This window comes from Enhydra lutris, unplaced genomic scaffold (genome assembly GCF_002288905.1).
Source record: "Enhydra lutris kenyoni isolate GAN:26980312 unplaced genomic scaffold, ASM228890v2 scaffoldscaffold17, whole genome shotgun sequence".
In the NCBI taxonomy this organism is placed as follows: Eukaryota; Metazoa; Chordata; class Mammalia; order Carnivora; family Mustelidae; genus Enhydra; species Enhydra lutris.
The window spans coordinates 50048207-50192385 of record NW_019154101.1 but is presented as its reverse complement, the minus strand read 5'-3'; the positions used below and the strand labels follow the sequence as shown (position 1 = coordinate 50192385).

Below are 144179 nucleotides of genomic sequence, written 5' to 3'. Positions count from 1 at the left end.
TTCATTTCATCTCAAAGTGGGGCCACTTTCCGTCGTCCCTGAATCCTAATTCTGGCATTCTCTTTTATTTCACCATGGTTCTTCCTGTCCCACCAGCTGCTCAAAAACTTCTTTGCCAGGTTGCTTGACTTTGACCCTTCCGCTGCCCTCCCTAGCAACTTTTTAAATGCAGGAACTTCCTAACATACAATTTATGTACATTCTCTCTCTCTCCCCTAGCATCATGTTCTTTCCCTTTTATTTTGTCTCTGACCTATTTCCTTGCCTTATAATTTTAACACAGAAATCCAAAAACGTTTTTCTTTTCTTAGCCTTGAAAAACAGAGAACTCCTTTAGGGCAAGACCTGACCTTGTTGAGGAAATAATCTAAATCAGAATCAGCTGCTTTGGGGAAGGGCCAAAGGTGGACGGAACTGTTGTGCTTAAGGTGAAGGGAAGAATTTGTCAGTTTCTCCAGCGGAAGAGGAAGGACATAGGGGCCAGCAAGATTGCAGAAGGTTTTGTATCCCAGGGTCCCTCAAACTTTGGAGAAGTGACCAAAGTCGCAGAGTGCTTTGTGAAAATAGATTTTGGTTTTGGTTTTGTTTATTTTGTAGGTGTCTTGTCTGAGACCGTTGGTGCCGGTACTATGCTTGTAGATCAACGTGGTGGGATTTAGCAGCCAGTTGTCTCCTTTAGGGAGGCAGGAAGCTGGAACAAAAATTATGAATAAGTGAGTAGTGGGAAAGTCTCAAAACCTTAGAAGGGCTCTGAATTCTCATTTGTCATGTGTTCAAGTGTTGGGTGTATGTTTACAAAAATATCTGAAGAGTAGGAGGTCCTAGCTGATATCTAGATGTCTAGCTTACATTTTACTAAATTTATGTAATTTTATATCCTGACTTTAATCTTTTCTGGCTCAAGGGAGAATATAAAAACAAAGTTTTAAAATGTGACAAAAGGACACTATTTATATGTGTGATTATAATCTTAATGAAACTATTCAGAGGAAAAAATGAAATACATCAAAATATCAATCAGCTATGTTTGGCAATAGGATTATGGGTAATTTTCTTTTTTTTCAAATATTTATAATATGATTATATGACTTTAGTTATACATTTTAAATAGGTAATTAAAAAGGCTATGTAATGTGAGGAAATGTTCATAATAGAGTATTACCTTTAGAAATTAAAAGTACTGGGGCGCCTGGGTGGCTCGGTGGGTTAAGGCCTCTGCCTTCGGCTCGGGTCATGGTCCCAGGGTCCTGGGATCGAGCCCCACGTGGGGCTCTCTGCTCAACGGGGAGCCTGCTTCCTCCTTCTCTCTCTCTGCCTGCCTCTCTGCCTACTTGTGATCTCTGTCTGTCAAATAAATAAATAAAATCTTTAAAAAAAAAAAAAATTAAAAGTACTTGGTTTAATTTTCTGAATACCTCTCTGTTTGTGACACAAAACAAATTAATCCTTCCTTTGCCTCTAAGTTAAATGGAACAGGTATGTGGGGAAAGAAAGGATACTAATGAGATTTTCTGTATGGCCATTATAAAAAAAAAAACTTTTGTTCAGTACATTGAGATTCCTAGAACTTTTGTAAAAGGACCTGCATCCCAACATTTCCAAATATTACCTATGATTCTAAGTGTAAGTTATTGTCCTCTTTATTATTTGGCAGGTAGGATTCCTGTAGAGTTCTGGGAAGACATGCTATTTCCTTTCTTAGGACAGCTGTGAAATGATTCCCCCAGTGACTGGCTATGAACCATGGGGTTGGGGGGAGACATTCAGAAACTAGGAGTTTAAATCACTTGCCAGAATTTGCTCAGTAAATGATGCTGCTTGAGAGGTAAATTTCTTTTTTTTTTTTTAAGATTTTATTTATTTATTTGACAGAGAGAAAGAGAGAGGGAACACAAGCAGGGGGAGTAGGAGTGGGAGAAGCAGGATCCCCCTGAGCAGGGAGCCCAATGCCAGACTCGATCCCAGGAATCGGGGATCATGACCTGAGCTGAAGGCAGACACTTAACAACTCAGCCACCCAGGCACTCAAGAGAGGTAAATTTCAAGCTTTTATGAGACAACTATAGAAGAAAAAAAAAAAGCACTCCCTGAATTACCACCTTAGATGAATTTCAAGAAATACAGTTTTAAATTAGAATATTATGAAAAATAAGACTGAGCGCCTGGGTTGGCTTTTAAGAATAGAGAAAATCCAAAGGAAAAAAAAAAAGAATAGAGGACATTTATTGTCAAAGGAGATGGAGGACATGCTCCAGGCCTCAAGTCTACGGATCACACATGCTAATATGCATTTAGAAATGCCAGTTACTTAGCAAGACGCTCCCCCAGGTTGGCAATACATTTCTGGTTGTACTTATAGCTGAAATTCTGTTTTGTTATGGCTCTTAACTTTACGTGGTTGGCTGCACCCTTGTCCCAGTGAAATGACTTCTTGGTTCATGGTTGAGATACACCGGCTTAAAAGAAAAGCTCTCTGCTATTATCTGTTAGAGTTGTGCTTCCCTTCCAGGTCTCAGTACTTTCCAGCTCAGACATTGTGGCACATCTTTCCAGACCCAGCTTTTGACTGCTTATTGATTGTGTGTTGATCTTTGACGCATCAAGTGCCATGTGATGAAGTCCACACATACAATGTCCATGTAGCCTGACTCTGCTGTAAGGAACTGTCTGCTGCTTTCTCAGCACAGTAAGTGAATTGGAACTCTGCGGGGCACTGGGGCAGTTGGTAAGTCCAGCACTACAAAGCCTCACTGGGAACTGGGTGCTTCAACGCTCAGACCGGCTCTCACCTCTTTTGTTCATGCCTCTCTCGAGCCCTCTGCTCATCAGAAAGGCCTAGCATCACACACAAGTTAAGCAAGCACAATCCTTCCCTTCAAGGTGGTTATGAGTCATTAAATCAGATTAGGTGATCAGAGCAGATAAAAAGGCCTACACAGGCACAACCATGCCAACCCTGAACAGACACATGAAATGCATGATAGACTTTGAATTACTTTTTAACCCCAAGTCAAAGAAATTGATCCACAGGTTCAATTTAAATTGGGATGAGGACATGTAACATTTGGCAGAGAGACTAAGTGATCCCTTCTAACTCATATACTCTGTGAGCTGGTAACAGAAGCAAAGGACCCTTCCCCCAGGATTATGGACTATTCTTAGAGTTCTTTTTACTCTGAATGGGGGTATGACAACACTAGTTGGTGCTTCTCAGAGTGTGGGCTGAGAGCCTTTTCTTCAGAATCACTGAGGATGGGAGGCTTATTTAAAATGCAATTTCAGGGGCGCCTGGGTGGCTCAGTGGTTAAGGCCTCTGCCTTCGGCTCAGGTCATGGTCCCAGGGTCCTGGGATCGAGCCTCACATCGGGCTCTCTGCTCGGCAGGGAGCCTGCCTCTTCCTCCTCTCTCTCTGCCTGCCTCTCTGCCTACTTGTGCTCTGTCAAATAAATGAAAATCTTTAAAAAAAAAAAAATGCCATTTCATGGTCTCCATCCCGGAGCTAAATCAGAATTTCCTGGGGGTTGGGGAATTCTGGGAGTGTGTATTTCAACCAGATCCCCAAATTTGAAACTCAAGATATAAGGAATATGGGAATTTACTAACATTTTGTTTCCCACATGTGCCTGGAGCTCCAGATACTGGTGCTGAGCCCACACCCAGGCACCTCCCTCGGACTTGGTGGGTTCAGTAGGTCTGAGGCTGGACACTGGGATCCATATGTTTCACGAGTGTCCCAGATAACGGTTGTGTTGGGGCAAGTTCGGGGAACTGTGATAGGAGATAATGGCTTAAAGCACATGTCAATCAGACTCTAAAAACACAGACGGCAGTGAGTCCTTAACCACTAAACACCACTGACTGTGTTCCTATGGTAGCTCACCTGAAAACAGTCTTATGAGACAGGTGGTATTATGATCCCTATTTTATGGAGGAAAAAAAAATGAGACTTAGCAAAAGTAACTTGAGGTCACACAGCCAGTGAGCTGTGGAGACTGAATTCAAACTCAAGTCACAGGAACCGAAGATCCCTGTCGGACCAGCTTGTCTTTCTTCACATATCAGACAACCAGCCACCAGAATGGAGTTCTCTGCTATGTTACACCTGAGAGAATCCCTTCTCTGTGCTCTTGTACCTGTTTGAACCAGAACTTAATACTCAGGGGTATAAAATCTCGTCCTCTTTTTTTTTTTTTCTAACCAAAACCATATTTTTAGGCTTTTATTTTTAGAAATTATTTTTCTGATATTAACATTCTATATCAAATTTGTTTCTTTATCAGAGCATTACTTTCTGCAGCATTTGCTTCCCTTCTGGTGACCTTGTCGACTTTGCCAGAACTCCAGATTCTTACTGTCGAGAGGCTGGAACAGAAGTCACAAAATCTACCCCCAAGTAGCAGCAACAAAGGTCCTTTGGTCTTGGATGTTCCTGATGTCTTTTTTATTAACTACGTCTAGTAATCACACATAAATTCTAAGTCAGGCTGGTTTCTTGAGCTTGTGAACTCATGTTTAAGTTTACAGAACAAAGTTTGTAAAAACCAGCCTTCCAAAAACTACTTCCTGTGCACACATGGTGCCTGGGACTGTGGCACATCAAAGAAAGGGTTGTGTCGGGGTTAGAGAAGGACATGGAGAGTCCCTGTGGGGGAGAGAGGGAGAAGGAGATGAAGTTGGTCTTGTCTGAAGTTAATGGACATTATATGCCATTTTTTCTCATTCAGATGCGAAGGTGGGAAGAGGAACTTTCTGATGCCTCCAATGACTGGGCACAGCATGCTGAGCCTGATTTGGAGTGTGGTCGCCTTCCTGTGGGGTTAGGTGGACCTGGGCAGTCTCTGAGCAGCCGAGCAATGCATCGGGAGTAGTCCCAATGGACAGCAACAACAAATCAGGAACTATTCTTAAGAAGTGATTCCATTTTTGTCAGTAGATGCAACAGTGGCCGGTTTAATTATTGGAAATGCTTAAGGCACCACTCAGAACTGCCTGCTTCAGAGTCCTGTCTGTTTTTTCCTTTAAAAAAATTTTAAGAGCTTTGGGGCACCTGGGTGGCTCAGTGGGTTAAAGCCTCTGCCTTCGGCTCAGGTCAAGATCCTGGGATCCTGGGATGGAGCCCTGCATCAGGCTCTCTGCTCAGTGGGGAGCCTGCTTCCTCCCCACCTCTCTTTCTGCCTGCCTCTCTACCTACTTGTGATCTCTGTCTGTCAAATAAATAAATAAAATCTAAAAAAAAAAACCTTTAACAGCTTTATTGAGATATAATTGGCATAGAATACACTGTATATATTTAAAGTGTAGAAAAGTGCTGGCATATGCTTACACCCATGAAACCATCACCACAATCAAGATCTTGAACTCAGCACCATCAGCAAAAGATCCCCTGTAGCCTTTCAGAATCCCAGCCTGCCTTCTTCAGAGACCCCTTGGCAACCACTGATTGGTCTGCTGATCTACTGATTCATTTCCATTTTCTAGCATCTTCTGTAAATGGAATCATACAACATATATTCTATCTGGCTTCTTCTATTCAACAAAATTATTTTGAGACTTAATCCATTACTGTATTAATAGTTAATTCCCTTCCATTCCTAATATTTATTTTATTGGGTGTATTCCATGGTATGGATACACCAACTTGTTTATTCATTCACCTGTTGATGGACATTTGTGCTGTTTCCAGTTTGGAGCCATTATGAATAGAGATGCTACTAATAACTGTTTACAAATCTTTGAATATGCTTTTATTTCCCTTGCATAAATACCAAGCAGAGGCATGGTGGGGTCATACAGTAGATGCATGCTTTTATTTTTAAGAAAATGCCCAACTGTTTTCCAAAGTGGTTGTACCATTTTGTACTCCACCCACCCCCGCCAACCCCCCCAGCCACAGTGAGTGAGCTTCTGGTTCCTTCACATCCTTGCCAAATCCTGGGCTGGTCTGCTCTTTTAATTGTAGCCATTCTAATAGGTGTATAGTGGTCTCAATGTGATTTTAACTGCATAATGACTTGGGATGCTGAGCATGTTTTAATGTGCTTATTTGTCATCTACCTTCTTTGGTGATATGTCTGCTCAAATCATTTGCCTATTTTTTTTAAATAGTGTGTTCTTTTATCTTTGAGTTTTGAGAGTTCTATTTACATTCAGGACACAAGTTCTTCATCAGTCATGTGATTTGCAAATACTTTCCCCCAAATAGTTTCTTTTTATCCTCACAGTCCTTTATGAAGCCTATTAATTAGAGGAATCAAATCTGCCAGGAGCCTAGGTGTCAAAAGACCCCTGCTGCAGATGGCCAGCCCCCTGTGAGGAAAGTCAGAGGAGGCCAGAGGCTGTCCCTGCTGCTGTGGGGCAGGGTCTCAGTGCTGCGTCAGGTTCAAGGCATGGGGTTCGACAGGGACACTTTGTGGGCAGAGGAGACCTGACACGGCACTGGGCTAGAGGCCCTCTGGCAGTATCCTATTTCATTGTTACAGTCAGTGCTAAGAGCCATTGTTATTCTGATTCTATAACAACTTGCCTGAGGTTACGCGTATACAAGCAGCAAGGCTTAATCAAACTAGTGACCATGGGACAGGGTGAGTGGAAAAGACAGCCAACTTAACCTAACACGTTGGCACCACGTCAACAAGTGTTCCTTGAAGGCCATCCATGTGCTTAGAACTAAGATATTCCCAACAATAAAACAACATAGGTAAGCACGGTCCCAAGTGAATGAACAGTGATTGGGGTTCATGAATGTGGCCAGACCACAGCGGGATGGGCCAAACCCAGCTGAAGTTGTTTGACTACATAGGCATAGCTGTAGTGCAAGTACATCTCCTCACTGAGATCCGGAACCCCCCAGGAGGGCGAAGTCTACACACCGGAGTCACAAATGAAAGGGAACACAGCCCTGCTCGCTGGGCATGAAATGTGTGGAAGACCACAAGACTTCAGATAGATTTAGGTAACTTGATGGTGAGGTAGTTCCATAAGGAGAGAATAGAGCAAATTGAGCACACTGGAGAATGTCTCCAGCCTCTGCAGAGACTATCAGAGAAAATGACCACTGTGTTCTCCTCACTCAATATCAGATCAAACGCCAGGAAGGAGAACCTACTGGTGAGATGACATTTTTAAATACTGTTCGTGCCCCTAACCCTGAGTGACTGAATATGGAGGGGACCCTAATGTCCCTGCAGGTGAGCACAGATCACACAGCCCATCAGCTATGGTCGCTGGAGTCAAGTAGGGAAGTCAAAGAAGGGCACCAACCTATATTAAGTACCTGACCTACTAACCCGCAGGTCCTAAATCCCTCTTCATGGGCACCCTGAAGGCCATATTATAACCTCCTCCTTTTACCTCGAGCAGGGTACCCTGCTGCACACCATTGCCAATGGTGTCTCTGTTGTTACCACACACCAGTGAGTTACAGTTAGTTTTTCCAGGTCAATGGACTAGCACTCATGTTATCCGTAGCAAATGCAGCAATTCCAGCACCTTCTCAAATGTTTGTTGAAGACCACCCATTCTTCACAGGTGAATATAGTCACTGGAATTTTCCTATGTACAAAAAATATAGGGGTAAAGCATATGAAAGACATCTCTTTTAAAATATTTCTTCTATAATGGCTGGTTCTTGTCTGTAGGGCATAATAGTTCCATGAGACTTCTTGGGCCTTCAGGGGCTTATTTAAGATAATTTTTCTTTCTTTCCAACTCTGAAGAAGAGCATTATCCTCATTAACAGCTCATAGGAAATTAAACACATCTAAACTTCAGGTATTATGGCTTAAATGGGAAAAAGAAAGGTTTGCAACTGACCCAATTTGAAGTAATTTGAAGGCTCAGCCAACATGATGGGACTGATTCAAATGTGTAATAATTACCCACTTCTACTGAACAAACTACAGCCGAAGATTATGTACTTTTAGGAGACAAGCCTTCTCAAGGTTCCTTCATGGTGTCTGAAAGAGAGAACTCTAGACAGAAAAGAAGATTTATTAATCCTTTTAAGAAGGGTGTTTTTTTTTAAAGATTTTACTTATTTATTTGACAGAGAGAGGGAGAGCACAAGTAGGGGCAGCAGCAGAGGAAGAAGGAAAAGCAAGCTTTCTGCTGAGCAGAGAGCCCAGTGTGGGGCTTGATCCCAGGACCCCTGAGATCATGACCTGAGCTGAAGGCAGTGGCTTAACCGACTGAGCCACCAAGGTGCCAGAGCAGGGTGATTTTTCCCAACCACACAGCTTTGTAACATAATCCAGGAATGTTTACTCTCGGTCTGAATTTATTTTTCTTCCCTTCTTTTGTTTCTCTGAGTAATTTCTGTTCTGAGAGAATGTTCTTTTCAGCCTTCTTTTAATCATCTTGACATTTTTACACAGGTGGAAGGAAACCTCATAAAACATGCCTGTTGTATTTGAAAGGCAGTCATTTCACTTGTCCTTAATGTGGAAATTGTGTTCTCTGGGTAGGATGGTCCATCTCAGGATGCAGATGCAATCCAGTGGGGGAGACTGAGGTCGTCTGTGACGAGCCAGGACTTGGGTCCAGAGAGCTGCTCACTGGCGCCAAGCAGGTGCTAGGGAAAGGCCCTGGTACTCAGAGACCACCCCCCCATTCCACCCCACTATGAACCAGACAAGCCTCTGAAGGAAAAACAAGTCATAATGTATTTGTTCATTTTTACTTATATGTAATAAATATTTACAAAGAGCTTACTATGGCTAGGCCCCATTGTCATCACCTTAAAAGTGATTAGAGCAAAAGCTCACTCATGAAATGCTCATGGTCACCCTGTAAAGGTCATACCGTGGGCAATGGTTCAACACACCACTGCTTTTGTGTCTTCAGTAAAATATCACACATGTGTCCCAAGGATAAACCAAAAGATTCAAAAAAAGTTATTCAACACTTTGGCTATTGGAGCCACTGTGGCTTGTGGCCAAGCATTCATGTAGAAGGACGAGCATCCTCTCTGTGCTTAGTGCTAGCAGGAGAAGCACACGGCAGGCACCCTTTGTTTCGTGTCTGCCAATTTCTCTGTAAGGCAAACGTGCAGCTTGGCAGAGGAAAGGCGAATGCAGTCTTCGTCTTTGCGGCAAAGTGTTCCGTTCACTGAGTTGCTATCCCACTGGAAGTGGTACTTCTGCTATTCCTAAGACTTTTCACGCCACAGCCATGGAGCAATGTCTGATTATAAAACTGTGGAAGGCTTTGTCTCTGAGTTATTGTTTGTATCCTCTGGTTTCATAATACTCTAGCAGATGCTTCACGGAGTTTTAGTTTCTAGCTCAAAGAGTTGTAACAATTTCGAGCACTTAAGAGCTCATCAAGTTTACATTGACAATATTCGATTACTTCTGCTTTAAACTCTGAGTTACTGGTCTGAAAACTGGCAACTGGAAATTGGCAATATAGAGTGATGACTTAACTGACACTTGTATTATCTGAAAATTTCCTGTTGCAGAAGAAATACCCAATTGGCAAATTATTAACATCTATAAAGGGAAGCAAACAAAGCTTTCATCATCGCTTTCATTTACAGTTTTGCACAGCCTCTTTAGAATCAGAGAATTCTCTATTATGTCAGTTTTCACATTTTTCAGCATCTTTAGACATGGATGGTACAACTGTGGGTTGAGAAAGCAAATCTAATCTTTCCTTTTATGTCAGTACTCTTCTTGGGTGCCTGGGTGGTTCAACCCATTAAGTATCTGCCTTTGGCTTAGGTCATGATCTCAGGGTCCTGGGATCGAGTCCCACATCAACCTCCCTGCTCAGTGGGGAGCCTGCTTCTCCTTCTCATGCTCCCTCTTTGCTCTCCCCCTTTCTCTCTCATACAAATAAATAAAATCTTTAAAAAATACACTTCTTTAAATATTTTATAATTTTTTTTCTATTATTATGAAAAAGATTAATTTATTTTTTCTTTTTTCAAGTTTTTATTTCAATTCTAGTTAGTTAATATACAGTGTAGTATTGGTTTCACTATAATTTTTTAATTTTACAATAAAATTATTGGATTCTAAAATGGTTTTAAATAAAAATTTTAATTATAGGTTTTCAGTTAAATTTTTTAAATATTGCAGAATTTTAAAAATATATTGCAGAATTACCTACATAGTAGGACCTCATTTACATAAAATTATATATGTGTGTGCATCTAAACAGAAAATACATGTTAGAGGGACACCTGGGTGGCTCAGTTGGTTAAGCAGCTGCCTTCGGCTCAGGTCATGATCCCAGCGTCCTGGGATCGAGTCCCACATCGGGCTCCTTGCTCGGCAGGGAGCCTGCTTCTCCCTCTGCCTCTGCCTGCCTCTCTGTCTGCCTGTGCTCGCTCACTCTCTCTCCCTCTGTCTCTGACAAATAAATAAATAAAATCTTTAAAAAAAAAAAAAAGAAAAAAAAAGAAAATACATGTTAGAGTGATCACTTATGTGCTAATGGTGACCACCTTTGAATGGTTAGATTCTAGTTTTTGTTTTCCTGATGCTTTGTATATTGCCCAATTTTTTGCCATGTATTATTTATAGCATTTAAAAGCTATTTTCTTTGTCTTCTGCAGGGAGGGACCCCCCATTCCCAGTGGTAACAGTGCAAACACCTTGGATGCTATGAAGGGATAAGCTGGACTGGTCAGATGATCTTTATCAGATCTGCCTAGATGTCATTTAGGAGGGAGAACTTGTCCATGCTAATGAAAGCCCACAAAGGTGAACTTGAACACCAAAATATGAATATTTCCATCTCATTTACTAAGAGAACCCAAAGTCCACTGGAATATCATTTCATTCTCTTCCAAAATCACAGAGCTGATCTGGGAAAACAAGTTACAAAGTCCTAAATGGCCAGAACTGAAAAGGAACTTCAATATCATCTAGCTCAATGCTGTCATGCTACAGACAAGGAAATGGGGCTCCAGGATTAGGAGGTAGGTCTTCTGGGCCACCGAGAAATCTCAGAGTGTGTGTGTGTGGACACACATGACAACCATGCTTTGTCAACCCTGGAGAAACAGTGTCTTATCTCTTACTCTCACTTTTCCCTTATCGACATCACCAGACTTTCAGTAAGCTTCTTGTCATAGCTTCTAAAACCTCTGTACATCCTGCTTTTGAAAATGTTTCACTTCACAAACTTCTGGTTTCCTTCAGACATATTACCTCATTCCTACAAACCTACATCTAAATCTTAAGGCAGAATGGGCTGCAGATAGGCTATGTTAACATTTCTTGGTATCAACCGCAGACTAAATCTGGTTTCCAGCTTCGAGGGTTCAGTCTGCTGAACCCATCACTTCTTTTAATGTATTTGCTATAGGATCATCAGATGGGGTCAGAGGCGGGGCGGGGGTGGGGGCAGTGACCTGCAGACAGTAAACCATGAACTGGGAGGAAATAAAGGAGACACTCAAATCTACTGAAGGTTCATTCATTGCCCTTAAAAAAATCATTTAAATTTATAAAATGTAAAGCCGGGTTATACTAAAGGTGAATGCTTAGCCCTCTCAAAATACTTTTGGAAATAGTTGGAGTATGTATTAGGGTTCTCCAGAGAAATGGAACCAACAGGAGATGTATACTTAGGTAAATGCATATATATCCATTATATATATATATATAGAGAGAGAGAGAGAGAGAGAGAAGTTAACTGTCAAGCAGAGGACTGACTATATGTTAGTTACCAAGCTCGGGGGAGATCTGCAAACACTTCTGCCCACTTCGTCTTGGATAGGAGCAACCAGTACAATGCAGTCAAGCACTAGGATCAAACAAATCTTCAGTTACATAGAGAAGAGGCAGAGCAAGATAAGCTTCAATAGGGTGCACTGGTTACTCATGGCTAGTCGGTCTACCTCCAGCACAGCCGAAACAGGGCAATTGGCCTATGAGCCTCCCTCTCCTGCCACAGTAGAAGGACCGTGACCCATCTCCTGTGGAGTCCGATATACTGAAAGCTGGGGGTGTGCTGAGGGCCACTTACAACACATGTAAGCAGAGCAAAGGAACACTCACAGAGCATGAAACAGGAAACGAGTTCCCACACAAAGTGATGAGCCTACCCGGGCTGTGTAGGCTCTTCACCTCAAAGGCCAAAGGCTCATTTTCTCAGCCAAATTGGGGCCAGAAGACTGAGTACATGAGGCGGGCCTTTGCCAACATTTCTTTTAAGGAACCAGCTAAAGCGACTTGGGGCTGGTGAGTCTAAAATCCATGGGAGAGGATGACAGGCTGGAAATTCAGGTAAGAGTTGATATTGAGGACTTGAGTCCAAAACCTTCAGGGTGTGCCAGCAGGGTGAATGCTCAGGCAGTGTTTCTAATATCGCAGTCTTAAGCAGAACTCTTTCTTCTTCGGGAAACCTCAGTGTTACACCTTAAGGCCTACAGCTTGTTGAATGAGGCTTACCCACATTAAGGAGGGTAATCTATATTATTTAAAGTCTATGATTAATCACATCTGAAAAATAACATCATAGCAACAGCTAAACTAAAGCTTTGACCAAACTGGGCACCAGAGCCTAACAAACTTGATTTTTAAAAAATGCTTTCATTCCCTGCCATATGTCCAAAGTCACTGGCTTTTCTCTGGAAGGGTATCATTGATTATACCTTATCCTCTCCTCATGCCATTTGCTTGATAGAAGTCATTTGAGGTGTCTCCACTGCCCTTAGAGTTATATACAAACTCCTTATTTTGACACCTAAGACCTTCTGTAACATGACCTCAGATTTTTACCTGCCATCAAGCACCCTCACACAAGTAGCCAAACTGTACACCTGGCCCTCTGTCCAGCAAAACATACTGCCTCACAAAGGCCAGCTCAAATATCAAATCCATTCAAAATCTTTGACGTTCATAATCTGAAATATCTCCCTCCTCTGTGTTTTCCCAAAAAAATAGGTTTCTTAAAACTTTTTTCCTTTAATATTCTGCCTTATATGGAAATCCTTTAAACACATTATTTCCCTTCTAGGTGTAAATACCTTGAGGACTAGAATCATCTCTACACCCTGACAGAAAGGTACTCATATATTCAGTTAATTTCAGAGCTAGAGAAATCAGGAAGTAGCACAATGTTCTCATGATTCTTGAGCAATAATTAAGTAAACTTTACTTTGATGTGAAAAAAAGCAGAGGCCTGCCATAAGTATCTGCCCCCACCCCATACTCCTGTGCTCTGCTGTCTATGGCTACTTCCGTCCCACCTGTACATTCCAGCTCTCCTGACTCTGGTCTTGGCTGAAGATCAGCTTATTGGCTTGGCCTGAGGCCTTCTAACCTCTGACTCTTTTCTTGCTTTGGACTTGCATTGTGCTTCCCTGGATTGAGGCCCAGCTTGTTAGGCCAGGCCTTCAAAGACTAGACTTCCTGTACCACCTCCATCCTCTCAACGCTGAGGTGAAGGGAGGTTTATGAGAATTGCCTGTGGCCATGGTTTGGGGGAGGGAAGGAAACATGGGCTCGGGAGAGAAGATCTGGGTTTGAATTCTGAATGTTAGGCTTGCCAGATGAGCAATTGGGTTAGTTATATAATGTCCCCTAGCATCCCCAAAGTAACAGTCCCCAAATCCCCTTGTGGGGATTTGGGTCCCCAAATCCACAAAGTAAGAATTATTAATACAAAGCAGCTCATTGGGTTTAATGAGGAGGAAATGAGATGTGGCTCATAAAAGGGCTTTGCAACATTTGCTACAGACCTCAGTTATTCCCGTGACTGGGTTAGCCGGGCACTGCTCATTGTAGCTCCTCCACCCGAGAAACCCTTTGGATCAGGGACTTGGTCCTGATATTTTTTCTTTTTAAGATTTTATTTATTTATTTCTCAGAGAGAGAGAGAGAGTGCACAAGTAGGGGGCGTGCAGGCAGAGGGAGAATCTGGCTCCCAGCTGAACAAGGAGACTGATACGGAACTTGATCCCAGGACCCTAGGATCATGACCTGAGCTGAAGGCAGACGCTTAACTGACTGAGCCACTCAGATGTCCCAACTTGGTCCCAATTTACCAAAATTTCATCTAGGGCCAGATTAAGATCTTTATATAAACTGATGTGAGTGTAAGAAATTCTAACACAGTGTTCTTATACTTCTTATGGCAATAGCTTTGAAGTCATTCTTGAAATAGAACCTTCTCTGAGAAGACTTGAGTCCCTGATTTGCTGCCCTCTAAGCACAGAGAGTGGTCGGGCTGCTGTAAGCCGGCATGGCCCTCATCTGTGTTCTTGTCCTGAGGTCTAGCTTTTTCCTGACTGGATCAGTCTAGGCCCCAATCTCCTATCACACTGGTCTGGTTTATCTGATAATCCCTTCTAGAAATGACAAGGTAGGAGAAAAAGTCAACAAATGTCATGGTATGGATAGGGAGAGAGATCTTAACTCCAAATGAGTCATCTGAGAGCACATGCAGATGGCGAGCTAGTCAGGTGAGATGAGAGCAGATGGTTCAACCTTGGACTGTGAGGTCTTTGTCTGAGACCTGCGAGTTGGTACACTTCTTCTGTGCTGGAAGGCACCACCAGCCGTTCCAATTAAGAAAGGTATGCTTCACCACTCACCCCTCCCCCCTTCTCCTCTCCTGCCTCCATCCTCATTCCTAGACTGTTAGCAGCTGGGAACACTGACTCCTCTATAGGTCTAGCATCATTGCCTTTATACAGCCCCACCAACCCCAGCACCCCTCTGGCCTTAATTCTTATCCATCCATGACCTCTCTGAAAGAGATTCTAACTGCTTGAGAACTTCCACTCTCCCTCCAGGAATCCTGTTATGACTCCTTAAGGCTGAGTGAGAGATTCTGTTTCTGCCTCTCGTTGCTTCCTTTGTATATTTCTGATATAGCATTTATTGTAATACAACTCAATTGTTGGTCTACTTATTTGTACACTTTAAACTAGGAGCTTCTTAATTTAAAAAAAAAATTATATTGAAAGATAGAAGTATCATCCTAGAGTGGGCTCAGATGACATCAGAAGTTCTGAGTCATGAAAGGGACAAAATTGGTGGGTGACAATAAAGACTGTGAACAAACTCTTCCTACTACTTCTATAGTACTGGGGTGTATGCAGATGTGGGAGGTAGGGAAACTCCTGCCATTTGTGTGGGTCTTGCCTGCAAGTGTTTAGGAGCTCATCAGGTAGGCAAAATGCCAGGCACTAAAAGAGTTCAGTCCATAGACTGTGACTTACAAATAAATTATAGAAATAGTCTGTGCTTTCTTATTTTCTTCTCCCTTCCCTGCCATGCTCTCCTGTAGTGTTTATGAGCTCTGCAATGAATCGTAGCATATAAATAAAATAGAAGATCCATTTCCTTTTGCCTCTAAGAAATTTGTTATGCAATAAAAACATTTATTTTCTCCAAATACATCCCCCTAGAAAATACCTTCTAGGGCTTTCCAAATAGTTCAGAAATAGGGTTTCAAACCATCCCTTTAAAGAACAACTTGAGTCTAGTCCTTCTCAGAGGACATGCCAGCATCAATTTTTCTTGGCTTAATTTCATTTCAGAAATAGAACATTTTCTTCTTCCTCCTCTCATCCCAGGAAGAAAGAGAGTCATGGTAAAGCAACCACAGTTAAGAGATAAAAAAGCTAAAGAGCAAAAGTAATGACAAAATGGCCTGAACTACAGATTGAGAAGCAGAATCAAAAAGAAGAAAATACTTTGAATATTTTTTTCCCAGTAAATTAGAAAAGTTAGATGGAACTAACCATTTTGTAGATAAATATGTTAGCAAAATTAACTCAAAGAAAAAAAAGAATCATAGAATCCCTGCTGTGGTCAGAATGTTTGTGTTTCCCCCTAGGTTCATATATTTAAATTCTACCCCCCAAAAGTGATGGTATTAGCAGAGGGGGGCTTCCAAAGATGCTTAAGCCGTGAGGGTAGAGCTCTAATGAATGGGATTAATACTTTGTAAAAGGGTTCCAGAGAGATCCCTATCTTCTTCCACCATGTGAGGACACAGTGAGAAGGTGCAGGCTATGAAACAGAAGAGGGCCTCTGCCAAAGTGCTACAGTGCTGGTGTCTTGATCTTGGACCTCCAGCCTCCAGAACTGTGAGTGATAAATGTTTGTTGTTAATAAGTGACCTGGTCTGTGGTGTTTTGTTATAGCAGCACAATGGGCTAAGAAAACCCCAAACAGAGTTACAGATATTCAAGACAATCAGTTAGGCATATAAAGTTCTGTCCATGAGATGAGAGGAAATGTGATGAAACCATTTTACAAACAAGATCTACCAACTGTAGAAGGAACAGATTCCTGCCATATAGGGATTTTCCCTTAAAATAAAAAAAGATGTGTTGCCTACTTCAAAGCACATATAACATGTACCTCAAAGCACATATTACACATAATACACATATTACATGACCAGGCTACAAAGATTAAAAAAAAAATGCTAATCTCACTTTGTAAACATTGACATAAAACTCCTAAATAAAATATTAGCAAAGCAAACTCAATGATTAAAAATATAGTAATAATTATGACCCAAGTGGCTCCAAGAATATGAGTTAAGTTCAGGAAAATCTTTTTTTAAATCTATCTATATTTTATCAATGATCCCATTAGCTGATTAAAAAATGAAAAGCAGATTATCTCAGTAGATGGAGAAAAAAGTGTTTAAAAAATATCTCATGATTTTTTTTAAAAAAGAGCCCATTTCTTTACAAACTCAGAATAGAAGGAAATTCCCTCAACCTGAGAAAACTTTTAGCATAACAGTAAAATCATAATGTAGAAAGGAGAATTAAAAACTCGTTTGATAAAATCAACATCACTAAACATCAAAAACAAAACTCTTTGCAAACCAGGAATAAAAAGAATTTCTCTGATATAAAAAAATTCATAAAACTATAGCAAATATCTTAAATGGTCAAACATTAGAAGCATTCCTTTAAAATTAAGAATAAGATAAAGACTTCGCACTATCACTCTTTTTTTAGGGTGTGGTGGAGTCAAATTCCAGTATAGAAAGAAAGAAGAGGGAAATTATAGGTAAGAATTTTAAAGGAAGAAACAAAACCATCATTATTCACAGATAGTATTCATTATCATATAGAAACTTAAGGGGCACCTGGGTGGCTCTGTTGGTTAAGCGTCTGCCTGCCTTTGGCTCAGGTCATGATCCCAGGGCTGGGATCAAGTCTGACATCTGGCTCTCTGCTCAGCAGGGAGCCTGCTTCTCCCTCTCCCTCTGCCTGCTGCTCCCCTTGTTTGTGCTCTCTTTCTCCATCAAATAAATAAAATCTTAAAAAAAAAAAATAGAAACTCGGTTGAGATTGGGAGGGGTGGGGAGAGAAGCGACCGGCCCGGGGCGAGCGGGAGGAGCCTCAGGTGCTGCCCTCCCTCTCAGGGCCACGCTCCCTCAGCCGACACGGCGTCCGCAGGGAGCAGCTGAGCCCCGGGAGCCGGGACGCTAGCAGCGAGTAGCGCCTCCAGCGCCGTCTGAGCGCTCTCGCTTGGGGGGGCGGGGCCGCAGATCGGTCCAGGGAGGAGGTGAGGGCGGCGCCCAGGCGCCCGCTTGGGGGGGGGGGCAGGCAGGATGTGCAGGGAGATCCCCACCGGCCTGTCGGAGCTGCTGCAGGACTTCACCGTGGACGTGGCGAGGCACCAGCCTGTGGACCCAGCCCTGCATCTGGCTCTTTGCTTAGTAGGGAGCCTGTTTTCCCCTCTCTCTGCCTGCTTCTCTGCCTACTTCTCATCTCTGTCAAAGGAAGAAATAAAATCTTAAAAAAAAATAATAAAACAAACAAAAAATAGGAACTCAAGAGAAAAATAGACTAATTATTAAAATTAGTATCTGAGGTCAGAATGTATACTGAACACAAGATAAATACATAAAAGTCAGTTGCATTCCTACATACTGACATATATACACATATTTTAAAGTATACTATATACAAGAGCAACAAAATATAAGTACTAGAAATAAACCTAATGAAAATGTTCACATCCTTGTGAAGGATATTATAAAACTTTATTTTTTATTTTCTTTATTTTGTAAATAATCCCCACACCCACTGTGGGGCTCGAACTTACAATCCAGATATCAAGAGTCACATGCTCAACCAACTGAGCCAGCCAAGCCCACTATAAAACTTTCAGAATGACATTAAAGAAATTCTAAATAAGTGGAGATGTAGAACATGTTTAATAATAATAATAAATATCATAGAATTGTTAAGTCTCCTTTAATAAGCTTTAAAGCCAGTGTAAGTCAGTCACAATCCCACAGTATTGTTCATGGAATTTGACAACATTGTTTTAAAATTTACATGAAAGAGCAAAGAACCAAGAACAGACATGATAATTTTGAGGAACTTCACAGTGAGGATCTTCATCCTAGCAGCTATGCAGACATTTCCTTTCTTTCTTTCTTTCTTTTTCTTTTTTTAAATTAAAAAAAAAAAATTTTTTTTTTTAAGCGTATAATGTATTATTAGCCCCAGCGGTACAGGTCGGTAAATCACCAGGTTTACACACTTCACAGCACTCACCATAGTACATACCCTCCCCAATGTCCATAACCCCACCACCCTCTCCCTACCTCCCTCCCCCTGGCCATCCTCAGTTTATTTTGTGACATTAAGAGTCTCTTATGGTTTGTCTCCCTCCTGATCCCATCTTGTTGCATTTATTCTTTTCCTAACCCCCAGACCCCCCACGTTGCATCTCCACTTCCTCATATCAGGGAGATCATATGATAGTTGTCTTTCTCCGATTGACTTATTTCACTAAGCATAATATCCTCTAGTTCCATCCACATTGTCACAAATGGCAAGATTTCGTTTCTTTTGATGGCTGCATAGTATTCCATTGTATATATATACCACATCTTCTTTATCCATTCATCTGTTGATGGACATCTAGGTTCTTTCCATAGTTTGGCTATTGTGGACATTGCTGCTATAAACATTTGTGTGCACGTGTCCCTTCGAAACACTATGTTTGTATCTTTAGGGTAAATACCCAGTAGTATGCAGACATTTCTAAATGAAACATGCAGTACAGAGGCAGGGACAGGCAAAGAGACCTAGGAACAGAAGAGAAAACTCAGACATGAATGCATTCATATACAAAAACCTGGCATATGACAGAAGTGGCTTTGCAAATCAAAAAGCAAAGGGCAAAATAGTCTAGTATTTTTCACATTTTGTTTTACCAATACCCCACAATAAGAAATACATATTCTGGTGGTCAGGAAGATGGTAGAGTAGAAGGATCCTTAACTCACCTCATCCCACAGACACACCAGGATAATCTGCCATATCTGCATAAGTACCTCAGAGAAAAACCTGAAGACTTGCAGAACAGACCTTCCACAGCTAATTATAGAGAAGATGCCACATCAGAAAGTGTAGGAGGGGTGGAGATGCAGTTGCAAACCAAACCCCCAATAAGATGAACTACAAATGGGAAAGACACTACATGTATGGATAAACAAAAAGATCAGAGCCCACACCAGGGACCCCTGGTACTAAGGACCTGGACTGGGAAGATGAGTCCTCATAACACCTGGCTTTGAAAACCAGTGGAGCTTAACTATGGGAGCTTTTAAAATCATTGGGGTTTAATTCCAGATACTTTAAAAATCAGCAGGCTTAACTGGGAGAGCTGGGGGGTGATAGGAAACTGAGTCCCCACCCATAAAGTACCAGCATAATGAATAACTCTGCCCAAAACACAGTACAGAAGCAGCAGTTTCAAAAGTACCTGAGGGATATAGTGAAGGAGATTTATTTCCTAATCTCAAAATGTGAGCTGGAGGGCAGGATCTTCAGGAGAGGTCAAGAACAAAAGTGTTGCAAGAGCCATTTCTCTTTCCCTCCCCCCAACCACAGCTGACAGCAGTACAAACACTCTCCAATTTTTGTGCTAGTACCCATCCCTGGGATGGGACCTGCCCCATCCAACCTGCCCCACTAGGCAGGCATCTCTCCAAAGTTGCTCCTACTCCACCACATCCTGCAAGCAGTTCCAGCAAGGTCTGGTTTCACTCCAAACTGACTCCTGTCCTAGGAAGTGAAGGAGATAGCCCCACACACCAGTACACAGCTAGCTTTACTGCTGTTCCTGCCCACCTATGGGCCTGCCCTGGCCCCAGACAGGCCCTTCAACAACAGTGTAGGAGCAAAACTCTGCCCAGTGTATAGCAGGCAAAGCAGATCATTGCAGCCAACTGTGCTGAAGTCAAGCATGGCTCAGTCACAGCAGAAGATACACACAACCTACAGAGGAGACACCTCTGGAGCACCTGGTTCTGGTGTGTCTTGTGCTATAGGGCATCACAGGACCTCTTCTACACAAAGACACTACTTTCAAGACCAGGAGATATACTTTCAAGACCTTCTTAGTACACAGAAATAGAAAGTTAGACAAAAATGAGGAGACAGAGGAATATGTTCCAAACGAATGAACAAGACAAAATCATAGAAAAAGAGCAAAACCAAAGAGAGATAAGCAATATGCCTTATAAGGAATTCAAGGTAATGATCATGAGGATACTCACTGGACTTGAGACGAGAATGAACTCATTGAGAACTTTCAATGAAGAGAAACTATAAAAAAGCGTCAGAGATGAACAATTCAATAACTGAAATTAAAAAGTTCACTAGAGGCAATCAATGCAGATTAGAGGAGGCAGAAGAGATCAGGGATCTGGAAGACAAGGGGATGGAAAGCTACCAAGTTTTTTCAAATTTATGCATGAATGAATGAATGCTAAAGGAACTCAGTAACATCATCAAATGTAGTAACATTTTATTATAGGGATTCCAGAAGGAGAAAAGTGAGAGAAGGGGACAAAAAACTTATTTAAAGAAACAATAACTGTAAACTTCCTTAATCTGGGGAAAAAACAGGCATCCAGATCCAGGAACATAGAGATTCCCTAAAAAGATGAACACAAAGAGGTCCACACCAAGACAAATAATAGTTAAAATGGTAAAGGGTAATGATAAAGAGAGAATTTTAAAAGCAGGGGTGGGGGTGGGGGGAGGAAAAGGAAAAAAAAAAAAAAAAACAACCAGTTATATTCAAAGGAAACCTTGTAAAGGCTATCAGCTGATTTCTCAGCAGAAACTTTCTAGGTCAGAAGGGAGTGACCAGATACATTCAAAGTACTAAAAGGAAAAAAAAAAAAAAAAAACCCACAAACAAGAATACTCTACCCAGCATGTTTATTCAGAATAGAAGGAGAGATAAAGAGTTTCCCAAACAAACAAAAGTTAAAGGAGTTTAACTAAACCAGCCTTACAGGAAATGTTACAGAGAATTCCTTGAGTGGAAAGAAAAGGTTATAACTAGAGGTAAGAAAACTATGAAAGGAAAACTTTTCACGGGTAAAAGCAAGCATACATTAAATGTAGTAGATTAATCACTTATAAAGCCAGTATAGATGTTAAAACACAAAAGTAGTAAAATCAATTACATCTAGAAAAATCAGTAAAGGCATACACAAAATAAAAACATTTAAAACAGGGCATTATATACATAAATGTGGAAAGGAGAGTAAACATTTAGTCTTTTTGGAATGTCTTTGAATTTTCACAACCATCAACTTAATATAGACTGTTATACACATAGGATGTTATATATGAACCTAATGGTAACCACAACTTAAAAGCCTATAATAGATACACAAAAAAATAAAAAGAAAGGAATCCAAGCATAACACTAAAGAAAGTCATTAAGCCACAAGGGAAGAGAACAAAAGAAGAAAGGAAAATAGCATTTTTCACAGAACTAAAACAAATAATCCTAAAATTTGTAAGGAATCACAAAAGACCCCAAATATTTAAAGCAATCTTCAGAAGAAAGAACAAAGCTGGAGGAAATTCCAGATTTCAAGTTATATTACAAAGCTATAGTAATCAAAACAATATGGTACTGGCACAAAAACAGACACATAGATAAACAGAATGAGTAGAAAGCCCAGAAATAAACCCATGCTTATATGGGTCAACTAATCTATGACAAATGAGGTAGGAATATGCAATGGGGGAAAAAAAACAGTCTCTTCAACAAATGGAGCTGGGAAAACTGACACTACATGCAGAAGAGTGAACCTGGACCACTGTTTTATAACATACATGATAATATCTCAAAATGGATTAAAAACCTAAATATGAGACCTGAAAACATAAAACTGCTAGAAGAAAACATAGGTAATGATCTCTTTGACATCAGCCTTAGCAACATTTTTCTAGATAGGTCTTTTAGACAAGGAAAATAAAAGCAAAATTAAACTATTGGGACTACTGTCAAATAAAAGCTTTTGCATAACAAAGGAAATCATTAATAAAATGAAAAGGCAACCTACTTAATGGGAGAAGATATTTGCAAATGATATAGAGGTTAATATCCAAAATATATAATGAACTTAAATAACTCAAAACCCAAAGAAGTAAATAATCCACTTAAAAAATGGGCAGAGGACCTGAATAGACATTTTTCAAAACAAGACAAAACAAAACAAAACAAAACATATTGATAACCAACAGACATATGATAGATGCTCAATGTCACTAATAAATCAGGGAAATAAAAATCAAAATCACAGTGGAGGGGCCCCTGGGTGGTTCAGTGGGTTAAAACCTCTGCCTTCAGCTCAGGTCATGATGTCAGAGTCCTGGGATCTGGCCCCACATTGGGCTCTCTGCTCAGCGGGTAGCCTGCTTCCCTCCATCTCTGCCTGCCTCTCTGCCTACTTGTGATCTCTGTCAAATAAATAAGTAAAATCTTTTAAAAATTTTTTAAAAAATCAGAGTGTATATCCCCTTATACCTGTCAGAATGGCTAGAATTAAGAAGAGAAGAAATAACAAGTGTTGGTAGGATGTGGAGAAAAAGGAACACTCGTGCACTATTGGTGAGAATGCACATTGGTGCAGCCACTGTGGGAAACAGTATGGAGTTTCCTCAAAAAATAAAAAATAGAAATACCATACAATGCAGTAATTCTGCTACTGGATATTTACCCAAAGAAAACAAAAACACTAATTTGAAAAGAATTCTGCACCCCTGTGTTTATTCCAGCATTATTTTTTTAAAGATTTTATTTATTTATTTGACAAACAGAGAACCCAAGTAGGCAGAGAGGCAGGCAGAGAGGGGGGGTGGGGAAGCAGACTCCCTACTGAGCACAGAGCCCAATGCAGGGCTCGATCCCAGGACCCTGGGATCGTGACCTGAGCTGAAGGCAGAGGCTTTAACCCACTGAGTCACCCAGGTGCCCCATCCAGCATTATTTATAATGGTCAAAATATGGAAGCAACTCAAGTGTCCATCAATAGATGAATGAATAAAGAAGATGTGTAATCATTATCTCTCTCCCTCTCTCTCTCTCTCTCCACAATGGACTATTACTCAGCCATAAAAAAGAATGACTTTTGTGACAATCTTGATAGACCTAGAGGTTATTATGCTAAGTGAAAGGTCAGACAGAAAAAGAGAAATATCATATTATTTCACTTATCTGTGGAATCTAAAAAACAAACCAAATGAACAAAGAAACGAACCAAAAACAGACTCTTCAATACAGAGAACAAACTGGCTGTTGCCAGAGGGGAGGTAGGCATAGGGATTGGTAAAAGAGATAGAGGGGATTAAGAGGTACAAACTTTGAGTTATAAAACAAGTCATGGAGATGAAAAGTACAGCATAAGAAATATAGTCAATAATATTGTTAATAACATACAGTGACTACTCTGTGGTGAGCACTGAATAATATGTAGAATTGTTGATTCAATGTTATACACCTGAAAGTTATATAGCATTGTATGTTATATTTCAATAAAAAAATAAAAATTTAAAAAACAGTCATGTATACATGTGTGAATATATACAGACAGAATATTCAAGAAAAAGAGTTAAAGTTACTACATGTCATGCATTCTGGTATTTCTTATTCATACCATTTTATTAAAAATATAATTCCTGCTGCAACCCACAAAGTGGATTCCATAACCATTATGGAGTTGTCACTTTCAGTCTGAAAATTTGCACTGCACAATAAGGTTCTCGATAAAGAGTTCTGTGTAGTAGAGTGCTAGTGTGTCAAAGAACAGGTTCCTCAGGGTTGGAGGGAGAGTTCAGTTGCAGTGTTTGCCCATTGCTGTGGTGTAAGTATTCCCACCATGACTACTACAAGCCAGGAGTGTGTTTAACAACCAACTAACAAAATTCCTGAGGATTTAGCAGTGGACTCTCATGAGTTGGTACAAGGCAACCCCAGCACACCACTGATTCTAGGAAAACTGGTTACACACAGGAAAAAAATAATGATTGGACCTCTATATCACACCACACATGAAAATTCATTTCACATGAGCTAAAATACCTGAAATGTGAAGAACAAAGTTACATGTGAATGTGAAATTCACACCTTATAAAAGTAAAAAATCAAATACAAATTCATGGGTAGAAAAGGATTTTTAAAGAATACGAAAAATACGACTCAAATTTAGTAGAGGTTTTGAAAACTAAATGGTACGGCAATCAGGAGACATAACTGCAGGAACCCCTAGACGGGAAAGGAAAGAATAAAGAGATGGTACTCTCAGGGACTCAGACTGCCCAGCAGTCAGTGAAGGGAAAGGGGGCCATTGGGCAGAGTTGCAGCCATGACAGGACCGGAGAAAGGGAGCTGGGATAGTGGGGAACATGAAGCACTCCTGGAGACCCAACCAGAAGCAGAGTAGATGGGGGAGGGAGCCTGGCTTCTCCCCTTCAATCTCCTACCTGAGCTTCCCATTCTGTTCTGAACGAAAATGGCAGCCAGTGGGCAAAGGATCTTGGGAAATGTTTTTCAGAGATGAGCTCCCTCCAGATAGAAGAGGGCAGGGATATAGGAATAAGGTGACATGTACAAGAATATTAACCATTTGGGGATGGTAAAATATTGGAAACTAATTAAATGTCTATCAATATAAGAATTAATTTTTTCAATGTTCTAGATTAATATGGTAATGGAATACGAGGCCATGGTTAAAACAAATGAACTAGTACCACATCTATTAACACGCATTTATCACCTAAACCATGCTAATAAAACAAAGCAAGTCACAGAAGATCATATACAATATTATTCACATGAAGTTTTAAAACATTTTTAAGAGGTAATTATGTTCCATGGGGTATTATTTGGGATTATGTACATAAATAGCAAAAGTATAAAGACATACATGGTTTTTTAAAAGATTTTATTTATTTAAGAGAGAGAGCACAGAGGGAAAGGGAGAAGTTGACTCCCCACTGAGCAGGGAGACCAATGTGGGGCTTGATCCCAGGACCCTGAGATCATGACCTGAGCCCAAGGCAGACACTTAACCGACTAAGCCACCCAGGTGCCCACGTATATGGGTTTTTAAAACATATGTATCTTGGATAATAACCCTTTACTGGATACATCATTTGCAAAGGTTTTCTCCCATTCAGTCAATTTGCTTCTGGTTTTGTTGATTGTTTCCTGCACTGTGCAGAAGCTTCTCATTTTGATGAAATAATTTATTTTTGCTTTTATTTCCTTTAGCCACAGGAGACCTATCTAGGAAAATGTTGCTATGGCTAATGTCACAGAAATGACTGCCTGTGCTCTCTTCAAGGATTTTTATAGTTTCAGATATTGTGTGTAGGTCTTCGATCCATTTCAAGTTTATTTTTGTGTTTCGTGTAAGAAAGTGTAAGAAAGTTTCATTCTTTTGTATGTTACTGTCCAGTTTCTCCAATCATCCATTGAAGAGACTGCCATTTTCTCATTGTATATTCTTTCCTCCCTTATCAGATATTGACTGACCATATAAATTATGGATTTATTTCTGGCTTTTCTATTTTTGTGCCATACTGTTTTGATTCCTACAGCTTTATAATATATTTGAGTCTGGAATTGTTATACTTCCATTATTCTTTTCTTTTTCCAGATTGCTTTGGCTATTCTGGGTCTTTTGTGGTTCCATACAAATTTCAGTATTTTTCTAGCTTGTTCTAGCTCTGTGAAAAATGCTGTTGGAATTTGATAGGTATTGCATTAAATGTGTAGATTGCTTTGGGTAGTGTAGACATTTTAACAATATTGGTTCTTCAAATCCATGAGTATGGAATGTTTTTCCATTTCTTGAGTCATCTTCAATCTCTTTCATCAGTGTTTTGTAGTTTTTGGAATACAGATCTTTTTGCCTCTATGGTTAGATTTTCTCCTAAACCAAACCATTCCTGGCTATTTCTGTTTTTGGTGTAATCTGTAAAGAGGATTGTTTTCTTAACTTCTCTTTCTCCTGCTTCATTATCATCTCCTGCATAGAACTGCAACAGATTTCTACATGTTGAATTCGTATCTTGCAACTTTACTGAATTCATTTATCAGTTCTCGTGGTTTTCTCATGGTGTTTAGGATTTTTATATGTAGCATCATGTCATCTGCAAATAGTGAGTTTTATTTCTTCCTTAGCAATTTAGATGCCTTTTATTTCTTTTTGTTGTCTGATCACTGTGGCTAGGGGTTTCAGTAAAATAATTGAATAAAATTATTGAATCAAAAGTTGAATAAAAGTGGTAAGAGTGGACATCCTTGTCCTGCTTCTGACCTAAGGGGACAGACTCTCAGTTTTTCCACCATTGAGTATGATGTTGGCTGTGGGTTTTTCTTATAAGGCCTTTATTCTTTTGATGTATGTTCCCTCTAGACCTACTCTGTTGCAGGTTTTTATTGTGAATGGATGTTGTATTTTGTCAAATGCTTTTTCTATATCTATTGAAATCATATGGTTTTTTAAAAGGGTTTTATTTATTTATTTGACAGAGAGAAAGAGAAATCACAAGCAGGGGGAGCAGCAGGCAGAGGCAGAGGGAGAGGGAGAAGTAGAGAACCGGGAGCCTGATACAGGGCTCGATCCCAGGACCCTGGGATCATGACCTGAGCAGAAGGCAGATGCTTAACCGATTGAGCCTCAGGTGCCCCAGAATTCTTCATATGGTTTTTATCCTTTCTCTTGAAAAATGAGAAGATATGAACAGACATACAGATGGCCAACAGACACATGAAAAGATGCTCAAACTCATTCATCATCAGGAAAATGAAAATCAAAACTACAATGAGATATCACCTCTCATTTGTCAGAATGGCTAAAATCACAACGCAAGAAACAAAACATTGGCGAGGATGTGGAGAAAAAGGAACCCTCTTGTACTATTGGTGAGAATGCAAACTGGTGCAGCCATGTGCAAAACAGTATGGCAGTTCCTCAAAAAGTTAAACATAGGACTACCCTACAGGGCAGCAATTGTACTACTGGGTATTTATCCCCAAAATACAAAAACACTAATTCAAAGGGATACATGTACCCCTATGTGTATTGCAGCATTATTTACAGTAGCCAAATTATGCAAGCAGTCCATGTGACAGATGAAGGAAGAAGATGAAACATGCATATATATGTATATATATACATCTTTATATATATACTTACATAATCGAATATTATTTAGCCATGAAAAAGAACAATATCTTGTCATTTGCAACAATGTTGATGGATCTAGAGAGTATTACGTTAAGTGAAACAAGTCAGAGAAAGACAAATTCCATATGATTTTATTCATATGTGGAATTTGAGAAAGAAAACAAGCAAGCAACAGGAAGGAGAGGGAGAAGAGGAGGCAGGAGGCGAGAGAGAGACACAAGCCTAGAAACAGAGTCTTAACTACAGAGAACAAACCATTGGTTACATGAAGGGAGGTGGGGGGGGTGGGTTTGGTGAAGGGGATTAAGAATACAGTTATGATGAGCACAAAATAATGTATAGAATAGTAGAATCACTGTATTATATAAGCCAGAAACTAATATAACACTGTATGTTATCTACATTGGAATTAAAATAAAAATCTTAATTAAAAAAAAAAAGACATGCATGAAGGATGAATACAAAATTCAGAGAAATAACAACTCTGAGAGAGGTATAGAGGAAAATGGAATCATGGGGTTGTCCACAGGAATCCTCCAACAGTATTTTAATGCTTTGTTTCTCAAGCTGGGTGAGCAATACTTGCCTGTCCATTACATTTTCTTTCTACAGTTTTGTGTGTCTGAAATATTTGATTTTTATTAAAAAGATAAGGAAGTGCTGGCATCAAATCCTAATGTTTGTCAAAACTCTATAACATGTTTATAAGAACTCATAACATATAGCTGGTATAAGAGATAGGAATGCGTCATAAATTGTCCATCAAGTAATTACTCCATGCTTCTGAACTTGTGAGCTTTCTTTTGAATAACTCAGCTTCTTTGTTTTGTCACGTATATAAAAAGCCAGAACAACTTGAGATGGTATTAGTGGCTAACATTTATTAAGCACCTACTCTGTACAAGAAACCAATCATCCCCTATATTATAGGAGAAAAACATGGCACCAAAAGATGAAGTCATTTTCCCACCCAGCTAGTCAGGGACTGAGTGGGGTCCAGAGCCTTCTCTATACTTTCTCTTTTGCCCCTCCCAGAGTCTCCATTATGTTTCTGAGTAACTTTTAAACAAGTACGGGTAAAATAAATACTTCAGACAGTTTCTAGAACTGACCACGATGAAAAGCTTTGTAATTTCCGAGACTGAAAAACAAAATTCAGAGAGCATCCTTACAAGTGAGACCATCTTATCAGACCTGGCTCTGAGGCCTGAAGTAGCTCCCACCAGTCCGATGACCTCAGGTGAGCTAATCAGACTACCTGAATTCTAGTCCCGGCTCTACCACTGCCGACTCATAACTTAGCTTCTTTAAGCCTCATCACAAAACCTCGTTGAGTTTGTCTGAGTTAAATGAAAACATGCACAGTGCCAGGTCCGTAACCTCCCTGAGGCTGTTGCTTTCTGGGCTGAGCCAATGGTGCCCATCTCTTCCCACACTCAGTCACCTTGCATTTGACCTTAGTGGAAGGATTTATACCACAGAAATTGGCCATTTCTACATTTCAGGGGTTTTTGTTTGTTTGTTTGTTTGTTTTGAGAGCTGGTTGCCAAACATTTCCCTGCACCCTGTAAGTGTTGTTGGAAGTTGCTTTGCCAATTGAAAAGCACTATATATATTAGCTACTAGTATTTAAGATTTCAGGCAGCAGCACAAAAAGGAGAACTTTTAAGGGTGAATACACCTCCAGTAAGAAATTTGTTCATCTCACAGAAAACCTCATGCAGTACCCAAATTTAAGGCCTTCCTCTGCACCCCAAGCTGGTATGATGGGGCTCCGGGGAACCAGTGGTCTTTCCAAGGAGTCAGTCCAGCTCAGTGAGGCAGAGCTCCAGGGTCTGGTTATGAATGAGCTAATGGCATCTGCAACGTGTTACTTTTGACTCCTGTGCTGTATTCTTTTCTTTTTTTAAAGATGTTATTCATTTATTTGACAGACAGAGACAGAGAAAGAGCACTCAAGCAGGGGGAGTAGCAGAGGGAGAGAGGGAAGCAGACTCCCTGCTGAGCAGAGAATCGGATCCCAGGGCTCCATCCTGGGACCCTGGGACCACGACCAGAGCTAAAGGGAGACCCTTAGCCGACTGAGCCAGCCAGACACCCCATTTTGTGTTATGTTCCTCCTGAAACCCCAGTGAGTACAGACAACCTTGTCTTTGGTTTCCTTTGCCAATCCCTCACTGGGTGAGGGAGAATACCTTCTCAAGGTTTATTGGACAAAATTTCCCCCTTTTCAAAGGTTTAGGATAATACATTTAAGATTTTAAATAATGAGTACATGTATTAAAAACGCCACATTTAATACAGGAAAGGTACTGATGAAAACCTAGATGTATAATGATTTCTGTGATTTTTTTTTCTAAACAGCACAAGAATGTGGCTACTCTGAGAACTGCCCTGTGACATTGCTTGTATAAATAAAATATTAAGTTTCTCAGAAAGTGGAAAATCCTCAGCATAACAAACACCCGAATATATTTTACTAAAATTTTTGGCAGCCTCTTCCCTTGGACACATTTAAAGAGCAATTGCAGAGCAGAAATAACTGCTTTCCTCAGCACGCTCTCAATGAGAAGAAGTGGGATTGGAATGAAGTCTTCTGCTTCAGCCAACACCACACATAAAAACATTGCTTTCCCTCTTCTAATCACCTCGGGCTGACAGGCTGATTGGAAATTCCCAACTCAGAACATAAGCTCTTTGAATTAGAGAAAAAAATGTTGCCAGCTCATTTACAGATCTACCTCCAAGGGTCCAGTTGCTACAAAGCGATGGACAAAATGTGCTCTGTATAAACGGTTTGCTCCACCTAATGGATGAGCTTACAGGAATCGGTACGGTTTCCATTTGCCCTCATGGTGGCAGAGTTAGACGCTCAATATTTGAAGGGTTTCCCAGGGAAGCAGAATCACAGGTGCTGAATCATGCCCCTACTTGTCCTCAGCTGCCTGTCCCTCAGCCTGGCTCCACTAGAATGTCCCCCCCAACTCTGCCGCTACACTTCCCCTCCTGAAATTTCAGTCATTCATAGATCAATATCGCAGCTGCCTCCTCTACTCTTATTTATTTAACATTTTTATTTTGATCAAATCTCAATGACTCTAAGCTTGTTTTTGCCATAAGCTCTAATAGCTGGGGGAGCCCACATGATCTGCTGTCACACAGGGGCAGAAAATATTTGCAAAACATTTCTGATAAAAGCCTTGTGCGTAGGGTACAGAAAGCATGCTTACAGCTCAGTGGCAAGAAAACAATCCAATTTAAAAATGGGCAGATTTAAACAGACTCTCTACAAAAGACAATATACTGACGGCCAATAAGTACATGATAATATGTTCAACATCACCAGGCACCAGACAAATCCAAATTAAAGCCACAGCAAGATACCACTACACACTAAAATTTTAAAAGACTAATAATTCAGTGTTGGTGAGGATGTCAAATAAACCAAAATTTCATACAACACTGTATATAAAATGGCACAAATATTTTGGGAGGGAAATCTTGGCATTTTCTTAAAAGTTGAAACAGTATATTCAAAAGCACAATTATCTACCTAGTAAATACTTGTCTCTACCTTAGACATAGAAATATATACAGAGGGGTACCGGAGTGGCTCAGTCGGTTAAGCATCTGCCTTCGTCTCAGGTCATGATCCCCGGGTCCTGGACCCATGTTGGGCTCTCTGCTCGGTGGGGAGTCTCTTTCTCCCTCTCCCTCTGCATGCTGCTCCCCCTGCTTGAGCTGTCTCTCTCTCTCTGTCAAATAAATGAATAAGTACAACCTTAAAGAAATATATACAGAATAAAACTTTTTTTTTAAATATTTGAGGGAGAGGCAAGCAGGTGGAGGAGCAGAGGGAGAGGGAGACAAGCAGGCTCCCTTCCCCGCTAAGCGAGGAGCTAGATGAGGGGCTCAATCCCAGGACCCTGAGATGATAACCTGAGTTGAAATCAAGAGTCAGATTCTTAACTGACTGAACCGCCCAGGTGCCCATAAAACAGGGTGTTGTTTTTTTTTTTTTAAGTTAAATATGTAGTTAGCATGCGACCCAGCAACTGAACTTCTAGTTATTCATCCAAGAGAAAGTAAAATGCACAGAAAGATCTGGACATGAATGTTCTGGGGGAGGGGGACTGTTCTGGGGGAATAGCGAGCTTCTGTGAGCGACACCTCATTCCAAGAGCTGAGTGCTTGGGGGAGGGAGGCAGGCAGGAACCTAAGGTGCCCTCTGCTTGCCTGGTATGGAGCCGTTGCCTCATGAGCAGGACCCCAATCTTGGTCTGTTGCACCCAAGGTAGAGCCCTTTACTCTGTGAGTGGTGACTGGGCGACAAAGGAGAATCTTAAGCAGGAAGGAAAACATATTTCTGCATTTTAGACAGATCACCCTGGCATTGATTTGAGGTCTGCCAAACTGGCAACCTGGGGTGAAAAGAACTCTCCATGAAGAGAAAAACATAAAAGAAACCAACAAAGTGGGACTGGTTAAGGTTTTACTTTTCCTTTTTAAGTTATTAGTCAGAATTTTAAATATCGTAGACCAGAGTCTGGTTCATCTGGCTTATGAGTAGATACAGATCCAAACAGGCCAAGTTTATGGGCCAGAGGTGGTGGATCACAGAGGAAGTTGGAGCCTCTGTCAGCACAACAAAGCTGAGCATTCTGGAACACGGGAGAGCCTCGCACTCCTCTCATTCAATCACATTAAGGTAAAAAGTGAGAGCCCATAGCAATATCTTGACAGAACACAATGCTCTTACCTTGGACAAGTTTCTCTCCATTCTCTTTGTAGGATGTAGAAGATGGAATGTTCCCCCCTAAAGGTCAGTGCCCTAACACTCGCAAATTTTGAATATGTTACATTAAATGGCAAAAGACCTGGCAGTGGTAAGCAACAAATTTTACAACTGGGAGATTATTCTGGATTATGTGGGTGGGCCCAGTTGAATCACAGGAGCCTTTCAAATCACCAAACTTTCTCCAGCTGGGGCAAAAGATGTAGCAGAAGGGAAACTGGGCAAGATTCGAAGCCTGAGAGGGACTGGACCAGCCTGTGGCCACAGAGACAGCATGCGAAAGAACACAGGCAGCTTTTACAAGCAAAGACTGGTCCCCACCTGACAGCTGGGAACTGCATCCTACACCTGCAAGGATTGAATTTGGCCAACAGCCTTAACGAGCCTGGAAACACAGTTCTTTCCCAGAGCCCCCTGGGAAGAGTGTAGCCCAGCAGACAACCTGATTTCAGCCATGTGAGGCCTTCAACAGAGGACCCATCTGAGGCCCATTATGCTCAGATTTCTCAACCATGAAACTGTTTTGGCAACAATAGAAAACTAATACATAAACTCATTTTTTTTTTTTTTTTAGAACCAAGCAAGCAACCAGAATTCTTAAGCAAAAGTGACTTTGAATATAATCCCCTTTCCTCATTGCCAACATGTGACGTAGGAGTCTTTGAGTCCTTTGATCAAAAAAAAAAGTTACCATCTATACTCCCACCTGTGCCCCTCAGTATATGGCTGTAGACAATGGGAGCCTGAAGCTCTATGTAGGGGATTTTCTTCCATATAGTGCCTGTTAGAAGACCCTGGAGTAGAGAATGGGATTCAGTGAGATCAAGACTAACCAGGATACCATCCTACCTAATCCAGTTGAGGGATGACAGGTGTGGAGAAGTCAGGTTGGAGAGGGAGATACCCAGACTGAATGGTTCTGGAAGGGCCAGATAGGTGGAAGGTAGTCCCAGTGAATCCAAGAAATGCAAGAGAAGGGGACTTGGGGCGAGATGCCCATGGTGGGAGTTGAGTATGGGGGAGTTTGTGGAACATCCACAAGGCATCCAAGAGGTGCCTAGATATTGAAAAGTGAAGCTCGGTGATTCTCAATTAGAGACTACAATTCAGGCATAATTATTATATAGGTCCAGAAGATGCTTATGGATTTCCTCTTGCTATAAAATACAGTAAGAAGAGAGGGGAGGAATCAAGATGGCGGAGAAGTAGCAGGCTGAGACGACATCAGGTAGCAGGAGATCAGCTAGATAGCTTATCAAACCATTCCAAACACCCACAAATCCAACAGGAAATCGAAGAGAAGAAGAGCAACAGTTCTAGAAACAGAAAATCGACCACTTTCTGAAAGGTAGGACCGGCGGAGAAGTGAATCCAAAGCAACAGGAAGATAGACCGCAGGGGGGAGGGGCCAGCTCCTGGCAAGCAGCAGAGCAACGAGCACAAAATCAGGACTTTTAAGAGTCTGCTCCACTGAGGGACATAGCTCCAGAGGCTAAACCAGGGTGAAGCCTACGCGGGGACAGCATGGCCTCAGGTCCCGCGGGGTCACAGAAGGATCGGGGGTGTCTGAGTGTTGTAGAGCTCATAGGTATTAGAGTGGGGAAGCCGGCTACAGAGACAGAGCGAGGATTGACCTCTCAACTCGGGGTTACCTTGAACTGTAATCCATGGCACAGGCCACTGCTCTGTGAGTGGGGTCCCCACAAGATCTGGGGAGACCCCCCGGAAGAGCTCAGGGATCTGCGGGGTTCAGAGACTCCAGGTGGAGCTGTGTGCCAGACACAGAGATGCTTGGTCACAGGCTGGGTGAGCTCGGAGCACAGCCGGAGGCCAGGGAGATGAGAGTGATTGAGCGCTTTTCTCTGAGGGTGCACTGAAGAGTGGGGCCCCGAGCTCTCTGTTCCTCTGGGCTGGAGATCGGGAGGCCGCCATTTTCATTCCCGTCCTCCGGAACTCTACGGAAAGCGTTCAGGGAACAAAAGCTCCAGAAAGCGAATGTGAGCGGATTACCTAGCCTGGCCCCTGGTAAGGGTGGTGCAATTCGGCCTCGGGCAAAGACACTTGAGAATCACTACAACAGGCCCCTCCCCAAGAAGATCAACAAGAAATCCAGCCAGGACCAAGTTCACCTACCAAGGAGTGCAGTTTCAATATGAAGGAGAGCAGCAGTATTCCAGAGGAGGAGAAAGCAAAACATGGAATTCATGGCTTTCTCCCCATGATTTTTTAGTCTTGCAAAGTTAATTAATTTTTTAAATTTTATTTTTTTTCCTTCTTCTAAATTTTTTAAAACTTTTACCCTTTCCTCTTTTAACGTTTTTTAACTAGTTTAACAATACCTTTCATAAAAAAATAATAATCTTTTTTGAACCTTCATTATAATCATATTTTATCCTTCATTGTATCTAACTTTATTTTTTATATACACATAGGGTTTTTTCTTCTAAAAAATTTGGGGTACAACTTCTTCTAATAGATCAAAATACACCCTAAATCTAGCACTGGGCTTGTTCTAGTCTCCAGCCCAAGCAAATTCTCTCCACTTTCTTTTTCTTTCTCCCAACCAACTTACCTTATCAACTGCTTTTTTAGAAATTTAAAAAAAAAATTTTTTTTCGTTTTTATAGTCATATTCCATCCCTTCATTGTGTTTACCCTTATATATGTTTTTCATTCTTTAAAATTTTGGGAGGTGGTTTCTTCTAAGAGACCAAAATACTCCCAAAATTAAGTGGGTGACCCTGTTCCAATTACCTGTCTAATATATATACATATATTTTTTTCTTTTCTGTATTTTTTCTTTATTTGTATTCTTTTTTTAAATTTTTTTTTTCTGAACTTTTTTTTTACCCCCTTTCTCCCCCTGACAATTTGGGGTCTCTTCTGATTTGGTTAAAGCACATTTTCCTGGGGTCTTTGCCACCCTTTTAGTATTTTATTTGCTCCTTCATGTATTCTTATCTGGACAAAATGACAAGGCGGAAAAACTCACCACAAAAAAAAAGAACAAGAGGCAGTACCGAAGGCTAGGGACCTAATCAATACAGACATGGTAATATGTCAGATCTAGAGTTCAGAATGGTGATTCTCAAGGTTCTAGCCAGACTCGAAAAAGGCATGGAAAATATTAGAGAAACCCTGTCTGGAGAAATAAAAGCTCTTTCTGGAGAAATAAAAGAACTAAAATCTAACCTAGTTGAAATTTAAAAAAGCAATTAATGAGGTGCAATCAAAAATGGAAGCTCTTATTGCTAGGATAAATGAGGCAGAAGAAAGAATTAGTGACATAGAAGACCAAGTGACAGAGAATAAAGAAGCTGAGCAAAAGAGAGACAAACAGCTACTGGACCACGAGGGGAGAATTCAAGAGATAAGTGGCGCCATAAGACGACACAACATTAGAATAATTGGGATTCCAGAAGAAGAAGAAAGAGAGAGGGGAGCAGAAGGTATATTGGAGAGAATTATTGGAGAGAATTTCCCTAATATGGCAAAGGGAACAAACATCAAAATCCAGGAGATGCAAAGAATGCCCCTCAAAATCAATAAAAATAGGTCCACACCCCATAACCTGATAGTGAAATTTACAAGTCTTAGCGACAAAGACAAAATCCTGAAAGCAGTCCAGGAAAAGAAGTCTGTAACATACAAGGGTAAAAACATTAGATTGGCAGAGGACTTATTCACAGAGATCTGGCAGGCCAGAAAGAACTGGCATGATATATTCAGAGCACTAAACAAGAAAAACATGCAGCCAAGAACACTATATCCAGCTAGGCTATCATTGAAAATAAAAGGAGAGATAAAAAGCTTCCAGGACAAACAAAAACTGAAAGAATTTGCAAACACCAAACCAGCTCTACAGGAATATTGAAAGGGGTCCTCTAAGCAAAGAGACACTAAAGTAGTAGATCAGAAAGGAACAGAGACAATATACAGTAACAGTCACCTTGCAGGCAATACAATGGCACTAAATTCACATCTCTCAATAGTTACCTGAGTGTAAATGGGCTAAATGACCCAATCAAAAGACACAGGGTATCAGAATGGATAAAAAAAACCAAAACCTATCAATATGCTGCCTACAAGAAACTCATTTTAGACCCAAAGACACCTCCAGATTTAAAGTGAGGGGGTGGAAAACAATTTACCGTGCTAATGGACATCAGAAGAAAGCTGGGGTGGCAATCCTTATATCAGATCAATTAGATTTTAATCAGATCAATTAGACTATAATAAGAGATGAGGAAGGAAACTATATCATACTCAAAGGGTCTGTCCAACAAGAAGATCTAATAATTTTAAATATCTATGCCCCTAACAGGGGAGCAGCCAACTATATAAACCAATTAATAACAAAATCAAAGAAACACATGGACAATAATACAGTAATAGTAGAGGACTTTAACACTCCCCTCACTGAAATGGACAGATCATCCAAGCAAAAGATCAACAAGGAAAGAAAGGCCTTAAGTGACACATTTGAGCAGATGGACATCACAGATATATTCAAAACATTCGAACATTCCATCCCAAAGCAACAGAATACACATTCTTCTCTAGTGCACATGGAACATTCTCCAGAATAGATCACATCCTCGGTCCTAAATCAGGTCTCAACCAGTATCAAAAGATTGGGATCATTCCCTGCATATTTTCAGACCACAATGCTCTGAAGCTAGAACTCAATCATAAGAGGAAAGTTGGAAAGAACCCAAATACTTGGAGACTAAACAGCATCCTTCTAAGGAATGAATGGGTCAACCAGGAAATTAAAGAAGAATTGAAAAAATTCATGGAAACAAATGAGAATGAAAACACAACGGTTCAAAATCTGTGGGACACAGCAAAGGCAGTCCTGAGAGGAAAATATATAGCGATACAAGCCTTTCTCAAGAAACAAGAAAGGTCTCAAATACACAGCCTAACCCTACACCTAAGGGAGTTGGAGAAAGAATAACAAGGAAAGCCTAAACCCAGCAGGAGAAGAGAAATCATAAAGATCAGAGCAGAAATCAATGAAATAGAAACCAAAAAAACAATAGAACAAATCTACAAAACTAGGAGCTGGTTCTTTGAAAGAATTAATAAGATTGATAAACCCCTGGCCAGACTTATCCAAAAGAAAAGAGAAAGGACCCAAATAAATAAAATCATGAATGAAAGAGGAGAGATCACAACTAACACCAAAGAAATACAAACAATATAAGAACATGTTACGAGCAACTCTATGCCAACAAATTGGACAATCTGGAAGAAATTGATGCATTCCTAGAGACATTTAAACTACCACAACTGAACCAGAAAGAAATAGAAAACCGGAGACCCATAACCAGTAAGGAGATTGAAACAGTCATCAAAAATCTCCAAACAAAAGCCCCGGGCCAGACAGCTTCTCAGGGGAATTTTACCAAACATTTAAAGAAGAATTAATTCCTATTCTCCTGAAACTGTTCCAAAAAATAGAAATGGAAGGAAAACTTCCAAACTCATTTTATGAGGCCAGCATCACCTTGATCCCAAAACCAGACAAGGATCCCATCAAAAAAGAGAATTACAGACAAATATCCTTGATGAACACAGATGCGAAAATTCTCACCAAAATACTAGCCAATAGGATCCAACAGCACATTAAAAGGATTATTCACCATGACCAAGTGGGATTTATTCCAGGGCTGCATGGTTGGTTCAACATCCGCAAATCAATCAATGTGATGCAATACATTAATAAAAGAACAAGAACCATATGATACTCTCCATAGATGCTGAAAAAGCATTTGACAAAGTACAGCATCCCTTCCTGATCACAACTCTTCAAAGTGTAGGGATAGAGGGCACATACCTCAGTATTATCAAAGCCATCTCTGAAAAACTCACCGCAAATATCATTCTCAATGGAGAAAAACTGAGAGCTTTTCCCCTAAGGTCAGGAACATGGCAGGGATGTCCGTTATCACCACTGCTATTCAACATAGTACTAGAAGTTCTAGCCTTAGCAATCAGACAACAAAAAGAAATTAAAGGCATCCAGATCGGCAAAGAAGTCAAACTCTCACTCTTTGCAGATGATATGATACTGTATGTGGAAAACCCAAAAGACTCCACTCCAAATCTGCTAGAACTTGTACAGGAATTCAGTAAAGTGTCAGGATGTAAAATCAATGCACAGAAATCAGTTGTATTTCTTTACACCAACAACAAGAAATTAGAAAAAGAAATTGAGTCAATCCCATTTACAACTGCACCCAAAACCGTAAGATACCTAGGAATAAACCTAACCAAAGAGGCAAAGAATCTATACTCAGAAAACTATAAAGTACTCATGAAAGAAATTAAGGAAGACACAAAGAAATGGAAAAATATTCCATGCTCATGGATTGGAAGAATAAATATTGTGAAAATGTCTACGCAATCTACACATTTAATGCAATCCCTATCAAAATCCCATCCATTTTTTTTCAAAGAAATGGAACAAATAATCCTAAAATTTATATGGAACCAGAAAAGACCCCGAAGAGCCAAAGGAATATTGAAAAAGAAAGCCAAAGTTGGTGGCATCACAATTCTGGACTTCAAGCTCTATTACAAAGCTGTCATCATCAAGACAGTATGGTACTGGCACAAAAACAGACACAGATTAATGGAACAGAATAGAGAGCCCAGAAATAGACCCTCAACTCTATGGTCAACTAATCTTCGACAAAGCAGGAAAGAATGTCCGATGGAAAAAAGACAGCCTCTTCAATAAATGGTGTTGGGAAAATTGGACGGCCACACGCAGAAAAATGAACTTGGACCATTTCCTTACACCACACATGAAAATAGACTTAAAATGGATGAAGGACCTCAATGTGAGAAAGGAATCCATCAAAATCCTTGAGAAGAACACAGGCAGCAACCTCTTTGACCTCAGCCACAGCAACTTCTTCCTAGGAACATCGCCAAAGGCAAGGGAAGCAAGAGCAAAAATGAACTATTGGGACTTCATCAAGATCAAAAGCTTTTGCACAGCAAAGGAAACAGTCAACAAAACCAAAAGACAACTGACAGAATGGGAGAAGATATTTGCAAAGGACATATCAGATAAAGGGCTAGTATCCAAAATCTATAAAGAGCTTATCAAACTCAACACCCAAAGAACAAATAATCCAATCAAGAAATGGGCAGAGGACATGAACAGACATTTCTGCAAAGAAGACATCCAGATGGCCAACAGACACATGAAAAAGTGCTCCACGTCACTTGGCATCAGGGAAACACAAATCAAAACCACAATGAGATACCACCTCACACCAGTCAGAATGGCTAAACTTAACAAGTCAGGAAATGACAGATGCTGGCGAGGATGTGGAGAAAGGGGAACTCTCCTACACTGTTAGTGGGAATGCAAGCTGGTGCAACCACTCTGGAAAACAGCATGCAGGTTCCTCAAAAAGTTGAAAATAGAGCTACCTTATGACCCAGCAATTGCACTACTGGGTATTTACCCTATAAAGATACAAATGCAGTGATCCGAAGGGGCACGTGCACCCGAATGTTTATAGCAGCAATGTCCACAATAGCCAAACTATGGAAAGAACCTAGATGTCCATCAACAGATGAATGTATGATGAAGAAGTATAGTATACATATACAATGGAATACCATGCAGCCATCAGAAGAAATGAAATCTTGCTATTTGCGATGACGTGGATGGAACTAGAGGGTATTATGCTTAGCGAAATAAGTCAATCGGAGAAAGACAACTATCATATGATCTCACTGATATGAGGAAGTAGAGATGCAACGTGGGGGGTTTGGGGGTTAGGAAAAGAATAAATGAAACAAGATGGGATCGGGAGGGAGACAAACCATAAGAAACTCTTAATGTCACAAAACAAACAGGGTGGCCAGGGGGAGCGGGGTAGGGAGAGGGTGGTGAGGTTATGGACATTGGGGAAGGTATGTGCTATGGTGAGTGCTGTGAAGTGTGTAAACCTGGCGATTCACTGACCTGTACCCCTGGGGCTAATAATACATTATATGTTTATAAAAAAATTTAAAAATTTTTAAAAATATAGTAAGAAGAGGAATGAGGAAGAGATACATATAGAGAATAATAAAGGATTTTGTGAACTTGAGGTGATTAGAAGAAGATTGAAGAGAAAAACGTTTAGAAAAGATGAGAAAAATTTTGGCTGGGGTGGAAATGACTGATATATTCACTAATAAACTACAGAAAGGTTGTGCCCAGAGAGTTTACAATCTCTCTGAGGAGAAACAGCAGGTGGCAGGCAGGCAGAAGCTACAGAATGTTCCCGTTAACCAGCAGGGAGCGCTGGCAGCCAGAACAACTGGGTCCTGCCAGGCTCAGGAAATGGCGGAGGCAGGTAGAATGGGCTGCAGGAGCAGGAGGCCAGGGAGATGGGTCCCCCAGCCACCAGAACACGTGCAGCCACATCAGCTGGGGGTTTGTCATTCCAGGAATGTTAATATTGTGTTCCTGGGGAGTACCTCATTCAGTGAAGATGTAGCTATTTGTAACATTTTCAGGGAAATTGGAGACACCGCCCACCCTCCCCTTTCTGGGAAAACCAGGCCGCTGTACTGAGTAAGAGGGAAAAATCTCAGTTCCTGTAGCAGCCACTTATGCATTCAACGGTTTCCTCATGAAAAGCTCAGTGACTTTTCTGGATGTCCTTTGCTAAATCCCAGTCTGGGAAGGTACTTGGAGGCTGCAGGCAGCATGGGGCGGGGAAGAAAATGAATTGCCCACACACCAGAGCACCGAAGGGCTCCCTGCTGAACTGCCAGGTGTGCAGGAAGCAGCCAGCCAGGGAAGGCAGCATTTAGGACACAGTGTGCCTCTGGATGGGCTCAGAGAGAATTACAGTTTAACCCATCCCCAAGCTCCAAATGATTATTTTAGGTCATGGGACCAGATGCCACTTTCATGATCTTTCCTGACACCTCTAATTTTGGCTAGGAATCAAAAGAATTGTTAAGATTCTCTTCCACTCTCTGACACATCTAATTCAAAACCGCGTATGTGAGGTGTCTCCAGAATCATCTATCGTTGCTTTTAAATGCCCCTTAGACACAGACTGGATATTGCTGCATTCAAACACATTTCCACCACAAGAATTAAAAAGTACTAAGTATACTTTTATTCTACTCTGTATCAATGAGACACACACACACACACACACACACACACACACACACACACACACAAATGTTTGGATCACTTGATAAGTTGTTAACATTCCAAGTTTTAATCGTCTTACAAGGACATAAATGATCATTTCCTGAGTTAACAGTGCAATGTAAAATTTAATCTGTATTGCTAAGAAGACATTTTACGGCATAGAAACATGATCAAAATGATCATTTACTTTATCATGTCATAAAACACAAGAGCTTACTGTAAAACAGTGATACACTTTAAATGGTAAGGAAGTTTGTGACTCATCACAAAAGACTCCTGTATGGACTTGTTGCCATGATTGATTCCAGGTCAGAAATCAGTAGTAAAATAAGTTATGGTACAAAATAAAGTCAACAAGTCATCTATACGGAAGGAACATTTGATTTCCTTGAAGAAACTGAAACCTGGATTCTAGTTGACCTTTTAGTTAGTATGTACAAAAATGTGCTCTTAAAAAATCCTAAGTAATCACAAATTTAGACAAAAACAGTTGAATAAAGGACAATGACAGCTCTTCATTATGCTGTAAAACTATGGATCTCATCTTTGGAAAAGTTCAGCTCATGCAGCAACCTGAAAAACAAATACAGAGTACATGTTTCTTTGGGAAAATGTTTAAAAATAAATAAGTAAGATCAAAGTTTGTCATCTTAACCATAGTATTTTTTTTTCATTTTCCCTGCTTAGTATGTATTTTCTAGGAAAAAAAAAACACAATTAACACTTCTAAAAAAAATTAACTATTATTTTTTAATATCACCAAATATCTAATCAGTGTTCAAATTTTCGATTATCTAATAGGTGCCATAATTTTTAAGTTTGTTTAATGCCAATTTAAGTCTACTCACTGTGACTGGCTGACGTCTTTTAGGTACCTTTTGATCTACAATATCCCTTCTCTCTCTCTGCTCTGCAGTTTCTTTGTTGACAAAACCAGGTTTTTATGTGGCTTCATTTTGCCTCATTTTTGTGGTGTACTTTAATAATATGTTCTGATGCCCTCTTTTTAAAATATATGTTCTGGGGCGCCTGGGTAGCTCAGTGGGTTAAGCCTCTGCCTTTGGCTCGGGTCATGATCTCGGGGTCCTGGGATCGAGCCCCACATCAGGCTCTCTGCTGGGTGGGGAGTCTGCTTCCCCCCCTCCCCCCACCGCCTGCTGCTCTGCTTACTCGTGATCTCTCTCTCTCTCTGTCAAATAAATAAATAAATAAAAATTTTTAAAAAACTTAAAAAAATATGTTCCTAAGTCTTCTTATTTCCCACAATTTAATAACCTGATCCAGAGGCTTGATTAAATACAGGTTCAATTCTTTTTTGATAAGACTACATCATAGGCGGTGTTTTTCCATCAGAAGGCACATAATACCTGACTGCCTCTCTTTTTGGATGCTAACAACCATTGGTGTTCTACATACACATCCATTAATTCATTAGGGACAGAAGTTGGTGACACATACTATAATTCTTTCTTCATTTATCACCTAAGGAATTCTACAGAGAAAAACAAACTTCTGCAAATTTATTATGTAGTTACTCAGTAGGAGAGCTCATACAGAAAAGGCAAATAATGGATATTTTCCCCCCTTTATTCACCAGTTTTCAAAGTAAGGAGCTGATCCCCCTGGCATTCTATCTTCATTCTCCCAAACTGAACAAGAAAAGCAGAAATACTGCTCAAGTATATTATAATTCAACTTGTAAAACATTATAAATAGAGACTGAAATCTTAGAAGTAGCTCTTTAAAATGCTGCTGGAAACAGAGAAAGACAACGACCATAGGGTTTCACTCATGTGGAGTTTAAGAAACAAAAAATGAACAAACAAACAAAAAAAGACCAAAAAAGAAAAAAAAAAAAAAGACTCTCGAATACAGAGAACAAACCAGGGGTTGCCAGTGGGGATGGATGACATAGATAAAGGGCTCAAGAGCCCACTTATTGTGATGAACACTGAGTAATCTACAGAAATACTGAATCATTATCATGTATGCATGAAACTAACATAACACTGTATGTTATAAAAAAGAAAAAAATGTTGCTGAAAATAAAAACATTTATTTAGTAATCACTGTATGTAGTCCCTGTGCTAATCATTTCACATGCCTAAGTATTATTATTTATTCCCTTGCACAGATGAGTGTACTAGCTTGGAAAGGCTGAATTGGCTCTAGGACACCCGCTTAGTGATTTCAAGATCACTGTTAAGTGATAGAGCTGGGATTCAGACTCAAGTTAGCAGCTTCTAGACATACACACATATTCAGACAAAGTAAAAGTCTGGCACAGGAGCCATAGGACCAATAGGGTACAACAGTCAAGCCTCTCATTGGCTGAACTCATCCAACCCTTCCAGCCACGCTCGCTGTCCCTCACTGGCTAGTGGCTTCACATTGGCCACGCCAGTCTTGTCTTTGGAATATCTGACTCCTCAGTGTGTCTGCTTGTTCCTCTGCCTACCATACCCTTCTCCACCTCCTCTGACCGGCGACATTTTGGCCATCACTCAAAGAATGGGTCTTCCTCCTCTCTCTCCAATACATACTCCTAGGTAAAAATAAATTGCCTCTTCCTGAATTTTCAGAACACTTTGTTTTTACCTCTTGTAAGAGTGTTTATGATATTCTGAGTCCTATTTTAGTCGGTGTGGGTATCTGTTTCGACCACTAGACAGTGTGGACCTCGAAATCAGAGACGGTTTTATTTATCTATGTACTCTACAAGTGGGTACTGTGTAGATGAAAGCACATTAACTGAGCAAGTAGTTATCTTGCTCTCTTTACCTATATTACAGTAAGATCCATTTCTGAGTCTTTCTCTGTTATCGTATCATACAAATTTAACAAATTTTCACCAACATGGAGTGTATGTTTGATATGGTTACACATACGTAGCAGACATGAGATTAACTTTGGAGGGCCTCAGGGAGGGGGCCTCAGAGTAATTTTTCAGGACAGCAAAAACTATGATAGAATAAGAGACCCAAGTAACTTCCAGGTAAGAGATACACCACATCCATTAAGATGGTTAAGGTGATGAAGTCAACGAGACGCCACAAGGGCAGGTGCTATGAATTGCAGGTACAGGCAATCTTCAGAGATACTGTGGACTGGGTTCCAGATGACTGCAATAAAGGAAATAGTGCCAAAATGGCAAGGCAAATGAATTTTTGTTTTCCAATGCATATCAAAGTTATCTTTGCACTACAGTCTAGTAAGTGTGCAGCAGCACTGGCGAAAAAAACAATGTACATACTTTAATTAAAAAAATTCTCTCCTGCTAAAACACGCTAGCCATCATCTGAGCTCTTGGCAAGCTGTAATCACTGATCACAGATCACTGTAACACACATAATAATAATGAAGAAGCGTGAAATATTATGAGAATTACCAAAACAGAGACACAAAGTGAGCAAATGCTGCTGGGAAAATATTACCGACGGACTTGCTCACTGCAGGGTTGTCACCAACCTTCAATATGTTAAAAAAAAAAAAAAGGCAGTATCTGTGAAGCACAATCAAGTGAAGAGGAGCAATGAAACGAGATGTGCCTGTACTGATGTGAATCAGGCCACATCTCACAAGCAACTCCATGCAGCATGCTCGAAGGTGAGCAAAAGCAGGGACCCATAGATGACGATCAGTGACAGCCCCGAGCAATCCTAGGCAAGCCAGATGAGGCAGCACAGAAAGATTAGCTCAGAGGTAAAGCTGAGAAACTAAAACTGGAGAATTATAGTCAATTTTAAAAATGTAGGTATACGAGGATCTCGGCTACCTCTGTTTAATTCCACACCCACCGAGGCTCCGGTGTGCAAGGCAGTGGGCTAAGCCTTGCACACACGGCACGAGAATGAGAGGGAAGAGCCTGCAAATAGCCCATCATTCAGGGGAGAAAACAGCCCACTTCTTTAGGAGGCTGGACAAGGGATTCTTCCTCAGTCAGTTAACTGCACTAAGTGGTCTTAAAGACAGTCTCTTTCAATGCTGAAGGGTTTATGATTCCCATCATTTAAAAGGATTATTATGCTGCAATCTATAAAGTAAGGCTTAAGATACATCTAAAATAGCAGTGCCAATAAAGTTGAAGAATGTATCTCTTAACCTTTTTCTTCTGGAAAATTATTTTACTTCAAATCATATAGTTAGTCTTCACTATAATTTTAATAGTTTTAACTCTAAAAGATTAAAAAAGTTTAAATTATAATATTTTAAAAAATTTAAGTTGAGAGTGCTTAAAGAACATTTTTCTGAAGGTATTAAAATCCACAAACACACTTAAATTTAATTAAAACACTTTTAAAATGCAACATGAAAAGAAAGAGTTCTCAATGTCTTTATTTATTGAGGTTAATCTTTTTCTTAATTAAAATTAAAAATAAGATAGCAAGAGAGGAAACTATCCAGAAAATGTTAGGTGTAGCCATATTTCAAAAACAAGGAAAAACCGGGCATTTAAGGCAGTCATATTTTAAAATCACCTAGACTGGGACGCCTGGGTAGCTCAGTTGGTTGGACAACTGCTTTCGGCTCAGGTCATGATCCTGGAGTTCCGGGCTCCAGCTCCACGGGGAGTCTGCTTCTCCCTTGGACCTTCTCCTTGCTCATGCTCTCTCTGTCTCTCTCTCAAATAAATAAATAAAATCTTAAAAAAAAATGAAATGAAATCACCTAGACACCCAATAGTAGCTACATTTAATGAATTATTTTAAAGTGTCATTTTAGATTTAAATCAGGGCAAGGTGAATTTCAAACAAGAAGAACACCACCACTGATGTTTCATTATCCAGACTCAACTCTTGGTCTTTGCTTATTTATGTTCTAGTCTCTCCTGTCTTGCTGTCTGGCTTTCAGTCACTGTAATTTACTAGCTTTTGCCTAATTGCAGAGAATGAAAAAAAGCCAAAAGCTACAATGAGATGAACAATGCTTACTAATCACTCTATGTTCTGAAGCTGTGGTGTAAGAAGAGGTTGAATCCAATGTCCCACCTAAGACTGTGGCACCAAACTCATGAGTATGTATCCATACTGCCTGTCATTAGCAGAGATCTTCCCATGTAAGTGATTAATGGGATCACTCCCATGTAACTCCACATATAAACCTGGCCTCCAACCTCCCCCATGCATGAAGGTTAAAAACTTTACTATTTTCTTAGGCTGTAACAGACTCTTGCAGTGCCGCTGTGTATGAATGGGAAGAACAGAGAGCTAAGTCAATTGCTTTTTATAGATGATATGCATTTCAGAGTTTTGGGTATTCTTTTTTTTTAAGATTTTATTTGTTTATTTGACAGACAGAGATCACAAGTAGGCAGAGAGGCAGGCAGAGAGAGGAAAGGAAGCAGGCTCCCCGCTGAGGAGAGAGCCTGAAGCTGGGCTCGATCCCAGCACCTTGGGAGCATGACCTGAGCTGAAGGCAGAGACTTTAACCCACTGAGCTACCCAGGCACCCCAAGTGTTGGGTATTCTTTTCCCTACCACAGTACTACTCACCTTATTCCTTGTTCTGTGAATGGTGTTGGTCCACAAATGCAGATGAGGACTTTGGATTTGTCTAAACTTCTTTTCAAAAATTCAGAAAGAAGAGCTGGTGAAATGTGTCCCCGCTTGCCATTCCATTCAGAAGTAGGTGCTGAGAGAACAAATTCAACATCAAATCTAGAGAAAAGAAACATTTTTAAAAAATCTATTATTTTAAACATATTATTAGCATGTTGCAAGTTCATGAAAATGTTTTCTTTTTCCCCCTTGAGAACAACTTAATGCAAGAAGAGTGATACACTTCTAGAAAAGCACTAGAATACATTGGAAGCAAAGACTTAACAAAAACATACAGGTAAATGCATATTTACTGAGGATTAGCTTTCGCTACAGATAAGAAGAGTAGTCTGGCATTATTTACAGGATTCACTAGAAAGAGACTTCCAAGGGATCTCAGAGAACTCCACATTTCTATTAATAATCTGCTTGTATAACCATAAGAGACTCTTTTTTTTTTTTAAAGATTTTATTGATTTATTTGACAGACAGAGATCACAAGTAGGCAGAGAGGCAGGCAGAGAGAGAGGGGGAAGCAGGCTCCCTGCCAAGCAGAGAGCCCGATGTGGGGCTCGATCCCAGGACCCTGGGATCATGACCTGAGCCGAAGGCAGAAGCTCTAACCCACTGAGCCACCCAGGCGCCCCACCATAAGAGACTCTTAATGTCACAAAACAAGCTGAGGGGGGCCGGGGGAGTGGGGTAGGTAGAGGGTGGTGGGGTTATGGACATTGGGAAGGTATGTGCTATGGTGAGTGCTGTGAAGTGTGGAAACCTGGTGATTCAGAGACCTGTACCACTGGGGCTAATAATACATTATCTTTATTAAAAAATAAAAAAATAATCTTTTTGTATAAATCATAGTACAGGCCAATTACCAATGACATGTGCATTTTAACTCCGACCTGAACCTCTCCAATGAATTCCAGACTCAAGGACCTATTTGACTTCTTACTATTGCTGTCTCAATCGCTTCAACCTCAACTTATGACCTCCCTACCACACTCCTGATGTTATCCTTATGAGTGGTGCCATTGAACTTGGTTGCCAAAGCCAGGGATTTATCCTGGATACCTTTTCCTGCCTCACCCCTCACAGGCACACCCTCGCCAAGTCCTCGCTCCTAACCATGTGTCTGCTTCTGTCTTCACATGCTGCCCATCCTCTTTCTTTCTGCCAGTGCTCCTACCATGCCCCACTCTTCAGTTCTTAGCTCAAGCATCATTTCCACAGGGGGAAGCATTGCAGCCTATCAGCCCTTTGTTATATGTGGTGGAGACATGTCTCCCTTTCCCTTTTCTTCAGCTTGTAAATATGTGGTCATCAAGATGACTAGTCCATGAAGTCCACCTTCCCCATTAGATCATGAGAATAATGCTTTGGCTGTCAATGCGCCCCTAGTGGCTAACACCCAGGAGGTGCTCAAACACTAAGAAATGATACACAGGAAAAAGGAAATGTACAGAATTAAAGTCAGAAAGAAGAACATCAAGCTAAGTCTCACCACGTAATTACAGACCATTTCCCCCCATAGTTCTGTAATCTGTTGAGTGAACTACTGGTAAAGAATCACAGTAAATTAAACATTTTATGTTGTACCTGCTCTCCAAAGTAGCAAACGCCAATTAATTCTTCCCACTTTTAGTAGCATCAGATCAAATGATTTTCTACCGTTTCCAGTGAATAACTGAGATATTTTCTCAAGACCAGCAGGAATGAATCATCCATTAATGTCAATCTTAAGAAAAAGCGGAAAAAAACAGCTTCCCTTGCGAGGGGGCTGGGGGAGCCAAGCATCACAAGAGAAACAAGAGGGATCTGGTGCTGCTCTCCCTCACATCGCTCTGCTGCCGCTGAGTTACAGGTCCCCAAAACAGACCGGCATGAAGCACGACAGACCAACTCAGAGTGCCTGCCAGGGGTGAGAAAACCAGTCCTAGTTCCCACCTAGACCCCAGCCTCTAGGTCTTATTTGCCCATGTGCAGGACAAGGTGGGAGAACTCTATGATCCTTATTCTAGTATTCTGATTTTATATTTAAGAACCTTTTTTTTTTTTTTTAACCTCTGAGGCTCCCAGGTAGTTTTAGCAGCACTCTAATCTACTCTGTACAAAAGAGCTTCCCAAAGACTTCCTTTTACTAACCGATTTTTCCCTTGCTAGCATGTAAAATTAAGATAGTTTTAGATAATTCTAGAATGTTCTATTTGTTTACTGCTCCATGAGGGCAGGATCCTTGCCTGCCTTATTTAATACTGGATCTAGAGGAAAGTGTGCAATACTGGCTTGAGGAAAGTGTGCAAAAATGCCTGATGAATGAATAAAGAAATGTATTTACAAAGCAGCCATACTGGTCAAAAATAAAAACTGTACTTTTTTTTTTTTTAAAGATTTTATTTATTTATTTGACAGACAGAGATCACAAGTAGGCAGAGAGGCAGGCAGAGAGAGAGGAAGGGAAGCAGGCTCCCTGCCAAGCAGAGAGCCCCATGTGGGGCTTGATCCCAGGACCTTGGGATCATGACCTGAGCCAAAGGCAGAGGCTTTAACCCACTGAGCCACCCAGGCGCCCCTGAAACTGTACTTATTTTTAAAAAATATTTTATTTATTTACTTGACAGAGGAGAGAGAAAGCACAAGCAGGGGGCAACAGGAGAGGGAGAAGCAGGCTCCTGGCTCAGCAGGGAGCCCGATGAGGGGCTCGAGCCCATGACCCTGGGATCATGGACCTGAGCCCAAGGCAGACACTTAACCAGATGAGCCAACTGGGCACCCCTAAAAACTGTACTTAGAAGAACAAAGTCATGTGTTGGCATCTATGAAATCACATTAAAAAATGTACATGAACTCATAAGTGCATTTTTCTGGGAAGACATAATCCTTCATCAGATTATCAAAGGAGACCCAAAACAGCTGCTGAACTACTATCTTAAGACATTCCCAATTACACATAGACAACTGGATAAAAGATAGCAACTGCCTGCTAAATTAAAGATAAAAAAGTGTCTCCTCTAGCTCTATTTCCAACAAATCTGTCACTGGAACAAAACTGTGAAGATATATAAATCAATAGTGGTGTCCCTCTCATCTGAAAAAAAAACCTCATGATTTTCTTTTACTGAGATGTTAAAAAAAAAAAAACAAAAAACAGCCTATCATTGGCATACTTTCTGCAGGTGTCCACTGAAGGGTGGTAAATAACTGAGATCTTTACATAAATGGTGTAAACTTCTCATGCATTTCATATTTATTCACACAATGGTCCCTTGACTGTAACTTTTGGGCACTCAATGGAAAAAGTGAACGGCCACATGGATGCAATTTTTAGGGATATTGTAAAAGGCTGCTATCTTGCTTATCCCCTTCACAGGACTAGAAGAGCTTACACTGGAGTAGGAGCCATATCAAGTTAAAACTCAAGAACATTTAAAAGAGGGACTCCTTTTTACCCTATCAAGACACAGATGGTTACTATGGAATCCTCTCTTCTGGTTTATTCTGGAAGAAGGCCAAATTGTCACCTGAAACAATTACAGTCTTGAGGCATAAGAATAAAAGTTCCGAAATTCCTTCCTGCCCTACGATTTCAAAATGCAGGAAAGGTCTAGAACTCTTGAAAACGTTACCTGAAAATAAATTTAGATCATCCATAAAGTGCAAAGCAACATAAAAAGAGAATGAAGAGAGAAAAGAGACCTACTCCTAGAAAATGCCTGTGTGTTCTAAATGTCAATGGCAGTAAATAAGCTTGTGAAAAAAATTCTTTTAGAGTAGATGGATAATGATCTGAGATGAAATATCTTGACATACAAATGTATTCATTCAGTCTAAATTCTATGCAGAGCCTGCAGTCATCCAACAACAAAGTCCCTCCTCCAGGCAGTCAGCTTCTGAAACCTACCTCCTTCACATTTCTTACATGCGTCCCCTACCCTTCCATGTTTACTACAACTTCACTGAAGCCCTTAGACCTCTTATCTAAAATACTGCCCTAGGGGTGCCTGGGTGGCTCAGTCATTAAGCACCTGCCTTCGGCTCAGGTCACGATCCTCAGAGTCCTGGGATCGAGCCTTGCATTGGGCTCCCTGCTTGGCGGGAAGCCTGCTTCTCCCTCTTCCACTTCTGCTGCTTCTGTTCCCTCTCTCGCTGTGTGTCTCTCTCTGTCAAATAAATAAATAAGATCTTTAAAAAAATGAAAAAGTAAAATAAAATACTGCCCTAATACCCTCAGCCCAAATCTATCTGACACATCATTGCTATTAGTTCTCCTAAAAACCCTGATCCCATCTTACAACTTTGTGCTTTTGAAGCTTCCGTGATTGGTAACTGCCCAGAGAATAGTATTTTAGGGTATCCAGGGCCTAAAAGAAAAATACTAGATCATATGGTATCTGTCTTTCTCATTTTCTCTATTCCCCTTATTATTATACTCTCTAGCTCCATCCATGTTGTTGCAAACGGCAAGATTTCACTTTTTTTTTTTTTGTGGCTGAATAATACCATATGATTTCACTCACACATGGAATTTAAGAAACAAAACAAATGAGCAAAGGAAAAAAGAAGAGAGAGTGAAACAAACCAAGAAGCCGACACTTAACTACAGAGAACAAACAGGTGGTTACCAGAGGGCAGGTGGGTGGGGGATGGGTGAAAAAGGCGATGAGGAGTAAAGAGTGTACTTATCATGATGAGCACTGGGTAATGTACAGAATCACTGAATCACTATACTCTATACCTAAAACTAACAGAACATGTTAACTATACTGGAATCAAAACTAAAAACTTAATAAAAAATACCAGAAACAGCAAGAAGACTTGTTATTTGCCCACAGGAAAATAACTCACAAAATAAATAGCTAGGGATTAAAATTTGATAAAATATATACATTATGGAAACACTTCTCAAAATGAATCTGATGAAATACTGTGTGCTTCCTGATGTTGAACGGTAATTCATGAGAAAAGGCTAACCTATCAAATGAGTTTGGGACTACTGGGTTAAGAAAACTTAAATAGATTTCTTCAGAATTTCTCAAAACCTTGCATATGCTAATTTCCCAGCAAATCTTCAAGGAGGTAATATGGTATATATTCTTTCTCTAATTTATTTATTCACAGAGCCCTTTAGCGGGGAACACACGAACATTCCAAAAAACACACCATTTGAGGACCATCTGGGAGGAACAGAATGCTTAAGGGTCCAGATTAGGGGTCCACATATCTGAACACATCATAGGCTGGAGAAAAAGAAAGGGGTTCGGGCACATTTTCCATTTACTTTGGACTCTCAAATCATCAGCTTTTGCTAGATCAACTGCACTGAAACATTGCGAGTCCTAATGTGGATACCAGAGTACAGAAACAGAGCCAGTCATTATCTACAGAGCCTGTGGGTAATAAAGGGAGACAAACTTCCTTCCCATGTGGCCAGAGCTTCCCACGCCCACTTTGTACACACTTACTTAATATATGAATTACACTTAAGGTCTTCCATTCCCTGATTTTAACCTACCCCGTTTCTTTGGCTGCAAAAGGAGAGGATTTGAAGTGATCACCACTAAGATTCCTTTTAAATAGATCTAATTAATGGTTTTATTTTTGCACAAAGTTACTTCACATTGTTCTCCATTATGCAATGTATATAGTTCAACAAAACTGGACCGGGCTCTTTTGCTAAATGCTAAATCACTCAACATACTGGCCCTTATGGTTTTTTGCTCCTAAAATCCTATCACCCAAATTTCTTCTCCTGTTCACAGAAATGCTAATTGCTTCCCAAAGCTCAGCTCCAAAGCCCCTTCTTCCATTAAAGTTTTGCCATCCCCACCCTCACAAAAACAGAATCACTCTATAACATTTGTAATATAGGATTTGTACCTCTCAAAGCACAGACTTTACTGTTACTACTGACCTTCAGGACTTCTCCACCACTAGGTCCTCTTACTCGCTCTGTATCTTTTCCCAACATTAAGAACGCTTTGCAAATGGTGAGTACACAGATATGTGAAGTGAGGCACATGATCCACTAGTGCCTATAACGGGGTACACAACCCCGTCCTTTGTGCCCCATTCCTTTGCTGCTTGGAATCCCTTTCCTTTTCTCTTTCCCATATGCCCTAAACATTAATCTCATCATTTCTAAAGGGAAAATAAGGACACTAACATATTGAGTGTGTGGGGTGCAATATTCTGTACTGGGTATTTTATCTTTCTAGAGGCTATTGCCAAAATATATCAATAGTCTTGGTATTCTCTGACCTGTTGATTCTTCTGATGAATTTTTATCCTTTATAGAGAGGTACAGAACAACTTCTAATCTCTAGACCAAACAGCAGGGGATTGGTTAAATAAATCATGGTATGCTTACATGATCAAATACAATGTAGCTATGAAAAATCATGGTATCGTGCAGGTTTTCCCAACTGGCACTACTGGCCTTTGGGAATGGGTATTTCTTTGTAGTGAGAGGCTGTCCTGTGTGATGTAGGAAATTAGCAGCCTTCCTGGCCTCTACCAACTAGATGTCCTCAGGGGTGATGATAAAAATGTTTTCAGACATAAATGCCCCCTGAAGTCATGGTGGCAGACAAAAATTACTCCAGATGAAGAACCACTGCTTTAAAGTAGTCTATGCACAGAATAGGCATAATACACTAAGTAGAAAATGTAGTTATAAAACATACAGTCAGTATGACTACATTATTTAAAAAAATACAAAACAAAAAGATGAGTGTGTGTTTGTGCACACGTGTTTGTGTGTCAGAAAGAGAAAGAGCGCTTTACTAAAAGAAGGTTACTTTCTCCAAAAATGACTGCTCTGAAAGTGAAGGAAAACACTTGTTATATTTCTGTATTACAAAATGTTGCCCAGAAGTCAATCTCCTTGTCAAGCTATCCTACCCCTCAAAGATCATTCTGCAAAAGCTGAGAACTCACAGAGCTAGGGCATTCTGCTGGGATGGGACCTCATGCATAACACTGTTCAGTAGTCAAAAGAAAGATAAGTGAAGTTCAATTTGCATTCCAGTTTACATAGTAATTAGTTACATCTACTACCATACATATTTGCTTTCTGTTTTCTCTCAGTTTTCTTTAGAAAAATAAATGTGTGAGATTTTGCTAGATTTGAAAAAAATTTTTTTAAAAGATTTTATTTATTTACTTGACAGAGATCACAAATAGGCAGAGAGGCGGGGGGGAGGGGGCAGGCTCCCCACTGAGCAGAGAGCCCGATGCGGGGCTCAATGCCAGGACCCGGGGATCATGACCCAAGCTGAAGGCAGAGGCTTCAACCCACTGAGCCACCCAGGCACCCCAGATCTAAAATTTTTTGAATGGAGTCTTAACCACTGGAGTTAAGAGTCAAGTGTAATAACATATTTGGATAAAATTCAAGTAAGCTATTTTCTGTTCAAATTCTACACTTAATGGAACTTGGCTGAAATAGAAATGTCCAAAAAAAGTATTTATGGTATATCTGTGTTCTGCAATTCTGTGAACTTTAGCAGTGTGGGTCAATGAAGAGATAGATCCCCTGGATTGCATGGGAAAATAAGCCAACACAGTATGTTGTTCACTGTTGTGCCCCTGTATGCAGGCACATGGTAGAAGCTCCCGTGTATTTAATGAATGAATGAATGCTACACATATGCTAATTCTGGGTGAGGCATCTACATATACAGTACCTCATTGACCTCCATACCCAAACAATTCTATGATGTAGGTATTGATATTCCTATTCTACAAATGGAAAAACTGAGGCCTTAAATGCTAACAGAAACACAGATGTGAGTAACTAAAATAACCTTATATCAAATCTGAACGTTTACTTTCCTTTTTTGTATAGGACTTAACAATCAACAATGCTACAAAACCCATCAATAAGCTTTTAAGGTTAGCTTTCTTATAAAGCCTCAGAATATGGTAACATTGCAGAGAGACATTCCACAGCCATCTATACAAGCACAGCTTTTATGTCTCCAGGGACCATAAATTATCCAACGCTAGAGGTCAGTGCCTCAAGCAAGGACAGCTGAGTCTCTAGGAAGAAGAAGGAGGAGGTAAGTGAGCAGAGAGAGAGTGAGAGCACAGAAGCAAGAGCGGAGAGCAAGATAAGGAGAAGGAGCAGAAGAGAAAGGGTAAAGGCAGGCCAGAAGTCAGAACACTAGCACTTTTCTCTGCAAGGTGGAGAGGAACACAAGCCTGGTAAGTGCTATTAGTCCAGTCACCCAGATGTGAGAAAACAAAAGTGGGGCCTTTCCTCATCCTCAACACTCCAGCCTATGCAATCCACCAAACCAAATTCTGATCATGTACACCAAAACAAAACAGAATGAAAGGAAGCACACTGTGTATTTAGAGGCTGTCAACAGATTTCTTTAGACCAAATACTTCTTAAATCAAGTTTAAGTCCTACTGAAAGACTAAAAGGACAATGTCTATTCATTCAAATACTGGTAAATGGATCTTCTTGTACAAGGGAACTATCTTAAAAAATAGCTTTGTCAAAATACTGCCAGAAATACTTTAAAAAAAAAAAAAAACCTAAAGAAAAAAAAAAAAAAAATTAAAAAAAAAAAAAGCCTAGCTATGCTGTTTAAGCTACTTGGTTAGGAAAACTGGAGCTCGAACAGTTAATACAGAAACGAAACACATGTAGGTAGAGTTCTTCAAAACCCAAATCCACATATCTGAGGTAGGGCTTCCCAGTTTTCAAGGCACTTATACAATCTTCTCTAGTCCTTGCATTATAGTCTTATGAAGTAAGTAGGAAATATGTCATTATTTTATTTTGAAGAGACAGGCTCAAAGAGCTAAGTAATTTTTGAATAAGTTCCAAACCACTGAAGGGTAGAATGAAAACTCAAAATTAGGGCTTTAGGCTTTTTGATACACACTCTTCTAATTTTCCACTTTGAAAATAGTGAAAAAGACACTTGTGAACCCAGGAACTGGTATTTCTTTAAACCATGATCTAAACTGCCATATAGCTACCCCAATCATAGTTAAATATTCTTAGGTTTATGGTGCAGGTTTGTAAGAAGACTAAATACTTAAGGATAAGTAAGTTCAGGTCATCCTTAATTTGTGAATGTTACTTATGAAGAGAGAAAGATGGAGGACAGAAGGAGGAAAAGCGAGAGGAGGCCAAGGCTTCCCTTAGCTAGGACACTCAGAAAGTATTCAACGAGAAATGGAGCCCCAGAATAGCTGAGTTTCTGACATCTTTAACTCTAACTTTCAAAAGGGCCTAGAATTTTATCTGTACTGCACGATCCTCAACATATTTACTTCAGATATTTTGTGTGAAGTCCTTTCAAAAGACTGAATTACTTACAAATAGCTTCAGAAATGCTTTAGAAAGTATGACAGGTAGTCCGAGCCACTCATCTAAAAAATCCCTTTAAAATTTCCTACCACTTTTAAATCTGTTTAGAGGACTTGGGGATATGCTCGTTTCAAAAATCTTATTTCAGCTGACAGTGCTAGGGCTTTTTTTTCAATGAAACAGATTTTCATGTTCTCTCGTTTTACCACAGTTGGGTCTGACTCAAATTTTTCTCTATGGCCTATCCCAGCATTTCCCAAGGTGTGTACTGAGGACCACAGTCATTAATAAGCATTAATGTAAATAGACAAAAATGAAGAAAATCTTAACAATGTATAAAAAAGCCCATCTTGAAAAGTCACAGTGGACATTAGCATATTAAATGCTCTAAGAAATTCTGTACTAAAGAAAAATACTTATTTTTGCTTGGTCCATCTCATCACATTTATTTGATTTGTACCCACTATAACAAGAGCATCTTGAAATATCGTGTTGGGTACACTACGTCATTTTCAATGAAACCCAACTCAGTATAAGTCACACAATGTAAAGCCCAGTATATATTTTATTGATACATATATGATGTCATGTTAATCTTATTGAACAGTACTTCTTTGGAGGAAGGGTATTAACATTACTTACACTGAGAGAATTATTGATTAGCTTATTTTGTTTTTGAAGGAGCTTCCTGGCCAATTAAAACTCCAATCAAAGGAGATAAGGCCTAGACTGACTATATATTTTTGAATATTGAAATGCAGAGCTAACACCAGTTTAATACCTTTTATCTTTAAATGCTAATTTCTCCAACTGGCTTCTCCAAATTATATCATCCTCTGTTTTATTGAAGAACATCAGCTTCACTTTCCTTAAAAGAAAAAACAACAACAACTCAAAAAGAACTATTTCGATTACATTTAAGATACGCATGAATGGAAAAGTCTTAACATAAAGTGGCATGAAATGTTTTCTTTAATGCCAATTAGGTAACCAAAAGTATCTAAAATAAAAGAATCAAGTTAGTAAAACAGATAGTACTGGAGGACATAGGGTAAGAAATGATAAATGAGGGAATGAGCATATATCCATTAAGGTCCACTGAGTAATTAATTTAGAAGACCTTATACTAATCTAACAGCCTCACAAAGGATAGTAATTAAAGATAAAATTACATACCTGAGACTGGGTATGTTAGTCAAAGCATAATTCAGTATTTTAACCATTGGTGTGAAGCCTGTTCCAGCTGCCAATAAAAAGAGATCTTCTAATTCTTGGAACTGGGATATTTTAAAATTGCCCTCAGGAATGCTTACGGAAACAGAATCTCCTAAACAATGAAATATAAACTAAATCAGAAAAAAAAAATCAGGGAAACTGAAGTTAAGCTAGTTGCATTTTGAACACTGATGAGTAAAAGTGTGAAAGCATAATTTTCAGACTATTAATCTTAAGTCTTTTAAAATGTGTAAGGAGTTTTGAGAATACTCATTAATGTTCCCAAGTATACTTGGATTATATCATTCTAACCAAATTAATAATGCTCATTTCCCATCATTATTTTCCCAAACCATCTGGAGTATCTAATTTACAAACTACTGACAAGCATTTAAATATAATTTATCAGCAGAAAATTGATTGCTAAACTAAACTATAAGCACCTCAAAAGCAAAGTCCAAGTATACCTGCCTTGTACACTACAAGGTGGAGAATATATACTCAACTATTTTCATATTGACTCTTAGCCAGAGCAATAAAACTAGGACAGAAAATTGAAATAGAAATGTATTCTATAGTCATACTTCAGTAAACGTGCTAACTTCACCTCCATCAAATCTTTGAAAAGACCTATTGATTAGAAAAGCTCTTCTGAATTTAATGCCTATAAAAACAAAGACCAGAGACCATACTTAGAGCATGCTACTTCACAATCTAGAATAATATTCAAGAAAAATTATTTGCAGTGAATTTGATATAATCACTATGTACCACTCATATAAGAGAACTGCCTTTAGGACATTTCAGAAATTTCCAATGTAATTTTAAAAATAAAAAAAATAAAGCAAAACATTTTAAAAACATTTAAAAAATTTCAAATACTTTTCTCCCCCTGCCCCTAATGCTCATAAATCTTCCTTCTTGTCCAAAGAAGGATAGTAAGAATCCTGCAGTAACTGATGAATTAAGTATTATAAAGGAACAGAAGCTCCCTGTTCTAGTTTAAAAGGACCGTAAGATCAGAATATCTTCAGGAAAAAGTCAGTCGGTTTTTTACTAAAGATGCCTCAAAGAATGATGCTAGCTTGAGAACTTTTGTTAGCACGCCAGTCCTCCCAATGTCAGAAAACTGATTAGACTCAGGCAAGGGGCCCGATTTTAATCAAGTTCACAAGATATTAAAGTAGACCTGCCAGAACAGTGACTGATTTATGGAAGGCTCTCTGCACCCAGCGGCCTGAACCTTACACACCCCAACCCGGGCATCTCATTCCCAGGAGCAGGGGCATTTGGAGGGCCAAAATCATCATTAAAGAGTTGCTTGGTGAAATGGAATTGAAACAAATAAGTGGATAATTTCATAGGGGAGCTCATTTAGGCCGTGATGAGGCTTCGTGAGTGATCACTACCCTCTAAGTGGCACAAGTATTTGTGCTATGTCTAGCTCCCCTGGATGAAGCTAAAAAAACCACTGATCTTGTTCTTTGGGCTTTCCCTTTCCACGCTCTAGGCTAATTCTCCACCCTGCTCTGTTTACACAGTCTCTATAATTAGGGTATAATAACACAGGTTCACTTTCCACAGGCTGTGTTTCAGTCATGTGTCCATCTACCACAAGAGGAGAGTCACTTTCACTAGATTTGCAGGCATTCCAAGATTCTTTAGGCTCACATTTGACTTATGCAATCAAAGAGGACTAATCACACCCACTATGTAAAGACTGGCTTAACTTTCACAACACAACAGATTTTCTTTATTTCCAAATTTTAGTGAGCTACTTCACTGGTACCTCGATGTTACTGGTAATGTTGTGTTAGAAACGAGAAGAGCACTTTTACTATTAAACAAAAGGCAGTGAAAAATTGCAGATGCAGAAATAGGAACAGAAAAAGGAACAGGGGGTCTTGAAATCTTACTAGATTTCATGATAGTCTTTTTTATTAATTCTTTCAAAGTACATTTATTGAGAGTCTATTATGTGCCAATTGCCATGGTAGGTATAGGAACTACAAAGACAAGTTAAGACAATCTTTACCCTCAAATCCAAAGTTCTGTAAAGAAGGAATGTTTTTTTTCTTATCCTAGAGCTATGAACAGAGTGTTAGTTACTGAGGGGTTCAGGAGATAGGAGGCTTCATAAAGGATGTGATATTTTGTTTGGGTCTTTAAAGAAAAGGCTACCCAACAGGTAGAGAAAGGGGTGACGGGCATCCTATGTGAGGCACCTGCATGTATCTATGAATGAGGACAATGAACTTGTGGAACTCTGAGTAACATTCACATGAGTAGTTACGGCAAGAGATGAAGCTGGACAGATCATGAAAGTCTGTGCTGAGAGATCATGATGTGCAGAAGACTGTGCTGAGAGATCATGATGTGCAGTCAAGTAGTGAACACCCGTGAGAAGCTTCAAAGCTGGAGAGCAACCTGATTAAATCTATCCTCAGGGCAGATGGGAAAGGCAGACAAACAGAAAGAGAAAGATACCGTTAAAGGCAACTGAGAGAGAACAGTTATAGGTCATGAGAGAAATGAGAAAGTGTTGATCTGAGAGGGTGGCAGGAGGGATAGAAAAGAGAGAGTAAAAAGTCACTGTGAGGTGGACTCCTTAGAACTTAGTGGCAGACTGGACTGGGAGGGAGAAAATGGGAGTCAAGGATGACTCAAGCCTGCAGACTGGGTTAAGGATGACCCAGTTATGCTGAAGAATGCGGGAGTAAGGATAGGTTGGGTGGGACAAAGAGAACATGACTTTGGTCGTAGACATGTTGAGTTTCATTATTTCATGGACTCCCATGGAAGTAACTAGAGGACAGTGTAACACGTGATCCAATCTAGAACACAAATGAGGTTTAAAAAAGAATACTAACCAATCTGAAGATGATCAAGCTCTGGTGTGAAGAGTCCATCAGGATAGATTTTGATCAAAAAGTAGATGTATTTATTGTTGAGAAGAACTGGTTCCTTGAACTCTGAGAGTAAGAAATCAGATACAGGTGTATATGGCTTCACAATTTCAGTACCTAGAAAAAGTTATGACAAAGAAATTTAATTCTAAAAATCTCAAAAGCTCTGAATAAAGATGAAACATAACTGATTTTATGATGCTATCAGTACATACTTAATCTAATGTGTATATAATTCTATATATATTTTATATATATATGTGTGTGTGTGTGTGTGTGTGTGTGTGTGTGTGTGTGTGTGTATCCCAAGCCTAAGCACGCTGAAATAATTTACACAAATCAATACTTTACCCATCATATAAACACTGTATGTTTATTAAGCGGGGTATAAGATGATAGGGGTTTATGGTAATAAACTTAGACAACCATCTGTTCTATCAGGATATAAACTTTGTAATGGGCTACGAATAAAAAGGCATCAAAAATTTACACAGAGATGTAAGAAAGTACTCACATAATAACTTTAATCATGCACCAAATTTTAACAATGGTTACTGATGGCCACAGGGATCATTTGGGTTGAGAAAGGGAAGAATTTCACTTTTTACTTTATATATTTTGAATTCTTTTAATGTTTTAATACACGATATGTTACTTTGGCAACTGAAGGAAAAGGATATTAATCCAACTACCTCTAAGAATATAATATTAAAAAAAATGGGGTAATTTTAATAAGAATTCATGTTATATTTTAGCTAGCCAAATTCCATACAAAGAGGAGTCACCACACATTGAAAAGACCATTTTTTTACGTGACTCCTTGACATATATAGAATTAATCTATGTGTAAATTCTAATCCATCGACAGTAACTGTGCTGGGGAGCATACCAGCTATGGATGACACCCTGGCACTGGTGGTGATGACAGGAGGAACGTCCTAGCGCCATGGTAATATGGTGTACCGACCAAGCCAGCTAGACTGACTGAGACTGATGTGAAAATGTGACCTTCTGCAGCTCCAAAAGGCCAAGAAAACATTAGACATGGTTAAGGGCATTTAAAACAAGGACATAAGGTAACTTCAGGATGAAAATGAGGGGAAAATTTCCCAGTGAAATCTTTACAGAGCTTCCTATCCCAAGGACACGTGTATGGAAATCATTTAATAATCATCCACTCATTTTGAATTTCACAGATTCAACTCCATAAATGACCCAAGCAGACATGGTTATTAAGAGATACTGGCATGTGTTTCTAGTAGTTTCCCCCCACAGGACCACTGGGCACTGCCTCACCTCTTCCCTTGAGGGTTCTGTGAGGAATATATCCCAGTGCTGATGGAACCCCCTCTCCCTGACTAGCGGCAGTGTCTTTGTTCTCCACATTGCATGGTGTGGCTATGTCTCCAACACATTGGAATGTTGCATTTACAAACCTAGAATTGGGCTATCACTCAATCAGCTGCCAGAAACACGTATTAATAACCTAAGTGGTTATCTCCTAAAAGATTAGTACTGATTTGGAACTGCTTATCAATAAAGAAAATGTTTCCCCAAAGCCTCTATTTACCTTACCTGTAATAGTTAGCTTGAGGTAAACATGTTGCCCAATTGGCACCTGGAGATGAGCACTTGGTGGTAGCATCAAGCAGAAGAGCTTCGTATCATGAGTAACACCTTCCTTGGAAATTAACTGGCACTTTCTATAGTACAAACCTAGAAAGCGATTCATTTTCTCTTATTGATGAATAAATTAAGTAAGAAGTAACACCAGACCCACTAAGTGACAGCCCAGATTCAGCTTCTATGCTTTTGCAAGCTTGAATTTCACTAAAATGCCTATGTACTTTGAAAATTCATCAGGAGTCTGAAAATCTTACAGTTAGAATTTCATTTTATTTCCTGAGATATCTATTTTCTAAAACCTGTCAATACTTCAGTAGGTTGAAAAACAAACTCTACTGAGTCTTATTTCCTCATGTCTAATTACAGCATATTATAAGCATTACATTCTAAGAAATTAAAACCTAACTTGTTTCTTCATAAATTTGCTTTTTACATAACTTCATCTTTTAAGCCTCATGTTCACAGTTACATAAATATATTACAGATGTAAAAAATATTTGATAATCAACAAATTTACATTCTAAAGCCTTTTCTTACAGAGTGGTCTTGAAATTTAAGTATTTAACATTTAACAATATTAAGATTATTAATTTAGAAATACTTCTTTGATAAATCCAGGAAAAATAAACAGTCTATTTCTCTATGTTTGTGTATGAATTATAGAACATTTTAACTGTCAAGAAATAATTAAAATTAAAAAATGAACTTTTATGTTTAAGGGTGTACATTCTCATTACCTGGAAAATTAATTTCTTAAAAGATTTTATTAATTTGAGAGAGGGGGAGCACACAGACAGAGAGGGAGAGGAAAAAGCAGACTCCCCACTGAGCAGGGAGCCCAATGTGGGGCTCGACCCCAAGACCCTGAGATCATGACCCAAGCTGACGCCCCATGGACTGAGCCACACAGACACCCCCTACCTGGAAAATTAAGTGAAAAATGAAAATTCCCAATTTGTGCTACTAATATACATATAAACAAAAAGGAACAAAGTGTTTCTATAAATACTGAAAATACTTGAAATTAATATCCCAAGCTCAGGAAATATATACTATTTTTATACAGAGCAAAATAATACCATTTAGGTTAGAAGAACTTGTTACAGAAATTCTGAAAGCATTAATAGTTTCACTTACAGAACTCCGGTAGACCTAAAGAGCATGCCAGACTACGCTGATAATATTGGTTTGTTTTGTTATTTCCTCTCTTATAAAACAGCATTTATAGAAATGGAAAGGGATTAACTCTGATAATGTATTTCTTTTCTTTTTTTTTGGCCACATCCACGTTTTTATTTAGTTTCTAACCTCCATTAACACTAAGTTAATATTGCAGAAAATAGACACATTTGGAAATTGATCTGAAAAACCAGAACCCATTGGAACAGAAACATGGAAAGTCCCAACGAGAACGACTGCGTGATACTTCGTGTTTGAAAGGCACTTCCCCCTTATCTGATTAGTGTTCATGATTAGCCAACTGTTCCACGTTTCTTGTCTGCCCTCTGTACCATCCACGTAACAAGCAGGAAGGGTCCTAGCTCTGGCTGTGAGCACACAGGAATTCTCTAGAAACTTTGTTCTGCATCCGAGCCCATTGGAGAGCTGGCAATGGCTGGAATCCTCACAGGACAGATTCTCAGGAAGCCTTGACCATTCATGGTGGGGCTCCCGGGAGCAAAAAGCAGACGCAGCGGCCCCACAGCAGGAATTCCAGTGAAGGTGAAAATATGGGCTCCATTGCTCACATAATAAAAAGAAACGGTGCCAAGATTCATGTCCAAGAAAATCCCTAGTCGGTGTAAGTGGGGGCTCACCAAGAGAACAGTCACAGGCCTGGTGCTGGCTTGGAAGAGATCTTTTCTCAAGCCTACCGTCCAGAAGCCAAGTTCTGCAGATAGCAGAATGGGCCCTTGTCGGTCAGTGGAGTCTCTGCAAACACCCATGTCCCATTTCTTGCTCGTCCTCATGTCCACCTCCTAGTAGTGGTGGCCAGAGGGGAACCCAGGACGCAGAGGGCATAGTCGAACCTCTCGGCTCTGGCCCTCCAGTTCTGTCTGGAATACCCACAGCGGACACTCCTCAGGTCCTCAGAAATGATGAGGTAGTAGTGGTTGGCGGTGTCGAGATCCAGGGTCACCTCCATGTGACCTTGTGCATGTTTGGGTTCTTGTGCAGAATGGCTTTCTGCTGGGGCTCCAACTCCCTGATCCTCAAAATCAGCCCCCCAAGATGGGTGCTGGGCCAAAGATCCTTCTTCCAAGAGAGCACCGAGGAGGAGGGGCACCAGAAACCTTCCCTGCCAGGCTCACTCTGCAGTGAATCGAAGCACTGGAGGCAGCAGGTGAAGCCACACTTCAGGTTCACGGGCGTCTTCAGGTAAGTCAGGCACACAGGACACCTGCTTGTCTCTTGCAAGTGTGCGGCCATGACCACTCAGCCCTGCTCTGGCCCCAGTTCTCCCCCTGATTGCAGTTCTCTGATAATGTATTTCTTCTCTTAATTATTCCCTCTTTTTTAAAATTTAATTAAAAATATTTAAGTAGGTAAAGATTGACTCCCGATCTTAGGAAGTGAATGCCCAACACCTAATAATGGTTCGTGGAAAACTGAAATTCACTCATAATCCTAAGAAATCATTTTAGGCATGGTTTCATCCGATTTCTCTTCTTCCCTTGTCCCTTTGGATCTTAAAGACCCTGGTCACTAAATCTTTCCATCTGCCCCCATGGTAGCTCAGTATGCAGATGAATTTAGAGTGCAGCATTGCACACCGAAACCAAGGGGCATTATTGAAGTCACCTCATTCTAGCGCCAGGGCATAGCTCAGACCAAATTAAAGCTAAAGGAACAACTGTAACATTATCCTAAAACACCTAATCCAGTATTAGACTGACAATGGGATCAGTGGACACAGGCTCACCTAGAAGGACAAATGAAGGTTCAAATGATCTCCTTGTCCCTTCCTTTCTGGGACCCAGAGTGAGAACACAATCACAGACCCACATACTGTATGTCTGAACATTTAAAAGTTATAAGTCAGATGAATAACTGTTAAATAAAATATGTTCTATGCTATATCTTGAAATAGACCTTTGAGGGTTAGGTTCAAATTCAGGATTCCTGAACTCCTGAGTTCTATACAGGAAGATGGCAGAGGGATGAGAGCTGTACCCCCAACTGATTGGCTATGGCCTTCCCCCAACCCCTTCTTCTCTCACCTCAGGCTCTGTCTGATACTGAGTGGAGCCTTAATGCGGGTGTAGACACACTAGCCCATGTTTAAACTCATCCTCTTGCTTTCCTCATAAACAGCCTTGGCCACTCCTTGAATGCAAGTGGATTTGGAGCCATCTGAGCAGGAATTCTGGGTTCCAGCTACCTAGAGTGCAGCGCTGAAGGAGAGGGTGAACTGAGGTGGACATTTCTTGGCCTGACATACTTCTCATCCTGTGGGAGGGGATGGGACCAGTAGCTCTCTTACAATGACAGTGAACGCATGCCCTTCTGAAAAACGCTATTGCTAGATGAAAGGTTCATCTTCTGACCTTCAACTCTAGCATCTGCCAGAAAGGATTTGCTACACGAGGTATGCATATCTTTATTTACATTTCAAACACAATGAAAGCCCAGGTTACAGTAATTTGCTGACACTTCTTGTTAAGTTCATAGAGTATCCTTGCTATTTAACACCCAAGAGATAATTTCAACATCTTGCCTATTAGTCTGCCATAATTTTAAAAAACATCCAGGTTCTAAAAGTTTAGGAAACATTGAAGAAAGTTTTCATCTTTTAATTATGCCGAGGAGAGAGATGGCACAGACAGCTGTGAAACATATGAGGAGAAAAGACCAGGGAGGAGACACGCTGACTATTTCAGGCTGCGTGGTGCCATTATTTAAGTGTCAAGTTTCTGGTTTTGTAAGCATAAATAATTATATAAGATAATAAGAAACTGAAATAAATATAAGATGGTGAAACAGAAGCATAAGACAAAAAAATTTCTGTCCCAAACACCTAACTTCTTTTAATAACACACATATGATATTACTCACGGTAATAAATATTAAGGATAACGTGATTAACTTGGGCATACTCTTTTCTTCTGGTTGAAAAGAGATGGTATTTTTCCTTCTAAAGAATAGAATTTCACAATGCTCAAGTCTAGACAAAGTCTTCAGTGGGAGAGAGAACACAAAAAGAACCCTGGTTACGAGTCCACACTGCCTTCCATCTGGTCTTTCACTCCTACTTGAACTTAGTACACTTTTAAAGCACCTATACACTCTACTTTCCCTACTAGAAAAAGAGGCTTAGAGAAGTTAAATAGCTTGTGCAGAGGTTGAGCTCTGCTCTCACAGAGCAGCTGGAGAAGATGTGGGAAGAGGCAAGATGTGATTAAGAGTTTCTTGCCCCAGTTCATAGGCTTTTTTCAAAAAATAAGAGAAGCCACTGTTCTAGACTAGCTTATGGTTTGGTGTCTTCCTCCCTGCTCTAACCACGTCAGTTCAAGCCTAAATATTTATAGACTAACCCTCTACCCTCTACAACCTCCTACTAACTATTTAATGTACAAATTAAGGAATCAGTTCAGCAAGTCAAAATTCATCCCAGGTATTTCTCTTCTTGAACATTTCCACTCTCTACTGTTCTCACCAACTGTACTTTTTCTTAGCACTCATTACTACTTTCCATCACCTAAATGTCATTTGCTTACCTCCTAATTTGCAATCTACCTTTATTCATTTATTCCTCCAAGATCTTCTGGAACCAATGGAGGGCAACCAATTAGTGGGACTACACACTTAAAAATGCAATCCATGGAAAAGAAACAACCCCAAACACACTAACATCTATAATAGTTAAAAATGTATTTATGTACATACCTAGATATATCCACATAGGAAAAAACACAATCTATAGCCATTCAATAAAATACACATTCCAGGGGCGCCTGGGTGGCTCAGTGGGTTGGGCCGCTGCCTTCAGCTCAGGTCATGATCTCAGGGTCCTGGGATCGAGCCCCGCATCGGGCTCTCTGCTCAGCAGGGAGCCTGCTTCCTCCTCTCTCTCTGCCTGCCTCTCTGCCTGCTTGTGATCTCTCTCTGTCAAATAAATAAATAAAATCTTTAAAAAAAAAAAATACACATTCCACCTAGAATCTGTCACAATTCACATAGCAGGGGCCAGGCAGATTTAGCCTTGATAGCTATTTCTGCCAAGACAGTGATCTTGATGAGCAATGAAGCTGACTGCAGGGATGATGTCCAGAACACTTAAGTATAAACTATTTCCAAGCACTGTAAATGTTTAACATTTTGACTACTGATAAAATAATTCAATCTTATGAAGTTATTAAACTATCTTCCTATACTGAAGATGCAACAAAGTTGGAATATTACTCTTAAAAGAATTACATAACTGCACTTATTTTGTTGTTTTTAAAAAATTATTGAGGCTTTTCACTAATTTTGATAAAGTTTCCACTTAATCTCTAGTAGTTTAGTTTTAATATCCTCACTCAAACCCCTTTGTATATATGAATAAGAACACATAGGCTTCCTAGGTCATTCAGTCGGTTATGCATCTGACTCTTGATTTGGCTCAGGTCATGATCTCAGGGTCATGAGATTGAGCCCCACACTGGGCTCTGTACTAGGCATGAAGTCTGCTCAAGATTCTCTCTCTCAGAAAAAAAAAAAAAAAGAATACATCCACAACTTGTTGTCAAACACTAAGGATAATAAATAACTGTGGACACATGTCTATTCATATTTTAGAATAAAACACAATGAAACAGAATGCTCAAATACTGAGAATTTTCATACATAATTGTTAAATTAGTATTATCAAATCGACAGGAAAGCACAGATTCCTTCTTGTTTCATATTAAGATGTTTTACTACCTCAGAATGATGGGAACTGAATCTTCCAAGGTGAGGATTTTATGGAGTTAAACTAGGAGAAAGGCAGCTCTTTCTCCAAGACTAGATTCAGTGGAGTTTTTTAGAGCACACACCATTTAGCAAGATTGTCATGAAATCTGAACACCGCTATACCTAACACCTTTTGTCTCTTGTTCCGTAACTAATAATGCAGCCAACACTGTATACTCGAGTGCCTGAATCCCCTGCATTCTAAGGTTTTAAACCTCTTCCATTTTATTTTTTAATACAGTAAATATTTCTCACTCAGTTAGAGCCTGCCCCATCTTATTCTGTGTTTCTTCAGATCTCACATTTGGGCCTTTCTAACAGAGATGAAAAAAGATAGCAAGATGCCAAAGCACTGTATGGTTACCGAGTTTGCGACAACTCCATGCATGCTGGGCAGAGGAGATAACTGAAGAGAAAGAAACACATGGAAGTTTTACTTTGCTACTTGCAAAACTTCTTCATTTCTTGTAATTTTGAATGCTTATTTGGGGCAGCAAAGAAACATGGATGTACAGGCAAAGAATAGGGAGAAGTGTAAGGGTGGCTCTTCTGACCCCAGCAAGAAAATCTGTTCCATAGCGGGCAAGCAGCTTGCCTGCAGAATCACAGGCCCCACAAAAAGTCTCAATTAAACGATTGCTTACACTGTGTGTCCATAAGCACATTTATGAGCACAGATAGTACCTTGGTGTGTGAGCGCACACGTGTGTGTGATATCTGCAGTTAAGAAGCCATTATGACAGTATAGGTCAAACCATGCGAAACTGTCAGCTTTCTAGGTTAAAAATAGTAAAATATGAACAATTTCACATAGTTCAACTTAGATTAAAAAGACTAAAGTTACAGATTCAATGCACATATTTAACACAAAGGTTTATAAGTGGCTGCTGACATCAAAATTGTGACAAAATTTTTTAAACTCTTCTTTACAGTTTTGTATCCTGATGTTCACTTACTGAGGTGTTTGTTGGCAAATCTATAAAGCTAACTCTGTCTCATGATCAAAGGCCCCACAGTAAAGGCAACTACAACTAAAATAAAATTTTAGGTTGGCTATAGAAATAGTAACCCAATTACCTATCAGTTGCGTACACACAGACACACACACACATACACACACAACTATTCACTTATAATCATCACTTCTGGTGGGGGGGAATGAGAAGCAAACAATTTAAAAACGGTAATCTAATTCCACTGATATACTTTTGTTATCACCTGTTACATTTGGATTAAAGGTAAAAATGAAGTAGTTTCTCTTCTCAAATTATGTTCTTTGTTTTATTTTAAATCTTTAGTGTAAGTAAATTCTGAATTTGACATAAGAAGGTATCGCATTAAAAGTTTTAGATTTTTACATTTTCAAGTTATTTTCAAAACTTCATTTAGCTAAGAAATTTTAATAAGAGGAAGCCAGCATGCTAGTATTTTAAGAGTCAATAATTTTAACATACTGAAAACCTAGGACCACGTGACAGACTATGAACATTTGCCATTACTGACAGCAAGTTAATCATAATAATTTGATAGAAGTATTCAGCTTTACTAGTGACTAATCGACAATTTCTGTCATGATTTAAGGAACGGAAAGAACAAAGAAGAAATTACCTTTGCTAATTCAGTCACACACATAAACACCTCCCCTAAACTCCGTGTCATTTTCCAAAGTGGAAAACCCAATTCAATGAAAAATACCTGCATTGCTCCAATTTCAGACAAGAAAGCTAAACTTTAACTGTGGGGATTCATGACTCAAGAAGAAATTTATGGCAGAGATAAAGTTCATGGGAAGCCTTGGGAAATTACTGAGAAAACCTGAGTGATACCCATTCTAACAATTTCCAAATGGAGGTCACCCTTCATTCTTAGTATCATTTATTTCTTGGACTTAGCTTTTATCTGGTTTGCTATGATTTTTCAATCACTAGATAGATACTATCAGGGCAAGAGATTTCACTTTAATAATACCTCTTTTCATTGCCACGGTCTTCTATTTTCTTCTGATCTGCTGGATCACACTATTATTTCTCTATGTTCTTTCTCTCTTCCTAATACCACAAAATTCAGACCTCTGCTCCTATAAAAGAATTCTATTTGGCCTTTCCCCACTTGTGGCTTACATTTTTCTTTCTCTACAACTTGCAGAATGCCTGGCACAATAAGTACCTAGTAACAATCTGAAGCTCTTCCTGGAAAACCATTCCTAGTTCTTGTTATATGTTTGAAAGTTATTTTCACAACATTGCTGGAAATTCACCTCTTTCAGGGAGTGGCTCCCAATGAAGTCATCTATATCTATTTGCTTGGGGTTACTTTGGAATATGCTCAGTCTGTATTACAGAACTTGCTCTTGTTAGTCTGTTGCTTTATAAAAAAGTATTCTTCAGTCTCATGTCAGTGTGTGTTCTTTCACTTGGGAAAATAATTAGCACAATGCCTAAAACAGCTTTCTACTGACTGTGGCTATGCAAATTAATCCTACCTGATAACTTTTCTGAAATTAAATATCCACAAATATAACTTTGTAATTTTAAAATATTTAAATATTTAAATATTTTAAATTTTAAATATTTAAATATTTAATATTTTAAATATTTAATATTTTAAATATTTAAAGATGCTAAAGTGAATACATGTAGTTAATTCCTTCTAACTCCCCTAAAATAATAACAAAGGTGTGTGTGTGTGTGTGTGTGTGTGTGTGTGTGTGTGTGTGTATGTTTGGTTATTTTTTAAGGCATAAGCCTGCAAGGACATAAAGAATAAATAAGAAAAAGCAGCAAAACTTTAAGAGCTGACAAGGCAAAGAAATGACTGGTAACTGACTCAGCAGATTCAATAATGCTGATCTTAAATTAGAAGTAAAAAAAGCGAAGATTTGACTCACTTGTAACAAAAAATCCCTGAAAGCTCAGAAATTGGCAGGACCAATTATATATGAAATCAGAGTGACGCTGGAGCTGAAATCACTTTCTGGGTGAAAGTACATTTAAGAAATCTAGATGCTCCCACCTCCAACTTTGCTCAAGTCTTCCCCTATTTAGCAGAGCCACACGACTAAACTTCTCCTATTCTGGGAAAATATTAGAAGTGTACACTCTAGAGTGGGTAAAACAAAGGGTCTCTGGATTTGGTATATGTTATAGGCTGAATGGTGTCCCCCTCAATTTTCCTATCCAGACGCTATAACCACCCCCCCCCCCCCCCGCCAGTACCTCACAATGAGACTACTTGGAGACAGGTTCTTTTGAAACGTGAATTAAATGAAAATGAGGTCATTAGAGGGGGTGATCCCTAATCCAGTGTGATTGATATCCTTGTAAAAAGAGGCAATCGGGGCACAGACACAACAGAGGGAAGATCATGTGAAGATGGCCACCTACAAGCCAAGGACAGAAGCGTCAGAGAGAACAGACTCTGCCCAACAATTTGATCTTGGGCTTCTGGCCTCTGGACTGAGAAAATAAATTTTTGTTATCAGGCCACTCAGTCTGGTACTTTGTTATGGCAGTATTAGCAACTAATACTGTATGCTAGGCAACAAACAAACAAAAGAAATTAAGTTTACAGATACCTAGCCTTCTTTCCCCATAAGACTTCTGAAATTCTAGGTGCAAAGTAGGAGACTGTCCATTCTCAAGTCTCTGACAAAATACAGTCATTGAACTTGGGAACAAGAAAACAATCCACCCATACAGTTAATAAAACTGTCAATAAGTCACACCCACATTCACAATGTTTCTGCGCACCTTTTAGAGTGACACCCCCAGAAATATGATCAGTTAATCAAGGATCAGCGACCTTCAAAGAAAGCATCTAACATGAAAGATAGACTAAAACAAACAAATGAACTTTGGGGGCACAGGTTACATGGGAAGAGGGAAACTCAAAAGTTCTATCAGTAATTATTAAAAATATAAGAGAGGCTATTAAGAATAGGATACTAGGGGCACCTGGGTGGTTCAGCTGGTTAAGGGTCCAACACTTGATTTCACCTCAGGTCATGATCTTAGGGTTCTAAGACGGGAGACCTGTGTCGGGCTCCATGCTGGGTATGGCGCCTGCTTGAGATTCTTTCTCTCCCTCTGCCCCTGCCTACACCTCTCTTCCTCTCTTAAGGAGAAAAAAAAAAAAAAAGGATGTTAAAACAAAAGAACAGAAATCAAGAGTTCTTAGAAGTTAAAAATAGGGCAGTAGAAATAAGTAACTCAGTAGAAGAGCTAAAAGATACAACTAAAGAAATCACTCAAAAAATAGAACAAAAGGGCAAAATTGAAAATAAGACACAAAAAAATGAGCTATTTGTAAGTTTAAAAGGTTTACTTCTAGACAGCAAAAACAGACTATGAAGAGAAGGAAAATCAGTATTTCTCAGAACTGAAGGTCATAAGTTTCCATAATGAAAACATAGCACAAAGGAGAAAGAGCCAGCATGAGAAACGAAAACAGACCTGCATTAAGGCATATCAAATTGTGAAATTTCAAAATTCTTGGAACAAGGAGCAAACCCTGCCAATTTTCAAAAAGAAAATATAGTGCCCATTTACTATATGAAAATTCATCAGGTAGAACACTTAAAATATTCATCCCTGTCTATAAATGTTATACTAACATTAAAAACCTAAAAAAAAAAAAAGGAAAAAGGGAAATGAATGAAAAAGGAAATGAATTACATCCTTTAGGAATAAAATGAGACAATGGTTTAGATAAGCAAAAAGACAATAAACATACCTTCCTTAATATAAAAAAATGAGATGTGTATACAAGGTATAAACTTAAACTTGGCTATACACCTTTTATAAAAAGGAACCTGAAAGAGTAAATGGTTGAACAATAGTCTAAGCACAAGTTGGCTTCCCCATTCATGTTTCACTATCTAATAACTTTGTAATGCCTAAATATTAGGTAGTAGAGGCTAAAATTTAATCTCTATTAAAAAAAAGAGTTTTCCAAACAAGTAAAAGCTAAAGGAGTTCATCACCACTAAACTAGGCTTACAAGAAATGTTAGAGGTACTTCATTAAGCTGAAAAGAAAGAGCACTAATTAGTAACAAGAAAATATATGAAAGTATAATTTCATTGGTAAAGGTAAATATATAGTAAAGGTAGTGGATTAATCACTTATAAAGCTAGTATGAAGGTTAATGACAAAAGTGATAAAAACAACTAATTATAATAATTATTTAAAGTTTACATAAGAAAAAGTTCTTATTAAATGTAACATTAAAAACATAAAATGTGGGTGTGGGGAAAGAGTAAAAATGTAGAGCTACTGAATGCATTCAAACTTAAGTTGCTATCAACCTAAAGCAGACCATTACAAATACAGATTTTTATATGTATGCTTCATGGTAATCATAAAGCAAAAACCCATAGTACATATGAAAGGTAACAAAAAAAAAATCTGAAGTGTAACGCTAAAGAAAGTCATCAACTCTTAAGGAAGAGAGCAAGAGAAGAAGAAAGGAACAGAAAACTACAAAACAGCCAGAAAACAATTAATAAGATGGCAAAAAGTATATACCTATCAAAAATTACCTTAAATGTAAATGGACTAAATCCACTAGTCAAAAGACATAGAATGGCTGAATGAATTAAAAAACAGGACCCATCTATATACTGTCTACAAGAGACTCACTTCAAATGTAAGGAGACACACAAATGGAAAGCAAAGGGATGAAAAAAGATGTTTCATGAGAATGGAAACCCAAAGAAAGCTGAGGTGGCTATATCATATTACACAAAATAGACTTTAAAACAAAGACTATAATCAGAGACAAGAAGGAATTATTATATAATGATAAAGGGGTCAATCCAACAAGAGGAAATAACATTTGTAAACACCTATGTATCTAACAGAAGTTAGAGTACCTGAATATATTAACCAAATATTAACAGACCTAATGGGAGAAACTGACAATACAATACAATAAAGTAAGGGACTTTAATATCCCACTTATACCAGATAGGAAATCAAGGCCTTAAGGAAACATTGGCCTTAAATGACACATTAGACCATACTGACTTAATAAACACAGAACATTCTAACCAAAAGTAAGTAACAGAATACACATTCTTCTCAAGTACACATGGAACATTCTCCAGGATAGGTCATATGTTAGGTCACAAAATAAGTTTAATATATTTAAGAAGATTAAAATCATATCAAACATCTTTTCCTGCTATAATGGTATGAAACTAGAAATCAATTACAAGAAAAGTGAAAAATTCACAAATGTGTGGAGATTAAACAGTGCACTTGAACAACCAATGGATCAACAGAGAAATCAAAAAAACTTTGAGACAAATGAAAAGGAAATACAACATATCAAAATTTATGGGATGCAGCAAAAGCAGTTCTAAGAAGTTCACAGTGCTAAACCCTACCTCAATAAATAAAAAACTCAAATAAACAAACTAGCTTCACATTTCAAGTAACCAGAAAAAGAACAAATGAAGCACTAAATTAGTAGAAGGAAGAAAATATTAAAGATCAGAGTGGAAATAAATGAAACAGAGATGAAAAAGACTAAGAGCTGGTACCCCAATTAGGTAAATATAATTGACTAACCTTTAGCTAGACTCACCAAGAAAAAAAAAATAGGGCTCAAATAAACAAAATCAGAAACAAAAGAAAAGATGTTATAACTGGTACCACAGAAATATAAAGGATCTTAAAAGAGTTCTATGAACAATTATACACCAACAAATTAAACAACCTAGAAGAAGTAAATAAATTCCTAGAAACATACAATCTTTCAAGACCAAATCATGGAAAAATAGAAAATCTCAATGAACCAATTACTAGAAAGGATTGAAATTAGTGAGTAAAAACCTTACAACAAACAAAAGTCCAGGACCAGATGTCTTCGCTAGTGAATTCTACCAAACATTCAAAGTAAAGTTATAAGCTAATACCTTGATGAACATAAATGTAAAAATCTTCAACAAAATATCAACAAACTGGACTCAACAATACATTAAAAGGATCATACACAATGATCAAGAAGGATTTATACTAGGGACACAAGAATGGTTCAACACCTACAAATAAATGAATGTGAATTAATTAATAGAAATCATATGATCATCTCAATAGATGCCAAAAAAGCATTTGACAAAACTCAACACCTATTTATGATGGAAACTTTTAACAAAGTGGGTAGAGAGGGAACACACCTCAATGTAATAAAGGTCATGAATGACAAGTCCACAGCTAACATCATCCTCAATGGTAAAAAGCTGATCAGGAAGAAGACAAGGATGCCCCTCTCACCACTTTCATTCAACATAATACTGAAAGTCCCAGTCACAGTAAGTAGGCAAGAAAAAGAAATAAAAAAGAAATAAAAAGCATCAAATTAGAAAGGAAGAAATAAAACTGTCACTATTTGCAGATGACATAAAATTACATAGAAAAAAACCCTGAAGACTCCACCAAAAGCTGTTAGAAATAATAAATGAAGTAGCGGGATACAAAATCAATACACAAAAATCTGGATTTCTAAAAACTAATAATGAACTATCAGAAAGAGAAATTGAGAAAACAATCTCATTTACAATTATATCAAAAAGGAATCAATTGAACCAAGGAGGTGAAAAACCTGTACTCTGAAAACTGTAAGATGTAGATGGAAAAAATTAAAGATGACATAAATAAATGTAAAGAAATACTATGCTTATGAATTGTAGGAATCCATGAATTTTGTTTTAAAAAAATGTCACACTACCCAAAAGAATCTAAAGATTCAGTGTAATCACTACCAAAATACCAATAGCATGTTTCACAGAACTAGAACAATTAATTCTAAAATCTGTATGGAATCACAAAATCCTCAAATAGCCAAAGCAATCCTGAGAGAGAACAAAGCTGGAGGTACCATACTCCCAGTTTTCAAACTATACAACAAAGCTATAGTAAGCAAAACAGGATAGTAGCCATAAAAACAGACATATAGATCAATAGAACAGAATAAAGAGCCCAGAAATAAACCCATATTGATACATACATATATATATATATGTATAGATGTATAGATGTATCAGTATACATATATAATATATGTGTATATATCTATATATAGATATCTCAACTGATTAGATAGATATATCAATTAATTTATGACAAAAGAGGTAAGAATATATACAATGGGGAAAGGACAGTCCCTTCAAATAAATGGCGCTAGGAAAATAGGATACTACAGGCAAAATAATGAAAATAGCCTATACCATACACAAAATTAAAGTAGATTATACCATACACAAAAATTAAAGTAGATTAAAGACATGAATGTAAGACCTGAAACCACACACTCCTAGAAGAAAACAGATGGTAAGCTCCTTGACATTGATCCTAGCAATGATTTTTTGGACCTGACATCAAAATCAAAGGCAACAAAAGCAAAAATAAAGTGGGACACTATATCAAACTACAAAAGCTTCTACATGGAAAAGAAAACCATCAACAATATTTGCAACAAACTCAATACCAAAAAACAAATAATCCAGTCAAGAAATGGGCAGAAGACATGAAGAGACATTTCTCCAAAGAAGACATACAATGACCAACAGACACAGGAAAAAATATTCACCATCACTTGGTATCCGGGAAATACAAATCAAAACTACAATGGTTAAAATTAAAAACTCAGATGTTGGCAAGGATGTGGAGAAAGGGGAAATCTTACATTATTGGTGGGAATGCGAACTGGTACAACCACTCTGGAAAACAGTATGGAGGATCCTCAAGAAGTTAAAAATAGAGCTGTGCTTTGACCCAGCAATTGCACTACCGGGTATTTATCTAAAGGAGATTCGAAGGGGCACATGCACCCTATTCTTTATAGCAGCAATGTTTACAATAGCCAAAATATAGAAAGAGCCCAGATATCCATCAATAGATGAATGGATGAAGACAATGTGGGTGTGTGTGTGTGTGTGTGTGTGTGTGTGTGTGTGTGTGTAATGGAGTATTACTCAGGCATCAAAAAGAATGAAAGCCAGCCAATTGCAATGATGTGGATGGAACTACAGGACATTATGCTAAGCAAAATAGTCTGAGAAAGACAAATACTATATGATTTCACTCATATGTATTATTTATTTAAGAAACTAAACAAATGAACATAGGGAAAGGGAAGGAAAATAAAATAAGATGAAAATAGAGAGGGAGGCAAACTGTAAGAGACTCTTAACTATAGGAAACAAACTGAAGGCTGCTGGAGGGGACGTGGGTGGGGAATCGGGTAAGTGGGCATTAAGGAGGGCACTTGATGTAATGAGCACTGGATGTTATATGCAACAAAGAATCACTAAATGCTACCCCTGAAACTAGTAATACAATATATGTTAACTAAATTGAATATAAGAAATTTTTTTAAAAAAAGAAAACCATCAACAAAATGAAAAGGAAACCTACTGAATGGGAGAAAATATTTGCAAATCTTATATCTGATAAAAGGTTAATATCCAAAATATATTTAAAAAATTCATACAACTCAATAACAAAAACACAATCTGATTAAATAATAGATTAAAAATCTAAAACAAAATTCAAATGACCCAAAGAGATATTTTTTCCAAAGAGGACATACAGATGGCCAACAAGTATATGAAAAGGTGCTCAACATCGCTAACCACTAGGGAAATGTAAATCAAAACCACAATGAGCTATCACCCCACACCTGTGAGAATGGCTATTATCAAAAGGACAAGAAATCATAAGTGTTGGCAAAGATGCGGGGAAAAGGGGTGCCTGGGTGGCTCAGTGGGTTAAGCCTCTGCCTTCGGCTCAGGTCATGATCCCAAGGTCCTGGGATTGAGCCCTGCATCGGGCTCTCTGCTCAGCAGGGAGCCTGCTTCCCCCTTTCTCTCTGCCTGCCCCTCTGCCTACTTGTGATCTCCATCTGTCAAATAAATAAATAAAATCTTTAAAAAAAAAAAGATGCGGGGAAAAGGGTATCGTTATGCACTGCTGGAGGGAATGTAAATTGGTGCAGCCTCTATGGGAAACAGCATGGGGGTTTCTCAGAAAATTAAAAATAGAAGTACAATATGATTCAGTATTCCACTTCTGGGTTTTTATCTGAAGAAAATGAAGACACTAATTTGGAAATGTATGTGTACCTCCATCTTCATTGCCGCATTATTTACAGCAGCAATATGGAAGCAACCTAAGCGTCCACTGATAAATGAATGGGTAAAGATATGGAATGTATGTATATATAGAGAGATATGATGGTATACTATTTAGCTATTTTAAAAAAGAATAAAGGCCTGCCGCTTGTGACACGGATGGATCTTGAGGATACTACGCAAAGTGAAACAAGTCAGACATAGAGAGACGAATACTGTATGATTTCACTTACATATGGAATTGAAAAAACAAAACAAAACAAAACAAACAAACCCAAACTTATAGATACAGAAAACAGACTGGTGGTTGTCAGAGGTGGAGGTGGTGGGGTGGGCAAAATATGTGAAGAGGGTTAAAAGGTACAAACTTCCAAATATAAAATAAACATATCATGGCGATATAACATACTGCATAGTGATTACAGTTAATAATACAGTAATGAATATTTGAAAGTTACTAAGAAAGTAGATCTTAAAAGAGCTCATTACAAGGAAAAAAAAGTTTTTGTGACTGTACAGTGACAGATGTTAACTAGACTTACTGTGATGATCATTTCACCAAGTCTATAAATATCAAATCACTATGTTATATACCAGAAACTAGTATAATATTATATGTCAATCATATCTCAATTTGAAAAAAGGAGGAAAACAGATACCACGTCCTTTTATAACTTCTTACAGGGAGATATAAGGGCCCTTTGGCTCCTCCCAAAATAGCCTTCCAAACTCTGGTACAATTGCACTATTGACACAATTTCATCAATACAGGACTCAAAATAATAGCGCAGCATACCTGTATCTCTCCTTGGGATAAGTGAATTATGATTCTCTAGGGGGTGACCAAGACGTTTCCAAGAAGTAGTCTCTTTTTTCTTTAGGACAATATCTATTTTTCCCACATTCTCAACAACTCGCACTAAAAAGAAGATAAATTTCATTTGTATTCACTGAAACTAAATATAACACATTACTTTAAAATCAGTCTTCCTCAAACAATACAAGTGTTCTGATCTGATATGAATAACAGGGATCATTAGTAAGATAAGACTTCGTATACATATTTGTCAAAACTGTTTATCCCTTAAATGATATTAAATTCAACTTATTTTATTATATGAATCAAATTAACTTTTTTCAAACAAATTTATCAAGAGCCAAACTAATAGGTACTGCTAGTTTTCACAGAAGCCCAAATATGTCCATGGCAAGTACTTAACACATAGCTTCAGGGGGAAAAAAAAAAGGAGTGGGCTGACATATACAAATTAGTCACTGAGTAGACCTATAAAAGCAAATTTAATTTATACTCTTCCATTTCTTAATTGGGATCTGAGGAGTTCTTATGAGTAAATTCAGTAGATCAACTCTTAACTGAATAAACAAAAGAAAAAGCTTCATGAATAATTATGAATTACATATGAATCTTAAATAATTAAAGGCCCTTTAGGGTATCTTTTAATTTTTGACTGAGTTCAGAATATATGGGTATAATATAATAATAAAATACAGACTTTTATATACTGGTTAAATTTTATGAATTGAATATGCTTTTAAGGCCCTAAAGTGTATTTCAGTTTGTCTTCAGAAACAATCTGTTCTTCCTCAAGGTAAACACATAACTTAATAACAACAGCAACTTAATAATACTTTTTAAGACAGATTAGTCAAATACATTCATTTCAATGAGCACTGATTTGAAGCTTAACAAATATAGAAACATGGTCCTTGACTTTATACAATTTACAGAGCTTGCTACCATATATAGGAAAGAGAAAGCACAGAACCAGTATAAGGTATTCTGACAGTACTTTGAAACAAGAAATTACATATATACACACAGATATATATATATATTTAAGTATATATATTTACACATATATGTGTGTACTATCTCTATGTATCTATATAGTGAAATATAATTCAGCCTTAAAAAAAAAAGGAAGAAAGAAATCCTTCCATTTGCAAAAACATATGAACCCGGAGACATTATGCTAAATGAAGTAAGCCAGACAGAAAAGATAATACTGCATGGTATCACTTACATGTAGAATGGTTTAGAAAAAAAAAAGTCATGTACTCATTAAAAAGATTAGAGGGGCGCCTGGGTGGCTCAGTGGGTTAAAGCCTCTGGTCCTGGGATCAAGGGCTCTCTGCTCAGCAGGGAGCCTGCCTCCCCCTCTCTCTCTGCCTGCCTCTCTGCCTACCTGTGATATCTGTCTGTCATATAAATAAATAAAATCTTTAAAAAAAAAAACAGAGTAGAATGGTTGGCTGGGGAGGAGGGGTGCGGTAAGGGATGGTGAGAGGATGACAAAAGGGTAGAAACTTCCAGCTAAGACATGAATAAGGTCTGAGGATCTAATGTATAATCATGGTAACTACAGTTGATAATATTACAATTCCAATTTGCTAAGACAGTATGCAAAAAAGTAAATATGTGAGGTGATGGATGCGTTAACTCGATTGTGGGAATCTTTTTACAATGCATACACACATCAAATCATCATGCAATTAAATATATTACAATTTCGTCAATTACATGTCATTAGAGCTAAAAACAAAAGACCAAAAAAAAAAAAATAAAGAAACCACCATTCTGTGAATCTTCTGCTGTTAAACAGCTTTGTGAAATCCACACTGTACTTTTATATGCAGCAATATTATAATTTAATATGTTCTGTCAATATTACACATTTATATTTATACACCTAAGAAAAATTTGTGTGGTCTAGTATATTTCTACATATTGCATGTCAAGAGGAGGGCAGAGATAAGGAGAATGGAAAGAAGAGAAGAATTTTCTTCCAAGGAGAGAAAAAGGAAGGGTAAAAAGATGAAAGGAACAAGGAGAAAGAAAAAACCTGAAACCAGCAAGAGAACATATTTATAAAAAAATTAATGTATTTGTTTATATAGAAAATGTTACATCTTTGTTTTGTAATATGAAAATACACATATGAAAAATAAGACAAAGGCTGATTTTTCTCTTTCTCTCTCTCTCTCTTCCTGTGTAGGTATGTATATATGTACATGTATATATACACATAATTATTTTTTGGTAGCTTACCAGAAAAATCTTCCTCAACTTCATGACTTAGCCCTAGGAAAGAAAAATAGGTTTAGTTAAAATCCAACTTCAATTCATACGATCTATGAACACCATGTAAGATCGTCTAAACAGTTCTTATATGCACTATGTACTATTTCAAATCTCTCCAGATAAATAAAACATATTCTGACAGCCAGGAGAAAGACACTGTATACAACCGAACTGTCCAACTATATGAATATAAAGACATACAGTTTTCAACTTTTCAATTTCTCTCCTTATTAAAAAGCAAATACCCAATTGCCCATAAGTGAGAAGCCACTGTAGTCCAAAGATGGTCCCAGACTGACAAACCTACAAACCAAGAAGTGAGCAGGCTGGTAGGGACGCAGCCTCTGCAGTGCGCATGCTCTAGTGTGTTCAGGCCAGGCTTGGGTCTGGCTCTGTTTTCTCTTATTGTTCTCTAAGATTGACTATGTATTCAGTTATTGAAAGAAAACTATTGAGTCTCGGTATGTTATCTTCTAGGCATTATCGATACAACAGTTAATGAAAGAGAAAAACCACTGCCTTACGGAAATTGCATTCCAGAAGGGGGAGAGAGATGAAAGAAATATTTTTATAGACACCTGCTCTAAACTTCACTATGTTAATATGGTTATCTGGAACTTACAGTTCTGCATTATTTTAGCCCTTCCAACCCAATATTGGCATCCAAGAGTCTCATATTTTTTGACTGTGGAATTTTTTTTTCTTTTGTATTGTGCATTACATATTGTTAGCTGTAGTGGGAACAAAATTAGCCATAAAGCATTTGAAACATGGTAGATGGTGGCACAGAGGTTTTACTTAAAGAAAAATCATGCAGTGCTAATGAGTAATGTATACTTTTCTAGACATCTGAGTGTTTGGTTAAAACTCTCCCAATATACATTAGATCTTTTATTTTCTTTTAAGATTTTTTATTTATTTATGGGGGGGCATAGGCAGGGGGAATGGCAGCAGGAGAGTGAGAAGCCAACTCCCCTAAAGAGTGGAGAGCCAGATGCAAAGCTCGATCCCAGGACCCTGAGATCATGACCTGAGCCAAAGTCTGACACTTCACCCTTGGAGCCACCCAGGCACCCTTCCCTATGTGTTAGATCTTATGCTAAGAAAAAATAGGACGAGTTATTATTTCTACAAGAAAAGTTTAAGGTTCCAGTTTGATTAATCTACTGAATGGAGAAAATAGGAAAGAAAAAAACATTTATCAACTCTGATCAAATTCAAGACAAAAGGTACATCATTAATATAGTAAAGCAGTGAACAGAATCCTCAGTCAGCTGGTGTCTGGGCAATCAGTCTCTGTTTTGCAAAGTAAATGATATAAGAACACCTGCTTCACACATAATTTTTTTGTTATCGTAGTTTCTATGTGCTTCATTTCTACCTTCTAACTAGAATAACATCACCTTCATTAGAGTAGAAAAGGGTGAAATCCTAAAGTCATTTGGGTGAAAAGTGGATTAAGAATCTGGTACTTTTGATTCCAGATTTTAATCCTAGTTTGTTTCTTCTGATCTCTAATTTCTCAAAGCAGACAGAAGTGACTGTAGGTTGATCTCTGGCATGAAGGAACAGGAGGCTGAGGAATACAGTACAATCTTACAATCTCTGCTGCAGCCTCTGACTTCCCATGACAGAGCAGGCAAAAAACAGGCCCACAGAACTAGCACTTGGTGATGGCTGCTCAGTAGGAGCTCGTGACGGGCCTCCAGAGATCTGTCTATAGGTGTCAAGTAAAAGACACTTAACAAAGCCGGGGCAACAAATATTTCATATTATGATTGATTTTGATTGCATCCAATTATTTAAACTTAGAACAAATGAGGTCATGCTGCCATTTCCTAGCCCTATCTTTAGTATAAAGAAAAAACAGAGTAGAAGTTGATTAGAAATGACAAACCAATTGACAATATCAGACAAAATATTATAGCTATCTAGACTGCAGACTGAGTTATTGCCAAACTTAAAGGAAACTGGAGTTGTTTCCATTAATATAAAGTACTTACCAACATGTATAATATATGAATAATCCTTGATAATTGTTTCTGCTCTAAAGGAATTATCCTGATGATCAACTATTATTGAGTCTAAATTAATATCCTTAAACAGAAAGCAAAAAGAGAAAGATTATAAAGTAAAAATTTCCCCAAATTTTTAAATTAAACTTTTAAGATAATCCACGGATGTTCATATGGCCCTTCTTTATAGGATCCACAAGATGAGTAAAGGTTACACCTGTTTTTTTCTCATACAACACAGTTCTCCTTCAAAACACACAGCGCAATTTTAATTATAAATTTGTCTCTCCTTAATATCTACGTCATCCACTCATCTCTAAGCTCTAAATGGGACTGTCTAGAATAGTGCTTAGTACCTAGTAGGTGCTCAATAAATATTTATTGAATAAATAATTTGGAAAAAATTAGAATCAGACCAGCAATCAAGATACATGTTGATTTTAATCTTTCTACTATTATGTGATGCTGGGCAAATTACACAACCTCTGACTTCAGCTTATAAAATTCACTAAGAAATTTTTAGATAGCTCTAATTTCTGAATAGCCTTTTCCAAGCTATTTTGGTACCTATCTTTTATACCATACACTGAACACATTATTCTACATAGAAATCTTCCCCCTTCCCTCAGTCATTCATCCCCTGTGCCTCACTGATACTACCAAAAGGAGTAGACCCCAACTTCCCTAGGCTGTGCCCTCTTGATTTTGGACTGCGTGATGAGGAGAAGACAATAACAAGAGGGAGTGGAAGGGGTTCAAGTGGTGTCTCTAGCCCTCCAGGCTGTATCAGGCAGAGAACAGAGCCTAGTCACTCCACAATTCAACAACTCATATGTGATTCTGCTATTACAGAAGAAACATGCAGTCTCAGAAATTCCTAGCTGCCAGAACTTGTCTTTAAATTTACATGGTTCAAGTGTGAGAACCTTGCCAATTGCTGAAGGATCTATTTGGAGATGTTATATGTTGTCTCTGTACTTATCTGATTTCCCAGACAGATTAATAAGTCCCATGAAAGCCAAGTATCTACATAATCTGGCTCATCATTAGATCCCTGAATTCTTAAATAGTATTGCAAATAAAGTAGAAGTTCAATAAGTATTTAGTAAATCAATTGTGTCCTTAATTTTAGTTTCAAGGGGGCATTTGAATCCCATTAGTGGTTTAATATTACTAAGCCACAGTAATACAGTCTCTACTGTATTCTCAAATCCCAATTCATGTGCAGGAAGTTAGTTCTTACAATAAAGTTAACTGCAATTCTCACTTTTGTTATCCATGCTTAAAACACACACACACACACACACACACACACACACACACACACAAAGTGTATAATATACTTCCTAGTCTAGCTTTTTAAAGAGGCTACAGCATGGTTGTTAAGAGTGTATACTCTGGAGCCAGCCTGCCTGGTTCAAAATGCTAGACATGCCACCACTTACTGTGTGACTTTGGGTAAATTATTTAATCTACCCCATGGAGTTTCTATGAGTTAAAAAGTTAATATAAGATTGCTTAGAAAATAGCTAACATTTATTGAGCATTTACTTTTTTTCTGATTTTAAAGTTTACCTTCTGTTTAGTATATATGACAATGGTGACTAAAGAGTCTGTCTGGAACCAGTCATAGCTGTGAAATATTAAAAGAATGAATAATTACATTGACATTCATGTACTAAAATATTAAATCATTAAATATATGACTTAAAAATATATATGGCTTAAAAATACACAATATGACTTAACATAAATATATGATTTTAAATATATGGCTTAAAATCTGCCGTGAGAAATGTATTTCTCTAGGTAAACATTTTTCTAAATAACGGGGGGGTGTCTTACCCTTATAAAAGTGGTAATTACTTCTGAATTTAAAATACCTATACTAACATGTATTCCAACTTGGATTAAAACAAATATCCTTAACAAGATACTTTTTAGAAAGGTTACAAGCACCACTAAAATCTTTTATCAGAGTAATAACAACATATTTTCTTAAGAAGCATGAAAAAATCTACATACTTATTACCTTCACTCCCTCCCTGTCACAAATATATTATTATTCAAGATACTAATTCATCAAAGTCTTTTAATGGCTCAACAATAAAACTTAAGGTAAAACTAAGTCTTCTGTTTTGTAGTAGCGGTTCATCAAACTGATACTGTTTTTGTACTTCTTACATATATAAGGACACCCACAGGTAAACCCTAGAGATGTCCTTATGCCCTTACGTTAAAACTGTATATGAAATACTTGAATAGATTTAACAAACATAGCAGGATGCTGCTGTTAAAGGCTGGCGGTAGAGAGAAAAACAGAAAGAGAAAAAAAATCGCAAAGAATGTTTAGAACCCTGAAGGCATCCGCAATGTTAACATTAACAAAAATACATATGGATCAAATAATTTACTAAGACTGTTGCTGTGCAGTGCATTTTAAAAACAAAATATAGTAATTGAGTAAATAATGGTATGGTCATTTGATAGCAGGCAGACAAAAAATGCTTTTGCAGAATATTTAATGACATAGGAAATTGCTCATAGAACACATTGCAATGCCAGTATTATCAAAATAGAATAATACAGAAATAGGTATTATATGAATCTAAGTGGGTAGAATAAACCAAATATTAAGTATATATATAAATAGAATATGACTGATTTTATCACCTACTTTTTTGTATTTCTCCATATTTTTAAAGTTTTCTACCATGAATGTAGACTTTATAATCAGAAAAAAAAATTTGAATAGTTTGTTAAAGTTAAAAATATTTTTAAGTTTAAGTTTAAAGTTTTTTAAATATAAAGATTTAAACACAACGGTCTTTAAATTGGATCAAACTTCAGTTATACTAAAAATTCACATTAACAGGAAATAGCTCATTCTCCAACAATGTCTGATAAATGGGACACTACGCTCTTATGTCAAAGAAGCATGATTAATATAGTAGGCAATAACTCAAAGTCAGAGCTGTTTATTTTTTTTTAACGTGTATGTTTTGGTGTAGAACTGATTTAGCTTTAAAAAAGCATAACAAGAATGCATACCTTGGAGAACTAGGACCTTCTTTGGCAAGTGTATCTGACACTTGGCTCTTGGGAAGCATGCCTTCACAAAGAAAAAACAGCTACAGTTCATCTAGAAAGCATTTATCTTTTTTGTTTTTAGTAAAGGTATTAAAACATCATAAAAGGACACAAATCACAAATGTACTACGTAATGAATTTTCATAAAGTAACACATACCCTTGAAGTTAGAGCCATTCTCTGCCTCCTTCCAATCACCAACCCTCCTCCAAGCACCCATTATTCTGACGTCTAGTAGCATCATTAGTTTCTGCCTATATTTGACCTTTATAAAAATGTAATCATACAATATTTTCTCTTTTGGTCTGGCTTTTTTTGGTCCTGCATTACAGACCTTACATTAAATAAGCATGATTGATAGTGAGCAGTAAGTCAAACCTTGAGGTTTCTGAGATTTTACCCATGCTGTTGAAGTCAACAGCAGTTCGTTCCTTTTTATTACTAAATATTACTACATTGTATAAATATATAGAATTTACACATTCTCCTGCTGATGGACATTTTAGCTGTTTCCAGTTTTCGGCTATTAGACACAAATAGCACTGTTATAAACATTCTTATATATGTACATGTACATTCTTAAAGAATGTGTATCTACATTTCTGGTAAGTTTTTAAGGTGTGTGCATGGTCGGCTTCAGTGGATGCTGCTAAATGCTTTTCTAAAGTGGTTGTACCAAATGACACTTTTTACCAGAAGTGTCTTGAGAGTTCCAGATGTTCCACAACCTCAATGACATATGGTATTGTCCTTTTCCCATCCCAGTCTTTCTTGTGGGCATGCATCACCACAGCATTTTAAAAAGCCCACTAAAACTGCCGTTTTCAAATGAAAACTCTGAGACATGCAAGAACTCTGGAGATTCTGGAAGCACTAAGTGTTTCCCTCCCACAACTGGAGTGCACTGTTACCTGCAAGGTTCAGTTTGGAAAAAAGGAAGACTGCTGCTGAAACACTTTTGAAAATCACTGTATCGGGGTGCCTGGGTGGCTCAGAGGGTTAAAGCCTCTGCCTTCGGCTCAAGTCATGATCCCAGGGTCCTGGGACTGAGCCCCTCATCGGGCTCTCTCCGTGGTGGGGAGCCTGCTTCCTCCTCTCTCTCTCTGCCTGCCTCTCTGCCTACTTGTGATCTCTCTGTCGAATAAATGGATAAAATCTTTAAAAAAAAGAAAGAAAGAAAATCACTGTATCAGTTAAATTTCTATCCCTCAAACTCGGCAGGAAAACAAATATTAAGTTTAGTCTCTGGTGAGTCTTAGAATTCCCACATTAGAAGTCACAGTAATTAGATAAGGTCAGAGAGAGGAGGCACCTTTCAGACAGGCTAGTTGAGAGGTCTAGTTTAGAGGTTTCCAGGATTCTTTCGGGCCAAGAAACTTCTGTTTAAATCCAACTTAAGTGCAAGCACAGGATATCAAATAGCCATATTCTGAGGGCTGAGGCTAATCATAAGTTCTGAGCTCAGGCCTTACTCAGTTTCCATCTCTTCCTACGTAACTCCACAGGACACAATTAACTTTCAGGTAAACAAAGGAAGTCTCAGAGATTTGACATAACAAAGCCAAAGTTATGAACTAACTAGTGGTGAACCCTAAAGAAGAATGTTTTACTAGGAAACTGAAAGCATAAGAAAAGAACTATAATAATTAAAATGTATTTTGGTCTAAAATGACAAAAAATAAGAAAAGATAACCTTATTATTTGAAAATCATTGGAAAGATATTTTACTAAGAGATTAATGTCATTTATCTTTTGGAGGTCTTATACGAATGTATCACAATCTAACAATTTGTGTAAGAAAAAGCCATCAGCAGGATTCATAGATTGTTAGTCAATTTTGATCTTATTAGGACCTGATTAGGACCAAGAAATCTGGATTTGAGGTGTCAGCACTGTGACCTTACAAAAACAACCATTTCTGCTTCCTCAAATTCAAAATAGTAAAAAAAAAATCTGCCCTGCAATCTCATGAGAGAGGAAAGGAGCCAACTTCCACGCCTTCTAAAAACCTATATGGTGTCATACAAATACAACTCTTTAGAACAGAATAATGTCACAGGCTGTGGAATGTGTCTTGACTTCAACATTCACCAAGCAGAACAAAACACCTTATATATAATATTCTTCTAAAAAAGTTGAAGGAATCTGTAGCGACTGTGGGATGGAGCAAAATAATTAGTTAGGTGGACAAAATGAACATTCTTCTCCCCGAAAGTGCTGCTTTATGACTGATGTTAATTTGAAGGGATCAGGTCTCTCATGGAATACCACAGCAGTTTATCTCATCCAGGATTTAAAACAGCTGTTTGAATAATGACAGTGCAGGCAGACATCACATCTGCAAAGACACAGACTTACCACATACTTAAATGAGCCACATATGAGAAGCAACTAACAAATATAAATATTCCAATCTCATAGAATCCCAGATCATAATAGGTAGCTGTGCTGGCCAGATCACCTGTGGAGTGTTAATATTCCATTCTCAAGACCACCTTGAACTAAGGTCTAAGTTAAATGCAGTGCATCCAGGGGAGGGCAATAGGAAAGTAAAGGTTCTGGAAGCCATATGTGGAGGGAATGGAAATGCCCAGTCCATCATCAGTCTTTAAGTGATGAGGCTTTAAGTGAAGCTTGTATGCCTAGTATCACTAAAGAGTCAATCATCAGATGAAACCCAAGATGGGCCCTTCATTGAACACAGCCAGCGTTACACTATGAGATAAAAAGCTTCAGGTATTACATCCAAAGGGCAGTATGTCAGTCTACAATACACACTTATCTTCTCAAGCTAAAAAAGAAAAGGTAAGTCAGTAATCTAGTTTGTAGCTGTATTTCTATAACTTTTTTTTATAAATATGAAGAAAAAAAACTATAAAATAGTGCAATCAGAGTAGTGCCAGGCATTTCCTAGGAGTCAATACTGACCACTACACCATACTTATTTTGGTTTCCTTGTAGGGAGGGGGGGGGGGCAATGCATGGTGGACAAAGGTAGCTATAATTCTGAGTCAAACGGAATGGCTGAATAAGCCAGAGCTGCTGAGCCTGGTAAAGTAGTTTAATAGGCTACTCAAGATCTGAATGCAAACATCAGTGTTGAGCTCCATGCCAGAGGGATGTGACTTGCTCAATATTGCTTCTGTGGGTAGAACTCCTCATCACTACAAATATTCAAGATGCGGGCAGATGAACACATATTCGGGGATATTACAGGAGGGACAACTTACTGTAAGAGTAATGGCTGGAAAATGGGATCAAAAATGTTCTGCCAAATCCCCTAAGTTAGGCAAGTGAAGACATCTTTTGTATAAAAACAAAAAATCTAAATACTACCCCCAAATAATTGTGTAAAGCAATTTTGTATGTGAATGAACCCATGTGAATGCGATCCATTTTTTTTTTACCATAAACATATATGACTTACCATTTAAGATTTTCTTTTCTTCATGATAGTCTGTATAGTGATTTAGGGAAAAAAGCCAGGTAAGAATAGTATAACATCAAAGAGAATATCAGTTAATATTATATTTGAAGATAACAGCCCTGTTTTTAAAGGGTTTTCTTTTAAGGTCTAAAGAGAAAAACAAGACTAATAAACAGCTGACCTATGTTAGAAATAAGGAAAATTCCTCTCTGAAAATTATCAGGCCATTTCTTCTTCAGGTGTTTACCTCCCACTTAACTGAGCTTTTTTCTACTTCTTTGAACAATTTTTTTCTAGTATCTTGGTTAATTTCTTTAGAAAACAGATAAAAACCCAAGTTTTTCCCAGGTTATCATATTCTAAAGTAGTCAAAATTATCCAGAATTTATTACATTATACTTTATAAATAAGACATACATGTTAACAGCCCCCCCCCAAAAGACACCTTATTATCTTTCTTATCTAGGACAGTACTTAAAAATGATTATTGTTACTCCAAATTTAAATGGCAAAATAATAAAAATATAAGACTTTCACTGTATATACAATGCACTACAATTAGTGTTACAACCCAGGAAAATTTAACAGGTATTTTCTTTCAGGATGGCAGCCAACTCACAAATCTATATTGTATTTTGATCACCACCGATACCACACCATATGGCCAAAATAAAATCCTTAGCAAGTTAACAGAGTTAAAAAAAAAAAAAAAGACAAGCCAACAAAATATTCAAATAGATAACTGACATATCAATTGTTAAAGTGAACTTGTTTATAGAAAAAGAAACTCAACTACTTAAATGAAAGCTTTCAGATTTTTTATGTTCTGATTTTCAATCAACCAGAGATCCTGTAATTACTTCCACTTCACCCAACTACCATAAAATAATCATGATTTAGGGGCGCCTGGGTGGCTCAGTGGGTTAAAGCCTCTGCCTTCGGCTCAGGTCATGATCCCAGGGTCCTGGGATCAAGGGCTCTCTGCTCAGCAGGGAGCCTCCCTCCCCCTCTCTCTCTGCCTGCCTCTCTGCCTACTTGTGATCTCTATCTGTCAAATAAAATAAACAAAATCTTTAAAAAACAAACAAAAACAAAACAAAACAAAACAAATAATCATGATTTAGGAGGCCAGATGAATACTGTTTTTATTTTCCTTATTTTATTGAAATAATTTCATAGCTGAAAGGGATCCTTAACAACATACAGCAAATTACCATCTGATCCCCTCATTTAAGACTGAAAACCAGAGGTCAAGGACTTGAATGAAACCCACAGCTCTTCAGCAACAAAGCCGAGGTTGGACTTTGTCTTCTGAAACTCAGCATCATATTTCTTACTATGCTATTGCTAGTGTTAATACTTAATATCTCCTAGAAAGACAAAAGACCTAAAAATCATTTAAATTATACCTCAAAATGAGCTTTGTTTATCAAGTGCCAAGTAAAAAGCTAGTCATTACAGTTCGCAAGGGATCACTGATGTTGCTGCTTGATCACTTACTTTTATCAGTGGGTTTAATCTGTCTTTCCCACTGCAGTTATGATTGTTTTATCTTAGAACAAACAAACTCACAGATAGAAGTAAATTAAATCTATTTTCTGTGCACCACATAGTTGGCAGTTTGAGGAATCTCATTAATCAAGTAAAACATTTGTTTTTAATCTAAGAGGGTCACAGATTTTGAAAAATTGCCCCAGGTAATTTGTTTCTAGGGGAAAATGTATATTTATCTCATACTTTCTACCTGATGTGAATTGATTGGACCTGTCAGAACTTCCTGGATCCTACTAAATAGGTAATTTTTTCCCGAGTCTTTTTTTTTTTAATACAAAGAAAAAGTACCAGTAGGAAGAAATCTTCTACTTAAACAATCTAAATCATGTTTAAAAACTCTACTAGTCTTTGCAACTCTTTTAATAAACTGAGACACAGAAATAAGAGACTATTTTCTATTATTAAGCATATTTACATCTGAATCATCTTAGTCACATAAGACTGACAAGAACTCTGATATTCTGCCTAGATAATTAATTCCATCATTTCATTGGTTCCATGACCAAAAAAATTTGTATTTTTTCACAATGTTAGTTAAATTGCATTACTCTGGTAAGAATCTCTGTTTTCTGGAGAGAGCACAGTCATTTTGAAAACTAACACTGCAACTTATAGACCGAACTCAACTATTTTTTGGTAAGACGGTGGATGAGAATTTTTTTTTTCATTTTTTTAAATTTATTTTCAGCATAATAGTATTCATTGTTTTTGTACCACACCCAGTGCTCCATGCAATCCGTGCCCTCTCTAATACCCACCACCTGGTTCCCCCAACCTCCTACCCCCCCACCTCTTCAAACCCTTCAGATTGTTTTTCAGAATCCTAGAGGAGAACATAGGCAGTAATCTCTTCGATATCAGCCACAGCAACTTCTTTCAAGATATGTCTCCAAAGGCAAAGGAAACAAAAGCCAAAATAAACTTTTGGGACTTCATCAAAATCAAAAGCTTCTGCACAGCAAAGGAAACAGTCAAGAAAACAAAGAGGCAACCCACAGAATGGGAGAAGATATTTGCAAATGACAGTACAGACAAAAGGTTGATATCCATGATCTATAAAGAACTCCTCAAACTCAACACACACAAAACAGATAATCATATCAAAAAATGGGCAGAAGATATGAACAGACACTTCTCCAATGAAGACATACAAATGGCTATCAGACACATGAAAAAATGTTCATCATCACTAGCCACCAGGGAGATTCAAATTAAAACCACATTGAGATACCACCTTACACCAGTTAGAATGGCCAAAATTAGCAAGACAGGAAACAACATGTGTTGGAGGGGATGTGGAGAAAGGGGAACCCTCTTACACTGTTGGTGGGAATGCAAGTTGGTGCAGCCTCTTTGGAGAAGTGTGGAGATTCCTCAGGAAATTAAAAATAGAACTTCCCTATGACCCTGCCATTGCACTACTGGGTATTTACCCCAAAGATACAGATGTGGTGAAAAGAAGGGCCATCTGTACCCCAATGTTTATAGCAGCAATGGCCACGGTTGCCAAACTGTGGAAAGAACCAAGATGCCCTTCAATGGACGAATGGATAAGGAAGATGTGGTCCATATACACTATGGAGTATTATGCCTCCATCAGAAAGGATGAATACCCAACTTTTGTAGCAACATGGATGGGACTGGAAGAGATTATGCTGAGTGAAATAATGAGAGACTATGGATGAGAATTTTTAATTGTGACCCCAGTCTAGTTTACCTCTGCTGGGTGGAGCCATGGAGGACCCCTCCATGATAAGAAAGAAAAATTCTTTTACCAGTATGCTCATTCTTTAATAAATATTTGTTGATCATCATCTTAATAGAGATACTGGTATAATATAAAACCATTTTGATAAAAAGTTAGGAAAATATAAATATATTCTGTCTGCTTACTGAATTACTAAAATTACCCCTAAATTTGGAACAATTCATAATGAAAGTAGAGACGTGGTTACCTTTGGGTGTGTAGGGGAGGGGAAACAAGTAGATGGGAGACAGGTATGACAAGGCCACTACTCATACTTGAATCATGTGACTGCATTATTTATTCAAATAAATTAAATAAACAGAATTAAAAATAAAATGATATGTTCTTTTGAACACATACAATATGATAGTGCTTTAAAAGAGGTATGTAGGTTAGGTATAGAAGCATAGAGGAGGGTATCTCTACTTGGAAGGAATCTGAAAGGACTCCATCAAGGAGGTAATATTTAGCTATGTTTTGAAAACATGCAGGCATTTGTCACAAGGCCCTAAAGAAAAGCATTCTAGGAAGACAAAGGCTGAGCCGTTATATCTGAATGTTTTACATTTGTCATGGAGCTACAAACCTCATCTTCTCTTATTTCAGAAACCCTCTGGATTTGGGGTTGGATAATTTGGGGCTGGATAATTTTCCGCTGTGGGGGTCTATCCTGTGTACTATTGGGTATTCAGGGACATCACTGTCCTTTCCTCTACCCACTAGAAGGCAAGTAGCACCTACTTTAGTTGTGACCACCAGAATGTCTCCAGACATTACTCCCTTGTGGATTTTGGCATATATAAATATAAGTATAAATATAAATATAAATGTGCAAAAGTGGATAACTTTAATGAGGTGATTCTCTGCCTTACAAAAAGAAGCATCCATGTGTTCTTCAAGTGGCAGAATTCTCCAGTTGATAACAATAGTCCTTAAGTAAGGTACAAATACATACATACCTCAGTATCTTCACTTTTATTTTTATTTAAATTAAAAAAAATTTTTTGTTTCAAGCTTTTATTGAAATTCCAGTTAGTTAAAAAAAAGGGGGGGCAAGTGGGAGGGGGAAAAATTCCAAATTAATTAACATACAGTATCTTCACTTTTTTTTTTTTTTTAAAGATTTTATTTATTTATTTGACAGAGAGAGAGAGAGATCACAAGTAGGCAGAGAGGCAGGCAGAGAGAGAGGGGGAAGCAGGCTCCCTGCTGAGCAGAGAGCCCGATGTGGGGCTCGATCCCAGGACCCTGAGATCATGACCTGGGCTGAAGGCAGAGGCTTAACCCACTGAGCCACCCAAGCGCCCCAGTATCTTCACTTTTAAAGTGAAGGTGTTAGAACAGCTTCTAACTCCTCTTTCATCAGTAGTAGTCTACTGATCTATGGGTGCTTTATTGTCAGTAACTGCTTGAGTGAGCGGGTGTAAAAATGAAAAACATAAAGTATTAGAAACCATGATAAAGCAGTGAGAAATTAAGAAGAAACATTTGTGACACTGCACTATGCCACTGGAAAATGTGAGTACTTTTAAAATATGACTTCCATTAAAATTTTTTAAAGAATAATTATGGTCTAAAACAGTGCTGCCCAAAAGAAATATTATGCAAGCCACAAGCATAATTTTAATTTTTCAAATAACCACATTAACAAAATAAAAAGGGGGGGTTAAATTAATTTTAATAATATATTTTTACTTAACACAATATATCCAGAACATAGAATATTATCATTTCAACATGTAATCACTGTAAAATTTATGAGACATTTTACATTTGTTTTTCCAACTAAGTCTTGAAATGCAATATTTACACTTTTAATGCATCTATATCTGAAGGAGGCATATTCTAGCACTTGATAGCCATAGGTGGTGTGTGCCTATAATAATGGCAGCAAAGGATTAAAATAAGGGTAAAAAGCAAGAACATTTTTCATCTTTGCCAGAGAATGAAGTGTTCCACATAAATAAGTAATCAAGAACTGAAGCTTTACCTTTTTAAGCAAAATTTCTCCTTTTATTCATTATTAATATCTTTCTAAAGCACAATACAAACCATAATACTTTTTAAACAAAGGATTATTTTAAAAAGCACTGATTCTTTGCTTGATAAGGATTCACTAGTATTATGTTTTGGGGTTTTTGGTTTTTGTTTGTTTTTTTAAGATTTTATTTATTTATTCATGAGAGAGAGAAGCAGAAGCAGAGGGAGCAGAAGAGAGCCCAATGCAGAAGTCAATCCCAGCACCCTGGGATCATGACCTGAGCTGAAGGCAGACATTTAACCGACTGAGCCCCCAAGCGCCCCCACTAGTATTATGTTTTATATTCTACGCAGTTAAGCTCCTGTTTTCTTCCTAGACACCCACGCATTTTGCCACTGCCACACTAGAAACCACCAGATAAACTGAAAATTACCCTTCCAGAATTGGCCAACTGTAGGGATGCCCATAAAATGCCTGGATTTTGGATTCCCTTGGTTTGGGGTCTGGCAGTCCACCTACCTAAAAGAGTGTGCCTGGGATCTTGTATTGAAAGAAGGCGATGAATAAAATTCCTCTTTGGTGTAGCCCCTGTCGTCCCACCTACCCCCCCCCCCCCCCCCCCGCCACAAATCCTCATGCTGGCAATAGTTTATTTTCACCTACTGTTCGCACCTCATCTCTGGTTTCAGTCTCTATTCCTACTTCATCTGTTTTTATCCTCTGTTCCCATCTCATCTAGAAGTTCTAACTGCGGACTGAACACATGTTCTGGTTTACCCCCGTCACATGTTCTAGTTTATCCCCTATCATCCCAGCACAATTACTAACAGAGCCTCCCTGCAAACTCAGAACTCCCCCAGTTTGAACAACTACACAGTTATCCCATTCTAGTAATTTTTTTTTAAATGGAAATCTTTTTTTTAGTTTTAACTCTAATTACTGCTTTTTTTTTTTTTTTACTATTAGGTTAGTCACCACACAGTATACCATTCTAGTAGTTTCTATCAATAAGGCCAGCTGAGTTTGATGATCAATCCCTGCCCAAGGGCACAAGTGGTACTTATGTTAAAATGGTACTTCACCTTAATTATCATGAATATTCCTTATTTCTGACACATTTAGATCTTCCTCTTTAGTTACTCTGTCCCTTTTCATATGCTCTACTCCTGAGGGCTAGCCTGGAGTTCAAACTGTATCTTGTTAGATCTTACGTCTCAACTATTTAAAAAACCCGATCTCCTTACTGGCAGTCAACACCTTTCTGATTTGTGAAATTCTTGTTTTTGTTCCCTAATGCTTTGCAAGTTGTCTCATCACTACCCACTACTGGCCTCACCCTAGCAAAACACAGATACTCTAAAAAGGCTTTATAGCAAAACACAGATTCACAGCCCTACTCTCACATGTCATGGCAATAGGAATGATAACACTTTTGTTTTCACAGAAACAGAACCATCTTTCAGGTGAAACACACTAGTCCATGCTAGTTTATATGTAATAATTGTAGGAATACAAGAAGGAATAGAAAACGGAAGCAGCCTCAGTCCTGCAGGAGTGGAGGGGCAAAGAGAGTTAGGACAGCAACCGCTAACTACCTCTACCATGTATGGGTCAGCAGCTTCTCCTGTGCTAGGTGCTCAGCAAACATAACTTCCCTGAATCCTCACAGTGAAGGGAGGATGTTTCGTTCTTAAACCCCATTTTACTCCTAAGGAAAACCCTCAGATCTGCTCACTGATGTCAAAGAACATAACACCTTATGAGTGGCAGAGATGCAATCTGAACCCATGTTAGTGTCTATGAAACTTGTACCCTTTCTGTAGATCCTCTGCTGTCTCAGTAATCAATATCAGGGCCAGGGAAAGTGTTAAAAAGGAAACTTTTAATTTATGAATACATAATACCTACTCCATATCTCATTCTGGGTAAGAAATATGTTTGCATTCCCCTGAGCCAGGAGGAGGAGGAGGAGGAGAGAGAATGCTCATTATGGTGTCACTTCTTTATGATTAGGATTTAATTAGAAAGTCTGTTTCCTAGACCCCTTAAACCCTCCTGATTTTGGTTTCCTGGTTGTTTTATTTTTCTTCCTTGTATTAACTACCTGTATTTCATCCTTATTGTTACTGAATGATTTTAAGTTGCCAATTATTTTCTCTCAGCATTTTTAAGATACTGTTCTATTGTTTTCTGGCTTCTACCATTGTTCTGATAAATAAACGGTAACAGCTAACAGATTACAGCAATGGCCACAGTCGCCAAACTGTGGAAAGAGCGAAGATGCCCTTCAAAGGATGAATGGATAAAGAAGATATGGTCCATATATACAATGGAATATTACACCGCCATCAGAAGGATGAATACTCAACTTTTGTATCAACACGAATGGAACTGGAGGAGATTATACTGAGTGAAATAAGTCAAGCAGAGTCAATTATCATATGGTTTCACTTAATTGTGGAGCATAAGGAATAACACATTGGACATTGGGAAATGGAGAGGAGAAGTGAGTTGGGGGAAATCGGAGAGGAAGACAAACCATGAGAGATTGTGGACTCTGAGAGACAAACTGAGGGTTCTGGAAGGGAGGCGGGTGGGGGGTTGGGTGAGCCTGCTGGTGCGTATTAAGGAAGGCATGTATTGCATGGAGCACTGGGTGTGGTGCATAAACAATGAATTCTCAAACACTGAAAATAAATTAAATTAAATTTTTAAAAAAAGGTTACACGAATTAGCTGTCAATTCAGCAGGCCCTGGTTTGTTAGAACATCTGTCTCTTGTGGCTGTTTCCAGATCTTCTCATTGTCTTTAGTGTTCTGCAGTTTTACTACAAAGAGTCTATGCATGGGTTTCTTTTTATTTATCTTGTTTGAAATTGCTGAACTGGCTGAATTTGAGGATTTATGACATAATTTCTGGAAAATTCTTAGCCATTATCCCTTTAGATATCCTCCTTCTCCCTACCACTCACTACTGGAAATCTGAATACAAGTGTCAGATCTGCCACGTCTCCTGAATGTTTTTCTACCCATTTGTTTCTCTGTACCACATTCTGTATAATTTCTGCTGCTCAATCTTGCAGTTCACTGAGCTCTTCTGCTATGTCTAAACTCTTTGGCTATTTGTGCTATGTAGTTTTCACCAGCTCTATTTTTCATTTCTAGAAGTTCTATTTATTTTTATTTTTTTTAATTCAACATGATTCTTTTTAATCTTGATTTTTACTTGTTACTAATACATTCTTCTTTTTTTTTTAAAGATTTTATTTATTTATGTGACACACAGAGAGAGATCACAAGTAGGCAGAGACAGGCAGAGAGAGGGGGAAGCAGGCTCCCTGCTGAGCAGATAGCCTGATGCGGGGCTCAATCCCAGGACCCTGGGATCATGTCCTGAGCCAAAGGCAGAGGCTTTAACCCACTGAGCCACCCAGGTGCCCCACTAATACATTCTTTTAAATGTAAGTCTTTTAAATATGTTTCTGATTATGTTTATTCTGTATGTGAATAATGAAGTCCTGGGGTAAAAATCTGCTTGTTTCTTCTGCCCCACTTCCTCACGTTGTCTAATTTATTATTTGTACTAATAATTACCTGTTGTGTACCTGTGGAAATTTTGAGGGTTTTAGGTTGAAAGTGTGTTTTGCCTTTAAAAATTTGTATATACCTCTGCCAAAGAGCCTGGGAAACCACTAATGATAGGCCATTTTACTTTTTGGTTTGAGGTTTCTGAGACCACATAGGTGGAACATATTTGAATTTCCAACTCTTATGTAGGCAGGGTTGTGTTTACAAATTCTCAGAAGTCTCTTTCCTCTCCCCTATCACTTCATAAACAAGGTCAGGGAGGACAAGATAACTTAATATCTCCCTTGTTGTTGGACAGGTTTTTTTTTTGTTTTTTGTTTTTTGTTTTTTTTTTAAGCTTTCCCATTTCACTGACCATCTAGACCTTCAAAAGTCCAAGCCATAGGCAGGAGTCTCAGTTCTACTCTCTTCCTTTACAGACCCATAGTCTGGTGTCCCATCCTGTGTGACCATTAAAATTCCAGTGTGGCTCTTAAGTTCCTAATCTAGATCATTCCTGGAGGGAAACAGAAGTAGCTGTTTGGTAGCTGGATTGCTGCTTCTATTTACTCTTTTTGTATGGAGAAATATCTGGAAATTTCCTTTTGAAGTCATCTGCTTATTTTAAATGGTGTTTGTTGTATTTGGTGAAGCATTCTGAGGATGATCTGTCTTTCATTTCCAGGAAGGTGGAAGGAAACCAGTAAAGTCCTTTTACTAATTTCATGTCTCCTATGGACTAAAAACCTAAGGAGCCTGCCATACTTTCTGATTACCCTGAATGGTAACACAGAAGAACACACGACAGCTAGTACAAGATTATGTAAATGAGATAAACAACAGTCAGGATGAGGTAACAGCAGTCATTTAGAAACTTCAGTTAATATCATGTCTCCTGCTAACAGTGAATCAGTGAACTTAGGAGTCAATTAAAAGGAGAAAGGAATTGGTTTACAAAAGGAAACGGGTTTGGGCGCCTGGGTGGCTCAGTCAGTTAAGCGTCTGCCTTCAGCTCAGGTCATGAGCCCAGAGTTCTGGGATCAAGTCCCGAGTAAGGCTCCCTGCTAAGCAGGGGAGTCTGCTTCTTCCTCTACTCCTCCCCTTGCTCATGATCTTTCTTTCTCTCTCTCTCTCTCACACACACACATAAATAAATAAAAAAATCTTAAAAAAAAAAAAAAGTAAATGGGTTTTCAAGAATTTCCACACACTAGAGGTCAGACAAGGTCAGACTAGTATGTTTTTGGTATATACACATATTGGTTTGTGTGTAGTAAGATAGGAAGAAAAAGAATCCTTTCTGAGCATCTGTTACAGTGACGAAAGGAAGTTCACTCACGTTAATTCTTAGCCCTATGTATCATTATATAGATTAAAACTGAGGCTCAGAGGTAGAAACTGGCCCAAAGAAGGCACAGCCAATAGGCCATGGAGCCAGGGTTCCAGTCTAGGTATGCCTGTGCTGCTTCCACACTGCTGATGGAGGCCTCTGGCAACAAGGCCTTGAATTATAAAACTCACCGAACTAATAAACAGAAGACTCAGGTCAAACAAGCCAATTTTCTTCTAATTTGAGTGTCAAAGTCAGGAGTTATTCAAAAGAAACAACTACCATTTCTTCCATAGTAAAGAATCAAGCAAGACAATTCTGCTATTCCTACTGCATGTCTAAAACTTTCAGAGAGTGCTCTTCTGAAATAAGCTTGGGAGGTAAAGAGGGGATCTCCAACACCATACAGATTAGAGAGTCAGGTCAGAAGGTAAGGGGAAGAAATCGGTGTATTTTAAAAGCAGCTTAAAATCAGAACATGGGTTTTCCATACTAAAGGAGGGAGAAGGTTCAAGGCAAATGGGAGACAAATTTTGGAAGGAAAAAATTCACTGTGTAACTTGATATATTTTCTGATTGAGTCATGAGAATATATTGCATATTCAGAAAGCAAAATTCTAAAAAACTAGTCTAAAAGTCAACTCTAATGAAATGTCCTGGCTAATCTATGTAACAACAGAATAAAAGACTAATGAAAACTATCTAAAGAGTAAATAAAGTTGGTTTACTTCCATATAATGCTCATTCCTCACACTAGGACTGTTTCCTCAAAACAGGTCAAAATTAAGATAAAGTCATTGCTTCATTCTAAAGAACTAAAGTACAATCTTTACAGTCGCTAGATTGAGAGGCCAGTGAAAAATAAGAATAATACTGCAATTTATTTAAAACTGTCTGTTGAAATCTAAGTAAGGAAAAAAAAAGGTACATGCGTGTCACATGTCACCGCCAGGTTAGCACCGGGACCGCTTACCTTTAGGAACAGCAGACTTAATGGCCATTCTGCCAACCAGGCATTCTTTCAGCATGGATTCGTAATTGACCCAACGATGAACCTGGTATGGGATATAAATGAAAGAAAAGCAACATGACTCTAACTCCATGAGATGCTCTAATTTTTATTCGCAGTCAAACTAACCATTTTTACATTGACTGCTCTGGAAAATTAAGAAGCGGGATTCAATTAGCCAATAAGGGAGCAACAGGAAGGCAGCATACAAAGGGATTCCTTAGAACAATGTTCTCTAAGTGTTGTCTGCAGATCTCTGGAGGTTCTTGACACCCTTTCGGATATCCATGAGGTCTTAATTAGATTCATAATAATACTGAGATGGTATTTGTCTTTTTCGCTGGTGTTGACGCTTGCACTGATGTGGAAAAAGCAACGGTGGGTGAAACTGCTTGGATGTTGGCATGAATCAAGGCAGCGGTTTCAATCTTTATATTCTTCACCATCGTATACCCATGAGGGTCACAGGGGATTGGTTTCATTTAAAAATACCCTTCATGAAGGGGCACCTGGATGGCTCAGTCGGTTGAGCGTCCAACTCTGGATCTCAGCTCAGATCTTGATCTCAGGGTCATGAGTTCAAGCCCTGCATTGGGCTCCACGCTGCACATGGAGACTACTTTAAAAAAAATCTTTCATGAAGTAGAAAAATGATTAATTTTCCTACATCTCAATGCTTGAGTACAGGTCTTGTTGACAAAATGAGTTCTCAAAAATATTTCTGCTCAAAGTAAGATGGTCACCTTGAGGAAAAATACTGAAGTAATTATTTCATTTGCAAAAATGAAATGAACTTTTGTCTCAGAAGTCTGTTTATATGTAAAAGAAAGAAAAAGACTGATAAACAAACTGGTTATTCAGACTTGGGTATCTGACAGACATTTTCTCGAAAAGGAACAGACTGAGACTGTCACTTCAAAGAAAACAACTGACAGTATTTGTTGCCAGACTCACCAGTGGGAATTAAATTTAAATACCCCCTGGAGGACACCTTCTCAATATACAATAAAAGGCCAAAAAAAAAAAATTAAAAGCTCTTTCATTAAAATATTCACATATACACAAAGATGTGGGTACCAGGATATTAATCATAGCAGTATTTATACTAGCAAAATACTGGAAATAATCTAGAGTCCAACTATAAAAGACCAGTAAAGGAAAACTAATACATTATTCAATAAAATATTAGCTCATCTGTAAAACAATCAGGTCAAGTAACACTGGCATGAGAATCTTTGCATATGCTTCTAAATAAATAAATATATACTAAAATAGCAAATACATACTATATAATTATAAATGGGCACTCATTTATTAATAGACATTAAAATTTCATTTACCAAATATTTATAGAACATCCAAAGACATGTAAAGCAATATCCCTGAGGCTATAGAACTGGGTAGAATTTTGCAGATAAAAGAAGGAGAAACATACTCAAGGAGGCAAAAGTATGAGGTTTGTGAATCATGGAACTAGTGATTTGCTCAAAGCACTTCAGTTTGCTTAAAGCAAAATGCATGTTGAGAATATTTGCCTTAATACAGTCTTTTAAGGACTTTTAATTCATTCCACTGTCAATGGTGCACATCTGAAGATCTGTAGAATGAGGTGCTAAGATGATTGTCTTAAACAACACTTCATCCAGCTGTCATGTTATTTACATTGGTACTGAAGGCAAAGGATCAGGACAGTATTAAAATAGTAGGGCCAGAGAATGTGATGATGACTTCATCTAAGGCAGCGGGAAGAGAGAAAAGGATGTAATGTTTACTGGATTTCGCCAATGACTGGATATTGGTGCGCAATGAGGAAGGCAAAGATTATTCAAGTGGCTTCAAGTCCCCATTACCAGAAACAGGAAACAGCGGAGGAATAAAAGGGAAGAAGATTCACTGATATAATTTGAAGGCAAAATGACTAAGTGCCTATGGGTAATCAGACTGTCCATCACGCATTTGGAAATAAAAACACGAGGTCAGAAGCGCGATCCAAAGTAGAGACAGAAATCTGACAGTGAAAAGATTAATGTTTGTTGTACAACTCAAATACTAGCCCTGAATAAATACTCAAATATTTAAGGAGACAAGAAGCTTGCCCACAGTTTCTAGAATATAAAGTTGTTTACTTCTGTGGCAAGTAAAGTCTTAAATAAACATCAGTGGTCCTGTTAAAGGCAAGGGGAATGCAGTAATCTGATAACTAACATACTGTTTAAACTGCTAAAGAATTTAACAGTACAGCAGTTCTTGTGACTTCTCCAAAACTTAAATAAGGTTTACTTAAGTAAGTAAGGTCCATATAACCTCACGACTGAGATCACCTCTGTAACGTCCTGAGGCTGAATATACTCTTCCAAAAGAAGAGTTTCCCATAAAATCTAGGTTACAGAACAGATATAAGAAAAAGGTATGGCAGACAATTTTCCACACAAATGTTCCTAAACTCTTCTACTTAGCTTGCACTGCTAGACAATAACAAATAACAAATGACAATGGAAATTTGCCTTAAATCAGCAATAAGAACCTCCCAAGGGGAATGCTATTATGACCAATGGCCAAACACGACTTTCCTCGAACCCATGAAGAACATGAATAGCAAATGGGGTTCTGCTATTTAAGTAGATACACTTCAGTACATTTAAATATAAAACAAACTTTATTTCTGGCAACCTGGTCAAAAAATAAATTCTAAAATAGATGAGAAGGTAGGAGGGACAGATATCAAATTATATTTGTTCAGGAGTCAACTAGGGATACCTAGATGGCTCAGTCAGTTGAGCATCTGACTCTTGGTTTCAGCTTAGGCCGTGATCTCAGGGTCATGAGATACAGACCTGTGTCAGGGTCTGTGCTCAGCAGAGTCAGCTTGAGGATTCTCTCCCTCTGCCCCTCTACCCACTCATGCTTACTCTCTCTCTCTCTCTAATAAATAATCTTAAAAAAAAAAAAAAAGAAGTCTACTTTAAAAAAATAACCCAATCTCATTTCACTATCTTAATGGTAAAATCCCAGTACCATAACCTGGATCATCATCATTAAAATACAAAGTAAAACTTATGTGAGACAAAGGCAAAGTTCTATTCTTCTCAAGATTGTTGTTTCAAAATAACAGTTCAGCCGATTGACAGTAGTTAACATATGGATGTTACTGTATTACATATGTATACATGTTACATATGTATGTTTCATCTATGTAACTTTTAAATAGTACAAAAGCTAGTATTTGTTTTTAGTAAATGTAAGGGGAAATATAAGGGAAAAGATGACTAATATAAATATCTTTTGAAATATACATACAGAATTTCTGCTACCACTCTAGAAATAGATTTTATCTTATAAATTATATATAAATATATTTTATTACATATAAAATATATATAAATTATATTATATAAAATATATATAAATTATATAAATATATATTTATTATATATAGATAATATATAATTTATATAATATATAAATTATATATAAATTAAATTATATATATATTTATAAATATATATATTTATAAATATATAAAATATATTATATAAAATATATATAAATTATATAAAATATGTATGAATTTTTATATAACATAAATTATATATATTTCTTATATAATCTATTTCTATTAATATCTATAACATAATATACATATATGTTATGTATATAACTTATAACATAACATATTATGTATATTATAAGTTATAGATATTAACAGAAATAGATTTTCTATTCATTAATCATCTAACTTTCTACATGATATGCAGACTCAGTATAGCAAGACAGGCCAGTTACTTAACATTCCCCAAAGGAGAAAAAACTGAGTGCAAAGAAGCTAAATTTCTTGTTTTTTCTTCTAACCATTACTGCCTCCCATGACCCAATCATCATTATCATCAAAATCAATCCAAACTGAGTAAACAGCTGCAAGCAGAGGAGAGAGCAAGCACTTAAGAGCAGATGCCCAGATACAGATTTGGAACCAGCTCTAAAATTTTAGTAAAATCATTCAAAGGCAAATTAAACAAACAGTTGTTACTTACGAGCATCTTCCTACCTTTCAAAATTCAAGCCTGTGAGAGCTTGAATTTCAAGCATGTGAGAGCTGTGCAACTATTTTCTTTTTTTCTACAACAGTCATACTATTAAATCTAAGAGAACTTTTCCCCTGTGATACTAGGATTACCTTCACCACCTTACCTGATCGAAGAGGTCAGTGCCATCGGATCCTGCTGCTCTCATTAGCTCATCTTCTCCACCAGGATGATACTCCATATATGGGCTGACATTATAAACAAAACCTATCCAAACAAGGGGAAATAATATCCTAAATGAACTTCGTAAAAGTTGTACAAACCAGAAGTGTAAGTTTCAATAAATCTTTTCAAAAACATTCTATTTAACAAATCATTATTATTTCAAAGCAGTAAGTACATCAAGGGTCTAAGATTTCACCAGACTCACAAGTTAACAAGTTAGCCTGCCAGTTTCATGGGTCCTGGTCAGAAACCATCAGACACAAAGGGTAATTTACTACACACATCACAAGCAGTAGCTACAATATCAGCATGTGCATGAGTTCTCCAAACCCCAGTTCCTACAGACCTATGTGAAGCGGGCCAGATAATACCTGTGCACAAATGTGCTGTACGACAGGAAGGGAAGTCTGAGTTCAGGAAAGTTGAATCTTTTATAATGAACAGGAAGTACATGTGTCCTCTGTTCTGGGTGGGGGAGACATTATCTTTATTATACTAAACAGTAGGCAAGCCTGTCCTCTATACTCTAGTAGGAGTCTCGAGTTCTACTATGCAAAGTTGTTTACTATGCCAACATCTCCAAAAAGACTGCCCCTGCTTATAAGATGTGTAGGTTATCTATAAAACCTAAAGAGAACTGCCTCCTAACACAAAGGAATAATGAAACACTGTTTATGGTTTTCAAAAGTTCTCTCTCTCTCTACTCCATCCTTCTCTATAGCCCTGGTAGGAAAATCTGATGAGAAAGAATCAAACTGTCACCCATGTGTCTGATCATCTCAGCGACCGCTGGGCAAGCAAGGGTGACTGGGCCACTGAGATACCCTCTGAGAAAACAAGCACAATCCTTCCCTGCAGCTATCCAAGGAACAAAGATTGATTCTTGCTGAGGTCTTTTTTTTTTTTTTTTAAGATTTTATTTATTTCTCAGAAAGAGAGAGATAGGGAGAAAGAATGAGTAGGGGGAGTGGCAGGCAGAGGCGAGAGCATGCTCCCAGCTGAACAAGGAGCCGAGTGTGGGACTGGATCCCAGGACCCTGGGATCATGACCTGAGCCAACAGGTCAACAGTTTGTTGGGCAGCAGCTCAACAAACTGAGTCACCCAGGCACCCCTATTGTTGGGATCTTAATAATCCTTTTATCTTCTCCAAACATTTATCTCATCTGTTCATACATTTAAATATATCTTTATCTTTAAAAAAAAAAAAAAAAGGAACAACAAATGGAGGAAAATTCACTCAATGAATAGCCTTCCCAAGGAAATGAGTTACTTTTTAATACTTTACTTGAAAAACTAGACAGTAGACAAATCTAGCCCTGAAGACATCTCAAGAGTACAATGAGAATAACTGGTTTTCTTATACTTAGGACTATTCCCTCTTTATATTATGACCTCCATGAATTTAAATAACTTTAGGTAACTTAAAATTTTCATCCTATATGATAATCTTGGGATGAAAGAAGAGATTGGATTTCAGCCCCAAAAAGGTATTGTAGTTTTCCAATAAATTTAATTTTAGAAAATAACCAACTAGGTAGATTTCTTTATAAGATGGCTTAAAAGCAACTTAGGCAGCAAAAAGAACTAAATTCACAAAATCTCTTTTAGCAGTCCTCCAAATAAGTCTGAGAAAAAAAACCAAAATGACTGCTAGAGTTCTCTCCTTTCTTCTTCCCTATCCACCTTCTCTACCAAATTTGGAAAGAATTTTTCCTACTGTTTATTGCTTAAAATCCACAGACCACAAATGCCAGAGGTAATGATTAGGATCAGAATTATTCCCAATAGGTGTTTTGTTTTGTTTTGTTTTGTTTTGTTTTGAAGACAGAATGCCTTACTTGGAATTTCAAACTTTCTCGGCAACCAAACCTCAACTAGAGTTTCTCAAGAACACGAAACCTACAACACACAATCATGAACCTTCTGTGACAGAATTTCATATGTTTCAGCAACTGGCAGAAGGATAAATGGGCTTTGCCAGTTGTCCATAATCAGCATATAAAACCTAGAACATCCCACATGTGTTCTCTTTGACCTCTCAATCCTTTAGATTGACCCTTATCCTCTCATATTCTCACTCCAGACCTGAACAGCTTCCGTGCTATTCAAATGGACAAATCTAAGAATGCCTATAAAATCCCTCACTGTAAGGAATTGAGAATGTTAGTGTCTCAGTCCAAGGAATATTAGAGCCAACCATACTTGGCAGTGTTTGTAACTGTTTATTATGAGACGGAGCTCCCAAAATGCAACTGATGTTTTTCCTCTGGTGCAGAGGGCTCTTTCTTCTCTTTTTTTCTTCCTCTATCTTATCTCCTTCCTTTTCCCTTTTCAAAAGCATTTCCTAACACTAAAACTTCAATGTGGCAGAAGAAAACAAATGCAAAGAATCTAACTTTATGATTTTCTTTCATGCTTGGCTGTATTCTATTTGTACTATACTTGGTTTTTAGGCAGTAATTTCTTACATATAAGCCTCTAGCCCCCTATGGATTCTTAACACCTGGTTTTCAAAACTAATTTTGCTTGCAACTTCCTAAATTTTGTGATGACACAATTAACTTCTTCCTGTAGCTCTAGTTGCTCAAGTATGGCAGATTTATAGAACCGACTTCCCATTAAATAAAAATACATGGTGTTTAAGGACCCACAGGCATAATCTCAACTTAAAGCTAGGCTACTAATAAATTCTGCACAACCTAAATCCTTAATAATGACATTAAGAACAAAAATGGGCAGGAAGATATTCATAAAACACCAACCTTAAATGGCACAAAACTGCTATGACCAAGATACTCTGGTCACAGACCAACAGGTGCTTTTAGATCATTTACATGGGTCACCTTCAGTTGCAGAGGGGGAGTTAGGGAGAACATCTACTGACCGATCAATCGATCTACCTAACTATCCACCCACCTTCCCACCCACCCATCCATCCATCTTATCTACCTAATCTGATGTTTTATTTTTTGTTTTGTATTTTGTTTTTAAAACTCTAACCAGGAGTAGATAACAAGGATTGATTGAGTACTGTTAAGAAGAGCAAGTTAATTTCAAAATATACAGACACACCAACCACAATGTTGTACACCCTAAACTTATAAAGTGTTATATGTCAAGTATCTCTCAGTGTAACTGAAAAAAAAAGATAAAGAAGAACTTATTAAAATTAAAATACAACAGTTTTATTAAGAACATCTACTCTAAGGTTTAAAAGACATCACTTTTTATTTATTTTTTTAATTTTTTTTAAAGATTTTATTTATTTATTTGTCAGAGAGAGAGAGAGCACAAGCAGGCAAAGTGGCATGCAGAGGCAGAGAGAGAAGCAGGCTCCCCCTTGAGCAAGGAGCCCGATGCGGGACTCGATCCCAGGACCCTGGGATCGTGACCTGAGCCAAAGGCAGCGGCTTAGCCAACTGAGCCACCCAGGCGCCCCAAAAGACATCACTTTTTAAATGCCCTGGCAATATTCAGGAGTACATTTTCTAGCTAATTCATCCTAGCTGAGCTGCAGCAGAACCAAAGGCACACATTCAGAAAAACAGCTACACTGAGTTCTTTAGGCAATGTACTGGTAGTACCTGTTCTAGTATTTTCACTCTAAATTATCTCTTGTGTTACATATCTAGAACTCTGAGCTCTCAAATAAGTTCTTAGAATAAATATTACTCACTTTAAAATTACCACTTAGTGCTTTGTATTACCAGAAACTTATACAGCTAATTTAATCACAGAATGAAAGAGTCTCAAGATTGGGAGAGCTCTAAAGGTAATTTTGAGTATGATTTCTGATCCAATACAGGACTTACCTCTCACTGCTTATTTAAAGACTAATAGTTTAAGGATCAATATCATTTTTATACCTAAAAACTAATGTTGCCATTTTTTACATAGAGAACTCTTCTTTCTTGGTAAATGCTGCCTCTAGTTTTTCACATAAACTTTTTACATTGATTGTAATTTAAACTCTAGCTGTTACACAATGAAATATTTGTGTGTAAAAATGTAGAAAAGCCACAACAAAATGTGTAAAAGAAAATATACTAGTCACCTAACCCAACTAACAGTGTTACTACGATTGAGCATTAAATGTCATCCTGAACTTCCTAGAAGCCAAGGTTAAAAAGAGACACTAGTAATACTTGTTGCATTGCCTGATCTTAAAAATTATTAAAAAGAAACAAACAAACAAAAGGAGACTCCTTACTTCTTTAAAAAGGAGAAAGCCCTTTGAGTTTTTGACATTGATATTGTGTTGAACATGAGTCCCTATATAGGGGTCACTGACCACGCAACAGATGATATGATTTAACAATATGCAGAAACCTTCTTCAGGCAGCATTCCTACCAGCCTTCCCGGCCCTGCATTACCACAAATGTACATTCTGTCTTTTGAGACTTGCAAATTTGGGGCATTTCATATAAATGGAAGCAGACAATATAGGGCCTTTGTTTGTCTTCTTTCACTTAGTATAATATTTTCAAGGTTCATCCATGTTGTAGCATGTGTCCATACCTCATTCCTTCTTCTGGCTGAATAATATTCCATGTATGGATAGAGCCCACTTTGTCTACCTGTTCCTCTGTTCATTGACATTTAAGTTGTTTCCACTTTGGGGTTATTACGAATAATGCTGCTATGAACATTCATGTATACATTTTTGTGTGGACACATATTTTTATTTCTTTTGAGTATATACATAGGAGTAAATCTGCTGGGTCATATACAATTTATGTTTAACTTTTTGAGGAACTGCCAGAATGTTTTCTATTCTCAGCAGCAATGTGGGAAGCTTCCAATTTCAGAGCACTCTTTTCTAGTCACCACTCCAACTTCCCATAGACAGAAAAAGTCTTTTCCCACCTACAGAACCTGAATCACTTATCTCAGATAACTGAACTAACAATTGGATTGCAACAAGCTCCAACTCATTCTTAACCCCAGCCCCACATCTAACATCACAATGTAAGCCTCGAGTGACAATTATACCTATTAATCTATCTCCCAGATAAGGCTCCCACAATTTTTCAGGATAGGTAACCACATGTGAACCACAATAGCCCACTGATAGGGACTAAACTATATCCCCATGGTTCAAGGTAACACCCCCATGGATAATTTGACATTTTCTTTGTTCTATTTTACATCAGAGAGTCTCAAAGCATGATCCAGAGCTTCCTAAGGGAGCTTAAAAGTCTTTTGGTGGGTGGTCCAAGGCCACAACATTTTTGTAGTAATACTAACAAGATAAGATGTCATCTGCCTTTTTTAAAAATCTTTCTTCCACAAGTGTGTAAGATTAAGTGCTGAACCACTGTTGATTTTGTTGGCTCTAAAGTCAATGAAGGAAAAAGGTGTGTTCACATAATAAAATCGTAGCAATATTTCTCTGTATTCAAATGTAGAGATCCATTTTTGCAAGTACTGTGACCACCTTGCCATCTTGTGTTCACTAAAAAAATAGCACAGTATTTAAATTTTTTTTAAAAGATTTTATTTATTTATTTGATAGACAGAGATCACAAGTAGGCAGAGAGGCAGGCAGAGAGAGAGGGAAGCAGGCTCCTCGCAGAGCAGAGAGCCTGATGTGGGGCTCGATCCCAGGACCCTGCGATCATGACCTGAGCCGAAGGCAGAGGCTTTAACCCACTGAGCCACCCAGGCGCCCCACACAGTATTTAAATTTTAAGTCTACTGATATTTATCTAGTTCTATCAACTGCTGAGAGAGGTTGTTAAAATACGCAACAATAACTGTGGATTTTAATTCTACTTTTCAATACTATCAATGTTTGCGTCATATATTTTGCAGCTTTGTTATAAAGTATAAACAGTCTTCATAATGAACTCTTAACGTTACAAAATGTTTTTATCTCTAGTAACATTCTTTGTCTTTGGTAATATACTTTAACCAATATTAATATATGCCAACCTTGTTAGACTTACTGTCTAGATAGTATACATTTTCCTACACATATACTTTCAACCTCTCTGTGTATTTATATTTAAAATGTATCCCTTCTACAGAGCACCTAAATAGACATTTCTACAAAGACATACAAATGGCCAACAGACACATGAAAACATGCTCAACATCATTCATCATTAGAAAAATGCAAAGCAAAGCTACAATAAGAAATCACCTAAAAAAAATTTTAAAAAAGAAAGAAAGAAATCATCTCATACTGGTCAGAATGGCTAAAATAAAAAACACAAGAAATAACAAGTGTTGGCAAGGATGTAAGAAAAAGGAACCCTCATGTACTGTTGGTGGGAATACAAATTGGCGTAGCCACTCTGGAAAACACTAGGAAGGTTCCTCAAAAAAAAATTAAAAGTGGGAATACCATATAATCCAGTAATTCCACTATTGGGTATTTACCCAAAGAAAACAAAAACACTAATTTGAAAAGATACATGCACCCCTACACTTATTACGACATTATTTAAATAGCCAAGATATGAAAGCAGCATTAGAGTTCATCAATTGATGAATGAATAAGACGTGGTACATATACACATTGGCATATTAGCCACTTGCAACAACATGGATGAACCTAAAGAGTATTATGCGAAGTGAAATAAATCAGACGGACAGACAAATACCATATGATTTCACTAATACTTGGAATTTAAGAAACAAATCAAATTAACAAAGAAAAAAAGAGGCAAAAAACCTGTGACTCTTAAATACAAGAATTAATTGGTGGTTGCCAGAGAGGAGGTGGGTTGGAGGATGGGTGATAGATAAGGGGGATTAAGAGTACACATATAGCATTGAGCACTGAGTAATACACAGAACTGCTGAATCATTATATTATATATCTGAAACAATGTAACATTGTATGTAATTACACTTTAATTAAAAAAAAGAAAGAAAGAAAAAGAATTGACCTAAGTAATTTTGGAAACCAATGTTTTGACTGGGAATGTGAAACCAAAGACAAATAATTATATAAAATTCTGCAAAATAAACAAACAAAACAAATAAATACAGTGTATCCCTTCTAGCCATCATGTAGTTAGGTCTTGATACACATAAACACACAATCTCTATCTTTCAATTCAAGTGACTGTTCCATTTACGCTTAATTACTGATGTGGCTGAATTTAGAGCTACCATTTTATCAGTCTTCATCCTTACCCTCAAATTTTCTTTTTCTTCTTCCAAGTTTTCTATCCGTGTCTCTATACCTCTATCCCTGCCTTCTTTGGGGTTAACAAAGTATTTTTTTAGCATTTCATTTTATCTATTGACTTTTTTGCTATACCTCCTCTCATCATTTTTTAAATGATTGTTCTAGGGATATCTATATATATCCTTAACTTTAACCAGTTTACTTGAGCTAATACTGTACCCAGCTAGGTGTTGTATAGTAGAGTACCTTAGGATTTCAGGATTAAAAGCATTCCTTTTTCTCTTACACTCCTGAAAAGCTTCTAAAATGACTGGAAAGGATAGATAACACTTAAAACCAAAAAGACACAGAAAGCAGAAGAGGAGATGACTGCAATAAGGTTTTGGAAGCCTGAAGCCAAATGGATGAGTGATAATATACTTAGCAGAATGAAGAAAGGTGAAAATAAAGCCTGTATAAGGTGGAGGGGAATCTATAAAAGCCAATGTGTGCAATAGAACACCCCCCCCCCACCAAGTGTAAGAATCAGGGATTCCAGGTTAGGGGGCAGGAAGATCTTGAATTCAATAGAAGCAGCAATACAAGCCTAATATTGCCTTCCCTATCCTAAATACCAAGCAAGCAGCCCCTTCCCTACCCTGCAAGAAGGTTACATTTATTCTTTAGAGAGGATGAACCAAAGAAACATTACACTGAAGGAAACACGCTTGGGAGTAGGGGAGAGGTTTGAACTAAAAACCAGAAGCAAAAGTCACAACATTAAGATCCACGTCCTACCACCACCATCCCAGCAGCTTCCATCCCAGATAACCTTCAGAACACTTATCTGCAGATGACTGGGGGTGGGGGAGGGAATTCCAGCCCAAAAGACTGCTTGCATACAGTCGGTTGGGGACACCTGCCAGTGCAGCCAAACCCATGCATAAAAGAGTTCTGCCCACACACGTGGAACTTCCATTTAGCTCTCTGGTTCATCACTCTCAAAATAAAAGGACAGACGTTTAAAGAAAAGCCCTCTAAAATTAAGATTAGTATCTAAGCAACTTAAATTGTGGACCTCTGGTGTACAATTTTAAAAAGAAAAAGAAATATGAAAAATGAGACCAGCACTGCCTCACAGAAACTAGAAAAGAGAGAGGTAACAACTGTCCTGAATATAACTTGGAGCTTCTAACTCCACCAAACAACTTCAGTGATGGTGAGTCCAATTGACAAAAGAGCTAAGACAATCAGAACTGAATGCCTCAGTCTGCATGGGAAAATATAAATAGGATGTGATAAAGTCCTCTATACACTTCAGAACATCAACAGGGCATAATTATCAAAGATAATCTTATGCGACATTCGTATCACAAAAAACAGCCCTGACATTTAACTACGAAATTGATTTAAAAGGAAATTGATCAATAAAAGCATTAAAAATTAACCAACAAACAGTCTGAGGGATCAGTTACACTCTAAATATTTTGAAAAAAATTCACAAACCTCTCCTAGGGAGAACAATGACCAAACATCATCAGCAATAGCCACACTTACTATACACTTAGGGTCGATTTACAGTTTATGTCAATATTAAACAAGACACTCTCTCTCTAAAAATTAGTTTTCCCTATTCCATGAGATCTTTTCCCTCTGTCTGCCTATGCCTTAGGTCTACCTCCGACAGCTACCAACCAGCCCTTGACTGCACTGCTGTTAATTACTTGGGCGGAAGGGGAGCAGATACGTCCTTGTGTTTTGGATTATTTCTTATTTTCCAAAATAAGTCAGGTGCAAAGATTATATCAAGAAAAATGTGTTCCTACCTTTAACCAAAAGAAAAACCAGGAGTGCTTGCGTAGCTCAGTTGGTTAAGCATCTGACTTTGGCTCAAGTCATGATCTCAGGATCTCAGGATGAGCCCCACCTTGAGTCCCGCATCGGGCTCTGTGATCACTGGGGAGTCTGCTTGTCCCTCTCCCTCTCCCTCTGCCCCTGCTCTCTGCTTGTGCTCTCTCTGTTTCTCTCTCTCAAATAAATAAATAAAATCTTAAAAAAAAAAAAAAAGAAAAAGAAAAAAAGAAAAAGCCAGACAATCCATAAAAACCATAAGTTTTTGAGCCCATCAAGGAATGGAGCATACAAGGTCATAAGGCAACAAATAATCTAAAATCCAGAATGATAAGCCGGTCTGAGGAGATGGGACACATGAATTGTTTCATCTTTGATAGAGCATGGGAAAAAGAGACATTGCTATAAAACAACTGAAATTTTATCACACTCTTTAAGGGCCAAATGTGCACTGATGCTATTTTAGAACCCTGAAGGCCTCAGAAACGGGATTCTGTACCCACCCACTCACAAATTTCTTTTTCATACTTTCCCACCTCATGAGAGATGCTCATGAGAAGTACGAGCAGGGCAGCTCTGAGAAATGATACTGTTGGTACTGGTGTATAATGCCTGCTCCAAGATTTGCGGGTAGAGCAGGAGTACCAAGAAGTCAATATACTCTTTTGGACTGCCCAAATTATCAGCTACTGGTGGGACAGACGCAAGAAATTCACCCATGCTTCAGAATGAAACCCCGCATGCAGCAAAAGTTATCCATTTGCTGGGAAGGTACAGTAAAGCCTCTATCCTTGAGTTCCTACACTGATACCAGGAAGAAGTTAGCTGCTGCTGGAAAGGGAAGGAAACAACACATCCCCCTGTGCTCTGGTCTGACACTAGGCAAATGCAAGATAAACACTGGGGGAGGCACCCAAAGCCTCTGGGGCTCGGGGTTCTGGGCTGATACAAAATGGAGGACTTCTAGCCATGGAAGGGAGGCAGGGCAATTGCTTACAGCCTTCTCCCTCTGCCCTGTCCTCCCCCTCCAACCCTACTGATAGAAGGCAAAGCTCTGCTGTCAGGAGAGGGGTAGGTTGGGCAGAGGCAAAAAACCTGTCTGCATTCTAGATCTTGTGCTGAGGATGAGGCAGAAGAGAATGTCCACTGGGGAACTGACACAAGCACTGAAAAGAGTTCAGTCTCTGGGGCTCAAGTGCATAGAACCCACCTGAGCTGGAAGTTCAAATAAGAAAACTGCACAAACCCTTCTGCCTCAACCACAAGTCTTACACCAAGTAACAAGCAAGATTATCTAGAGCACGGAGGGAGCCGCCCCTACACAGTCAGTCAGGCACGCTGTTGGCTAAGAGTGCAATAGGAACAAGGAGAAAGTCCTACCACTGCAGGACCCACAACAAACAAGTCTAGCAGCAACCTGCTCTGGGAGGAATTTGAAGTCTGTGGTATGCTGATGGTAACAATGGCAACTATAAACCCCCTAACCAGCTCAACTGCTACCCAGACTGACTCAATTGAATTGTCCGCCAGAAAAAGTGTACTCGTTTCTAAGTGTAAATACCTCAGGTTCTACTGTGCACATTATGCAATGTGGGACATTCAATCAGACATTACAAGTCACACTGGGGAAAAAAAAAAAAAAGACAAGAACCCATTGTCAAGAGAGAAAAACAGGGGCGCCTGGGTGGCTCCGTGGGTTAAAGCCTCTGTTTTAGGCTTAGGTCATGATTCCAGGGTCCTGGGATCGAGCCCCACGTTGGGCTCTCTGCTCAGCAGGGAGCCTGCTCCCCGCCCCCCGCCTCCCTCTCTGCCTACTTGTGATCTCTGTCTGTCAGATAAATAAAATCTTAAAAAAGAGAGAGAGAGAGAGAGAAACAGCAACACAACCAGACTTTAAGGTGGTGTATATGTTAGAACTATTACACAGGGATGTTAAAATAGCTATAATTAATATCTTTTAAAAAGTCTAGTAGAAAATGTGGATGACATTTAACAAGGAAAATTTCATCACAGAGACAGAAACTATAAAAAGGAGTTTAATGGGGGCGCCTGGGTGGCTCAGTGGGTTAAAGCCTCTGCCTTCGGCTCAGGTCATGATCCCAGGGTCCTGGGATCGAGCCCCACATCGGGCTCTCTGCTCAGCAGGGAGCCTGCTTCTTCCTCTCTCTCTGCCTGCCTCTCTGCCTACTTGTGATCTCTCTCTGTGTGTCAAATGAATAGATAAAATCTTTAAAAAAAAAAAAAAAAAAAAAGGAGTTTAATGGAAATACTGACACATTTTAAAATCAGGCTCAAAACTCAATAATGGACCATGAATCTATAAAGAAAACTATCCAGAAATAACAAAGTTTCAAACTGATTAAGGAACTCCAGGGGCCAATAATCTAGAAACATTAAATATCAAGTTTCTCTACTGGTTACTACTTTGTGAAATAATTACAACCATACTATGGTTTAAAACTCCTACACATATCAAAATATACAAATGCTTCAAGGTACATTTACTGAACACTAAACCAGGAGCCATGCCCTCTGCTGGAAGCTAGGGGTAGGGTGAGAAGCAGTATATTAGTATTCCCAAATTCAATTTAAATAGGAGAAATACTAAAAATAGCCAAAAATTTATAGATGTTCTCACAGAAGTCCAACACCAAGTGCTAAAGAAGAAAGCTCAGGTAATGAAACACAGCCCGAGAGGGCAATGTCATGAAGAGATTAAAGGAAGAAGCTGTTGGCAGAAACAAAGCAAAAAAGTAAAGGGTGTTAAATAGTGCTAGACAGACAACTGCCCAAAGTCATGAGGAGGCTGGAGAGGGCTGATAAGAGCACATGGAGATGAGCCCTAGGAAGGAAAATGGTCTTAGAAAGAGTGGGATCTTTGAAAAGAGTGTGTCTTGGGAACCTGGGAGACTCAGTGGGTTAAGCATCCACCTTTGGCTCAGGTCAAGCCCCACATCGGGCTCCTTGCTCCATGGGGAGTCTGTTTTTCCCTCTCCCTCTGGCCCTAACCCTGCTCATGCTCTCTTTCTCTCTCTAATAAATAAATACAGTCTTCAAAAAAAAAGTGTGTCTTTCCAATACAAAGGAGAGAACAAAGACAGCAGACATCACTAACTTTAAGCACCTTCTATTCAAGGTGAACTCCCACATGTGTGTATGTGATCTCTCTCTCACAAGATCACACCACCCAGCCTTTGACAGGCTCCTTCCCAGAGCCCCCGAGTGCCGTTCCATTCCTCTTTGCCTAGTTAACTCTCTTTTAGTTTTCAGATCTCAGCTCTATCTTCTGTAGTCATCAGTCGGCACAGTGTACCTCTCCTTCACAATCCTTGTCAGACTTGATTAATGCTTTGTGCTCCCCACCACATTATAAATTCCCTAAAATCAAAAGTCATCTCTGTTTTATATTTCCATGTTGTCCCCAGAGCCTCATAGAGTGCATGATGAGAAATATTGATTAAATGAGGGAGCCAAGATAGAGCAAAAGTTCAAAACTATCTTCTCTATTTTTTTATGGATGACAACCACACACAGGTAACAAAAAAAGCAAAAGCTATGCTTCATTAAATTACTAGAAATAAAAACTGTCCCAGAAGGATATCCTATATGACTGTTAATTAACATAAAAAAGAAATACAAGTAATAGGCACCTCATGGTAATTTCTTAATGAATTAATTTACATATGGCACTCAAAGTGAGCAACACACAAATGCTAAATCAGGATTCAATCCAGAGTTAAATATAATAAAACCAGAGAAAGTATACTGTAATAGTTGAAGCATAAAAGCTTAGACTCAGGTAATTCAACAAGAACACAACAAGAGTAACTGCAAGTTATCTCTGTAAATAGATCAATGCCAATACGGCAGGAAAAAGAGTCTTAAAATAACCATCTTCCTAACTATGATAGGAGTAAAAATTAATGAAATAGAAAATGGACAACCAACAAAGAAAATCAAAACCAAAAGTTAATAAAATTGATAAACTTCTAGTAAGACTGATCAGTTAAAAAAAAGAAAAAGAGAAGCCCACATTAGCAATAACCGGACTATAAAAGGGTTTATCTCCACAGAACCTAAAGACACAAAAGATGTAATAAGGGAACATTGTAAACAACTTTATGTCAATATGGTCAATAACTAGAATTACAATGAACAAACTCACTGAAAAAACATAATATAACAATTGACGTAAGAACAACAGAAAATTTGAATGGCCCTATATCTCTTTTTAAAATTAAATTTATTATCAAAAACATTCCCACAGAAGAAAAAACTTCAAAACGTTGGCTGAAGTTTGTAAACTGCTGAGTCAAGCAAAAACCCTTGTGGGTCAGACAAGGCCCCGAGACCACCCATTTTCTTCCACTACTGAATTTTTAGTGGATGAAAGGTAGGGACGGAAAGAAGAAAACTGAAAAACAAAAACAAAAGCAAGGAAAAGACTGACAGCTTAGGAGATAAAGAAAGCAAATCGTCTTTGATGTCAGCAGGACAGAATGATTAAAATCGACAAGGATGAGATTACTTGCATTTCATAGGGGAGAACAGACAACATGAAAATCTATAGATCAGATTAGAAATGAGTAACAGGAAATGTAGCTGTAAAAAAATGTTGATTTGGATTTCCTAAGCAAGCAAGCAATAGCAGAAGAGAGATGTTTGGCAATCTGCTGTCCAGAAGTAATGAGGACTGCGTACAGAAGACTGAGCTACCTGTAATAGTAAGTACGTTACTGCTCAGATATGCTCTGTACAGTTGTGATAATACACTGCATTTAAATTAAAAGGTCAGCCCAAATTTGAAAAGCTGTTCTTAGAAGAAAAAAGTTTCTCTGCTAGAGACAAATAATACTGTAGTTTCTCAAAATAAAAGTGAAGCAAGGAGCTAAGGAGACTTCAGGAAAAGAGCCTACTGTTGGAAAAATCAGCTCTGTTCTTGGCAGACTTGAATCTAACCCCAAAAGTATAAAACTTATTTTATTTCTGGAGTATAAATTAAAAAAAAAACAACAACAGCCTAGTTGGTTCTCTTTTTTCTTGGCAGTTATGTTCTACAAAGTCACTGTGAACACTGAATTAGCAAACACTGAACCATTGCTCCTTGGAGGAAAAAAGGCAGCGTTAGGTTCCTGCACGCCTCTGGTCACATTTTTGTCAAATGATACATAACCGCGGTGCTCAAAGTGTATTTCTGTTTAAAGACACCTTAGTCAATATGTATTGTAGCTTCATGAACATTTAATTCACAGCCAACAGCACTGAACTCATGCCGGAACAAAGCTTATTTAACATACATATTTTCTCTGTGAGGCACAGCACAGTCTTTAGCACTATACTTGGCGGGCTCTTTAAACCAAAAACATCAACAAAAAACACAAAATATGAAAAACATGGCGCTAAACAGACCTCGAAAAAGACGCATCTTTACAGTATGAGAGTAGAAACAGGAAGGCAGAGCATCTCCTTGTGCAACCTCAAGTAGGAAGGGCCAAACACATTTTCCCCTGTGCTGCTCATGTCTGCAGATAATTATGAAAACACTGTGAGTATTGATTTCTGGGGTTACAAAGCAATTTTAGTGAGCAGGCAAATTTGTAAATTTGGAATTCACGAATAATGAGAATTGACTGTACGTACATTAATTCACACGACCATCCTACAATGTAAAATTTAAAAATGTTTACTGTAAATGTATCTAGAAATCTAGGAAGCTGGACTAGAAATATAATAGGACAAAATATTTCTCAGAATCAATTTACCAAGATTTTCTTTTTTTTTTTTTTTTTAAGATTTTTTATTTATTTGAGAGAGAGAGCAGAGTGAGCCAGAGAAAACACAAGTTGCGGGAAGGGCAGAGGGAGAGGGAGAAGCAGGCTCCCTGCTGAGGCTCGATCCAGGACCCTGGGATCATGACCTGAGCTGAAGGCAGACTCTTAACCAACTGAGCCACCCACGTGTCCCTCTTTTTTATTTTTCTTTAAGAGAGAGAGAGAGAGAGAGCAAGTGAGCGAGCATGGTGGGGAGGGGTGGAGGGGGAGGAAGAAAGAATCCCAAGTAGGCTCCATACCCCACATAGAACAGAGGCAGGGTTCGATCCCAGGACCCTTAGATTATGACCTGAACTGAAATCAAGAGCTGGTCACTCAACCAACTGAGCTACCCAGGTGCCCCAAGATATTCTAAATAGTAATGAAACACAAAAGTATGGACCCATTTGAAGTCACTTTTACAGTGATCTCAAGCAGGCCTCTTTAATTTACTAGGATGTGATAATCAGCATTAGGAGAAATCAAAGCATGTTTATTTCTAAGTTATAAATGAAATCCATTAAATCCCTTATGAGTAACTTAATCTAATAAACTGTTTAAAGATTTTACTTATTTATTTGAGAGAGAGAGAGATAGGGCACAAACATGTGCGTGTGCGTGTGTGTGCGTGCCATGGGGGGAGGGGCAGAGGGAGAGGGAGAGATCTCGAGCAGACTCCCCACTGAGCACAGAGCCCAACCCAGTCTACTGACCATAATCAAATTTTTCTAAATACCATTCATTCAAATGACTGTATCCTGCTGCACTCACTCTCACGGAGATCAAAGGCCATATACCATGCTGCCAAAAAATGATTTCATAACAATATATCATTACCCACACTGACTACATCCTGCAATAAAATACACTACAGGGGAAACAAAGTCTGATCTAAGCTCTACAGAGCTGTCACAGATGAGTGATTCAGATGTTTGCTCACAGTTTCGCACATTTGTAAGTCACCTTTAGTTCTCGAGAAAGAAACAGCAATAACGGAGGAAACCACGAAAGTATGCCTTAACGGTAAATTCAACAAGATTTTTAAAAAAGCATTATCACTCCTATCTATTCCCTCAACATTCCAGTTCCTTCTTACTGCATTACAGTAATTACATACTTCACAGAAAATGGTGATTAACTGAACGAACTGGAAACCCCATACACTGCCTTGCAGATCACTCTAAGCCAGTGCTCTCATTTTAGTTTACATTTTACAGTCTGCTGCCAGCCAAGTGTTATTTACGCACTATTATTTTTAGGAATATAACTGGACTCAACACACCTGAACATGTGTATAAATACTGATATATACTCAAGAAAAGAAAATAATCTCCATAATATTAGCCATAAAAACCCACACCCAAATGTATATTGTCTAAGATCTCTTAGAAAAAACTGTGTCTACCTTAACCCAATCAGCTGAAATTGGAAGCGATCTAAATATGGGGCAATTGTCAGACAAATGAGGAATTTAATATTTTATCAAGGAGGGAAAAATGATACCATGATACCATGTTTCCCTATGATACAGCTTTGATTAAAACTTGGGCCCAAATATTATCTCTGACCTTTGAAGCTAAATTTGGCATACACTCCCCTTTTAAGAAGATATCATTTATATTTTAAACTAGAACAATAAGAAAAAGATAACATTTAGTCATATGCTTACTTTAAATTATGATTTAAATTATGTCTTAGAAATTAGCAGTAATCTGTTTAATCTTTTTGCCTCACATTCATCCTACTTTCCACTGTCTTTGTCAACATCCTGGTTCCCCCAATACCACCTTAACTTCTGTAATGAGCTAAATGCTTTTTGTCCCATTTAATTCACCATACCCACCACAAGACTAATGTTTCTAGGGCATACCCTTTCACATTGTCCCCATATCCATATACCTTCTAGAGCTCATACTGCCATCTAAATTAAGGACATATTTCTCAGCCTGGCTTCCAAGATCCTTTTCAATCTGACCTAGCTCACCTTTCTAGTCTTCTTTATAACTGTCCAACAATTAACCCAAGTTCTAGAACATATCTCAAGCTTTTCTGTGTCTGTAGGTTAGGATTTTCCCTCCACTTTGATGTTCTTCCTCCTTATTTTCTGATGAAAACCTGTCCACAGCTTCTAAGCTATCGCTACTACAACACTGTCTCTGTTTTTCCTAACCCACACATTTCCCTCCTTCCAATCTGATGTCACTTTCTTTATAGCTTCTTATGGCACTCTCAGATGTGTCCACCCATCAGTCATTTTATCCTCTCCTATTAGAGGGGAAGCTTAAAGAGCACCACATAAACTGAGTGTTTCTTGATGATATAAACTGAACTCATCAAAAAAGGGGGGGAAAAAAGACACTTAACTTCTTGCAAAGGGGAAAAAAGCCTTATTACTAACAGAATAACAGAGACTTTAAACAAATTTTATCTTCTAATAAACAACCTTACCAGAAGAGGTGCCATACATTCAATCCTTATAGAAAACATATAACTGGGAGCAGTGTACGTATTACTTTCCAAACACAGCACAATAGTTCCTTATGTCTATCAATACACCAAATGAATAATAAAGTATGACTGCGTTATATCAATGCCTCATTTATCTAACATCACTAAGACACAAAGGGTTCACATAAGTGAGTTTTCTGGAGAAGTGGCTTCCTACTGTAGAAACAGAATTCACATGCCTAAGCCTGGACCAGCTGAGAGACTCTTCTGGACACTGACCTCCACCTCACCCAGCCTAGCAGAAAACACTCAGGCAAAGTGTGGGGGTCATTTTCTATCAGATACTTATACCTGGTAAAACAAATGGGCAGTATGGAGAAAGAGCAAGAAGGGTATTCAAAACCCTATGGAATGGCAAAAGGAAGGGGGCCTGGGTGGCTCAGTCAGTTAAGTGCTTGACTCTTGATTTTGGCTAAGGTCATGATCTCAGAGTCAGGAGATGGCGCCCCATGTCAGGCTCCAAGCTCAACGGTGAATCTGTCTCTCTCCCTCTCCATTTGTCCCTCCCCGCTCTGAGGCACACACATACACATGCTCTCTCTTTCTCCCAAATAAGTTTTTAAATTACATAAATAAATAAAATAAAATGGCAAAAGGAGTTTTTTGCATCTAGCAGAATCCTCATTCCAAGTTATGAATACTATCCACAGCTGTATTTCTCTGAGAAACTTTGAGGAGTTGAGCAGCTGTTTTTCTATCTTAGAACAAACTATGTCATCACCTGCTGAAGAATCCACCCCCTTTGCCACTGAAAAAAATTTCACACTCTAACTGTGTCTTTTATGAGTTGAACTGCGTACCCTTCAAATTCATATGCTGAAGTCCTACCCCCAAGTACTTCAGAACGTGACCCTATTTGGATATAGGTCAATGCAGATATAATTAGATGAGGTCATTCTTGAGTAGGGTAGGGTCTTAATTGAATATGACTGGGGTCTGTATAAAAATAGGAAATTTGGACCCAGACAAGTATACAGGGAGAATGCAATGTGAAGTTGCAGGCAGATGGGTACAAGCCAAGCAACTTCAAAGATTGGCAGCAAACCAGCAGAAGCTAGATGAGAGACACAGACATTCTTCTTTTCATAGCCTTGTGAAAAAAGCACCTTGATCTCAGACTTTAGCCTCCAGAATGGTGGGGAGGTAATTTTCTGTGGTTTAAGCCACCTAGTTTGTGCTGTTTTGTTTGGGCATTCCTAGCAAACTAATAGTGCCTACTGATACCTTTCCATCTTTCCAATCTACTACGACAACCACACAACCTCTTTAAGTACCAAAACTTCTTTAAAATGTTAAGCAAATTCATTCAACAAACAACACATATTGATGACCTCTATGTGCCAGCCACCACGGACAGAACAGTCTGACTGCCATGACATGGTCTCTACCCTCATACAGGTCACAGTGTAATCAGGATAACTGACAACATACCATAATTATACAATAATAAAATTACAATTGTGTAACACCAGTGAAGGACTGACACTTTAAGGACCGTGGCATATTTAACCATATCTGGATGACTCAATGACATTGCTACAGAAGCCCACTATACATTCCCATGCCCTTCATTGCCTTTGTTCCCATGTGAGATGCGAGGCTGCTGATTACCACAAGGTCTGCTTTTATCAGCTACTCTCCTATCTCTCTGCTCACTCTCTCCAATCCACTTATTTCTAGTTTGGTGCTTGTACTTTGCTATGGGCTACAAAAATCAGGTAATTAATAAGCTAAGAAACTTACATTAAATAATAAAAATGGCTTCATGCAAGAACTTAAAATTTGGCTTACACACAGGCTTTCTGATTTACTTTCGATTCTCAGAGACATTTTTTCTGGCAGAACAATTTCTCCCATTCAAAATGATTCTGTCATGAGGCACTAAGGTGGGACGTGATTGTATATAAACTAGTGTTACTGAATAACTGCCTGGCAAGCACTTGCTTTCTTGCTAAGAGAGTATGAGTGCCAGTAGGCTATGTAAACAGGTACCTAAGAATGAAATATTGTCGAAATTCAGAATTATATACTTTATGGCCCAGTTTAAGGCATATTTTTGTTATCTAATTGTGAATCTTATCATCAAATAATAGGATCATTAAGTCATATGGCATTACAACTGGAAAGCCCAGCCAAAACTTTTTGCAGTACATAATAAATACCACATACCTCTTATGCATATCCAACAATCATCTTTCTTGTTGTGTTTTTTAAGTTCTTCTTCGGTTACTTCAATTAACCTGCCTTTTAATCCCGTTAGATCCTTTCCACTTTTGGTGAGGCGAATCCAATCCATAAGACTTCTGCCCTGTTTTAGAGGGACCTAAAAAAGAACAGGGAAAAATTCAATGTGGCTTGAGTCAGCTGCTTCCCCCTGCCCCACCTGCTGCTTCTCTGTGGACTGCATCATTTCTCTTACTCTCATTCAAAAAGGTAAGAAAACTCAAATCTAACAATTCTACAGTTTTTTTTTTAACAGATTTAGGTGGTTGTCAAAATCATCTCTGCTGTATTAGAATTATAAACAGAATGATATAAAACACATGGACTATGAGGTAGGGCTTAGAAATTCTGGCACACAAATGTTCACCATAATGGTATCTAATAAAACAAGAGCAGTATTGAACCTGGAGTCAGAAAACAAGTTTTGGTCCTGGCTCTGCTTTGTCACGAATATGTTGGAGTCACTTACCAACTTGGACCAAAATTTCTTCCCCTTAAAAATCACAAGAGATTTAACAAGGAAAATATAAATGGCCAGTTAAAGTTGATTTTCTTTGTCAATATACATAAAGTATTAGAAATCATGAGGCAGCAATCTTTTTTCTAAGAATTCACAAAGAAACAAAAGTTCTCAAATAATGGGAGAAAAAAAAAAACTATAACACTCTAGGGATGGGTTTGGCAAACTGGCCCATGCCTGTTTCTGTATCATCCTGGAGCTTAGAATCATTTTCACATGTTGTGGTGGTGATGGTAGTAAAAACACTGAATTGTTGTGTGGCCCTAAAATATTTATTATCTGGCCCTTTGCAGAAAAGCTTTCCTACCCCTGCACAGAAGATTTGGTAAAGGATGTTTGGTTTTGGTAGTTTTTTGCTTTTTCAAAATACACTTTAAAGGCTTTTGGATGGGAGGTATTACTAATATTTTAACCAATTAAGACAACCTAGTGGAAATTTTTCAAGGATGGGATTGAGCTACTGTCTGAACTTGTACAACTCATTTGTAACATAGTACCAGAGGAATGTTTAACGTAAAAGAAGGCCCATTTGAAGAAGTATATTGCTACAGACTGACTGACTGTGCCCCTCCAAAATTCATGCTGAAATCCTAACCTCCAATGTGATGGTATTAGGAAGGTCTCTGGTAGGTGATTAAATCATAAAGGTAGAGCCTTCATGAATGCTTATTAAAAAGGCCTCAAAGAGCTCCTTCATCCTTTCTGTCATGTGAGGATATGTGGAAAAAATGGCTGTGAACCAAGAATCAGGCCTTCATCAGACACCAAACTCATTGGTGCACTGACTTTGGAATTCCTGGTCTCCAGACCTGTGAGAAATAGATTGCTGTTGTTTATAATCCACTTTATAAAGTATACGGTTCTCTGTTATAACACACTGAATACACTAAGATATTTATATACCTCACTTTCTGGAATCTTGTCTATTGTAGGCATACATTTACCCCCAAAATAACCAAGTTAATAGGTCTGCAGTACCACTGCAATTTCACCTTCCTTCCTACCAATTACATCATCCCATTCTCACCATCCTGAAACTTTCTAGGTCTCTTGGTCCCCATAAATGAAGTAAAGTACAAGAATATGATCGTTCCCATTCCAAACCAAAATCACTCATCTCATCACTCGTTTGTATGGATTCCATAATCCACTGGGTAGTTAATGCATAATCTTCAGAAAATGCAGATCTAACTATGGGCCCTCTCTCCTTCAGTGGCTCCCCACACTACCTTATAATAATGTCTCTAAATTCCCTAGAGTGGCTTACCAGGCCCTTTATATCTGCTCATAGTTTACCTTGCTAGCTCTGAGTTTTAATTTCTGCTCCTTCCTATTAAATACTTTAGCTAAATGGGAACTGATTCCTCGATTGCTAGGAAATACCTGCTCCTTGGCCTGGCCCAATTCCTTCCCTTTCTTCTACAGACACTGTCTCCTCCAGAAGCCTCCTCTGACCCCAACCGTTCTGTGGTCATAACACACAGTTATAGTACATATGACATTTATACAAACTCTTTATTAGTCTGTACAACCTATTAGACTAAACTCCTTGGAAACAGAGACCACATCTCCAGCATATGGTAGGTTTTCAAAAAATAATTATTTACTAGTATTAGTAGAATAATAAAAAATCATATGTAGAATACATACTCCATACCAGACACTGTGCTCAGGGCTTAACACAACAACCATACAACAATCCATGGAATCTGAATGAAAGTCTAAGAGCAAGTAACACAGTGAGTGCTTACCACATACCAAGAAACATCTCATTTAATCCTATGAACGGCCCTATAAAATGGGTACTATTATTCTCTTTTACACCTGAGAAAATTGAGACTCAGAGACTAAGTCACAGGAGTTGGGAAAAGAATCTGGGTCTTTCTCACCCAAAAGTCTATGCTTTTCACTATTATGATATACAACTGCCTGAACTGGCTTCTATTTTTTTCAACCTCTTCCTATTGCACACAATCCTGAATCAGGTTCTGATATGTGCAAGATTACCTCATTTCATAAAGGGGGAGAAAAAGTTTCAGTTTCCTTGCAAATTGTGCAATAACTGTATTTCGTTCTCTTTTTGGATCCAAAGACTCACCTTTGCCATCACCTCCTGTGGACCTTCTGTCTTTGCCTCTGAGCTTTCTCCTTTAAAAGGATGCTAAGAATGTGGTTTACAGTTTTAACACAGAAGGCCAGCAACTCTTATATTTTAATTCAGAAATTTTTTCTCCAAAAAGACTATACTATGAGCCAAGCATTTAGCTCAAGGACAGAAAAGGTCAAACATCAAGAAGGAGGGGACAGATGATTAGATAGCTGGATGATATATGGAGCTATGGAGCAATAAATGTGATAAATAGTATCACGGCCAGAGTCACATCACATCAAACTTTTAGGGTCCAAAGCAACATTTCTTAACCAGTTCTCTTTTCTGTGATATAGAGATAACAAAAGCAACCATTTTGTGGGATTATTGTAAAGATTAAATGAGTTAATACACTACACATGAAGCACTCAGTATACTTAGAACATACATACATACCGTAAGCACCGAATAAATCCCAGCTTTATTATTCTTATTATCTGGAGTTACAAACCTCTGAAAAGCTAATGAAAGCTACAGATCTCTGAATCCACAATTCTGATTTAGAGTCAACTCCAAGTTTAAGTGGAGAGAAAAAAAAAAGTCAGCAAATATCCTAAATTATTCTAAGACATAAGAGTCCAGAAATGCGGGGTTGGGGGGAGTGGTCCAAGTAGGTGGAAGTTTCAAAAACAAAATATAAACAAAACATGAAGATGAACTTACAGAACGAGGAACTAACAAATAACTGCACAGGAGACAATTTTATTAAGTTTTATAAATATAAAACACATTTGCGTTCCACCTGTTGCTAACAGTAACTATATTCAACAAAAAGAGTATTATATTAGCTTCAAAGTCAGCAAGAGGTATCAATAGTAAAGACAGTGTGATAAAACAGGTACCAGAAGAAGAAAGCCAGCATGACTTAGAGAAGTGCCCGTAAAACCACGGGAGGATTGTAGACATTTGTTCTGGCTCCCCTCATTTTCCCTAGCTCTGGGAGTCCCCACCTTTGGAGGATGGTCACTGGTCAATGTCGCTACCGCCCAACCTTTCCCTTCGCCTAGGGAACCCAGATCACTCACAACTCCTTTCAGAAAGGGCAGTACAAAAGACCGAAGACGAGGATAGATTGAGGGAAGGAAGCTAATACTGAGTACCTACGGTAACGGCAAAAGCACGGTGCTGGCCCTGTCATATACAACTCACTTTAATTCGCGGGAAAAGACTTCCCAGAAGGGGAAAAGAGGATGGGGGGGGGGGGAAGGGGCCGGTAGCTGAGAGAAAGGGAGGTTAGGATAGTTCGAGGACTGCAGACGGCCGGGGAAAGAGATAACCAGCAAGGGCAGGAGGAACGAAGGGAGGAGGACAGGAGGTGGAAGAGGGGGCCGAAAGAGAGAATGGACCGTTCGGTACTACCGAACGCCGGCGGGAGGCGAGCTGAAAAAGAGGCACGGTGTCACCCACTTACCTTGCTACGCCCCCCCGGAGGCGACGCGCTGCTGCGAGCTGGGGGCCGGGAAAGACTGGGAAGGGACGTTCAGCATCCTGGACCCCTGGCCCCGGCCCTGCCCTGGGTCCGCCGCCTGACAGGATCGCTCAGCTGGACTCCCCTAAGGTAACACCTCCGGCTCCGGCTCCGAGGCCGGGCAGAGGCCAAGCCCCCAGCCCACTTCCGGGGTCGGCCGGGGTGAGGCGCGCCATGACGCAGCACGTCGAGGCCGCGGGGGGCGGAGCCAACGGGATAAGCGCAGCGCCGGCAGGGAAGGAGCCCGACAGAAGTACGTGTGCGGCGTTAGCCCTGCACCCTGAATTTCAGCACCGTAGTGAGGTGACAGCTATTCCGTGGAAGGGTTAAAGACTGAGCGAAGCTGTTCCTTAGCCTTGGTGCTGACAGAATCTGAGTATAAATTCTTGTAGACTCGTCTTAACCCAGAACGCAAGTGTCTGTTGTTAAGCCCTACCCTCACACTACTTGAAATACGGAATAAAATAATACTATCAAAAGATTTTTATTTCTCTGAGATTCTCTCCTCTAAAGCACCCGGCTGCACAAGAAAGCGAACTTTTAAGAGCTAAGGCGTCAAATGCAAACAGCCACAGCCACGCTTATGAGGTGAAGCTTCACCTTTAAGAACCCTCGCTAATGACAAACGAATGAGTCAAAGAAGTTAGTAAAGTCTCCTGTTCCATTCACCCACTCACAAGTTCTTCCTCCTCATCCAACTTCCTCTCTTCGCTGAAAGCTACACGGAAAGAGACAAACAGTTATATCAAAGAGGTTTAGTTTGAATGCCATCTCTGCACTTAATAAATGAGCAGGCTTGTGCAAGTTATTTAAGTATCTCAAAGTCTCATTTTCCCCGTGGACTTAGGTTTCAGTAAGAATTAAACAAGATGTCATATGTAAACTGCCTAGTACAGTGCCTGGTTAATAGTAGGCACTCGATAAATGGCAGTGGCTTGTCATACTATTCGGACGATTGAAAGAAGTTCAAATACCGAGCACCTAAAAGAAGTCCCTAATGATCAAGGTCGAGATTGGTGACCTGGTGGGTATTTTTGCATATCCCTTGCAGAACACACACATCCTGAGTGTAGAATCCAGTGAGGAGAAAGCTTTCAGAAGAAATACAGTTCTAAATAACTCTCCCTGTTCTCCTGCCATTACTAACTTTTCCTGACTCTGACACATGATTTGAACTTGCTCTATTTCAACTGCCCTGTCGTTAGAGTGCCTGTAAATCAATGTTTGTAGTATCTTTTCAATTAGAAGGAAAAGTGAGTGATCTATGTAGCCATTCAAGTAAGAGGCATTTCTTAGCCAGGTAACCATCTCTGACCTTCACCTCTACCCATCATCATTCTGGGATACTAAGAAACATTTGCAATTAAAATGTTTATTGTGAGACTGCATTTGAGTTAAAGAACTTCATGACCATAGTCTAGGTTACCTCTACTTGCAATGTGCTCCTGTTTTCTCTGTCATTAAATGATCATGTATTCTTCTGTAAGTCTACATTTTAAAAAAACTAGTCACTGAGAATGTCTTATTTCACTTCCCACGAGAAAATCTGTAAATGACAATACCAAGAGCAAGGAGTCAGAACAAAGGAGGTGATGCTATAGAAGAATGTTTCATATCTGCCAAATGTCTTAGCTCCCCCTTACACAGAAATGGAAAAAAAGATCAAATTCTAGCCTTTGGGCTCTCCTTTTTTAGATTCCATACAAGTCATGTTCACTTAAACATTTTTTAAAAAAATTCTGGGGGTCCCTCAATGAAGTGCTCTAATTATTGTACACCAGTGCTATTTTACTACTGGATTTAAGGGCAGCAGAGGAGTATTAAAGTGAGTATTACTTGATTCATCATTCATTAAAAACCCTTAAGATTTAATAACCATGGCATTAATTCCCATTCTCAATTATGGGCAATGATTTAAAGTGTTTTCCACCATCTGCTAGCAAACACATAGTATTGTGTGATTGGTAGCATGACTTATAGTGTAAGGGTAAAAAAAGCCAAACTACTATAGAATTACAAAATATTTCATTTTATTAATAATTTATATACAAATAAATTAGTTTGAAGGATTATGATACATTTGTACACTAAATTTAAATCCTATAAGCTTTGAATGTCATCACAAGTAACTAATCAGGTTAATTTTCACAGATCAGCTCCTCAATATCATCTTCGCTATCAGAATCTTCATAAAATGAAATTGTGGCTTGAATTGGAAAATTTTTCAGAAGAGCTTCTGCTTCTTGATATAAGTAATCATAACACTTTGACTTTGGCCAAAATAGTCTGAAAGAAGCAGACAACATAATATGCTTTATTTTTTTTCACATTCAGAATCCTTATACTCATGAAGTGTTCAAATTTTAAGAGTTCCATATACTTAACAATTGATGAATGCCTTTAGATAGTTTAAAATTGCTATAATCTCAGGTGTCATGGGAGTCTAGTTGCCAAAGTATCAAAAACTAGTTAATCATTTTAAGACTTTATCCAAGCTGTAAACTGGATCAAAAAAATTCACACCCTTTGTGGTAAATATTTAGCTCACTTCAGGTGTTATAGATATATTTATTCTTAATAATATACAGATGGGGGATTGTCTTCCAATTTCCAAAATCCTTTGGAGAAAAAAAATGAATCCTACAATTATATTAAAAATTCTCAAACCCAACTTTATAAAGACAACAAAATATTATGCACCTTCCAGAAAAGCAGAAATCACCTAGTATATTAAAACTCACAGATTTAACTGTTAGTTGCAGATGTAGCTAACAACGTACATTTAGAAGAGTACAAAAAGCAGTATTTTAAAGTTTTTCTATGTACTCACACCAGGGCTATAAGAAGGCTTCCTCTGGGACCAGCCTTGATCCCATCTCCTTCCCCTTTCCTCATACAACTGAATTTGGAATACTATATTGGGATAGTGAGAATAATTCTGGCTTTATACAATTTGCATATAACACAATTGCCTCAGAATTTCAAATTTTTCACAAGTATTAATTTTGCCATCTAGTCTTCTTTTATTTTCCTCCAAAGCAAAGAAGAAAGAAGGATATGGCTGACCCACCAACAATAGTGCATTTTAGCGTAGGGTAGTTCGTCCCATGTACCCATTTGTAACAGAGTGCTTCTAACAGAGAGAAGGTCACATTATGCTCAGTATACTCCATTGTAAAGGGCAGAAAAGTAAGCAATGTAGTTTATAAATGTTCCTAAGCGAATGACAAAAAGAGTTTTAATTTTGGTCCCTAAATAAGCAATCATCAATAATGCAGTCATTCAATAACAATTTTAGTGATCTCTTGTGCCAGATGAAATTCATAATTCAAAGATGAAAAAAATCAGTTCCTATCCTTAAGAAGTTGACAACTGAGTAAAAAGAATGAGAAATACTCAACAGTATTCAAGATAGAAATTAATAAAAATAAAATTAAAAGAAGTACAAATAAATGGCTATAGTAGTCCAGAAAAGAAAGGGATTTCTTATATAGGAAACAGGATTTTCTTTTTTTTTTTAAGATTTTATTTACTTATTTGACAGACAGAGATCACAAGTAGGCAGAGAGGCAGGTAGAGAGAGGGGGGAAGCAGGCTCCCTGCTGAGCAGAGAGACCTATGTGGGCTCAATCTCAGGACCCTGAGATCATGTCCTGAGCCGAAGGCAGAGGCTTAACCCACTGAGCCACCCAGGCGCCCCGGAAACATAATTTTCTAATGCTCAACTGGAACTGTCAAACCCAAAGAATGTTTTTTAACTGTTACCACACTCTGCCCAGAATCTCTGAGTAACCACTTCTCTTTCGGGGACTTCACACTTTCCTGAATTCTTCCCTGTTCTGAGTGATTTTTCTCAGTATCCTTTGCAGATGGCTTTTTCTCTGTATACAGGCTGGTATTGGCCTTCCCCAGTGTTTTATCAAGAGTGATCATCTCTCCTCTCTCACTCCCCTGGAAAACTTGATCTACTGACATGATTTCTTCAACTGTTCATTTATTGAAGACTCCCAATTGTCTGTATTTCCTCTTAAGATGTTGACTCCAGGCCCCTTAGTGTGTGGGTGCACAGCTCCTTACTGGACATATCTATTTGGAAACCCCATAGGCACACTAAATACAATATATGAAAAATTGGACTCATTTTCTTGTTCCCCAAATCTGTTTTAAACCCTATTTTCCACTCTGTTAATACAGCATTCATCTGGTCGCTAGACACAAACTCGGAAGCCATTCTGTCTTTTCAACTCTTCCTTACCTACCATATCCAATACATTATAAGCCTAATCTATTATGTCACCTAAGCATTCCCCAAATTCACCCAGTCCCATCCCTACTTCTAATGCCTTAGAATGGCTTTTTATCATAGCTTGTCTGAATTACAGTAACTTCCAATTTCATTTTGGTTTTCTAACTAATTCTATATACCATTTTCTTAGTGCATTTTCTGAAACATAAATTGATCATACTAGCTTTGAGTAACACCCAGTACCATCCACAAAATAAAGGCCATGGATTCCCAATGCCACACTCAGGAATAGGACAAAACTCTACAACAAGGTGTAGAAGATGCGGCCTATGGCTTACCTGCTAGAATGATCACAGCTTCATGCACCCAATTCCAGGTCCTTGAGGCTCCCATTGGGAGCCATGTTGTTCCATGACTCTGTATCCCTTCACCTATGCTATTTCTTCTGTTCCATTTCCCCACCTACCATTCATCTGGCTAACTTTAAGGTTCAGCTAGGTAACCACATCCCGTCATACACACTTCCCAGATCTTGCCCCACTCCTTTTGGCCCAGTTAGGTACTTCACATCCTTTACATACTGCTAAAACTGACCAAACTAAACTATTACAACACTTGCCAAAGGGGTGTAGTTATTTTTTTCCTGTGTCCATCACTACATAGAAAATTAATCAACATTCATCGAGCTCTACAAGCTACTTATAAACATATACATACAAATACCATGGTCTCTGCATTTCACAACCCTCTGAAGCCAGCAAACTGCAGAATGAACCTTTCACCTGAGTAAAAGCTACAAAGATTTCCACCGAAAGGCCGACTTCCCTTCCCGGGGCTAGCTACGGGAAACTAGCTCTTCACTGTCATGTTAAGTAACCTCGATCCCTTTTAGGAAGCTTCTTGATCTTTACGATTTTCATCACACTCCATTTTCTCTTCCACGTCAAGCGCGATCTGCAACTATGAACACCATTCTTCCTTCTGGTTTGCAAAAGAGTAAGAATATACACACTCTGCCCGTTGTGAAGTCAATTTCATTCGAACCATTTAGCATTAAACAACACAAAACTGGCTTGCAGACACAAGATGTCACCGGTCGGTTTGGACGATGCCAACCACTTTCCCTCTTTATAATAGACTCTTGAAGAGTTTACTGAGTGGGCACGGATTAACAGTTCTTTTAGGTGAGAGCGTGAACCACCTTTATCAATTCGATGAGTAAAGAACCTCTGGGATCCCTGAAGACAGATTTTCCCAGAGAGAACCGCAAGGCCAGCCAGGGACCTAGGCGCTGCGATTGCCGGCTCTACCCTGCGCTGGAGGAGCGGGAGCCCTTCCGTGAGGCCTGTCACTCACCTGACTGGGTGTCTGTATTGGGAAGGCTTTCCTGAGGCTTCGGTCACCCCGGTGTCGTCCGGCATCTGGGGACGAAAGGAAATCAATCACAGTGACCACTCACCTTCTAGAAAGGGGGAAAGTGGTCTAGTGTTCCTCGCGCTCGCGGGGAACGGTGACCCCCGGGGCTCTGAGCAGCCTCGCTCCGGGCCGGATCCGTGTGTCGGTGGCTCTGGAGGACACCCTCGCAGCATCAGGACCCACGGGGCCTCCGGTAGGGCCCCGGGCGGGCGCGAGCGTACGCGAGGGGCGGGCGGGGCGTGTGTCTCCCTCGGGCAGGGCATACCCAGTCCCGGTGGCTCAGCCGTCCTCCGGGGAGGCACGGCCCGGGGCGCGCGCTCACTCACCGCCCCCACCGCGTGCTGCGACGCCCCCTCCTCCTTGCAGCCTCTGGCGTCAACCCACGGTCTCCAGAAGCTTGCGGATCTGCGGGGTGGGGGACCCAATGTGCGCCGAGGAGCCGGGAGCCCAGACCCGGCAGGACCGCCCGCAGCCGAGCGCGGCCCCGGGGCCGGCGGGGGGCGGAGAGCGGAGGGGAGGAGCTGGGGAGACGCGGGCGGTAGGGCCGGGGTGGGGGAGGCGCCGCCGCCGGAGTCCGCGACCCGGCGCCGCGGCGTGAGGTCCGGGCCCGCAGGTGGGAAGCGGTGGCAACAGCGGGGCGCGCACTCGGCGGCTCCGCTAGCCGAAGGCTCCCCGGTTTCCATGGCGCGGCGGAGCCCAGCAGAAGGCGGCTGCCAGCTCGCGGGCCAGCCGGGCCTCTTCCCTCCGCCAGACCCGGGACCCGAGCTTTATATATATACCCCGGCTGTCTGCTGCATACTGAGAGCTGCGCTCCCTCTCCGCCCCTCTCTCCCCAGCTCGCCGCATAAACAAAAAGGTTGCGCGTGAAGGCTCAACGGGCTGAACCCCGGGTGCGAACGCGTGCAACTCCCAAATGGCCCGGGAATGGGTTTTGTTGAGCGAGTGTTAATCGCTCTTCGACACATGGCTGCGGGGGGAAAAAACAACATTCGCCCGAGCAGCCAATTTCCAAGTGAAGAGTCTAGGAGGAGATAAAATTAAGCAATTCTACACGTTTTGTGTATTTCTGCAAAAAGGCCAAGTGGCTCGTCTTTGTTTGACTCGAGGCTTTTGGGGATGTGGTCAGTGCAACAAGCTCTGCATCCCGTCAGCTAAACGCTGGGATGCGGACCGAATTAAAAGGAATGGCCTTAACCCCTCTTTAGGCAGAATGAGAGCTGGGAGTATGAGCAGACTCCTGTCGAAAGGAAATTTTTTGTTAATGTAGTGACAGACTAGGGTCTGCCTATTGTTATTTGTAGATAATAATTTTTAAAAATAACAAAAGGTAAATTGTAAAAGACTGAATATTCCAGCCGCGAGATCCTAAGATTGGAGTCATAAGATTTAGGCTTAGAGATCTATATTATTTTCTCCTATTTTTGTGATTTTCCTCAACATCTTACCAGAGTCCCCTGAAGAAAAGCCTTAAATTTCCTGTATACACAAGTCACGACTTGGCATTTTGTTCCTCAGTGATAATTAGAAATTATTTTGTGGAAGCAGGGTGTGTGTAGAATGATTATGAAATCTTGAAAAGTTTATAGGACAAGTTGTCAGCCTCTCTGTGACCCTGTTTTTCTTATTTCAGTTGAACTTCACTTATTACAAAGGCCCATTAAACTTGATAAAAAGTGTTATGCTTCAAAGGAAAGATGATGTATATAACTGCCATAATTTTTTTCAAACTTTTAAATAATAGAGCTGAACTTCTTAAAAGTTGTAGGTAAAAGCTTTTAATGTAAGTAACAGTGTCTCAGCTGTTCATTCAGTTACTGTGTAGGAAAATAATCTATCTAATTAATACTTAAGGATCTATACTGATCTACCCAACAGGAAAGTGAGATATGGTTTGTTTCAGGTAATGAAATCAGTAAGGACAGGTACCTAATACATTTCTCAATGCCCTGGAATTATTGTTGGCAAAATAAAATAAAACTTAGCAGAATGCTTTGCTACAAGGCCTCACACATAGGAAGCGCTCAACAAATTTTAAGCTATGTTTAAAAATGAAAATCCTTAACAAATATTAAGCTACCTGATGAAATGTTCACCATTTCAGTTTCATAAAAATCTTTTAAGGAGTCTGTAATGTGGTAAGTACTGTGCTTTCCAGGCGTAATGGTGTAATGGGGAATAAGATATCTCCCCCACCCCACCCCCAAGAAGGTTACAGCCATTGTGATCTATGAGCACCACAGTGGCCACATAAGCAAAAGTTTTTAAAAAGTGCCACGTTCAATAACAAAAGAACATTTTAACCAGAGAAGTGGTATAAGGAAGGGAATTGATAAGTCTTTTTCGGACAACCACAAAAACTTTTTAGAGTAAAAGACATCTAAATTGGGTTTTCTAGAAGGATGAAGAAATAGTGTTGTCTGTGTGTGGTGCAGGAACAGAAAGAGAAGATAGGAACAGTGCTTCTAGGGAGTAGGGATTGCTGGAGCAGAGATGTGGCTGAAGAGATAGAAGGGCTTGAGCTAACAGGAGCCTGATGTACCATGATAAAACATTTTGGATTTAATGTGTAAGCAGTGGTGAAATATTTTAAGGAGGAGAATGGAATGGTCAAAGTTTTCATTTTTTAAAATATTATTTATTTATTTGACAGAGAGAGCGCACGCAAGCCCACACAAGCTGGGAGACTGGCAGGTAGAGGGAGAAGCAGGCTCCCCACTGAGCAAGGATCCTGATACAAGGCTTGATCCCAGGACCCTGGGATCATGATCTGAGCCAAAGGCAGATGCTTAAATAATTGAGCCACCCCGATACCCCTAAAGTTTATATTTTATAAAAGTCTCTCTAGCAGCCATATGGAAGACAGATTTAGGGAAGGCTGATACTGGAAACAATGAAATCATTTACAAAGTCATTGCCATAGTTCAGGCAAAAGGTGACGAGAAGATGTATAGCAAAGATGGGAATGAAAGAACGTATTTGAAGGATACTTAGGAAATAGAATCTACAGTACTACCTGCATCATAAAATGTGAGGGGATGAAAGTGGAATCTAGATATGCTCCCAGGTTTCTAACTTGGTTAACTAGGTAAATGGTGACAGCTCAAACAAAGACAGAGAAGACAAGGAATAGAAGAGGAAGAGCAGGTGAGATGCTTTTAGGTTGTTTTATTCTGTTAATAGTGTTCAGGGAAAAATAATGAATTTGGTTTTGGATTTGAATCCATCACATCAGGCTGGGCTACACAGCAATAACAAGGAACCCTAACTCTCATGGCCTTAGAATATAGTTTTATTTCTGACTCATGCTATATTCCATTTTGGGTGGGTAGGATTTACTCCAGCCATCTTCACTTAAGGACACTAGCTGACAGAACCTCTTTCCACTATAACAGTGCCATTTGTCATAACGGGGGCAGGGGGGGAGGAATAAAATTAACCGGTTTTTAAAGACTTAATAACATGTAGGTGGAGAAACTATCCAAGGGACAATCAGATATGAGGTTCAGAGTTCAGTAGAGAGTTTAGGACTAAAGATTCAAATGTGGGAGTCATAAGAAAAGAAATAGGAATTTAAAACTGTAGGGACTGGGGAGCCTGGGTGGCTCAGTTGGTTAAGCAACTGCCTTCGGCTCAGGTCATGATCCCAGCGTCCTGGGATCGAGTCCCACATCGGGCTCCTTGCTCATCAGGGAGCCTGCTTCTCCCTCTGCCTCTGCCTGCCATTCTGTCTGCCTGTGCTTGCTCTCTCTCCCTCTCTCTCTCTCTGACAAATAAATAAAAAATAAATAAAATCTTTAAAAAAAAAAACTGTAGGGACTGATTCATTTTCCCAGGAAGTTTTGTAGCTTGAGAACAGGACCAAGGACAGAGCTCTGGAGAGCAACATTTGATTGTGAAGTGAGAAGTGCAAAACAAAATAAAGCAAAACAGAACCTCCCTGTAAAGGAATGGTGAAGGTAGTAGAAGGTGCATTTGTACAGCAGGTATGATAGGACCATGGGCTGAAAGAATTCCAACAAGGAAGGAAAGGAGGAAAGGCCTAAGGCATTAAGCGCCACCACTGGGTCAAACAAGATAAGGATGCATGTTCATAGAATTTGCCAAGTAGGAGTCATAAGTGACTTTAACTTTAACTTTTTTTTTTTACAGTAAATTGAGCTGTAGAGGTGAAAAAATAAAATAGTAAGTTGAGCTACCTTTTTGAAAGGAAAAAGGGGAGAGAAGATGAACGTTGGGTCAGTAGAGGGGTTTTGTTTTTAGAGGACAAGAGGCAAAAGAATGTTTATAAGATGAAGAGATGAGGCAGTAGTGGAGAGGCCTCTAGAGAAAGACTGGGCAATGGCTCCAGGTCCACTAGGAGAAAAGAAGAAACGAGATCAGAAGCTGTGGGGAGGATTCTCACGCAGTTGAAGGGTACAAACCAGTGACTACTCAAGAAAGGAGTTTAATCAAGTTGGCTGGATCTGGCGTGAAGAAGGAGGGGGTTATGGGATGATGAGACGTGAATCTGAGAGAACACCGGTTGTCTTAAAATTGTGAAAAAAAATGAATTACTAGAAGGTCAAAAGGGAGAGCCAATTTAAAAAAGTACGGTAAAATGTATATTTGATCAAATTTTGGTAAACTGAGAAGTAGAAATGCGTATTGCTGGAATGAGACCATTTATATATTTATACATTTGTTCCACCTATTTATACAGATGCTGCTGCTCGTTTCCGGTGAGGCCAAGACCAAAAGAGCTTAGTCATGTTACATTCAAAATTCATTTAGAAATCTATAGGAGTACCAATAGTGCAGTTAAAACATGTGCTTTTAAAAAAAATTAAGATATAATTCACACATAGCATTATATTCGTTCCATGTGTACAACATGATGATTCAGTATGTGTATATACTATGAAATAACGAGCACAGTAAGTCTAGTTAATGTCTTTTACCACACATAGTTGCTATTCTTTTTCTTGTGATGGAGATTTTAAGATCTACTTTATTAGCAACTTTGAATATACAAAAGATTATTACTAACTATAGTCACCAGGCTATAGATTACATCCCAGGACTTATTTATTTTATAACTGGAAGTTTGTACCATTTGACAACTTTCATTCATTTCATGAACACCCATCCCACCTTTGTCAACCACCCATCTCTTCTCTGTATCTATGAGTTTGGGCTTGTTTGTTTGTTTAAAGATTCCACATATAAGTGAGATCAAATGTTATTTGTCTTTCTCTGACTTATTTTATTTAGCATAATAATAATGCCCTCAAGTGCCATCCATGTTGTCCCAAATGTCAGAATTTCCTCCTTTTTCATATCCAAATATATATATATTACATAATATTATATATATATTATATATATGTATAATATATGTATTATATTTTCTTTATCCATTCCTTTACTGATGGGTAATTGGATTGTTTCCATGTCTTGGCTTTTATAAATAATGCTGCAGTGGGGATGCAGATACCTTTTCAAGTCAATGTTTTTGTTTCCTTTGGATAAATTCCCAGATATGCTATTGCTGGGTCATGTGGTAGTTCTATTTTTTATTTCTTGAAGAACTTGTATATTGTTTTTCATAGAGTCTGCACCAATTTGCTTTCCTACCAGTAGTGTACAAGTGTGTCCTCTTCTCCACATGTTTGATAATATTTGCTACCTGTTTTGTTTTGTTTTTTTATAATAGTCATTCTAGCAGATGTGAGGTGATATCTCATCATGGTTTTGATTTTCGTTTCCCTGATGATGAGTGATGTTGAGCACATTTTCATTTACCTACTGGCCACTGGTACAGCTTCTTTGGAAAATGTCTATTCAGATCTTCTGCCCATTTCTTAATTGGCTTGTTTGCTTTTTTACTATTGAGTTGTAAGAGTCCTTTATATATTTTGGATATTAGCTTCTTATCAGATGTATGATTTGCAAATATTTTCTGTCATTCAGTAAGTTCCCTTTTCATTTTGTTGATGGTTTCCTCCTCTCTAATTGGATGTGGTCCCACTTGTTTATTTTTGCTTTTGTTGCCTTTTAGTGTCCAATCGAAAAAACTCATTGTAAAGACTGATGTTGAGAATCTTATAGCCTAAGGGGTTTTTTCCCCCTAGGAATTTAATGTTTTCAGATCTTATGTTCAAGTCTTTAAACCACTTTGAGTTGATTTTTGTATATGGTGTGAGATATTGATCCAGTTTTATTCTTTTGCATGTGTCTGTCCAGTTTTCCCAACATCACTTATTAAAGAGACTCTTTTTTCCCATTGCATATTCTTGCCTCCTTTGTCATAAGTTAATTGATCATACATGCATGGGTTTATTTCTGGGCTCTCTATTCTCTTCTATTGATCTATGTGCATGTGTTTATGCCAATATTGTATTGACGAGTAACACTTTGTCATATGGTTTAAAATCAAGAAGAATGATGCCTCCAACTTTTTTCTTCTTTCTAAAGCTTATTCTGGCTATTCGGGGTCTTTTGTGGTTCCATACAACTTTTAGAGTTGTTTGTTTGGTTTCTGTGAAAAATGCCATTGGAACTTTGATAAAGATTGCCCTGAATCTGTAGATTGCTTTAAGTATTATAAGCATTTATACAACATTAATTCTTTTAATTCATGAACACAGAATCTTCCCATTTATTTGTGTCTTTTTCAATTTCTTTCACTGGTATCTTAAAGTTCACAGAGTGTAAATCTTTCACCTCCTTTGTTAAATTTATTCCTAGGAATGTAATCTTTTTAATACATTTGTAAGTGGGAATGTTTTCTTAATTTCTCTTTCTGATAATTTGTCATTAGTGTATAGAAACCCAACTGATTTTTATGTATTAATGTTGTATCTTGCTACTTTACTGAATTCATTTATTAGCCAACATTTTTTTTTGGCGGAGTCTGTAGGGTTTTCTATATATCATGTCATCTTCAAATGGAGATGGTTTTATTTCTTCCTTTGCATTTTGGATACATTTTATTTCTTCTTCTTGCCTAATTATTGTGGTTAGGTTCCAATTCTGTGTTGAATAAAAGCAGCAAGAATAGTTATTCTTGTCTTATTCCTGATCTTGAAGGAAAAGCTTTCAGATTTACACCATTGAATGTGATGTTAGATATAAGCTTGTCATCTATGACTTTTATTATGTTGAGGTATGTTCCCTCTACAACCTTTTTGCTGAAAGTTTTTATCATAAACGGATGTTGAATTTTGTCAAATACTTTTCCTGAATCTTTTGAAATGATGTTATTTTTATCCTTCATTTTGTTAACATTGTGTATCATGTTGATTGATTTATGGATGTTGAACCATCCTTGCATCCCTGGAATAAATCCCACTTTGTTATGGTGTATGATCCTTTTAATGTATGGTTGAATCCAGCTTTTTAATATCCTGTTGAGGATTGCTGCCTCTATGTTTATCAGAAACACTGGTGTGTAATCAGACAAGGATCTTTGTCTGATTTTGGTATCAGGGTAATGCTGGCCTCATAAAATGAAGTTGGAAGTATTTCTTCCTCTTCTGTTTTCTGAGAGTTTGAGAAAGATTGTCATTAATTCTTCTTTGAATGTTTGGTAGAATTCACCAGTAAAGCCATCTGCCCCTGGACTTATTTGTTGGGAGGTTTTTGGCTACTGATTCAATCTCCTTACTAGTAATTGTCCTGTTCAGATTTTCAATTTCTTCATGTTTCAGTCTTGGTAGATTGTACATTTCTCGGAATTTATCTATTTCTAAAATATGTACTTTATGTAACATATTGATATGCTCTTCATAACATAGCAATGAGGTAGACATCTACATAATCTTTTAGGATTAAAAATATAAAAAAAAACCTCATTCATTCAACAAGTATTTATTGAAAACCTACTATGTGCCAGGTGCTGTTCTAGGAGCTTGAGCTATGCCAGGGAGCAAAAGAGACAAAACCCCTTACCTTTGCGGAGTTTATATGCTAACTGACATCTAAGCCACCAATGTTTGTAATTTACTAAAAAGAAAGTATTATAAACTCACCTTACACATGGTGCCTATGTGCCTGACATGTTTGGTTTTTTTGTTTGTTTGTTTGTTTTGTTTTGTTTTTTTAGTTTTGGGATTTTTGTATGACTATAAGATAAGAGAAGGGAAGCAAACCCTGGAGAAAGGATGCTAGGCAATAGTCCTTGAGGAGGATGAATGGAAAAAATCAAAAGCCCATAAAAACGATGATATGTACTTCTTCGTTACCCAGAAAATAATATTAAATGAAAAGATAAATTAGAGCTAGAATTAGGTTCCCATTTTGAATGTAACCTGATGTTGCCCCAACCTTTTCAATGGACAGGATGACCTCAACTAGAGTATGACTTAGTCTCTACTTAGAGACTAAGGTGAGAAACAGAAGTGTGAAAGAATGAGAGGAATATAATGACTCACATCTGCTATTGCCACCCTGTGCTTCCTGAATGCCAGTTTTGCTTGTATGAAAGCAGGGCCAGTCTCAGTTTATGCACATCCTTTTTTATCCATGATTTTATGAATATTATTTAAGGAAAATTATAACATATGCCTTAGAAGCTAGACTCCTTTTAAAAGACTGTACATATAAAGTGTGCTCCTTTCTAGGATAATTATTCATTTGTGTCTGAATGCCAACAGAGTCAAATTTATTAAATTACTTATTTGGGGTATTTTATTTTGGTTATGTAATTATGTCTTCATGGAAAAAGTGAAAAATCCAACACAAAACCCTACACATAATATGTATGAGGGATCTTTTTGGAGTGACGGAAAGGTTCTAAAATTGGATCACAGTGGTAGTTGCGCAGCTCTGTAATCTACTAAATGTCATTAACTTGTTCAGTAAAAATGGGTGAATTTTATGCTGTGCAAAATATGGCTCAATAAGAAAACTTTAAATATGACATTAAAGTATTGTTTCCTAACCATACTCAGTCTAGGCTTGAGAAACTAAACACTGCAGTCAGAATCAAGCCTATTGGAGGTCTTTCTGATTTGGGGCTTTAAAAAATATGCCTCTTGGATAGAAAAAGTGGTTGTTACAATGTCTGTTATAACTTTGGAATTTGCTTTAAAGCATATGTTATATTCACACTGGCCTGGACAGTTCTAGTTTTATTGCATTGCAGTCTCTGTAAGGCTCCACATCAATGCTTTGATGCCTGGTGATCAGAGCAAAATCTTTAGAAAAAAATGTACTGGGTCTACAGTAAGGACTTAAGGCCTCCAAACTATTGAGTGCAGTGACAAACTCTCTGTCAGGTCTCTGTCAATAAATTCTCCACTATTGCTGATTTGTCAGGAGCCAGGCCCTCATACTGAGTCCATTATAAAAGAAATGTCTGCACACTTCAATTTGAGATCTAACTAAAGAGCAAGCAAATGTTTTCAAGTAACTAGAATTTTAATTGTGCATTATCAGAAGGTTAAACACTTGAATGTGTTCTGAACTTATTAGTAAGCTAAAATACTCTTTTTTCCCCCTTACAGTTGGGTTGAAACTTCTGTGGTCAACCCTTTATGCCAATAAAATCTTATTTGAGATAAGTGATTGCATAGAGGTCTTTTTTCAGTTCGAAGATTAGATTCTTCGTGAAAGGTGGCATTTCCAATCTTCAGGCATTTGAGGCTCTTCCCAGGTTTCAGATAAAGATAACAATGGTGGTAAAACTGACTTAGAAC

At 38.6% G+C, this 144179-nt stretch overlaps 2 protein-coding genes across 2 annotated transcripts; both read right to left on the bottom strand.

Moving 5' to 3' along the window:
* Window positions 1–41479: 41479 nt before the first annotated feature.
* On the bottom strand, window positions 41480–128859 carry LOC111147849 (cytochrome b5 reductase 4). Its single transcript, XM_022504101.1, is given in 17 exon segments — window positions 41480–42008; window positions 46928–47092; window positions 57082–57168; window positions 57477–57627; window positions 60386–60538; window positions 61997–62137; window positions 78916–79038; window positions 81190–81222; window positions 83226–83319; window positions 84813–84870; window positions 86289–86349; window positions 89755–89784; window positions 100906–100987; window positions 105130–105230; window positions 124650–124803; window positions 128784–128794; window positions 128796–128859. Coding segments are annotated over 17 exon segments (1563 nt in total). The 3' UTR covers window positions 41480–41953.
* Window positions 128860–130978: 2119 nt separating this feature from the next.
* Window positions 130979–135185, bottom strand: LOC111147498 (ripply transcriptional repressor 2). The gene is made up of 3 exons (XM_022503514.1): window positions 134829–135185; window positions 134443–134507; window positions 130979–131126 (listed from the first exon to the last, which is right to left on the bottom strand). Exons 1-3 carry the CDS (start codon window positions 135183–135185, stop codon window positions 130979–130981), a joined length of 570 nt encoding a protein of 189 aa, XP_022359222.1.
* Window positions 135186–144179: the final 8994 nt, after the last annotated feature.

Coding starts and splice junctions, on each gene's coding strand:
- LOC111147498 (XM_022503514.1), bottom strand. CDS start 135,185: ATGGAAACCGGGGAGCCTTCGGCTAGCGGAGCCGCCGAGTGCGCGCCC. Junction 134,508..134,828: donor CGCAGCACGCGGTGGGGGCG/GTGAGTGAGCGC, acceptor TTTCGTCCCCAG/ATGCCGGACGACACCGGGGT. Junction 131,127..134,442: donor CAATACAGACACCCAGTCAG/GTGAGTGACAGG, acceptor TGCTTCTTTCAG/ACTATTTTGGCCAAAGTCAA.